Here is a 131192-nt window from a genome sequence, read left to right as displayed (position 1 = left end):
TTTAATTAGTTAAAGATGATATCAACCCTGCAACAACAGCCTCCAAAATGTCGCCTTAAAACTGTGAAGTTGTGACTTGTGAGGTCTCTGATGTCTTTTCAAATCCCTGCGCAAATAAATAGCTTTTTGCTGAGGCACGCTAGTTCTGCATTCTGGTTAGAGTGTCCCAGGACCTTCTGTCTTTAATAAGCAAATCCATGCGAAACTACTAATTTGGTTTCTTTTAAAGGCTTGTATTTTTTCAGACACATTAAATCCATCTGTCTTATGAGCACACTATATATGCATGCACATGTGTGTTGTGGGGGGGCTGTTAATATAAAATAAGAAACTTTGCCATTTGCAGATTTGTGATTTACAGGTGAAGACTTGACTTCATGTTAGGTCATGTGCCCCAATCCAGTCCAGCATTATAGGTAGGTATGATATGTATTTTCATCTCTTGGTTTATGCAATAATACACTATTTTGACACTTCAAGTGAAGCATTTTTATGTCATGAAGTATATGCACATAAACCTTTAGTGTAGGTTAATAACAGGACCATACCCCCCTTCAGTGGAATCTAAATCAGACCAACCACAAATGACGAAGCGATATTGTACACATCTCACATCTGGACGCTTAAGCGGCAGTACCTAAATTACACATTTTACACGTTGTGTGGATTTGTGGGTAAGACAGCAGCTAGAGAAACACACACATCTGGATAAATGTTTACCCTCCTCCCTAAAAATCTTCATGCTGTCAATAAAATATACACGTATAGAGAGATAGCTTTCTGTTTACTTAATATGTCATGTAAACTACTCCTTTTGAAAAATACATTGCATATCGCCTCAAAAAAACAATAAACTGTTTTCTTATAAAACAGAATTTTGTAATTCTGTAAGGGGCTCTTTTTTGCTACTTTTCATATTTCAATAGCTTTGATTTTGTTTTATGCAGATTAAATGTTGCAATATTCGTTATGGGTATATAAAGCCAGTTATGATGTTAAAATTGCACACTGGAAAATATGTTTCTATGTATTTTTCCATGCAAAGCAGTAAAAAATATTTTTAGTAACACTCTTAATGAGATTGTCTAGCTAAATGTCACACTACTTGTGATGCCTTATATGCCAAATAACCACCAAAACTTAACCTGCCTACTTACATAATGCCATATGTGATGGGGAACTGGATAAAAGGTAACAAAAAAAAAAACCCAGAAACATTTGTTTCTACTTAGAGTATGGGGATTCCAGGACTTTGTATTAGAATATAAGATGTAGAGCGTATTGTTGTTATAATGACATCACAAAATGTTTCAAAAATTACCACTCTAAATTACTTGAAAATACTAAAGCTACAACTAAAAATCTCTTCAACAGAGATGGAAAGACAGGAAACCAACCCAACTCTGGTGAGTTGAGGAAACCCATAAACTCCTCTGTGTGACACGAGAACTGACCAACAGCTTTGAAAGTGGGATGGACGTCCTGGCCATACACAACAGAAGGCTCTGAGTAAATCTCTGGTCAAGACCTAATGCTGAGGGAAATCTCAGAGAGGAGCTCTGTGATTTCCCTCAGCATTAGCCATCCCAACAGTGGACCGGCCGGGCCAGGAATCTTCAGCAAGCAACCAGACAGACTGTGTATTGTGTTGTTGTAGCTTTGTGTTTTTTTTTTTTTTTTTTTTTTTTTTTTTTTGGTAATTATATGTCATTAAACGGTTTTTGATTACAAATTGGGTTGTCTTTTTATTCTAATCAAATTAATTTTAAAATAAAGGAATTCATAGTTTCATTCTCCTTATTATTGTAAATGAGTAATTAATTCATTCGCTACTGCCCTACTGAAATAAAAAAATGATCAACCTTTTGACATACGTTTCTGGACAGAAAATTTCAGATATCCCCTTACAAAAGCTGCAACCTGCTAAACCAGTTTCCCTAACAGTTTCCCAACATACTGTACCTCCACCCTTTCAAATAATCTCTTTCTCTCATCTCCCCCTCACCCCATCTCCAATTTTTCTTTTTCCCTCTACCACTGATGTCCAAACTGGGGCATGGGATGAACCGCCTAATCCTCACAGCCAGGTGCAATCCAGAACCTGGACTCCAAGCCCAAGTTCCAGAGCCCGGTGCAATCCAGTGTAATGTGAGCACCAAGCACCAGAGTATTTCTAAAAGCATATAATCTTTGTATTGATTTTTTTCCCACTGAAATAAAATGGTTCCTGAAACAAGAAGCTTGGTAAAATATATATGCAATAAAAAATCTGTGATAAAAAGTTACTTTGAATTGCATCTTGGTATTTTCAAGCATAACTGGCATTTGGCTTAAATTTGATAACCTGTTTTAGTCATAATATAACCTGCAAACTAATCCCAAAAATTTTCTAGATACAGCCTCTTTACACTTGAAATGATCACTTCTGTATCATTAAACTATCTCATAGCTGTTCATATGGATACTTCAGATGGATGACAGGGCCCTGCCTTGTGACAGTACTAAACACAGGGCTGATGCTCGACCTCATAATCTACCTAGTCTGTCTGCAGAAGGACAGTAAAGAATCAATTGAAAACGTTAAGTCTATCCTTTGTTCACACTCTGTTGTTCTCTCCCATACAAAAAAAGTTACAAGTCCTTCAATGCTTGAGTGAACCTTTCAGTGTTTTCTCAGATTCCATTTCTTCCAGGCAAAAGTATGTTTTTATATTTGAACAAGAAAGTTCAAACACTGAACTGAATAAACTTGGTAAAAAGCAATAGTATGACCATTTCGTCTATTATTTTCATATGTTAAAGATGATTTATGCAGTCTCACTTGTAGAAGGCCTCTAGCTAAAAGCAGGTCAACAGCAGTTTGTTGAGTAATGCCATTGTTTTTGCAGTTGCATCACTTTTCTGATTATTAATTATTCCTCACATTCCTCACTATCCATGGCTCAGAATGCAAAATATTCAGCTTTAGTATTCTTATATCAAATTTCACCTCAATTTGATATATAACTGTAGAGTAATTAAAATGAAAAGCCAAAGTATTTTGTAATACCATCAGTGAAAAGTGGAAAGTTTAAATTCCAGTAACTGATAATCAAAGATCTCTAATAAAACATAGTTGTTTGAATTCAAATGCTTTTCCAGTTTAATGAATGTAAACATTTAGAAAGATCATTTATGAAATTCTTAATCATGACAATAAGCCATAGCATCGCACAGCTTTTATTGAGTACTAATCTTGTGTGACACACTGAATTTTAAAATCTATGAATAAACACAAATATTTAGTATTATTTTATTTAGTTTATTTAACGATTGCTCACTCAGTAAAGACTTGACTGTAGACCCACAAAATACCACAATTGAAACTAAGATGTATGAACTATTGAGAATAATTTTCAGGAACAATGTTGCAGCATCAAAAAATTCAAACGAACTGAATGTAGTCTTCCACCGTAAATCATGAAGAAATATAGTGTGATATTGCCAGCCATATTTTTACTGATAAACACAGGTGTCATAGACAGTGAATTGCATGGGGGGGAGATACTAATTCTAATTTCTACAAGTTGCCTTACTCAATGTTTTGGAGAGTGTATAATATTCATTTAAAATATGTGTTTGTACTAAATTTGCATCTTTTGTCGAATGCCTGTGAACATGACTGTTGATATATATATTCAAGTACGAATTCTAGATGTTGGCAATTGCCAATTTTGTCACTTGCATAAATAGATTTATGTCCAAATTTATGTCTATTCCACTTACACAAGAACAGCAAATAGGCTAGTATTACAGCTGTTATAAGATTTGGATATTCACCAACAGAAAATACTTTTGCTTGTAGGGGTAAAACGTTCTATTGTATACTATACATATTTATATATAATAAAACTAAAATTCTTTATTTTTTTTCTATATTTAAAATTTTCTTTAGACTATAGTGTAACTTGAATGCTTGAGTTCAAGTTTCACAGAACATCACATGAAGTGAACTGTATCATTAGTTTTAAAAGCATTTTTAAACTGAATATGTGATTGTTAATTACTAATGCTGGGAAGTTTTAAGTGGTAATACACTGTCACCCACAAAACCTATGGGACACCTCTCCTTCAGAACAGAATTATCTCTCTGTTGGTTTCAATTCAATACTGTAATGCTGAAATACATTGAATTAAGAAGCACATTGTCTTGATGAGGTTGTTTTTGTTATAAAACCTCTACAGTACATAAAAGTACCTCTTTTCACATAGCTACAAGAATATTCGAGATCGAGAGAGAGAGAGAGAGAGAGAGAGAGAGAGAGAGAGAGAGAGAGAGAGAGTATGTGTGTGTGTGTGTGTGTGTGTGTGTGTGTGTCCTAGCATGATTCACACTTCCTGACTTTACTCTGGTCCCCAGTCCAACAATGTCCCACTCTCTGACATTTTCTCAGGACTAAATGTAATATTTGCTGTGGACAAAGAGGGATCCCTTTTTAGCTTTTCAAAGGAGGGCCGTGGAAAAACCATGTCGTCTACAACATGTCTCATTGCTTAGCCCTAATCCATTCTGAGCCGTCCCCCACTGAATCAAAGCACAGCTATTGCTTCTCCATTCAGTTAAATTCTCTTGATGACACACATAAACAAGGTGTGTTCAAATAAATCTGATATTATGATGTAATCAATCTTATCACAATGCTGGGTGGGGCACAACCCCAGGCTTGGATTGTTCAGTAAAATTCATACTTTACCATACTTTACCTACTATGAACCTCAAATAGAAACATCCGGAAAAAAAAATATCTACGGAAAATCCTCATTTTTATTCTGAATTATAAATACAACAGCCAGCTAATTTTCATCCCTGAAGTCCCATAATTTCTTATAGGCTACATGCGCTGGGATATAGCTGTTATATGACTCGTAGCATGTCTGCTAAAACACAGGCACATTTTCGAACAGTATTTAATCAAAAACATTTTCACATTCACCCCATAACAATAGTTCCAACAACTAGCTTACTAGCACTGCAACCATTGAGCTCTACCTGGCGCAGGTGTTCTGATTAGCCAAATAGCCTCTTTGCTGAATGCATTTCAGACATGTAGCTAACATCAGCTAAATCAAGTCTTGGTGTACAGGGAAACCTTGTCCAAACCTTAATCACTAGTACTAGATTAAAAAAAAAAAAAAATACATGTACCCGTAGTATGCTATTGAGTTTTATGAGTGGTTAAGTGGTCATTACAGTCTCACAGAGCACAGAATAGAACAGAATCTATGGAATAATGTTTATAGCTACAAAGGTCATAGTTCTGAAGTTCACAGAATAAAATTGTATCAATTCATTTTTCATACTTGAAGATAAAACATAATAAATGTTCATTCTTATTTAGTCTGTGCCAAGTAGAGATAGTTCATTTTTGCCGTAGGAAAGTAGGTGAGCTACTGAGAAGTCACTTGTTTGAGACGTGCTCAATGGCTTGCTGGGGAGCTAGTAAGCATTCTGCGCTTTATAGAGGTTTCTAATTCTAGCGGGCTTGCTGACATCATACTTCCCCTCCTCAGCCCATGTGTCGTACCCTTCTCTCATTTCCTCCACAGCTCACGAACACCAATCTCTGCCGCTCGCACTGTTTGTTTTGTTCCTGACGTCCAAGCTGTTGATTAAAACAGCCTGCCTTGTCTGGGGCCCAGAGTGCCCTGGCGAAGGGGTTAAGGTTGGAGAAATCTGTGAAACAGCCAGCCTGGTCCGCCCTCCCCTCCCCCTTCCATCCTTCTGACTGAACTGCACCATGTGACCAGGAAGTGTGGCTCCCGTACATTTCCCGTCCTGACTGAAGGGAAACATTGTAGTTAAGTGGGATGGCCTTCTGCCGTATTACGTTGTGGGTTAAAAATAACTGCCATATTTAAAGCCGCTGTGGAATCCCACAGCAGACAGAGACAGGCAGGCGCGCAGCCCTGCATGAGCTCCCCTCAGCGCAGCGGCCCTCTCCATTGGCCAGCGCGATGTGAGCACCAGAGCGCGAGCAGGCTGCACTCTCCCCACAGTTTTGCGAGCACTCCTGACTCAAAGCAGAGTGTGCGTTGAGCGTATCTGATCCCACATCTTTTCATACGTATTGATAGCGTATCTCTGTGAGAAACACTCTGTGGAACTTCAGTCCAAAAACTTGAAATAAAATCAATCCAGCCAAATCATCTCAAAAGGAATAATCAACAAGCTATATCATAATACGTAGGCAGATGTGCAATATAATTTTTTTTTTACAAGACTGCAACTCTTTTCCAGATCACATATGGCTTGAATGGTAGAAAAAAGTCAAATCCTAAGAATACAACCTGCATATTCTGGGTAACACTTTACAATAAGGTCACATTAATTGGCATTAGCTAATGTAGTAAAATTAATGAATATTATGTACAAACACATTAAGCATGAAATCTAGTTAGTAGTTAACAAATACATAAAAAATGATTATTCTTTATATATAATATGATTACAAATACATGATTATTTATATATTTATAATTTGATAAACTTATAATTAGTTACCCATGAACAGGGGGGGGGGAAGTGGGACTGACTACCCAGGGCCCGAATGGGGGGAGGGCCCTCGAAAAGCCTGGAATGATGCGTGAGAGACATGGATCAAGAGAGGAAGGGGGCCCACAGAGACTGCTTATGTATAGGGCCCAGAATTTTGTGCTACACCCCTGCCCATGAACAAATACATGGACTGTTTTTTAATCCCAATATGAACTGGAATTACTAATGTATTTGTTAATATGAATTGATGATGTACAAATACATCAACAAAGTTGTACAGACTAACTTTTCAGTTGTTAGTAGTTAACAGCTACATTAGTTAATGCCAATTCATGTGACCTTATTGTAAAGGGTTACCATATTTTGAATTTATTATTGAACAAGTAATACTTTGGTGCCTTTTATGAATAATATGTCGAGTGAATATTTCGAGCAATGTAAAAACTTCAGTAATGCAAAAATATGTATGGTCTACATTTAAAATAACTTTCTAACACATGCGTGCTCAAAACGAAGACATGCAAAAAAATTTATATTTGTTCAAGTTCGACAGAGAATCTATTATAAATTCTCAGATGCTTCCATGGTGCTATCTTCTGGTTACAGAATGCAGAGGAAAACTTCCTAAAACCTTTAAGTGCTCTGATTCGTTATAATATTGGTCTATCTGCACACAACATAGTGATATGATATGGTTGATCTACAAAATACATGACATTCAGTTTTCTATCCCTTCTTTTTCTGTCTTTGCAAGCTGGAGAAACCCCAAAATCTGAGCAGTATGTCTAACATGATTTTTTATGGATGCAGTTATGTAGAAAAATCATTTCAACCATTGTTCTGAACAGCATGGCAAATGCCAAACTGAAAAAATCTCAAATAAATTAAAACTTTTCCAGTAAAACTTCCACCCAAAGTCATAGGTTAGTTTGAATCCCCTCTAGAATTGCTTGAGGATACACAATATAATAATGTCAGCCAATAGCACTGCGAATTGATGCCAAGATCTCTCTGTGTCATCAAACAGGAATCCTACAGTTCAGTCATATTATACGTGTGCACTGTGTACATATTATAAAAGTATGTGACTGAAGTTTGCCCTAGGTAACATGTCAGTTCAGAGAATATACAGGAAGTGTGTTTGTGGGTTTGTGTACGTACCTGTATGTGTGTGCGCTGTATGCATTGTGCTTTTGCATGTTCAGTAAATTTTGTTTGAATCCTACTACTATTTACTAAATTAGTGATTGCAGTTGAAAGCTGTTTAAGTAAAGTCTTTCACTCAGAAACTTCACTTCAATCTTTGGAAAACACACTTGTTTAAAAATGTATTCACGTTTGGATGGTTTTTTCTTTAAAATGAAAAATGTTTTCACACCAGCAGCAGCAGCGACAACAACAACAACTACATTGTCAGTATTGTTGTTGCTGTTATACAATGTTGTTTTGGAGAGTTCATTTTTGTGGTCTAATTGCTAAATAACAGTGACACCAATGACGGTGGTACATAAATTAAGCTACAGTATAAATTAAATCAGTTATACTCAACATCTTCATAAAATGGTCTCTTTCTGAATACAAGCTTGGTACACAGTGAAGAGAAGATATTTTCAAAATACTTTGGGGATGCTACAAACTCTGAGTATATGTATGGCAGTTTACATCAGTGTTATCTTAAGGAAATAATGGGTTGTATTTGAGGAATTGTAGTGTGTTATAATTGCGGCCATTCTGTGAGTTCTTGATTATTTGCTTTTGATCTTTACTTTGGGGACAGTTTAAAACTGGTTCCTTATGAAGACATAGTTTGGAACCTGTCAGGATTATGATGGGATCTGTTTTTTTCCCCTCTAACTGATGCACAGCATTATCCAAATAGACACAATCTACCATCAATACATAAAATAATACTCACCATACATACAGAAAAATGTTCAGTACAAACCATCTCTGACAGAGTGCTTTTGTCTCCGTCTGTTAAAGTCTGATTCACTGCCAGAGTTGATTTAACACTGAGCATACATCTTCAATTCCTGTAAACAAGTCAAGTTTCCTATTCCCTCCTCAACTTTGTGTGATTTGTTTGATGGGTTCCTTATTTTCATGGGTTGCAAACTCTCACACAGAGCAGCGAGGGCTTGTATTTGTCATTCTAATTCAGGGGAATTCAGGAGAAACCTGAGGGCAGCAGCAAAGCAGTAGAGCCTAATGACTACAGAGAGTTGCTATGAGAAACAGAAACTATTGATATGTTTCAGCCCAGGGCAATTGCAGAGCTGGCTGCAATAAAAATACAATCGTGCCAAGAATAATTCATGAATACAAGATTCTGTCATTTTTTGCAATTAAATTTAAAAAAAGAATTTAAAAAACCTAATCATTTGCAAAAAGATAGAAAAGCAGGGAGGGGGGAGGGGCTGTGGGTGGCACAGTCACAGGAAGCCACCTGCATACATTTCTTTGAACATTTGGGTATCATGAAAATATCAATATATACAGTGAGCTCTATAATGTTTGGAACAAAGCCATTTGTCCCAAACATTATGGTGACCCCCACCCCCATTTCAGGGCACAAATGGCTTCACATGTGTTTCTGATTAGTCAGGTGTGTTTATTTGCTTCCTTAGTGCAATTAAGAGAGCTTTCAGTATCTAATCTTGATTGTAGACATTTTATTGAAGCCTGTTATTTGGCATTTGTCAACATGAGGACTAGAGTCATTATAACTATGATAAATAAGAAGTAAAAACTGAGACATAGGCCAAAACCTTAGGCATACCAAAATCAACAGTTTGGAACATCATTAAGAAGAAAAAGAGCACTGGTGAGCTCAGTAATTGAAAAAGACCGAGTAGTCCAAGAAAGACCTCTGCAGTTGATGTCCAAAGAATTCTCACCATAATGACAAAAAACCCCAAACATGTGTCAGACAAATCAGAAGCACTCTTCAGGAGGAAAGCATGGATGTGTCTGTGGCTACTGTCCACATGACGTCATGAACAGAACTACCGAGGCAACATTGCAATGCAAACCACTAGTTAACCACAAAAACAGGATAGCCAGGTTACAGTTTGCTAAGTACCTAATAGAGCCTGCAGAGTTATGGAAAAATATCTTGTTGACAGATGAGACCAAGATTAATTTATATCAGAGTGATGGCAAGAGTTAAGTGTGGAGGCCAAAAGGAAATGCTCAAGTTCCAAATCTCCCTCTCATCTGTGAAACATGGTGGTGGGGGTGTTATGGTTTGGGCACGTATGGCATGTATGACAGCCACAGGTACTGGCTCACTTGTCTTCATTAATGTTTTACAGTAAATGCTGATAGCAGCAGCAGAATGAATTCTGAAGTTGTACAGAAGCATCTTACATCCATTCTACAGCAAGACAATAATACCAAACATTGCTAAAACAACAATGGGGTTTTCCAAACCCAAAAACTGGAAAATTCTTGACTGGCCAAGTCATTCACACAATCTGAATTCAATTGAACATGTGCTTCATATGCTGAAGAGAAAACTTAAAGGCTCTCTAAATAATTTCAGTTGCTAATAAAATGCTAATGGATTTCAATGAACAAAAAAATATGATACTGTAGTATAGAATTATCCTCCAAATAAAAATAATGATAAAGATCCTCAAGAAAAGCACTTCGAAAGGAGAAATAACTCTTTTAAGCAAGTGTCAGACTGACACTACTTCCTTGTTCATTTTCCATCATCACCATTTCATTATTTTTCTTTGTTTTTGGTCTCTGGGTGTTTTTGTAGTCCTTGCACGGCTTATCATTGTGGAAACTAACTCATCACTCACTTCTTCGATAAGGAATAGTTAGCTACTGCTTGGCCAAATAAACCATACCTAAATACCTTAGATGTGCTGGAAACTGACACAGTACATGAAAACTGCAACAGAAACAAAGGCTCAGAAGGCTGAGCAAAGTCGTTTCCCAGGTTACCAGTTCAAGGTGTTAAAGACTATAAGTATCAGGATCCATGAGGTACTTAGTTGCCATCTGTGTAATTTTTATCGATCACCAACCTACATTGCTGAGTGGGCCTTTAAAGCAACTAGCCCCTGAAACAATCTGGAGCTGAAGATGGCGGCAGTACATGCCTGGCAGAGCATCACCAGAGGGGATACTCAGCACCTGGCGATGTCTATGGGTCACAGGTCATTGCCTGCAAAGGACATGCAACAAAGTATTAAACATGACTTCAATTATATGACATTATTATGTCCAAAATGATGGTGACCTGAAATGGGGGGTGGGCTACAGAGCCATATCGTTGTCCCAAACATTATGGTGCTCACTGTAATAATCATCGTCGTGCCACCACCATATCTGAACACGTAAAAGCTAGTTCCAAAAACTTCTACGCCAACTATTTTCTGTACAGCATACATGATAGCTTTATGATTGCTTGTTTTAGTCTTCAGGGTTCTGAAAATACCTTGTTTCTATTCACCCCCTACAGACATATCTGCATTTACAGTATTGGACTAGCCAGCTACTGGTAACATTCATATATTGGACAGTGAATGGTCCCATATGTCCATAATTTCTGCCACTCCTGATATTAGTTCCAAAGTAATTACACACTCATTTGCAAAACTGAATCCTGCCAACTTCTGAATGAGAGGGCTGAATACCAAACATATTTGCAAAAAGTGGGACTGACAATCCCTTGCATGCCTCTTCAACATTTCTTCCCCAATAAATACACTCATTTTAAGATATAAAACGAGAATCTGAACAAGAATATCAGGTACTGCATAAAAAATTGCACAAATACCAAAAAAAAAAAAAAAGGATATGAATAACTGGGATTGGCAAATCCATGTAGTCAATATCAATGCATCATAACCAGTGGCAGTGTGTAGAAATAAAGAAAGTGATGTAGCAATGTCAATACATGCAAGCACACATGTAGTGTATTCAGCAGGAAGAAATGGGCAAACATACAAGAAAGATTGGGAAGTGGATTCACTAGATCCTGTTGTGACAGGATTGTCACTGAGTAGGCTATAGCGTTTGTTCTTAAAGATTTTTTAGCCCGATACATCTAATTACTGGATCACAATTTATGGCTCAAATCCATGCAAACAATTCGTAGCCCATTTCAAAGGCAGTTTCAGCACATTTTTAGTACTTTTTTAAAACAAGTTTTATAAGATAATTCTGTAAAACTAAATAGTGCAAATTGTGATTCAGGTTTTGAGAAAGTCGAAAAAAATTTGCATGGTAAGTAAATATAAATAAATAAATGCTTGCCTACTAATTAACCTAATATATTCAATTGACTTGTCCAAATTTGCTTGCTTCAAAACTGCAATGGAAATATTATCTGCATACTTTTACCATTGACTGAGGGACACAACAAAAAAAAAACCAAATAGGAGACATGAGCCAAATCGCAGATGTCATAAGCATGTCCCATGCTTCCAGTTACAATTGCGCTCAAAGCGATAACGTAGTACGTACGTAATACTTACGTTCTCGGGCAAGCCGAAGGTGTTCAAATTCTTCAACTAATAGTCTATACACACCTTCAGGGTTCAAGACACTAAGACGTCATTACACACTAGAACGAGTGCAATATCGAACACACACACACGCACACTCACACACACAAGGTCGTGCACAGGCTACTACAGGATTAAGGGTATTGAATATTACATAGATATAAAGAAATGTTTGCATTTATAAAATAATAATAATAAACAACTAAAAAGATCGTTTACATTTAGATGCCAATTACGTAGAAATAATGCTCAAATGCATTGTGTTAACGTTCTGTTTAAAGGGAGAATGATATAAGACCCTAAGAATTAAACAGTCCAAAATAAAAGTAATTGTAAAACACTGCCCCTCGGATTTGCATCAAAATTCACTTTGGCTACGCATTCTCTTTGCTGTGTTTTTGTTCATGACCTGCCTGTATCCTTTATCTCTCCAGAACTTTGCGTGGATCCGGTTCTTCCACTTTAGAAATGAATAAAAAGCAAACAGTCATTGCATGTACGGCCTCTCTGTTGCTATCGGTCTGTTTGGATACAAACAGTAACAGGAGACTTCAAGGCTTTTTTTCTTTCCTTTTTTTCTGCTCTACAAACCAGCTGCCAGGGCGTTGCGTGTTATGACGAACTCCGCCGAAGGTAGGGCCGACGTTATAGATGTTTTGCCCGTTGCTATGCAACAAGATCGTGACGATTTAAGACGTAGGACAGACAATTTAACGCCGTCTGTCGCAGGAGTTTCATTCAGACAACCAAACCCAGTCTGCCCATGGCAGACGCACTACAAGAGGAGGGAATCCCCGGGTCTCGCCTCATTCCTGATTAATTTGCATCACAGTTGTTGCGTCCACAGGCATGGCACTGTCCTAGCGTAGTGAGGAACACGAAGTGACAAGACCGGGGACATTTGGCTACAACTAATGCGAAACCGCCTGTGTACTTTTCATACAGTAGAATATCTGAGGATCTTCAAGTGAATATAAAAATAATTTCCATTAATGAGGTGCGTGTTTCACCCAAGCAAGGCAACGGTTCGTTTTTATTAGATATTTCACTACTTTAAATTTTAAGCAAACGTTCAATTTGGGAAAAAAACTAAAAAGCAGCGAGACCAAGGATTTATTGGCATGTTGTATTCTTACAGGCAGCCACCAAGTGACTTCGACATGGCGTTAAGCGGAACGCTTTTGCCATCCATATCGACATTTGCAAGTGGCACCACCAGCAAGAACAAATCAACGGGACCGGGAACAGCGAGCTCAGTAAGTAGCCTTTACTTCAGCATATATTGAAATCTTATTATAGACCTGTCTTCGCATTGAAACAATTACTTTCTCGATTTTTATTTTTTGTTAACTTCCTAGGCGTCCTAATAATTCCCTGTTTACGGTAATACATAGTGCAGATCATGGTATCGCAAGGAGTTTTTCCTGAAATTAGCCTGCTGCAGACAAAACACATCTGGAGTTTAACGAATAGCCTACTGGAGTGTTATAACCCTCCATGATACTACAAATACGGAGTGCTTTACTCGGTAGCCTGTTTTATGAGACTTGGTAAAGAGTTAGCCTATATTGGAGTTGGTCACCTAATGTTTCACGAACTTTAAGCAGCAAAATGTTTTACATTTTAAAAAGTCGCTTTGTGCATTTTTCCAATTTAATCATTCTGCGAAATGTGTGCTATAATTTGTTAAATATTTAGATGAGACGCCGTCCGTAATGCGCTTAAGGAATCAGCGTGACTGTCCAAGCGAAAACATTAGTCAAGACAACGTTTGACCCAGAATATTCCCGATATTACCGGTAATTCATGAACTGGGGATAATAATTTAATCTGGGAAATATTATTCAGATCGGATCTAATTGTAACTGGGATCGGATTTATTAATATTCAAACAAGACAATACAAAATGCAAACTTTTAAAAGTATTTTTCTCAGCTTTTTTCTCTCGTGATAAAAAATAGGCTTTTCTCCGATGACACAACAAGATGGACTGTATTCTGCGTTGAATTAGCAAGCAGTTTAACCATCGTAGTTACACGTTTATCAAACTTCCTATTCTTTTTTCCAGAGATGGAAAGAGGAACTCTCCCACCTTAGGAGATCCTGTGTGCCTACAGGTGGTGGTTGTCCAGAACAGGAACTCATTGCTGGGATGGCTAAGAAAGAGCCAGAGGACCTGGACCAACTGGATTATGATTTTATCCTCTCCAACACCATGCTACAACAACAGCAGCAACAGGACGCTGAGGCCAGCAGCTCTGGAAATCGGCCTCCTTCTACAGGGTCCTACTCCTATCAGGGCAGTGTCAATGAAATCCTATACACCATCCCTGACATAAGTGATGTGTCTCCCTCAGGGGGCTTTGTGGCTGAGCTTATGAGGCCAGACCTGGACCCTGCGTACCTGCAGCCCACCAACCTACAAGGGAAATTTGTGGTCAAAACCACCATGGACATGGCGGACTACAGCCCAAGTGTAAACATCAGCAAGAGCAGCGCCGTCTTGAACTCGGCCTTGCCCTTTGTTTGCCATCGGATAAAGCAGGAGAACCCCAGCACGTGCACCGTCGGTCACCCGCTGGACCACCAGCACGGGGTGAGCTTGCGCCCCGGGAGCAGCCAAAGGCTCCTCCTCGGCACTCACAGTTTCTCTCCAGGACGGCCCGTGGGGGCCGCCCGGCCGCCCGCGTCCCTCTCCTCGGGGGACCTGCTGAGCAGAGACCATCACCCCTCTCCTCAGGTCTTAAGTCGCCCTCCACTGCCTGTCCCCCAGGGCTACCACGCCTCAGCGGGCTACTCCCCCTACACTCAACCTCCGCCCCTCCAGTACCAAGGTCAGTCCTGTCTAAGTGTTTCTGAATTCCGCATTTGCTACTTGAGGCCATGCTTACCCCACACTCTTCACCCCTAGAGCTCATTCCCCCGGCAGACTGTTTGCCAGAGGAGCCCAAACCCAAAAGGGGGCGCCGCTCCTGGCCCAGGAAACGGATAGCCACCCATACATGTGACTACGAAGGCTGCGGCAAAACCTACACCAAGAGCTCCCACCTCAAAGCACATCACAGAACGCACACAGGTACATTTCCCCAAAAATACACTAAAGTGCTGCTGAAGTAGGACTGCGCAAGCAGACTTAATCATTATTACTACATTTTCACAGTCGTAATAATTTAGAACTGAGCCTTGTCAGGCTTTTAATGTGAAAGTGAGGAATGTATCTTTTAGTTTTATAGGCCTATTTATGCCTGTTTCAACATGTTGTGGTTTTGTGGGTTCTGAGGCTTTATCATGAAGATTGTCATATGATATATAATGCTGACATTTTCTTGAGTTAATGATTTGGACAGCTAGATTACATTAACTTGAAACAGCTTGACGAGGCTAAAATGTACAACCACATAAGCGACGTTGTGTAAGCAACTACAGATCCTTACCAGTGTGCAAAGTTTCAAATAATCCGCTGTTAGCACAGCACGTTTTCAATAGACTCCAATCCCTCTTCTCTTTCCATCTGTAGAGTCTCATGCTAACATTGCAGTATAGCTATAATTTCAGAGATAATGCACGCCGGTACATGATTAGATGACAAATAATGACACAATAATGAAGATACACAACCTTTTCTACAGTATCTGAGCATAAAAATATAAATTCAGTTGATTGGCTGTTATATCATGAGTAGGAAATCGCAGCTGACAGGTGTCATCCTATATGCCCTATCATTCAGCGTAGAGCAGGGCAGCTTTTTCTGGTGACACAAGTTGTCTACTTCTATTTCTGGGCAAAATTATTTCTTTTTTTTAATTTTTTTTTTTTTTACTTCCATTGTTTAGGAGAAAAGCCTTATCACTGTGACTGGGAGGGTTGTGGCTGGAAGTTTGCCCGCTCCGATGAACTAACACGCCACTACAGGAAACACACAGGCCATCGCCCTTTCCAGTGTCAGAAATGTGACCGGGCCTTCTCAAGGTCAGACCATCTCGCCCTGCATATGAAACGGCACTTATGAGGCATGACAGAATTAAGGAAAGTGGCAAAAAAGAACAAATCTGTGGCCTTACACCACATACTGCCTTCGAACAGACGTGCCAAATGACCAGCTGTGTTGCCCACGGTAAAGAACTTCGAACAAAGGTTGAACTTCAGGTGTTTCCATCGTCTTCCAATAGACTGGATATTTATAGAAATTTCTTACAGAATTTCTTTTTTTGGGACTAAACTGGAATTCTAATTTATACACGACAAAACCTGGAAGACCAGGTGCCAAAATATGACTGGAAATGCATGACTATCAGGGAAAAATGAAATGAATTAAATGCAAAATAACTCCATGAAATAAGGCTTTCAACCCAGAAACATTCCATTTGTCTTCACAAGAACACACTGTTCAACATTGTATTATACATATATTTTTATACTGCTCTTGCAAGCCATTGAATTCAGGTACAAAATAATTTATAGTTATATGTAACAGGATGGTGCTCAGAGACTTAAATGTATTTAAAGGTACCAAAAGGAAAAACAAACATTCAAATGTTTTCTTGTGCCATATGGGTTTTCTTTGTTTCTTTGAAACTGGTCTTCCATCTGCTTGACTTGGATCTGGTGAACGTGAGGTCCCTTATCAATGGTGATGGCAATTTTTCAATGCACTGTGATCGCAAAGTGCAATAATGTCTAGTTATTAATAAAAAACACAATTTTTTTAAAGAATGTATTTTTTTGTTTAGACTAATTATGTAATATAATCCATTTCATTTTGTACATTTGTAAATAAAACATTTTCTTAAATTTGATATATTATGCATTATTGCAAAATATCGAAATAAAAACAAATGTAAAAAACAAAGTTACTCCAGCTATATTTTGTACTGTGGTGTTTTTAAAATCTTCACCATTAGTTTAATGCCAAAGGTGATTTTTATAAATTATTTAACAATGCTGTTTAAATTACTAGCTGATAATAGTAATAGTTTTAGATGTTGGCTGATATGACCACTTACTGTAATGCTTATTTTATGCTGTGTACCTGGGTTTTTAACTGGATCAATTTCAAAAGCTTTCAGAGTGGTTATAAACTTTGGTTACAATTATACTTTATATTTTACTTGTTCTGTTGCAGAAAGCGTTGCACTACAGAATTACGCATATGCGATTAAAACTAAATTAATTAATTTACATCAGTGCCAAGAATGTGCTCAAGAGTACACTTGTGCAAATGTTCACTTATTCTGCAGTGTGTTGAATCTTTCTGCAACCAAACAAGTCATTTCTACTGGCCTACGCACCTGCCTACGCTGGATTTTACAAGGTGCAGTGAGTTCAGAAATTTCTAGTACATATATTTGAGCAATAAGGTCCATGTTGTTGTCTATAAGCCATAACTCATTTCTTTTGCGTTTTGATGAGACTTAACGCACCTCAAAAGCTTTTTGTTTGGCAAAGCTATTGAGGTGCGTTAAGAAGAGAATCCTCCTGTGGGCCATTTAAATTTTAACGACTTTATAGGTTCTATAGCTACATTCATAGACCAGACGCAGCATATCTGAATATAAAACTGAGATTATGGCATATGTTCTATACTCTGTATGTTTGCCAAAATGGATTATGGATATGCTTTGCATCCTGTTTGTGGTGTAGCAAAGTAAATACAGCATACACATTACACAAAAAAAAAAATTCTAACTGAGATTAGAAGTTTGCCATAGCTGTTCAGTATACAGTCAATTATTCAGGTGCTCCAGTTCATTCCATTCAGCTCATTGCTGGTGCACTCAAACTTATTGTACTGTTATGGATGCATTGTTAAACATGTTTATCCACAACTTTAAAGCAGACTCATATAATCGCTTTCATGAATAAAAGGGAAACTGCCCGAGGAGAAATTAGACAATGTTTTACTTAAAAAGATCCGAACAAATACTCTTCTAACATGTCCCGTTTCCATGGTGTTCTCTTTTCACTTGTCATACAGAAGAAATGTCAGGTAAACCAAGCCACTGGACAGCATTCAGCGGTGAAACAATATCCCTCATTTATCAGTTTTATATTATTTTCAAGTCCCTGGTTCTACTGAGCCAGCTAACCACATAGAACTCAGTGGCTGGCGCTAGTCTATGTTAACTTTAGCAATTATTAAACCATTTAGACCTAAGGCGAATAATGAATAATGCATTTCGCCTTCCCATCGTGTATTTCATCGAATCACAATGCATTTCATCGGTCACGTGTCTTGAAAACGATGACAGCATCTAAAAACGCGCTCACGTCGCATCCGGCTCTAAAGAGAGAAGCATGCAAACGTCGCACCCGGAAAAGGGATATACACACAAATGTTGCATCAGGTCTTTATGGGTTAAACAAGTCTTGCCATTACAAGAGTTATTATTTGTATTTATTTAACCATTCCCTTGGAAATTAGGGATGTTTTCCCTCCCTCTTAAAATGACTGCATTTGCATTTTGCATGACCTTGAAAGGATGACAAACTGCAAAAATGAAAAGAAAGAGGTGTGTGCTTTTTTGACACTCAAAGTAAAAAGAAGTATTTGAGTGGGACTCCGTCCAAATAACTGCAATGATAAATCAACGGTAAGCATGTCATGTCAACTGAGTTACAGGCGTTTGGCGTCCCTCAGAGTGCCCTGTGCTAACATGAGATGAACCAATAAACGGAGAACAGCACTACACACCCAATCCATCAGGAAAAAGGGAAGTAGAAAGAAACACAACAGTCCAGATCCAAGTTATGTTTAGCACAATGTAGACTGAATTCTTCCCTCCCCAAATTACAGAGGAGAGATATTTTGCATATGGCAAACCATTTAACCCCCACCAAAACTAGTGGGGGTCAGGTCCCAGGATGTTAAAGATGATCTTCTGTGTTACTCTACCTCTACTGATGTGTCCTTTTTCAGATAGACCAGTTGATCAGGAAATTCCTAGGCCAATATAGGACAGGTAGTCAAACGGGTGAAGGAAAAAAGCACCCTATTGAGCACAAAGGTTACAACAACCCGAGAAAAAAAAAGGCAGCATAGGTAGCTGTGATCGTGACACAAGTATTCTTCAATAAAGTGCTCTTAAAGAAAAGGCATATACAGTAAAATATGGAAAACACATATATTGCAATAAAACGTGGGGGTAAATATACAAATTACAGCTGCTTTCAGCAATGTATGCTTAAAACACATGGTGAAATATATTTTTCAAATAATCCACATGCATTGCAGCATATGCTGTTTTTGTAAGGGTGTGGGGATGAGGTTAGGTAAGGATAAAGTGATCCTAGATTGACTGTTACGCATCAATAGTCTGCTCTTTATAATACGTCTGCATTAAAATAACTTCTACAAGGAGGACATATTTAAAAAAAAAAGAAATTAGACTGGTTTCTTACCACTTTTGGCATAATGCCACTCTAGTGTGACTGAGATGGGAGACTGTACCAAATTGTGTTAGAAGGGTAGACAGTCATTTAGTAAATGTTTATCTTTGTTCAGGATAGGTAATTATAGGTGCAATGGTAACTGCATAAAGTTTGCAAATGCACTCAGCATTTGATTAAGATAATGTTTTGTTTCAGAAACTGTCAGGAGTGTTAATAAGGTGAGTGTTTTCTTTTGCTGCTGTCTCGTCTGCCATCTCCAGTGGAGGAGTCCTGATGAAGTAACCTATTCAAGTCATTTTTTAATGAGGGGAGGAACAAATATGGCTACAACTGACTGTCAAGTGTTCGGGTGGTTAACAGAATGAGTTTTTCTACTAGTCGTTTTTATTTTCTGCTTTAAACCAATTTTTTTGTGTTATTCTGGAAGTTTTGTTATTTCTGTAAATATTACCTCATCACATACACCCTTGCTTGTGGTAATAAATACCTGTCTTCTTTGCTACATGTCCTATACACATGACCTCCCATGGCTGTAAAATCCCATAACCCTTACTGACAGGCAGTGAGAACACTGATCGTACTGGCTGTGCATTTCTTGATGGCATGGCTCTCTTGCCACCATGTGGACAAATCTGATATTACAATACCACTGCACCTGCCAGATGCAAGGGTGACAAAATGGCTTCAACAGCCGAATTCAGAAACAGGTGTTCAGTGTAGCATTTATGCTTTCTTGCAACTGTTTGGCATGAAGTAATCTATTGTAACATTAAGTTAATGCCGGGCTGTGACTGGTAAACGTGGCATGAATTAAAAGCATGATATTTTAAATACATCCTATCAGAAGAGGTGGAAAATTGTACAGATCCTCTGTGACTACCTGTTGAAGTGAACAAGAGAATGAAAAGAAGTTATAACTGGGATTAGATCTTGTAACCAAACAAGCAGAGAAACACCTGCCATATGCTATACCCACACTTCATCTCCTCCCCTTCTTTGAGTAGAGTGGTGCTCACTTATTGATTCACGACAGCAAGGTTCTGAAGTGAGCAAGGCTGCCTTCTCAGTGGCAACGAAAGGCAAAACCAGTCCAATGGCACCAGATAAGAGGACAATAGAAACTAACCTCTCAGTTCACGCTAAAACAAAATTTACTTCCATTTCATACATTCAAAAGTTTTATTTCTCTGTAAAAATGACAGTAAATTGTAGTAATAGGAACTGTAAATACTAACACCTACTACAAGCCATTTACATGCCTTCAATTCTTTTGATAACACTAGAATGAATTGCATTCAGTCTCCATGAAAATATGGCGATAGTTCACTGTTGTGTACATGTAATTCCCCTGGAACATGTAAACTGAGCGTATTGCATGCACTACACTTGGAGCCAATTCCTTTCAGATTAATAAACAGTATAATGGTAATTTATAAAAAGAAAACAAAGTTTGCTTTAAAATCTTTACTGATTTTGCTTTACTGTGTAAATTTAAACAGCACTGGCAAGCCTATACTGTCCAATCAAAAAGAAAAAAGGAAAAAAAAAAACATTGATGCATGAATACCATAACAACCTATTCCACTACCTATGTGCAGCTGACAAGTTGGGAAACATTTAATTGGCAATAAACACTTCAAATCAGTATTCATTCTGAAGAATAAAAGACAATCATGTTCATCCAGGCTATATGAAAAAGGAACAGGTTGCACCGTTTTTGTCTAATGAAGCAAGGGGTGTTTACCAAGTTACCAATTTGAAGTGTTATGAAACGGTTCCTTCCTTTCACACAGATGTTGATCCAGTGTTACCAAGATGATAAATTGATGTAAGATCTAGAAAAATCAAAGGCCTTCCCCAACCCTCCCCCCCCCTCCAATGATAAATCAAAAAAAAAAAAAAGAAAGTTGAGCAAAATTTCCACAGCTCCCTTTAATCATCGTCAAAGTTCTGTTGTAAAAGGAAGTTTGCTGCCAGGTTCTCATTCTTCTCACAGGCAAAGTAAGCCTGTATGACAAGTCCTTCAGGAAATCCTAGTGCTTTTAGCTGAAACAAGCAGAGGGATCAGGAATTACATTCAGTACAATACAAATTAAACAGCTATCGTGCGATCTTAAGTCAGGTGACTTCCACCAATGAATAACAACCCACATAAATAAATATGAACAACTGCCTTAACCGTCTTAGTTACAATTTTTTTTTTTAGTTGTTACATACGGGCAGCAGTGTAATAAAAGTTTTGGAATTTTCTGCTTTATTCAGACAGGTAAGAGATAGAGCAGGGACCACAGTTACGAAAGTTCCATAGTGGGGGAACAAACCCCTGCCCACACGGGGGTACTGGCATATTCCCTGAGCAGCCCTACGCACCTTAGCAAGGTACCTGCTTCAGTAAAATACCTGAAAAAATGGACTGTCTATAGATACACTTTTATACAGATACACTTTATGACTTCATTCCAGTGAAGGAAAATCTTAATGCTAGAGCATACAATCACATTCTAGATGATTCTCTGCTTCTCCAACAGTTTGGGGAAGCCCTGTCCTGTTTCAGCTTGACAATGCCCCCGGGCACACACTGAGGTCCAACTAGAAATGGTTTTGTCAAGAACGGTGTGGAAGAACTTGACTGACCTACACAGAGCCCTGATCTCGACCCCATCCAACACCTTTGGGATCAGTTGGAAAGCCAACTGCGAGCCAGGCCTAATCACCCAATCGGTGCCCGACCTCACTAATGCTCTTCTGGCTGAACAGAAACAAATCCCTGCAGAAATCTAGTATAAAGAGCGGAAGGTGTCACAGCAACAAAGGGTGGACCAACATATTAATGCCCATAATTTTGGTTGGGATGTTTGATGTCAGGTGTCCACATACTTTTGGCCACGTAGTGTAAGATCGACTGCTAAAAATGTATGTGGGTGGGAAACAACAGATAACAACCCGGGCACATTTTAGGTTGTGACCACAAGTGAAACTCAAGTAAGATGGGTTCTGAAAGGGAAATAAATTCAGAATGGTTCGATACACTGGCCGAGTATGGTGAGGTACCGTTGTCGTGGCTTCATAATTATTACACATTAAATGTCGTAGATCACAGAATGAAACCATTTTGTCTCCTTATCTTACAACATATCTATTTGACCTAGATTAAATTATAACTCAAAAACATGGTCCTACGTCAGCACAGGATCGTGGAATATGAAGCACAGAATTCAGTAATTAATACAGAACCCTGCAAGGAATTCACTTCACAAACCTGAACATTGTGTTCTGAAACAAAATGGAATGATGTTGCTATCACAGAAGCAAGCTAAACACCCTGAACTGCTGAAAATCCTAGCTGAGTAAAGCTGTAGCAACATGCCCAAGCGACTGTCTGTCGCAATAGGTGCAAAGCCCTCAGAAAGCTTAACGCTCTCAGTCATCCCTTGGATCGCAATCTGAAGAATAATATGAACTACATGTGCAATCAAAAGACAAACCTTGCCAAATGCAGGCTCCCTCTCGCCCCTTCTCTTTTGTGTTAACAATAATTTCTAATTTCAGTTTCACAACTGAGGTAGGAGGGTTTTTCAAAATAAAAGTGAGGTGGGCTCATTTCCAAATACAACATAGAACGAAAGGAAAGTTAAGGAAAAAATAAGACAAGGGCCCTATAGTTATGTAGGTAGAAAACTAGATTTAAAACATAGTGCCAAGATTTGAAAGTATACGTGTAAAAGAAAATTTGCTCATCACTCCAATCATTGGACTGCTAATTTCCTCTTATTGTTTCAATTGCTATTACTATCAGGCTCTTATTGGGATAATTGTCATTATTAAATGTTCTTTGGCCCATTTTACTCTCCTGTGTGCCTACCCTCTCAATGGCTTCCTTCTCCTGGGGAGTGACCTGGATGTAGTTCATGTGTCCCCCTCCAGCCTCCGCCACCCCTCCCCCTCCACCTCCACCTCCACCCTGACCTGCCTCCTGGACAGGCTCATTCAGCATCTGGATGAACTGCTCTTGATGACTGCTGATTTGCTGGAGGGAATACAGAGGGAAATTCTTCAATAAAACGTGGGTACTTTCTCATAGGTCTGTGGGCAAAAACATTTGCATGTCAAATAAGCTGTGGCACTTTAAGAGAAACAGCCTTATCAACACATAACTTGTTGCATGTTTCTAAATGAGGGTTTTCACACAACTTCAGGGACCTAGAACCCTTTTAAGGTCCCATTCTACCAAATTCAAGGACCCATAAACCCTGGACAGCAAGCTGTAGTAATCTTCAGTGCTTCAGACCATCAATAAAACTAAACTGAAATGGACACAATATCCTTGGAAATGAAAATAGCACTCTTTCAACTTTCATGAACAGCAATTAAGAGCAGACTGAATTCTAATCCAAGATCAGGTTCTAATGGCATAACTATAAAACATGGACATTTTTCAAAATTATTGCCAAAATCTCTAAACAAAAACTAGCACTTTAAAATACCACTGTCAAGGAGTATGGGAACTCTGCTATGTTCCCAAGCAAGCAGTGTTCCAAGATCAATTTTAACCCTTTATTTATTTTCACAAACTGACTAATGAAGTATTTTTCAACTGCATTTGTAACCTTTCACATTCTATCTTGCAACCTTTCTTACTTCTGCTTATGAAAAGGTTTGGGTATGGGGCACACATGGAGACAGACTGCACATGTTCATCAGCTGCGGGAGAACGAGGGCGTGTGTTTGGGCTACCTGCAGCAGCTGTGGGTTCTCCCTCCCGATCTGCTGCAGTAAGGCAGGCAGCAGGGCTGGGTTCTGCTGAATGATCTGCCTCATCTGCTGGAACTGCGGCTGGTTCCTCAGGAACTCCAGAGGGTTGGCTGGGTCACACAGAGAACCAGCGTCACCGCCGTGCCACGGCCTGGCCGAGACGCCTCACTTTTGCAGGGGAGCTACAGCGGCAATGACTCGGGACAGCCCGTCACATACTTAAACCATGCAGCATTCCTGTCTCGTTTTACACTGACGGCGCGAGTGCGCATACGTGTGTGTCTGTGCACACAAGTGTTTGAGCATCTGCGGCGTCGTGAAAGATGTGTGTGACAGCAGCGCTGTCATCTGGGCAACTTAACTCCAAGAAGCACAGAATTCCATCACAGACTTCTATGGGGAAGCAGACTCGCTGCACGAGTTGCTGTATTGTCAGTGGCAAAAAAAATTAATAATAAAAAAAAATAATTACAGAAATGTGGCTTTTAATATAGCAATAAGTGAGGCTACAGAGCTTGAGAACAAAATGGAGGGTCAGGAAGCAATCAAAATGACATGACACAGACCGAAGAATACCAGAGTCGCGGTCTGAGTGACACTTACCCCCAGAGGCGGTAGTGGGCTGTGTGGGGGTGGCACTGGAGGGCAAGGACAGGGACCCCGTGGTGGCAGCTGGAGTCCCCCCCGAGGGGGGAACAACTGGGTTGGCCACTGTGTGACTCTCCTCCTCTGCCGGAAGACCCTGAGGAAGAGAGCAGCACACTTGCAGAGGCACTTGCACCACAGTTGTGTTGAGTTCCTTATCCAGTTAAAGTACTCTTCTGTTAGGCGGACAAATTTATCTAACAGAAAACAATATTAGACCACAGGATAATATTTTGCATATTCAAGAACCATTTAGGTACAACACTTTGTGTCTATTGTAATATTCCACATACAATTTACACTGGGTTTTTTTCAACCACAATGGGGAGAAAAAAATCAGCACAACCTTCCTGCCCTTTTAAATATCAGCATCTGTCTGGTAAAAAGCATGGTTTAGTTATCTACATCAAGCAAATGTTTTACACAGAAGACGTGTTTGTAGATTAGGGACATTGGACATGTTTTATTAACAGAATATCAGTGCACAAAGCCACACTCACTGTCAGGAGGTACTCCACAGCCCTGTCTGGGTTGTTGAAGCTGGCCCTCAGTGCCGCCACAACCTGCTCTCTCTCGTAGCCCATCAGCATGATCTCCGTTACCATGTTCTCATATGACTGGCCTGTCACTGGAAAGCAGGGGGAATTCAATCACAGGCCACAGCAGCAGCAGCAGGACTGCACCTCACATGCCTACTGCAAGACTCCGGAGAGCTACACAGAAGCAGGCAGCCACAGCATAATTACAAACTAACTAGACACAGGTACCAATTTCACAGAGCCATCCATAATTTATTCAACATCTATCACTGTATGATTACGGTATAACACACTGGCCTTTTGTCATTACCGAACCAGTCATTATTTGACAAACCTATTTTGATCTTTGCCATCAAAAGCAAATTCACCGTTAAATTACAGAGGTGAATATGGAGTATGTAAAAACACTAACCAAGAGCAGAGGTGGCCTCTTCAAAAATGTTCACATTTGTCACGGGACTTGATGAGCTGCAAAGAAACAGAAAAGGATGCTGTGAAAAAGCACTGTGCGTCATACATATTTAAGAAATCGTTTAAAAGTTTGGATGTAATACTTCACAGCATTTTACATATACATGTCAGTTCAGACATTTGGAAGCTTCCGTCAACGTTGCCATTGACAAAAAAGACCCAACAACATGTAGTGGCATAAAGAGCTTGTAACGTGGGAGAGATATTTTTTCTGGAACCGGTTCAAGCGGGGTGGGGGGGTGGATTGAAGCATACTACCCACAGAGGAAAGAGGAAGATCCAAATTCCACCCTAGTGACAGAACCTCTTAATACTTTCAAGTCTCCGTTAATGTAACCTTCATACCATCTGTTCCCCAATGTCTTGGCACCCTTTTCTCAAACAGACCTGCCAAAAATGTTCTCTCAGCCCTTAATTAACCTCAGCTAAAGCCATTCAGTACGGCTGCTGATGTAGCTGCAGCAAAAGAGCCTGAGTTGCTGACAATGTATCTACATTCTGGTTTGGTCATGGAAATATGAAGAATCTCAGCATATCAGTTTTAAACGAAACGCCATCTTTCTTTCCGTTTGACTTCTGTCTGTGAATGAAAACTAACATGGCCATTTATATCATTACATTCAAAACCCATGCAGACAAGGTATCTCGGTAAAATGGTGAACTATGCATTACTATGCATTTTCTATGCATAATAAGTTACAGCAATGCTCCCAGATGAACCAAAAATGACAAGAAAATATGAATAACTCTGGGGGATCAGGGTAATTTTGGCAAATATTCAGGCAGCCATGGGGAAACAGTCATTCATAGACTTTTCATTATCTTCACATTGCCTAAAATATTATTCATCTAACAAAAACTCAAGTGGACAGATGGTACTGAATGACATTAGAACAGGCCATTCAGCACAGTTAGGCTTGTCCCAGTCCCAGCACTGCAGCAAGCTTGGACACCAGCAGCACAAGGGTCTCTGCCTCGATTTAAAGTGGCATGCTGCACCACTCTTTAAAAACTCCCAGTGTACAAGAAGAACTTCCAGGCACTGCCGTGGGACTTTCCCACCTATGTCCCCTTCCTCTTTGAAAACGGCTCAATCTGAAAAATCTGAAATTGCCTTGTTAATAATCCAGAAAGAATGCTGGATTAGTTTTTAGAATGCAAGTAATCTAGGAAAATTCCATGTTGCTGACACTGCCTTTTTTACACTGTAACAGTAAGCTAATGGCTCTCGATGCGTGACTTGACATGATGCCAGTACCTAACGGGAGAGGAGGCAGGGGCGGTGCTCTCAGGGGGCTTCTCCTCAGCGGGCTTGTCCTCTTTGCTAGTGCTTTTGGGCGGGGTTTCAGCAGTGGTGGATGCAACGGGGGCAGCAGCAGGCGCCGTAGTGCTGGGTGGGGTTGGGGTTGTAGTCACGGCAGCAGTGGAAGATTGGGCAGATGATGATGCTGGTTTAGGCTGGAAGGAAGCAACATCGAATGTGTGATGAAGCAATTAACAGGGCCAGTAAATTCAACCAATCTTGACAAGCTACTGCGGTTATAGGCATTTCTTTTTAATGATTAAAAACACATTTTTTATATCCTGCTGTGGTGCCAAGATAAAATTTGGTTTCTCCTTTTTACAAGACTAAAGATTTTTCATAATCATAATCTGCACCTTCAATTTTGTCTCAAACTGCCAAAACTACACCTGACTAGGTACATGGCTTTAAATTAAATGATTGCATGAACTCTTAAAGTCCTTGAAGATATCTGAGGTTGCAAAAGCAATCAGAGAATGCATCTTAGTCAGTATGCGACTGGGAGTCCTGTTCTTAGGAGCTATAGCATGCAAGAAACAGCTGGTGAAAGCAACAAGAAGCAACTGGCAGCATTTACAATCATGCAGCAATGATCACATGAATCTTGTATGTCATCTAGAGGACGAGCTGCACTTCGGTGCAATTTTAGAAGAGTAAGTATGGGGCTCAAACCTGACACAGTGCTAAACAGTAGGCAAATGATGAGCCTATATGAAGCGAAAGGCAGTAACTTTCAATATGTACTCTTATGTTCAGATATTTATAGGGTAGTTCATTCAAAGCCATAGTATCATGTTCTCACCTTAGCCACCATGACAACCACAAAGTTCTTCTCGTCAATCTTGTACTCCTTGAGTGCAGTGTCATCATTAAGGATTTTTCCTGAGTGGGAAAGGGGGGAAACATTAAATACAGTTTATCAATAAAAGACTCTTTAGCAGCATCTTCTATAACACACAAAACTCACAGCAAGCAAAGAAGGGTGCTTGAATCCTACATGCTTTGTGCATACTTGTATAATTTTACATGGTCAGTGTGAAGGGTCTCTTTATTCTTTAATATTTCTCAGGCTAGAATGAAAAACCAAAAAGCAAACAAATTTCCTGCTGTACTACAAGTTGTGGACAGAATGTTGAAAAAGAAACATCCCAATACCGCAATTCACATCATGAACGTACTGTAAATAAGTCTACGGCCACTGTGACATTCAGAAGTCTACCAGAAGGAGAGCTGACACAACCGTTTCTGTCCACATCAAGGCATGCCAAAGTTGCAATATGTTGAGGTACAGCTGAAATTGCCCTAGTGCAAACACCATGTAACTTAACAATGTTTACCTCCCAAGTTTAAAACCGTGGTTGTTTCCCCCAATGTGAACTGCAAGCCAAAAAGTCCAAGTCTCTGGCAATTCATTCATTAATTTCACATGGGATTCCAGGGGAAAATATTGCAAACGACTAACTGTTGGGTGAGAGCAGGCTATGGAATTTGCAACACCAATCAAAAATTGACAAAGTATGCAGCAGGATTGAGACAGGCATGCAAACAACTGGGCTAAAAAACTGAAAGAAAAGATACATTTATTTTTTAAATTATATACGTGTAATTCTTAACAATTCTTAATCCATCTGCTTCTGTGCTGTGAATTTGTTAGCAGAATCACAGCACAAAACTACAGCCATTTCTTGTGCTACCATCAAGCAACAGGGATAGAAATGCAGTATAGCATTATTATTTAAGAAAATGCAAGTGATGTGATTAAAATTGGAACTAGTTACAGTCTAACATGGTGAAACTTCCTGGAAGTCAGATTCCACAGAACTGGTTCTAAACAGAACAAAGGCTCCAATGTGAGGAATGTAAATGGGCTGCTTCTTTGAAGCACAGGGAGGTCCAGCCTTCTGATAAATAAAATGCATAAATTGGTTCTTGTGAATTTCTTTTCATTAGACAGTAATAACTCATACAGAGGTGCGAACAAAATGTACAGCATTAGCTTTCATGCTGTATGGTAATCACACTGACATTTAGCTTCACTTAAATATATATTTCAGAAAAATAACGCAAACTAACAAAAAACAAAAACTAAAGTGTGTGAATACAGGTTCACATGGGAGAGGGGCAAATAAGAAAAGCAAGTCTGCAGGGATGAAAATCCAAGTACATTTTTCAATTACAGAATGGATGAGCAAATCTTCTAGCCTGTCAGATGTCACCAGAAAATGATAAATTTGACATGACACCAGCCCAAATGGATCGATTCACAGATTTCAAAAAACAATTTATAAAAAAAAAACAAAGAAGGGGAATTTTACTGACCCCATTTGTTGCCCTACATAAGTGAAACTGCAGAGATATGAATGGGCTACAATTAGCCTACAATATGGCATTGCAAATTGGAGGAGAAAAGGAAGCTGTTAAAAAATGTTGACCAAACTTTGGTAATATATTGTTCTGACAGCTAAATATACCAGCAAAGTGTACATCTATACTGATGTTCTCTGTACTTTGCATGCAATGCTCTCTTGTACTTATGTCACTTGTTAACTAATGGGCTTTTGGTAGCTACCCTTCTATTGCCTGGCTATGGGACTGTTATGATTATTAATCAGCCAGGGAGTGTTGTGCAAAGCATATGAAAATATATATATGAATAGATATACAATAGATTAACAAAATTAGGGCAACATTTAATAGCAAAACAGAGAAAACCGAGCCATAGCTATTACGTTGCCATGCCATTTCAGGTTCATCCATGTATCTCTTTTTGCATTGGTATACTACTACTGCTTTGTGTGAGAATCTTGTCATCAGCAGACAGTCATTAGCAGAAATAGTCTAATGGATCTATCAGATCATCAACATAGACTAAAATGACTAAAACATGAATTTAGAATTCCCAGAATAATCTGGTGGGAAAGCTGGCCACTTCACTGTTATTCTGTTCAGTAGATCATTGGAAAAAAACTAACCAAAAACTAAAAAAAAATGAATTTTCACTAATTGAAAATGATAGCACAAACACCCAGAACACAATATATATAAGATCTTGCTTTATAAGATAGGGCTTCTAAAAGTTTGATAAAGAATTTTTCTTGCTCATACATTTACATTTTAAAAGATTAGTAAAAAAAATTGTGGTCCTGAAAAACAAGTTTATCCTGCCAAAAAACAGTAAGATTCAGGTAAGAAAAGTGACAAATGTGCCAACAGTCAGAGTCATGGGCCAGTAATCAATGGTGTACCAGTGCAGCAGTACACATCTGAGTTAATGAATGGGCACACAGTATAGGCTAATTCAAAATAAAGAAATAAACATACCTGCGTATATCAATTTCTGTCCTGCAACTGGAAAACCATCTTTTCCCTTCTCGTTCTCAATTTTTTCCTTCAGTGCCTTTACCTTTAACAAAAAAGAAAAATGAAAGCCAATGATCAAACAGAAGAATATGACAGGCATGTGACAATGCTTCTTCAGCACACAATGCACTCATTACTTTTACTACACAGACACAAATTCAACATAAGCACCCCATCCCACACTGTACAGTCTTATGTCCTGATGTATGCACTGCTTGACACAAAACAGACCCCAGTTTTGTTTTCCTAAACTTAATCTGCCAGTAAAGGTATATTGAACTCGATCTAATTCTATACATGTCATAAGTCATTTATGACATATGCACATTTTAAGTAATTTAAGTATAAATTAACTGAGCTATTATTTATTAACTTTTACAAGGGAAAAATATGCTTTATTATTTCCCCATCTCAATTGATGGGCTAATATAATAACAAAGCACTAAAGCAGCTGCTCAGGAAATTTATCAAGGCACAGAAATACTGACCAGCATCAAAAACATTCATAGATCCACTAGTGGAAAAAATACTGCTCTTATCAGGCCTAGATGTCCTTGGTGGGCTGACCTGAAAACATGTTTATTTAGGCTGTTTTTCACTGGCTTGACCAACCAAAGATAACAGACAGTACCGTTCAACAGGAAGTGGCGTACATCACCACAATTTACATGTGTTCAGGAGTTCCAATTTTGATTTTTATCACTGATATTTCTAATTTTACATTTTTACAGATCAACTCTTTTAAATATAGGCTACATAAATAAGTTAATTTTCTGCATTTGGGTGCATCCCTGCTGACTGGTAGGTGGCTCATTATACTGCAACAGTGAGCTTCAGTGTACTGCTGTGCTCCACACAACCACATCTGGTATCACATCCTGGCAGCAGCAGTGGCAACTGTGACCAGCTGCCCATACGAGAGGCACAAAACTGGGATCGCCCAAGGAGAGCAGATTCTGTGCATAAACTATGTAGCACTGATCAACAAAACTGCAGGCGATATCAAAAGGCTTGGACCGTAATGCGGACCATTCTAACACATAATCCTTACTGGGACATCCCTGTCTTTGGCTGATCTCCCATAGGCTCAGCCATACAGGAGGAGAGAACAGCTGTGTGGTAGCAGGACAGGCCTGCAGAGGCATGTCAAGGGTCAACCAACTGAGCGTCCATTCTACTAAGAGCACAAGTGCACACCCCAATTATTGAAAGGGTATGTTTCACACAGCCATAAAGAGCAGAGCTCTATGATTAGACAACTGGAGCCACAGAACCTGGGGAGCTAGACATTGCAGACAGTGAACCATTCGTTGTAACTGTTTGGGATTCCAGAGGGGTTCAAATACAGCATGTTGAACATTGCTATTTCTATAACATTAAAACTGTTATAAAAAGCAAAACATTTGGACACAACTATGAACTTTTCCATCAAGTGTCCGTTACTGAGCATCAACATCAATGTTATAAAATCAGCACAAACAAGTTTATATACAGGCTTGATCATACTGAATATTATGTCCATTAATAAGTAAGCTCACTTACACTGTTCAATGCCTGACTTTGCTATGACATTCTTCTTCAAAAAACTACAGAGCTTAAACCACTAAAGTGTGATATTAATTTAGGATTTTATGTGAGTATAAAAAGATTCAACTAAGATGTGTTAATCATTGTCACACAGGAAATTAACACATTGGTGGGGGGGAGGGGTTGGGGGGCTGTTTGTGAAGTACCTGACAGCCCTGAGGACACAACATGTAGGACGTTTGCTCACACTGTTGTCTCACGGGGATGATTTGCCTTTTAAACCTCATTAAGATAAAGGCAACTGGTGGCAATATATAGAAAGAGTGAATGCCTAGATGACCGTGCAACACCAAGCAGCACAACCATGCCTGGGAGTATAATCAAAGTTCAACACCAAAACGAATTTGACTATCAGTCATACGCACTTAATATCGGTCTACAAGAGTACTAGTCATAAAGTGCCAAGTCATAGTTCTACAGGCCAATTCCCCATGTTGTCCCCAGTGGAAGATACTCGCTTCAAACAAAGTTAGTTATACAGACCAGCTAACTTATGCTGTCAGTTATCTTGAAAAAATTGAGACTGAAGGATACCCTCAACACACCAACTTTGAACAGCTGAAGTTAAATTATTTAATATGAGATCTAGGGCAGACAAACGTTAACTAGCGCTACGCTCTGAATACCTAGAAAACATAACGGCCAGATGGCTAACTTTAACCGAATGTGTTAGCAAGCTACAAGAAAATTACAGACGCTTTCTACTTCCACAAGACAAAATCCGCACAAAGTGTATTTGATGTAAAACGCCAGTTGATCACGTTGGCTTTGCAATGTTCATTAAGTGTAGCTTTACTTAAAATCGCAAGCTCAAGACCTCGACAACCTAGGTCGATCGTCTCCGACTGTTTGGCAATTAGCTCGCCACTGATAGGCTAACTTAATGTTTTAGCCATTTCACATTTTTTCTCCGCTAATTGGCTACCATGCTGTTAAACCCCATATTCATTTAGATCGTTTATTACTATTCTACATGCTAACAATAAGTATGACACGCTTATACGTTTCTTTTTTTTTTAAATTAACGTTAACTGAGTGGCTAGCTAATGCTAGTAACAGATAGCCTACTTTTACTTTCGTAAGCCAGTTGAACTGTTACCTAGCTAGTCGCTAGCAATTGGAGACAGACAGTTTTGGGACAAGAAACGTGTCAAGTTGGTTAACCTGCCAGGTTATTCAACCTGTTCTGCTAACTAACTACCTCATACTCGCACTAACTTAACGAACTAATAGCATCCCGGTCCAAACACAAATACGCTGCCGAACTAGCTAACCAACTACCACCCTTCCCAACGGAGTAGGCTAGCTACACCACTTCCAACCCATGCATGGTGTATCCACCCGCGCTCACCGTCTCCTCTCCGTCTATGTCGATTTTAAACGTTTGCTGTTGCAGGGTTTTCAAAGTGATCTGCATTTTGGCGACGTGTGAATACTCTGTCTCACTGGTATCTGGACTACGCCCTCCCTGGATTCTTCTAAAAAATGTACGCGTATGTTTTCCCGACTCTTTTTGCTAGCTCATTACAGCCTGTCCGCTGCCATTTTTCTGTGATCTTTTTTCGGAGCATAAACAAACCTGGCCTTCAAATGAAATACACATGCGCAGAGTGTAATAAGCTTGTGCGACTGCGCAAACTACGGTGCCTCTGGCGCTGACGTCGATCTTCCGGGAAAGTATAACTCCAAACAAGATTCGTAGGCCTACATACAACACATTTTTTTGTGCAAAATGATTTTGTTGTTTAAATTTGGCTAATGTCATATAAACCGTATTTATTTATTTCTTTATTTATGCACGGGGTCTTCAGTAAACCGTGAGAGGAAAATACACATAGGCCACTTGCCTTTCCCATATTTATTAATGGAAATATTATATAATTTATTTAAATTAAATAAAATTCACCTTTAATTAACTAGGTCACAGAACATACATCAATCCATTATCTATACCTGCTTATCCTGATCAAGGTCACGGTGGGTGCTTGAGCCTATCCTAGCGTGCATTGGGCGAGAGGCAGGAATACACCCTGGACTGGCCGCCAATCTATTGCAGGTCGCACACACACCATCCACTCACACTGATACCTATGGGCAATTTATGCCCCTTTTCCATTGTACAAAGCAGTTCAGGAATCATCCATACCCAGAACTATTCAGAACCCTTGTAGTTCCTGGAATCCATCCATCTGCGAGTGAATGGTGCACTCTGCAATGGACTGGAAAACTGTCCAGGATGTATTCCTGCCACTCACCCAATGCATGTTGAGATAGACTCCAGCACCTCTGGCGACTCTGACCAAAAATAAGCAGGTATAGATAATGGATGGATGGATGGATGGATGGAAGATTTATGTGCTATCAGAAATTATGAAACTTTTGATGAAACTTTTCTCATTATTAATGCAATATAACATCTCCCAATTAATTTTTCTAGAGTCAAATGTAGCCTATTCATAAGTATCAGAAGAAGTGATGCACTGGAAGTTTTTCCATTTGTGCCCTCGGCACGAATAGTAGACAGTGTGCCTCTAGCGGCAATATGAATTGTCTGTTTTTGATGTAAAAATAGGAAATTCAGATCATAGTTTAGATATATTTTTCTGTTTGAAATGTTTACGGTAGATATATTAAAGCAACCCATTTATATTTAAAGCCACCAGGAAACAGTTTGTCCTCTGTGCATAATGCACTGATGAGCTGATCTGTGGTCCTCTTTTTGCGTCATTGGGATACAACCTAATTAATGTAAACACCTTCTGTGTGTACTCATACTTGCTTTTTCCACTCAGACAATCATTTATTTTACATACAAGATCATTTGCAATTGATGTACCATGTTGCACTGTGGACACATATGTTTTGGTAGTATGTGATTTCCCATAAAATGTTGAATGTAAAATTATGTTTAGATCAGTCTGTTGGTTATCATGTCGAATTTGTGAGGATGAGATTGGTCTTCAATGCATGTCACTGAAGGTCTGTAAAGCACTGACATGTTTTGAGCTAGTGGCTTCTATCACAGTCTGAAGGTTTGTCAGAGATATGTTATATTTGGCAGCCTAAAATTTACTAATAAGCAATTAGCAACCAGTGTACAAGTAATCAAAGTGTCATGATAACAAATTATACATTACAACCTAATCACTAATTACTCATTACAATCAATTATCTATGCAAAATATCAGAAAGTACCCTACTTCTAAATACAGAAATAAATCATTTAAAAAATCCAAATAAGATAGAGGTGAATAGATTTCAAAGAAAGCCTTATCATAAAATTATTGTAAAGGATTGGGAAAAGTCCCCTTTGCACAACATAACAGTAAGATTAATAAAATAACAGCCCATTTCTTAGACTTGCCACAGTGCACGCACATTTAAAAAATGTATCACATTTGCTTTTTCAGTCCTCTTTGTGCCTCAAAAAAGAATTGCCCACACTTGCTGTATCAGGCCTAAGAAGATTATTAGCCAGTTAAAAAAAATATAAACCACGATATAATAGGCCTACCTATGTTCTGGGGAGTCAGCCAAACTGAGTTGTTTTATATTTTAGCAGAAATATGGTTGTAAACAATGCATAAAGTTAACTGCACCCTTGCACCAGGCAACCATAAATACTGTACTACCTTAGAATGAACAAGAAGAAGGATTCCAGGTTCAGAGAACCATTGTCTGAAGTCTGAGAAGGTGAGTTTTTTAAACAATAAAGTAGAAAGCATGCAATGCCTCTGCTCTCTGATAACTGCAGGTAGCTCATTCCACCACTGGGGGGCCAATGTGGAAAAATGTGTTTAGGATGTGCTTATGCTGAGGGGAAGTACTGCCAAAGCAGAAGCATTTCAGGCATGCTGATGGATTGAAGGTATGAAGGTGGCAGTAGGCATTCACTGTGCACTGCATTATGGTTTAAGCAGAAAATTGATACCAGCGAAGGGAGAAATGCAGAGGTGAGAAATGGTCATGTTTTAGTAGGCTGTGAACCAGCTTGGCAACATTATATTGAATAATTAGAAGTGGCCCAATGGCACAAGAAGGGAGGCTGTTTAAGGTGTCCAAACAAGATACAGTAGCACAAGGGGCCGAGAACAGGAGCCTGGAAGATTAAGTGTTGAAAAATTGACATATGTTTCTTATATTGCTTAGAAAAACCAACAGGACCAATTTACAGAATGTTCTCCAAGTTAATCACAAATTAACCCTCATTTTATTTTTAGTGTGGGACAGGAACAGTTGGGACAATCCAAAGCAAGTGAGAAGGCAAAATAGAATAGGTGTGTTCCAGTAAACTGAATTTAAGCTGGTGGTTCAGTATCCAGGTAGAGATCTCTGAGAGGAATCTAATGCACAGAAGAAGCTGGGAGTTAGAAAAATGTGGAAGAAGAGAATAAATTGAGTTTCATAAATATAGCAGTGTTTGAAGAATTATGGGCAGTGAAAAGAAATGGAAGTGTTTTACTTTAAAGAGAGATCAAAAGGGGACAGGCACAATGTGGCTGATCATACCTAATTGATAGCAAGGCTGTGCAACAAAGGGAATCTATATCAGGGCTTTGTCATCATTTCATCAAGATCCCAGCATCTCCTTTCAAACTTACATGAATGCTTGTGAATGTATGTGATGTGCGATAGACGTCACATTGTCTCCCTAATGACATGGGAAACTGAAGGTGGCTGAGAAATGCTTTGACTTCCAGAGGAAAATATGATTCTGAAATAAACATTTTAGTCATTCAAATTGTCAGACAGCCACCTCCCCCTACAAAAGAGTGTTTTTTATCTTTTTTTTATAGTGCTAAGCTTTTATCCTCTTAGATCAGAGATGAAGATGAAAACTAGTAATAACGAAACATCTACAAAGATGCAGAAATGAAAGGGATCATCTGGGTGCATGAAACTCTGTAGTCTGAAGGCTTTCCTGACGTGAAGAGTCAGAAAGTCACACATTAAACATAGGATCAGAAGGTTGGGAGAATAAAGCTCCCCCCCTTATCCCCTTCAAACTAAACTCCGACAGCTCCAGTGGGCATTTCCACTCCACTATGGAAGCAACAGTTCAGCCTGCTCATGCAAATACACACATCGGAGGAGAAGGCAACAGATGCACAAACAATGGGGGGTACTGCCTGGAACAGAGCCACTGCTTCTCGGCCTCCCTTGCTCATACATTTTATAACCTCCTTTGCCCTGTGCTATGGGACCTCTCTCATGTAATATTCATATTTCTTAATATCAGTACAATATTTGAACACATATTTTTAAAACTAATTGTGGCCTGCATTACAATTCCATTTTGTATTGCATGTTGAATAGATTGAAAGGAACAAATCTCTTGAACTACCATAGTAAATTGGGGTAAGTAAGAATGTAGGTTATTTGAGGTGAGATGCCGTGAAAGATTCTTTAGCAATCTATTCAAGGGAACATTGTCAAATTTAAGCTGTGAAAATGTCACTTCAACAGAAAAATGCCTTCTAAATGATGTAGATTGGTGTAAGTTACATGGCTACAGTCAGTAGCCTTTTAACATGAATTTCATCAGCAAAAGTCTAGAGAATTTAGAGCTCAATCAAAGTTTCTGGATTAAATCCATTGGATTTTTACTTTACTTTTTGTGTAGTATAATGCATTCTCTATGGAGCTGACCTGAACCTGTGCATTGAGTAAAGTGACCATGTGACAAGGAAGCAGTAGACCCATCACTTGTCAAGGATAATTTAATTTTAAACTTAACCTGGAAACACTTCTAGAGCCTTTGGGACATTAGAAGGGGCAGACTCGAATGAATTATCAAGGAGAGATAGACACTGTGGGCCGCTGTATTAAAGATGCAAGAGTTTCAGTCCTGGTGGAGGAAATCCTCCCCTTCACATTTATTCAGTAGCTGTTGGCAGCTGCATTAGGTGAATGGCCAGGGACTCAGGTCAAACCCGGAGAAGAGACAGTGGATTTCAGAGTGTCAAAGGAGATGTGAGCTTCTGACCTCCAGATTCAGCCAGCCGACTTCCACCAGAACACCAAGTGCAAATTTTACCCTAGAGTGAAGAAGGGTCATTGTTCACTTGAAAGTATTCAACCTTTCATCAAAGAAAAGCTCCTAATAAGGACTGCGCCATCTAAGCTTCAGATATCTGACCGATTTGAATTCCTTCACTTTGAAACTGTCATTACATTGTCAATCTTTCCTAATAATTTATTTTTTAAGCTTCAGATGTACTAAATGAAAAATATGTGCACAAGATAAATATACTTGCATATTTTTTCTCCTGCACATTTAAAAAATCTGGTGCCTTTTGCATGCGCACACACCTCCAATGCATTTACCTGTTAGCCAGTGACCAATTTACACTTTACAGAGAACACAGTACTACAGGAGACATAGAGTCGATTGAAGTAGAGACATCTCTCACCTTTGACAGCTTGTAGACTATTGGCACCTGCGATGCTTTGGAAAAAACTAATGGTAATTCAGTGGGACTCTGGTCAACTTAAACTCACCCTACGAACGAAGCCTCTTTTTATCACTCTGATATGGGCCTTTGGATAAAGTCAGCTAACAACTTTGCTATGGGCCAAGCCTGCGATGTCTCAGCTGTATGCATGTTGACGCCTAAATTACACTTGTCTAAAAACTCATTTACCACATCATACATTAATACAACAAATTCCACCATTTTAAGTCATTGGTCAGAAGATACGAGGAATGTGCACTGTCAAATTAGAAGGTCTTTCATAATAATGTATTGCAACATTCTGTTGATTCACATTCTTTCATTAAGCAGGGTCATACTTTCACTAAGCTATGATTTTGAGTTTGCAATCCCCTGGACTTTGAAATCCCCTGGTTTAAAATATGGCACTCGTAGAGATCAGTACACTGAATTACTGATCACTGATCAGTATGATACACACCAGTGGCCTAATGAAAGATAATATGCTCAAACTCAGTGAGATGACACCGCCTCTGGCTCCAGCTCCTCTGTGAGTGTGGAAAACTGCAGCTGCTTACCCAGCATTCCTCCACTGATGCCTTGGATAGCTCTATGGCTGCTCCACCATCTCTTGGGTTGTGAGTCTAACTAGGCTTATCTGAAGCACAGGGTACAGCATGTTTCAGAGCTCGCTCCTTGTCCCCTCAGTCTTTATCTATTTTTAAAGATGATGTTAGACACGGGAAATAGCCTGCCTCAATGGAAGAGGCTGAGGTGATACTTTGAATTTCACTCAGGTTCAAAGGATCACCAAATAACACATAAGGTGATGTAATTCAGTGCAGATTATAGCCGTTAAGATGAAACATATTCAAAGAGAACTGAAAATAGGTGATATCTCTGAAGTAAAAATTCTTCAAATTATGCAGTAAACCTACATAGAAAAGTTTGAAAAGTATGTATAGCTGCATGCCTAAAATTGGTGTTATTTAGGACAAAATTATTTGTATATACTGTACACTGTGCATTATACATCGTCACATTAAGGATTATTCTAAATGTTAGAGAATATTATCAGGCAGAACTAATGGAATGCTTTGCCATATTGAAATATATTCTTTTATTTTTTCTGTATTTATATTTTTGACAAAAATTGCTTTTCTTAAAAAGTTATGACACCAGAAACATGTAGTCCAGTCTCACAGTAGCCATCAATGTTGGGTCCAATTAATTTAACTAAGTGCAACTCTTTTTAGTTCTCTAAATGATTAAATTACAGCTATGCAACCTAAAGAGGCCTTCAAAAATGCATTTACATTAATAAAAAAAACAATAGGGATTTTTGGTGAAAATTTCATATTATAAAGGTTTAGACATCAAATTTGATGACCCTATTAAGTGCCTTTATGTTGGTATTTCCATTTTATTTCCGAATGAAGATATTTATCAGCCAAGATAAATTGAAATGGTCAGCTCTTAATATTTCAGTTTTTTCAAAGATTTCAGCAGTCCTAAACATTCTTAGTATATCGTATTTCAATTTGTATTAAAAGGAATGTCTTCTACATGGCTAGATGACATTGTCTCGTACTTGTGATGAATCCAAAGGCAGCAATCGATTCATTTAAAACCACAAAATCCCATGCCTAGCTCATTAAAACCATTAAGAGCATTATATCCAACCTTCCATGGTTGGGTATTTAGTTGATTTAAGAAGCTTGTCAAGGAAAGGAAAATAAATTTTTGAGTCTATGTAGTTTATTGAAAAAATGAACTCAACATTTTAAAGCAATGTCAAAGAGGGAGGCGATCAGTGTCACCTTATATAGACCAGTGTGAAATTATTTAGAAAAGGTAATTTGAGAACTAATCTGAGATTCTAGCCTTTCTTGAAGTCCGTATGTCGACTGTATGTTGTTGGATCAGCTTTTATTTTCAAGTTAATCTGAATGTGATCTGAATACGATTTCATTTTCCAGAAAAAAACATGTGAGCTAAACCATCAAGAATAAACCTGCACAGCAGCATAGCTAAGCAACAGTACATATACTGTATAATACCACCAGCTGTGGCAGTAACCCTGACAATATTGCAGACAGAGAAATGTGACGTCTTGATGCATTTTCATTACCTAAGAATATTCTCAAGAAGAGTCGGTTTCCCCAAAGGTGCCAGCTAAACAACAGTCATTTCCCATTCGGTGCACATCAGAGAGACCCTGCTCTAAGCATTCATTATATATTAACAGAGTAAGAAGTCTTTCATGAACCAAACAGCATTTCTCCCTCTAGTCTGGCGAGACAAATGTGTTGTGAGTGCAAGTGATCAAACACTGGAAACATCTCACAGGGACTTGCAAAAAGTACAGAGGAAGAGGGTTTAAAATCATGTCCGTTTCCGAAGTAGACTATTAGGTGCTCCCTTGGTTTGTGAAAGCGTTGTGGGGAAGAATAGGATGAGAGCAGAAGTTGGAGAACTAGGGGGAAAAAAGTATCTGCAGTGGTTTTTCTGTCTCCATAAATTGTCTTTTGAAAGGTTATTTACCTGCATGTCCTGCAGAATTCCTGGTTTACTGTCAACAGGGAGGTAAGAGTGCTGTAGACAACAACCTGATTATTAAGGGAAATCTTTAGAGCAAGGCAGCAGAGCAGCAATGCAGAAACTAATATTTGCGTATAATCCATTACAGCTTCTAATACTTGCTATATCGTTTACATTACATTACATTACATATCTGCAGGGTGGTGTGATAAACTGGCAGTAGAATTTAATTGTCTGTGAAGCAAAAGAGCTAATATGTATAATGCCACAGCAACATGTTGCACAAGGAAAACAATCTGCTATTTTAAAGCCACAAAAACACTACAGGATGGAACACAAGGACACCAGAGGTCACATGGCAATGCACAGCAATGGGTTGTAAGTCTTGTAAATGAAGAAAGACTGGCCTTTCTGACATGGTGGAAAGGCAGGTCTTTTTCCTTTGGTCATTTGTTCTGACCAGGAGTAAATGCATTCAGAGCCCCAGCCATGAATATCCACTTGTTTTGTTTGGTTTTCACAGTTTGATTGATTCTGTCACATTCTTTTAGCCCAGAGCATTGTATTTAAGTCAAGGGATAATGAAAAAAATATACTGTATACAGTGCCCTGAAAAACTATGGTTATGGTACAGTAAAAAACAAAATTAAAAAAAAATGTTTATATACATATGGCATTTGGATTTGATGTCAAAAGATGATACAGAAGTACAGACAATCAGCTTTTAATTCATGGTGTTTACATTTACATGCCATTTTACAGAAACCACTGTTCTTATGTTGAGTCCTCCAAATGTCAGCAGTGCAAAATTAACGGATGAACTTAAAAGTAAATCAAAGCCATAAAGTCTAATATCTAGCCCTGAAATGCAAAAACAGCATGAAACCTATGACCCACTCACATCAACAAAACATTTGGGATCTTCTTTGGAAATGCTTTTCCAGGCCTTCACTACCTGCTTTCAGTTGATCTTTAATTCAGATGGTTTCTGTCTTCAGTCTCTTCTTCAGTAAGTGAAATGCATGCTTGATTGCATTTAAATCATGTGACAAGTGCAACATTTTCCACTTTTCCCCCATTGATGAATGCTTTGGTTGGATAGGCAGTGTGTTTGGGGTCATTTTTGCAGCAGGATGAAGCGCTGGCAGATGACGTTGGATGAATTTCTTTGTACATAGCCAGACAAAATCTGTCTGTATACATCTGAATTCATCCTTCTGCCATTCTCCATTACATCAATAAAGACCAGTGAGCCTGTTCCAGAAGCAGCCATACATGCCCAAGCCATGACACTACCTCCTCCACGGATGAGCTGGTATGCTTAGGATCATGGGCTGTTCCTTTCTTTCTCAGCATTTTCAGCTTTATATCGCAAAAAATTATTTTGGCCTCATCTGTCCATGAAACGTTGTTCTTCTGGCTCGTCGCTGTTTTATTTATTTTTTATTTTTTAAAGCAAATTCCAATCTGGCCTTTCGATACTTGTGGCGGATGAGAGGTTTGCCTCTTGCAGTGTAGTCTCTGTAATTCTCCTCTCTAAGTCTTCTGTGTGTGGTGGCTGGTGAGATTTTCACCCCAGCCCTCTGGAGAGTGCTGGTGATGTCACTGAACGTTGTTTTCGGTTTTTCTTTGCAGCACTTAGGATTAGTCTGTCATCAACTCCAGTCGTCTACCTCGGCCGACCTGAACAGTGTTCATTTCTGAGTCCACCAGTGGTTCCTTTCTTTTTCAGGACTTTCCAAACTGCAGTACTTGATATACCCAGTTTCTGTGCTATCCTTCTTAATGAATTCTTCTGTTCTCTCATCTTACAGATGAGTTGTTTTTTGCAGTCCTAGTTAGTCTTCTGGTCTTCATGAAGATATATGCCTACTGACTCCAAATGAAATCTCTGTAGATGAAAACAAATGCTTAATACCAAGGCTAGACATGCAAAAAGGACACACCTGAGCAACAGATAACACCTGTCAGTCATAAATAATTTTTTCACAGCTGAGAATGGGGGGACTCAACACAAAAACAGCAGTTTCTGCTGGTAAAATGGTAAAACTTGATTGTCAGTACTTTTGTCTCATATTCAGCTTTGTATTTCAGATCCAAATGCCTTAAGTACTATAAATAGTAAACATAAATTACACTCTACGGATAACATACTCTTGGAGCACAATGTTCTTATGTGGGATTAGCTAAAACATATGGTATATTGGCTACAGAATGCTGCTCAGTGCATACCATTTTTATTCATTTTAAATAGCTCTGTAATATGCTTTCAAAATACATTGCTTTCAGTCAGTTTTAGGCCTTTAACTTATATACTTAAAGTAACAGACACAAACTCTTTCCTTTTCTATTTATTTTCTCTGGTATATTAATCCTATACAATTCATGGTTGCAAGGGATGAAAAGGGCAAAAGAAAATGCCAGTCTAATGTTATCTTGTAACTTTATTAACAAGTTAAAAAAGACAAATGAATTACAATATTTACAGAATATCCAGAAATAAATGGAATAAAAGTGTAAACAACCATTCTAGGCAACATCACAATCCACCTTCAGGAATCAGTTTTTCACAGGAGAAAGGCAAAATGGAGGAGCTAAGTCAAACTATGGTGAATTCCAACAGTCTGAATAGAAGGTAAAACAACATAACAAAAACAAAAATATATACAAGTTTCCAGTGTGTTATTAATGGGAACTGCTAGCAATCAGCTGCCATTTAAAAGCTTATTTCTTTAATATTTTTCTAATCATTTCATTTTTTAAAAAGGCAGGCTAGTCCTTATGAAGGAAAAGAGGTGCAAAAAAGATTTTGCCACCTTATTGCCCTCACTTTTTAAAGGTAAAAAAGAAAGAGTAGATGCTTCATGTTCAGATATATCATACAATATTTTTTAACTAACGACGAGCCAGACAACTCCAAACTTTGTCTTCCCCCCATTTGTAAGTGAACAACATGTAAAGGAAAAGGTCAAACTATCCTTTCTGAGACACCACAGTTTCAAACACTTGACAAGTAGCTTGTTTTTCTGTACATGGCTGAATACAGCATGCGGAATTAGCCGAATGCACCCAGAAACCCCTGGGCTATCACCGCCCTTGTAGCAATGGCTGATTGTTCAAGAAAGAAAACAAAACATAGCAGAGAGTCAGCCACATTTTTCTGGAAACTGACACTTTTGGTACCTAGAAAGCAGTTATTTTTGAGTAGTAATTCTCATGGCTGAATATGATTTTTCATCCTTATGCGAATTGTTTATTTTTGCTTATTGGTCCAACTGGTGTTGGAAAAAAGCTATTTCAATCAAGTGCCAAAACAATTGCTATTTCTAATATCTAATAAGGCTTTAGGGTATTTGAGCAGCAACCTCTAACACATAAAAACTATTATTATTATTATTATTATTATTATTTTAAAATCAGTCTCATCAAACCAGACACTTTTACCACATTTACCAAGTTCTTCAGGATTACATTATAAAGGACATGGCAGGGTGTTAGTCGTAGTTAGGATTCACACCAAATTCTATTTATTATTTTTTTTGCTACAGGTTGCCAAACCACCACCCACCTTCACCTCTGACGCACATGCCATTTCATGACAAAACTGGATCAGGCTTTACAATCAAGGATCAGTTAACCCTGGTTCTCAGAAGATTCTGCTCCTCATATCAACCTGGTTTCAAACAGTAAAACCACTCCGTAGGACTTCCTGGGTCAATAAGACAAATCAAATTGAACGACTAACATTTTACCATTGTAAATGGTAAAACATTCAGATGTTTTCTCCTTTTTTTCTGATATTTACATAACAATGTGAAACTAAGATGAAAGATTAATGGCAATCTGAATTTATATATAAAGACAAACAAAAGCATTTATTCCTAAGCTCAGAGTATGCTCTTTCCCAAACAGAGAACAATGCAGTACTTGAGTCAAATATTATTCTACTGGCCTGCATGTACATTAGAAGGTGGGCAATAGAACAATTTTGTTCTAAATTTAAAATGTGGAAGTGCAGGAAAACTCCTCTGAGCAAAAACACATCTGAATTTGTGCAGCAATTTGCTGCAAATTTGGGGCCAGTTATCAATATTTTTAAATGTCTAAAAAGTATACATGGATATGAATATAAAAAAGAAGCAACTATTCCTCAAGGAATTTTGCTATAGGAGATCAGCAGAATCACTAAAATGTAATGTCTGTAACTCATCATTCGGGTCAAATCACAAAGCATTGTTTTTGTTTAAAAAATAAAGAAAATAAGCATATTCAGTAGTCTTTATCAGCCAGCAAGCTGATAAATAAGTTGACAATTAACCTGTAGCAGTTGAGTAAATGACAGACAGGAACCAGAGGATGCTCATGAAATGTTAACATTTGCGACTACCTTTGACAAAAAAGATTTCTGAAGCACAATCCAAACTAACTGCTATTTTAACATAAGGTTTTCATCAGTAGGTGGAGGATCGTGGCCCTTCTGTAGGCAGTGAAATACACTAATTTGGAGAATTAAAAGGCCAAATATTCTCTGAGCATTTTGCAGTACTTACTGAACTGGAAAAACAAGCCTGGGTGAAGAAAACTCAGCTTTGCCCAGTCCACACAGAAATACACCTAAATTGATGCTTATTAACTTGCTTTTGCAACTGTAGACACTCAGTGAGATTTTGACCTGAATGACTTCATTACAGTACCATTCACTATTGGTTACCAATATAATAGCCTCTGTCCTAGGGGACCAACTCACTTTCAAGGTTCAACACTTACATTTTTCTACTTAGGATGCAACACAAACTCTAATCCTGAATGTGTTACACTTTAAAGTAAAAAAAAAAAAAAAAGGTATGAGGGTTTCTTTAAACATTTAGTCATTTTGTTTAATAAAGTGTTTGTAAAAGCAGCTTTTTTGTCCCACCCACACCACCCTAATCCATTGTTTTCAAGTACAGTACATATTGAAGCTGCAGAACTCTTCCCTCTTCCTAAGAATCGTTTTTGGCTACAGGCATTTCACCCTCCTCCTCTTTCAGGAAGCTTTCCTTTGCCAAGTCTGAAGGATATCTGCTCTCCACCTGCACAGCTTTGCTGGCGCAGTCTCCATCTCCATCTCCATCCGCCATGACACCCAGAGAGCCCGTCTCAGACTGTGCCGCAGCCTCTATTGATTGGGATGAGCCAGCCTCAGTCCTCCTGTTAGTAACAGTCCTAATATTAAAGGGAAGTGAAGAGGAAGATAAATGTCACCATCCACTACCGCAGCGCTGGGCTGCAGAAAGAGTGGATAAATCGAGGGGAGAGACTGACTTACATGCCGTGTCGGAGGACGTGACGCTCCCACTCGCTGCTGTGGGTGAAACTGCGGCCGCAGAACTCGCAGGGGAAACGCTTCTCACTGCAGGCCGACAGACTGCTGCTCGGGGACCCAGGAACATCTGCACAGGAGGGGCAAGACACACGAGGTAAAGGAAGGCAAACCAAACCAACCTGTTTCTCACACACATTGACCTCACCGCCGACACCGTGTCCTACCTTTTGTATCGAATTTCTCGCTCTCCTCTTCTTCCTCCTCCTCATTCTCTTCCTCCTCCCCCTCTTCCTCGACCTCCTCTTCCTCAGCACTGCTCAGAGTGCTCTGTTTGTCCTTCATAGCCTCCAACTGGTCCAGGTTGACTTGTCCCGCCAGCTCAAAGTTCCGGATCACCTGAAATAGGGAGTGTCCTTACAACTGTGAGAACAGGGATTAAGTCCCCAGCACATCTGTCAGGACTATGGAAAGATGACATCCAATACTGTGCACAGGGCACAGTGGTTCAAACAATAAATAGTTAAGCCAAACGACATATTTAAAAAAGCATCAAATTTCTCTCAAATTTCAGATGGTACATTATGTTACATTATTACTGAATAGTAACAAACAATTATATTTCATCAATCATCTGGCCAATACTGATCCATCATTTCTCTTAACAAAAGACACTGACAAAACAGTGACAGCTCAGATACAGCTCAACTCAAGATGACTGGCTTTCCTTCTCTTCTCATGTAGTGTCAGTGAGTCAAGCATGCAGATTCTTTCTGCACAACATACAGAGAATCCAGCCCTTCCTCAACACAACGCTACTCAGCTCCTAATCCCGGCTCTGGTACTACCATATCTGGACTACTGCAGTTCCTTCCTCACCCGTCTCCCTGCTTGAGCCACTAAACCATTGCAGCTAATCTAGAATACCATCTACTTTTGTTGCAGTATTCATTGAATAGCACTATTTAAATATGGGTTATGGAATTCATTCGATACATAATGTGAACAAAATAAAGTGCCCATTCAGGAGAGAGCCACACACATACACAGACACACACATAAATGAATTGCTCAGTGCTAAGGACAAAACAAATGATGACTGGATTCAATCTCTCAGCCTGACATTCACAATATTAATACAACCAGCAAATGCGGTGCACAGCTGTCGATTAATGCTGCATGTAGGTGGGAACCTTGCGAAAACACAATTTTCAAGAAAGGAATGAAAGCACATTCTTGTGAGCACATGTAGGTAAAAACACTGGCACAATGGGGAAAGGGTTCAAAATATTCAATAAATTTGGAGGAGGTGTTAAAGGCATGTTTCTGGACCGGTGCAGAAACGTTGTGAAGATTGTGTTGTGTAATTGCCTTTTCTCGTTTTGTTTCAGAAGCTATTGCAGTGCTACAAAAACAGCACCCACATGAATCAGACAGTCAGGTGACACCAAAACTAGGCCATGTTGAGCTACTTTTCAGCTCAACATCCTTGGGATTTAAGTTGAAATGAATCCTGGTATTAAATCATATTTCTGCCAGGAAAAAATTCAATTTAGGAATTCACTCTTCTGAAGTGCCATGAAGTAAGGACAAAGAAAATACATTTTCTAAATAAAACGTCTAATTTTATGGTGTAAAATGTTATGCATGTTGAAGACCTTTCTGAGTGCTATTATAGTGTTTACTTTATTTTAAAAATAAAACAACTTTACATGGTGCAGATATATTCCAACAGTATAGTAATAATTTTATGGTATCTAAAACTGTGTGGAGGAGAGGGATGTGAATGCCCAAGAAGTACTGTGCCCATAAAATAATAAACAAGTATTTCCCCCATAGCAGAGACTGTAGGGGATACAAGCAACTGGGATGTCTGCTGGACCTGGGAGAGTGTGTGTGTGTGTGTGCGTACATGCATGCGCGTTAGCGTGTGTGTGAGTGTGCATGTGTGTGAGTACAAGCGTGCCTGTGAGTCCACGTGTGAGTGTGTGTGTCTGTGTGTGCATGTGTGTGTGTCTCTGTGTCTGTGTGTGCATGTGTGTGTGTGTGTGTCTGTGTGTCTGTGTGTGCACATGCGTGTGTGTGTGTCTGTGTGTGCATGTGCATGTGTGTGTGTCTCTGTGTCTGTGTGTGCATGTGCGTGTGTATCTCAGGGGGTGTGTTGGGTCTGACCTTGTGCTCACTGCGCAGGTGGGCCTCCAGGTCCTCGTGCTGCTTGCTGTCGTAGTAGCACAGCTGGCACTGATAGGGCTTGAGCTCGTCATGCTTGTGGATATGCAGCTGCAGGCTCTCGTCACTGGAGCAGGTGAAGGTGCACTTGTGGCAGCGGAACACCACACCCTGCAGGTGGCGTGACAGCTTGGATCGGCAGACCTCCAGGGGCACTACACGCTCCTCTGGAGAGAGGGAAGGAAGGCGGCACAGTGAAGAACAACTAGTTATAAGTCAATTTGTGAGGATTTAAACATAATTGTGTTTTATATGTTCTTTCTAATACCTACACAAACTACCTACATAGGAAAGATATTTTTCCACAGGTTCATTCCTGAAAGTGCTTTGGAGTGCCACTGCATATTTTTCCATAGGCTTACGGAAACAAATATATGCAGTGTGACCAACTTCCCTGTTTTCATTTGTTCCAAAAGTCTCACGCTATCTGGAGCAGCATAAATTACAGATTCATGTTTTTAATTTAACAATCTTGATTTCCCGTTATTGAACTAGAACGATGAATTTTGTTTTCACCGTTTCAAACAATAGTGTCTTGCTGTTACACATCTCCAAATCCGTTAGGCACTGCTACGGAAGCCTTTGTAAAGTAAGAGCACAGGAACTCACGTTCCATAGTGGCACTAGTTCATGAATACTTTTATGTGCATCAGGGAAGCTAGGGTTTTTCAGGCACATAGTGATTCTTCTCTCTGAGTGTTGACAGACTGAGAGGCTTGCACCACGCTGGTTTTGAGGTGCGCTGAGGAAAGTGGCAGTTTAATATTAGCCCCGAGGAAACAGCCAGAGTGCAATCCTAGCTGACAGATCAGCACATTTATTTGGGGTTACGAGAAGAGCGTCATCCTTGTTCATTTGTGTAAGCTTCCACATTGTGGGAAAAAAAAGTCTTCCATGAATGAAATTCATGTTCTACAGGCATGAAAAGTGTAGTCGAAAGAGAATAAAATCACCTAAAAAACACATTGCTCACAGAATCAGCAAAGGCATACAGAGAATATAATATGTTATTCCATACTGAAGAAAATTGGTGACCTACCACGATGCAGGACAATGTGGTCGATCATATTGCTCTTGTACTTGGTGTGGTAGAGACAGAGGGGGCAGCGCAAATCTTTGGGGCCTTCCTCAGGGGTGCTGACATGTCCTGCTTCCACGTGCATGGTGAACGCTGACCTGACAAAGGTACACAGGGGCACTGACCTTAAGATACCGGACTAGAGCAAAGAGGTAATGTGAACTGACTGTATTCACATGGTTTGCCACAGACAGACCCAAGAGTTTAGGTTAAAATACACAGCTGTCCCCCACTTTAAAAATTTCATGACGCTTTATTTTGCTAAGGAGGACAACAAGTCAGTTCAGCTCCCGGTAGCATATAAAAATGCTAAATACGAAAGTTTTTCCTCATTGCATGTTCAATAAATAAACAGTTACACTGCATCCAGGGATGTATCCAGGGCTGAGCTGCACAACCTGGAAACCCAGTGTCTGCAGGTGCTCTTTGCATCCCAGCATTTAACCACTTAAGTCTAATAATGTCCTGATTGGACCAATTTAGCTGTCTTCCCAAGGATTCCCCACGTCCCTAGTGTGCTCACGATTTAATGAAAGCTGGGAAAGCAGCTGGGTTGGAGGTTAACCAGTAGTGCCCTCGGGACTAGCATTTTCTTACTTGTAACATGTGAAGAACGAACAGTCCTTGCACTTGAAGAGCTTCTTGCCACCGTGGCGGTCTCGATAGTGTCTGCGCAGACTCTGCATGTACCCAGAGCTGAACTCGCAGAATTCACAGGTGAGAGTGCCGTCCAATCGAGGCTCAACCCCGGACAGATCAGGGGGGCTGGAGGTGGCCTGGCTCCGTGACGCCAGCTGATAGTGACTAAGCTGCTGCTGAACATCTGGGGGCTCCAAGTAGGCTGGTTCTGAAGCGAGATGGACAGCAGAGTGAAAAAAAACACCTTTACACGCCAACAACAGGCCCTGAAAATCTACCAAATCTGCCTTACCTTTTCCATTTACCCTGGATTTTGAATATGAGGGAAGAAACTGTTGCTCCCCAGCCCTTTGCAGTGCTTATTCTGCCCTCCCTACACAGGGTATTTCAAAAAGGACTGTATGTCCTGTGTGCCCTGGTTCCTCTTATACTATAAGGAATGGTAAGTAGTTGCCAAGTATCACCCACTCTTGTTCGTTTATGGGGCCATCAACTTGATGGGTAGAGCTTTTAATACACAATCTCCCCATCTGCTATATGCTTTTGATTATACCCACCTGTAGCGACAGAAATATGATGACTTATGATGTAGCCTTAATGATATTCTTGGTTACATACTGAACAAAAAATGAAGAAAGCCTGTAACATTTTGTTTCTGTTAGCAAAGTTTAATATGTCATAGAGCCTAGATCTGCTCTTCCGACTTCAACAGAAGAGCATAAAATGTCAAGAAGAACCAGTAGTAAGTTAGCACCTCATAAAAATGTGAAGGCAATCACTTGTCTACAACATTTTTTTAAATGTGCATCATGCACTTCATTTTCAGAGAGAAACTGTAATGGTGAAGTTAAACATAATCACTTAACTTTAATAGCACTGATATTTGATCTAAACTACCAGAGTAAGTCAGGACAAAATGGATCAAGACAGATGAAACAGTGTGCACAATAAATTTAAAGGACACTGATATATGTTACAAAAACATCTAATGGGGTCCAACTGTCAAAGAGCAATTAAACATGATGAACCCAAAAAGCAGCACTCCGTGGGGATCCTTAACGATTAGCAAAAAAAAGGACTGACCGTGGAAGAAGAGAGAAAGAGCCAAACAAAATAGAAAACAACACTTTAAAGCTCTTGGTCACTGATTGCACCCACTCCACATCCACTTATGACTGTTTGTGTCAAACTGGATACACTTGCCTAAGCTCTTCTGTTCCACTCTGCTGGCCGTACATACACTATATGACCAAAAGTATCTGGACACCCCTTGGTCTGGGGCTGTTTTTCATGGTTTGGGCTAGGCCCCATAGTTCCAGTGAAGACACATCCTAATGTTACAGCATACAATCACATTCTAGATGATTCTGTGTTTCCCCAATAGCTTGGGGAAGTCACTTTCCTGTTTCAGCATGACAATGCACCCGGGCACACAGCAAGGTCCACACTGAAATGGTTTTGTCGAGAACGGTACGAAAAAACTTGACTGGGCTGCACAGAACCCTGACCTCAACCCCATCCAACACCTTTGGGATAAATTGGAAAGACAACTGTGAGCCATGCATAATTGCCCAATCAGTGTCCAACCTCACTAATGCTCTTCTGGCTGAATAGAAGCAAATTCCTGCAGCAATGCTGCAACATCTAGTATAAAGCCTGCCCAGAAGAGTGGAGGTTGTTATAGCAGAAAAGGATGGACAAACTCCATATTAATGCCCATAATTTTGGATGAGATGTTGGATGTCAGGTGTCCACACACTTTTGGCCAACATTCAGGGTTATTGTACTACAACAGCATTAAATGTGTACTTCAGTACATTTAAGAAGCAGATATTTTTCAAGGATTTTTCAACAATAAGCCCAATATTTGACAGTATACACAATTCACAATTATATGAAAGAAATCAAACTGCTTGAAGACTGGCATAAAAATATGCGTCCCTGGTTTGTGGACAAAACTTGTGGAGTTTTCGTATCTCTTGTGAAACAATGGAGGCACTCACCATCTGATTCAGGGATTACAAGGGTCTGTTCACTGCCTGGGCCTGCCTTATGGGGGCGGAACAAGGCCTGGGTGGCAGCACGGAGTTTGGTGAGGGTGAGGGCCTCTCCATGGGCCTTCAGACAGTGTTCCTTCAGTTGGCTAATGGTCATGGTGGAGAAGGAGCAGGACGAGCACTTGTATGTGCTTTCACCTGGTAAACAGCATGGAAAAAAACACTCAAATCACCATTACAAAGATCTTTCTTTTTTTTTTTTGCTCTGTACAGTCAAAAGATCGCCCTAACATAATTGAGAATTAACTGCTTTAAAATGTTCCAAGTCCAGCAAGCTTTCAGAGACAAGGCACAAGCTTGTAGGGGGGGAAAAGGGTAGGGCAATTAATCACTTTGCACCAGTCTGCCCAATAATGAAAAAAACTCCATTCACATGTCAGGTTCTGTGGGCACTAATGTGCAGACATGGACTCAAAGGAGAGGTTTATACTTTGGAATATCTAAAACGATGTGACAAGGAACATGATGCTGAGTGAAGAATTTCATTGAAATCCTCTTCACTCCCAGAATTCAATAATTGCGAATTTGGTTGAATCCATTACCAAAAGGATAGTACATTGTTAAAAAAAAAACCACATTTTTACATGAATGCTTTTCCAATAACAACAGAACAACAGCCAACCCACATTTAAAAAAAATACAAATTCACTATGTATACTTTCTAAAAGGATAAAGCCAAATGACTCTGTACATGTAGTCATTTATTTTTGACTAAGGGAAATCCATTTATAAGCACATTGAGTATAGGATTATAAATGTACAATGTAGTGATGACAGTCCATAGGATTGAATTGTTCCAATTCAAATGCTGTTTATATACTCTGTATGTAACAATAAAGCACTCAGTGTCTAAAAATGACTTTCAGCTCAATCAAAACATTAAATATTTATAGAAAGAACAATCTATTAATGCCAAACAATAAATAAAATGTGAAGCATTTTAGTTTGAAATTTGTGTATCCTGGTATATAGTTAACCCAATATCTCACAGCTTTGCGTAAAATTTTCAGGCACAGAAGATCACAGGAAACAAATGCCTGCCAAGAAAAGCGTTCCTACTGCTGCCAAAGGATGTTACCTGCTTGAATTTTATGACAGTCTTAAAATGTATTAAAGTGAAGTCACTGAGGCTCAGACCGTCCCCCAGTCTACCCTCTCAGCGACACAAAAATCATGCAAAATAGAGACAGAAAAAAGCGAACTGGCAAGGCTGGTTTGGGCACTTCATAAACTTGAGGGAATTGTCTTTAACCAAAGACAGGTCTTATCAAAGAGTAAGGTTGTGATATGATTGTGTTCAAATCCCAAAATATGAGTGAAACTAATAATTCAAGTTTCTGTTTAGTTAGCAGGAGTGCAATGTTTGGCCATTGACAAAACTTCCATTCTTTAAATCAGTTGAGGATGAAATAAGGTGCGTGACTTTAATTCACATTTAACCTTCACATTTTCTGCAGCAGTGATGATGACAAAGAGAATCTCTAAAAGTGCTTGAAAAGGCAACGTTCCTTATGCTAGTTCTAGGATTATATCCTGCTCAGTTCACTGGTCAGTCCATAACTCAGGTTCTACAGTAATTTAGAAAAGAAAACTAAAATGTAATCCCAGACTTCCCCAATGAAATCTAACATACTGATGAAGTCAAAGCACATATGCAAATACACACCGTCGGATAAAATAACATCCCATTTTAATGGAGAGCATTGGCGTGCCAACTCAAGTAGGAGAGAAGTCTATCAAAGAGTATTTTTTTTTACCAGCATGAGCTTTGTACAGGTGACTCTTGAGGCGGCTCAGGTAAGCAGACTTGAAGGAACACAGCTTGCAACGGAAAGGCTTGTGATGACCATGGTGAGACTGAACATGACGATCCAGGCTGAGGAGAGACACGGGCAGAGTCAGACATTTTTTTTTTTAGTTCAGTTCCCCAGGAGAACTTTGTGACAATAAAGCAAAACACTTCAGTGACCTTCAAGCATGGCTTCACTTCATACTAGACCTGGAGAATCACACAGCGTGCAGGACATTGTTACACACAGGAATTTAATGCAGATATGAACTCAACAAAACTAATTTAGCTTCCCTCTGTCTCTCTCAGGCTATTTCTCTTTGTTTTGGACTTGCAGCTCTAGAATACATTTGAGTTTTTACAATAGTCCCGTGGGTGGTATGACGGGACACTATTTTGTTTCTAGGCCAGGGCACATCCAGTACAGTCAAGTTACACACGGGAGCTCAATAACTCAATATGGCCCAGGTCTGTCGACACTGCAAAAGATAAATTATTCCATCAAAATGTCTGAAAGTCTCACTGGAGTTAACTAATAGCAGCATTTTGTTATAAAGAATTGTATGCAGTTGAATAAAAGCGGAAATTATTCAGATAGTAAGAATACAACACAGGTACTGAAGGCAAAGAAAACTGTAATTAACTCTGGACAGAGGCTGTTAGGAGCAGCACACAAGAAATTAAAATAAAGATAATGAAGTGCATCTTCTGGGCAGACACAGTACCCAAAAAGACAGCACCCCTCCTTACTTGTGTCTGAAGGCAGATGCAAACTGGCAGTACTGACAGCTGTACTTGTCCTCGCGAGTGAAAAGGGCCATAGCAGAGTGGCTCCTCTCGTGTGAGCGCAGGCCCTGCATCGACATGAAGACGCGGTCACACTGGCCACAGGGATGCCCCCCCACCAGCCTCTCCTTCATCTCCACCACCTCCTCGGGCCCTTTCTCCACCTCCGCTGTCTCCATGGCGACAGGAGACGGGGTGACAGAGGCCTGAGCGAGCTCTGAAATGATCTCCACGGGGCCAGGTTCCACAGCGACCACATCTGCTTCATCCCCATTAGCCTTGCCTTCCACTGGGAGAGGAACTGGCATCTCTGTTACTTCCTGCTATGAGAATAGAAAGAAAAAATAACCTGTTAGACAAACATGAATATTGTTGTTTAATCAAGACAAACCTAAAAACAAAAATGGATGCTTGTGTTTAAGACTTGATATGCTATAGTTTTCATCCATTTGACCATGAACATGAATTCCTACATTGAAAATAGAAAAGAAAAAAGAAGTTTCATCTGCATATGCTCAAATAGCCAATAATATGCTTGTTTCAGATGAAGCTGCCCTTTGATTTGCTACAAGGCACAAACCTAGACCTTCAGCCCTTGCCTGGAGTTGATTATCCACACATTAGCCTTACTGAGGCCCCAACCAACTCAAGAACAACCTCCTTGCTCTTTGTCTTAGGAGGAAATACATCAAATGCCTTCAGCACAAAGTGAGTCCTGTGCTGCTCTGAGACAACAAACCTGCTTTTTATGGTTTAAAAGAAACTTGACATTTCTGAAAAAGTGCCTGACCCTGCAGTTGATAGGACCGTAAATAAGATATATAATGGCTTTCAGAGAAATCACCAGACTTGCATCGGCAGTCCTAAGGGTAGACGGCAATTCTTTCCAATGTTTTTAGGAGGCTCAACATTGACTGATACAAAAAAATCATAAAATCCAACACACACATGTGCACACAGACAGGCAAGGATGTGCATACACATACACACACATCTCTACATTGCTGGCAGTAAATATATAAATAGCCCAGTTACAACATAATTTATCAAAATGCTTATATGCAGAGATGATGCACTATACCACAGTGGTTTTCAGAGTACTTGCAGCCTACTCTGTCTTGTCCTAAGAAGCAGCCACTGCCTTTATAAAGAAGCTTCAAGATTGCCATCTAATGTATTGAAATGTCTGGCTTGGCCTACAGAAACAGCCCTTCATTTGGCTTCCGTTTCAGCTGAGACACTAAATCCTTTGGCTCGCTTCTCGCTGCCAGGTCCCTGGCACCCTCAATGGAATACTAATGTTGAAAGTGTTACCCACTGCCCTCAAAGCTGTGCTTTCTTCTGCCCTTGCAATAGGACTACCACAATTTGCTCCAGAGAAGTTAAAAGACTGTCTAACCAGGGCCTCTGTTGCAATAAACAAACCAGGAAACAGAACACCAGCCCATTATAAAGGCCTCTTCAGAGACAGGTTTTCTAAAAGCTAGAACTCAAACGTCAAGACATAACCAAAGTGGAAGAAAAAAGAAAAAAAAAATTAGATGGCTGAAAAAGCCAAACCAGCTAAAGCAGCAGCTGAAAAAAACAACAAAAAAATGACACAGCAAAGGTATTCGCACTTTAAGTTTGAAGTTTTTTCTTAATATTTACATAAAAATCCCAAGGTCATTTTAATTCTTTGAACAAATTATTGATTGAATGATTCAGTATAATAATAATAATAATAATAATAGTACAACTTCCAATTACATCCAGTGGTTTAGGTACAGTGTGTCCAATGTGTTTTCCAAAAAAAAAAAGCAGCAGCAACCACAATCAAAAAGGTATTGGGAATGTCTCAATACCCTCTCTGTGCACTACGCTCAATTTGAAGCTGTATTTAAACTGCCATCACACTGACAGCCCTCATGACAGGGAAATGTTTGGCTTACCTTCACGTGTCCTGCCTTGACCTCTCCATACTGGACGTGTTTCCGCAGGTGATTACATATTGCTCTCAAAGTTTGGTGGACCTCCACACAGAAATTACACCTATAGCCAATGGGGGTTTTGTCTGCATGGTTGTCAACCTGAAAGGGAAGAACACTAGTGGTATCACAGGTTGAAGGCCCATAAATTAAATATGAAACTAAATACAATCCCACAAAAAATAAAAAATTCTTTCTGGAGAATTTGCTTGCAAGGGGATATCACTGACATTTTAAAAGCAAAAAACACTTTTTACCGCATCATAAGCTGCTCACGCTCAAAACGCCTCAGTGCTTTCATTTTTGAAGGCTCAATTTTGAGATACAAATAAAACTAAGTCCAGACACGAGGGGTGGAAGCTACTGAGGGAAGGCTAGACATCACATTTTTTATAACTTATCAAAGGTTTTAGACTGCTATTACCCATTTCAGCTTGAGAACAAATATGAATCAATTCACTGAAATCACCCACCTTCTCCAGCTTGATCTCTGGAGGTTCATTTCCCTTTTGCTTGCTCAGGAGCTGTTTTCTCCTCTCCTGACGCATCGCCCGCTTCTGGAACTCCTCATTGTGGTTAATGAGGTGGGTGCTGAGATCGGGGAGGCCCAGGAACTTGAAGTCACAGTGAGCACACTGGTAGTAGTCGATATCATCCTGTGTAGGACTCACAAGGGTACTGAAGTCCCGCTTCAGGTCCTTGCAGTGGTAATCTGTATAGTGCATGCACAGCAGTTCTACAGTGTTGAAGGACAGCTTGAAGCACTTCAAACATTTGAATGGCAGTCTCTCTCCATCCTTCTCCTGCTCTACTTCTGACTGATCTTCCAATAGTTTCTTCTCGTCAACAGCAATTGGGTTTTCAGGCTCCTTGGCATAGACCACTGTGAAGTAGCGCCCCAACTTGCTGGAATTCTGCCTCTTGGGAAAGACTCCTGGATGGCGTTTGATGTAATGTGAGACGATGCTCTTCTTGCTGAAAGCTTGGAAGGAACAGAGAGAGCACCTTCTCCTTTCTACAGCCAGTCTCAGCTCCTCACTCAGTTCTGGCCCTTCTACCTGAGGAGACACAGGCACTACAACCTTGTTTGGCTTATCAGTAATGGATTTAGAAGCTGCCAAGCAGTGAGTGTAGTAAGCATCAATATCATGACGCTTTTGGTAGTGGGCTGCCAGACCTTTGCGAATAGGATTTGTATAGGAACACAGAGCACACTTGAAAACATTGTTCTTACCCTCAGGTTGAGCTCTGACATTGTTGTGCTTGATGCGGTAGTGGCGAGCTATACCTTTTCTGGTGGAGCAGAAGTACTTACAAAGCTGACACCTGAACACAGAGTGCTTTGCTCCTTTGTCAACAGGGAACTGTGAGAGTGCTAGCTGAAAGTCACTCACGTCTTGCGCTTCTGCCACACTCGTGCCACTGCATTCAGCAACTGCGTCATCTTTATTGGCAGGAAATGTGATAGTAGTTTTGAACATGTCTGACGCTGGCTGATTATGGTAATTCTCATAGTGAATTCTCAGCTTCTCTAAGGTTCCATGACTATATGGACACATTTTGCATCTGTAGGCACCATAACCCTGTCTTTGCGATTTGGACTTTTCATCACCTTCATTAATGTCCTTGATTTGCTCAATATCATCTGCAAAATCCTCAGCAGTGACTTTGACTAGTGGATGCCTCTTCTGGTAATGAGTGAGAACCCCATGGATTCGCGAGTTCACATAAGGACAATGCCGACACTTGTAAACTGAGCTAGGGTTGATGTCAGCTTCTTGTGCAAAGTCAGCAGCTTTGACTTTCATCCCTGGATGCTTCTTGCCATAATGGGTCAAGAGCCCATGAAGGCTATTATATTCAGACAGACACACAGTGCACTGGTATGTGTTGTTTGCAATTGAGGTGCTAGCGAATGAGAGATGAGGAGGGGCCATTTCTTCAGATGATCTTCGAGCATCAAATGAGTCCTCATCGTGCTCAGGATGATGACTATTGAGGGTACTGGACAGAGTGACATGTCCTTTAGAAACTACTGTCCGTGATTTATTTGATGAACGGTTACCTTTGATTATGTCCAATAGCACAGACTCATCCCCTTTGATAGCCCAAGGATGAACAGCTTGATAGTGGTTAGTGATATCCCAGATGGAGCAAGCCTCAAAGGCACAATCTCTGCATTGGTAGTGCTTAGTGTCTGAATTTCCTGCCTGCTTGGAAGAGGTGTCTGGACCAGCCCACAACTTACTAGCCATGTAGGTGTAGTCAACATTGTGCTCTGGGTGACGTCTTTGGTAATGCATGAGTAGTCCATTTGGTTCTGCATGCGAGTAGATGCACCACTCACAGTGATATCCAGCCTCAAGAATTCCATCTTGATAAGCCCAGTGCAAGATGGTCATAGCAGTGGCCTTCACGGTAGGATGATCCTTCTTCAGGTGCTTCTTCATAGCATAGACATATGGAGATGAGTAAGAGCAATGCCTGCACTTCAAAGACCGAAGAGCCCTCGTCTTATCGGTCTCAGAGACAGTGGCAGTGACAGACAGGTTGCCAGACTGAATCATTTGGGCCCGCTCTCGTTGGCTACGTACGACAGCAGTGTGTCTGCGGACCAGATCAGCATTCACCTTCACGTCTCTGTGCTTCTTCTGGTAATGTATTAGCACTCCTTTCACAGTGCGATTACCATAGTCACAGTGCTGACAAAAGAACAGCATCTCAGCCTCCCCCTTTTCCCCACAAGGTCTGGGGTGGGCAGTGCTAGAAGCATCCAGTCCATTGTTGCTGAATTGTTTTAAGAACTGCTTCGGCGGTGCAATCTGTAACTCATCCATTAGTTTCATCAAGGCAGGAGTAGGAGGGGCGTGTTTGATATATTTTGCGGTCACCTTTATTTCTGGATGCCTCTTTTGGTAATGGACAAGTACACCAACTACAGAGCGGTTGCTGTAGACACAATGTTTGCAGTAGTATATTTCTGCATCTGCTCCCAAAGGATTGACATTAGATGTCTTTTGAGTACTGGGTGTGTTCACGTTATAGGTAGTGTTACTTGAAGTCTGAGACCTATCAACAGAGATCACCCTCATGGTTTTCTGAATACGGAAATATGACGCTTTTTGCTCTGGGTGCTTTTTCTGATAATGAACCAGAACTGAGTGCATGTTAGGGCTGGCAAAGGAGCAGATGTCACAGTCATAGACTACAACATTGTTAACCGTGGTTTCTTTGCCAGCTTCTGACTCTGTGCCGGACTCTTGTGTCTTGGAGTGCGTTTTGTGAATTGGACTTGAATGAGCTGATGACCTGGGAACAGGGGTGGAAGCTGAAAAAGTTTTAGGTCCAGAGTTTAAAATCTCTCTCAGTGTTTGGGATTCTGTGCCCTTTTGAGGTGTTTCAACCACATAACTGGAGAATATCATAGCATTGTTTATTTTCACTGTTGGATGCATTCTTTGGTAATGTGGCATCAAGCTCCGCACATTCGGGCTGGTATAGGAGCAGAAACGGCACCTGTAAACCAAATCAGGTTGGTTGAAGTTCAGCGCGTTAATGGCTTCAGGGTGATGTTCCATGTAGTGTTGATTCAAGTCATCAAAAGTGCTGCATTCAATATAGCACTCCAAGCAACGGAAGACAGCGCTCTGATCTTCTGGATCCAAGATGTATCTAAAGCTGAACTTGATGTAAGGGTGCATTCTCTGATAATGTGTGCTTACACTGCGTGCTGACTTATTCTGGTATTCACAATGTTTACAGTAAAAAAGTATGCCGGAATCCTCATTGTAATCAAGGTTCTCCTGAAAAGCATCTCTGCTGTCTTGGCTACCTCTATCATGAAGATCTTTGGGCTCAACAGGGGCACCATAATCATTTTCATTGTCCTCATCATCTGAGATACTTAGCTGGATGGGAATATTCCTTGTGCTAAATTTTGACTGAAGGCTGTGCTTCTTTTTTCCACTGGTGCATTCCTCTGGTAAATGATGTCTGTCATAGGAGTAGCTCTGATTTTTTATCTGACGTTCACTTTCTGCATCATCATCATCTTCATCCATGAAAATTTCAATATTATCATCCTCCTCTTCATCATCATCCATCTCCTCCAGGTTGATTATTGCATCCTCCTGCCGCTTGCTTTGACTGATTTTACTCTGTAGATTGTTGGCAATTTCATCTATTCTGGTTCTCTTCTTTACTGGAGACAGGTCCAAAGGTAAGTCATTGATGGACTTTCTTGCCGTTTTGTTGATCAAGTGCTTTTTGGATGAAAATCCAAGAATTGATGTCTGGGTTTTTTTAACATAATTTGGAGAATTATATGTTTCGGATTCAGAATCTTGCTGTTCGTTTGATGATCCCTCATGACTAGTGGCTTGCATGTTGTCACAGTAAGAATGCTTGTGTTGTTGGTGGACGCGCAGACCTTTGAGTGTGGTTGTTGAAAAGCTACAAATCGTACATCGGTGAGGATTCTGTTGTGTTGTTTCATTTACTGGGCTGGACTTTTTCCCATTGATTTTGGAGCCATTATTTCCTCCATTTACTGGACCCTCAATGCGAACACCTGGGCTTTCATTTTTTAAGTCAGTAGTGTCCCACTCTGAGGATGACCCCATGTGACATTGCTTGTGGGTACCTAACTTTAGCAGACTGGTACAGATGAAAGGACATTCATCACATTTATATACAGTGGTCTTGCCAGACAAGTGGATGTTTTCAATATGACGAGAGATGCTCCGCCGATGCATGGTAAGGAAGGAGCAAAACGGGCACTGGAATCTATTCATGTACCTCCTGAATGGTATCCCTTTCGTCTCCAGCATTTTATTATCCTCTTCAGACAACAGCTGTTTAACAGAACCTTCAGTTGAGTTTGGATCATTGGGATCACCTTCATCTCCAATTTCATCATCTGAGCTGCTTCCAGAATCATTGAGGATGATGTCTTCATCCACAGCAGAGTTGGACACATCTGACATCACAAAACTTGACCTTTCAGACAAAATGGAGGAGCCTGTACTGTTTGGAATCTTGGACTTCATTTGCGTATACTCATAAGATAAAATCTTGCTTGTTTGTCCAGAGGTGGATGTGAGCATTGTATTTCCGGAGGATCCCTTGAAATTGGAGGTGTTAGCTGTGGAACCTTCACTGCCACTCAAGTTATTGGGCATTAAGTTGGAGTTGGGTGTTCTTGGTGAAGCAGGTGAGTGTGGTTTACAGGAACCCATACTCCCTTCTCCTTCATGCGGCTCCTGGATAGAGGAAAAGATCTTCACCATGTTGCGGTGCTTCTTCATCATGTGATCACACCAACGCTCTCGTCGAAGGGTCTGATAGCCACACCACTCACAGGAGAAGTTTCCCCTAGATTTGGTCAGAGGCTTAACCATGGATTCCAAGATACTACGCTCTACTACCTCCTCAGACAGATCGCCGCAAGATTCCTCAGAGAACAGGGCATTGGAACTAGATTCTGTGACAACCTCAGATGGGGACCCTGGAGAGTCTAACATGTGACCCTTGTGATACATTTTTTGGTGTTTTAAGATCCTGGCTCTACGTGGAGATTTATATGTGCAATACTGACAGGAGAACACTTTCCCGAAACCATCTTGTATCAGGACATTAAAGTTGGATGCCTGGGAAGTGGGTGAATTACTTTCAGTTATTGAAGCACCTCCCATAACACCATGAACTTTCTTTGTGTGTTCGCTGAGGAGGGATTTTGATCTGAAGTAGCGGATGCAGAACTTGCACTGGAAAAACTGGTTTGCAGGATTTGCAGACTGGTTGACTGTTTGGTTGTGAGTCATTTGGCTAGAACTGGAAAACTGTCCCGAGTCAATGGAATGAGGGCCTAAAAACAAAGAGAAAAATAATGGTTCAAAAGGCACAAGGATGATATTCAAAGCAAGTTTTAAAAAAACAATAAAAATTCAAGCAAAACAACAAAAAATATATGAAATTCAAAAGTATGCTACCAATCCAACGTGAAAAATAATTAAACTAAAAGATTTTTAACCATTTCCAAACATACAAAATGAATAAATAATGAATACCCTCTCATGTTTCATGTATGAGTTGCATCAGAAAAATGAATATGAAGAATAAATTCACACCTTTTTATTTAAAAAATCTCTGGATTGGACATTTGTGAAATTAAATTATAAAACATTTTGAAAATATAAGTAGCTCTACCCTATAAGTAGAATCTTCTCTCAGCACCCTTTTCAAATAATGAACATTACCAGTCACGCTATACAAGCCTTCATACCTGCTTGTTCATGTGGAGTGTCAAACTCATTGTTCAGAGTTGCCAGGTCTTCTTCATCCTCCTCCTCTGCCTGGCTGAGGGAGTTGAGGGAGTCAGACCTGGAGTGGCAGGGGGTCTTGTCTCCAACCTCCGTGGGCTGCAGGAAGGCTGTGTGGACATCCTGGATATGTGTCTTGAGGTCATCATAAGATTCTGCCCTGAAGTCACAGCCATCGCATTGTAGCACCTCCATTGCTGAGGTCTCCCCGGAAAATCAGGGGATACTGCTGTAAACAAGAAGGAACAAGAATTCACAAAATCAGGAGGGTACACATGGTACCATTATATCACAAAACAAAATGCCACAATAGGGAGTCTCATAAAATACATCACTGTGCAATACAAGGCATTCAAAGAAAAAATGAAGCTCTGGTGTTATAGCACGTTAACGGATATGATTGTTCCAAGAACAAAACAAAAAAATACTGAGGAGGGATTATAAATGGATTTGTTCCATTTTTATTACTTTAGGATAAGCCACAGCTGGACAGCACAGAGCATTTCCGTACTTACATCAGGCAATACTGTCAGATTGCATCAAGCCTTCTAAAATAAGATTTACTGAATCCACAGGGAGATGGAGAACACAAAGTGCTTCAAAGTTTCCACGAAAATATACAGGATTATGTGGTCATGATTTGAAGGTGGTATAATCTGGACCTATGACCTAAAGTACTATTGCATCTAATTGGCATTCTAAATAGGAAGTTGATGTCACCATTCCATTTTGCCACCAGTATTTGTTAGCCACCTTAAAGTCATTAATTTAATTTACCAAACTTCAATTTCATGCACAATATGTTGTGAAATATGGAATAATTTCTCAAAACACACTGCAGGTGCTATGGAGGTACAACAAACTCTTGTCAGCCTGGCCAGATTGGAATATACCACCCTTTTTGTGTCATTGTGCTAATGGAAACAACCCAGAGGAAAACAATCAGAATAAACATATTTGTTTTTGTATATAAATGACGTTATATCAGAACATAAGTATCAAGGCAGAAATCAACTCCCTGTCCATGTAGTAAAGTTATATCATTAGTAACTTTTCACATATTTTCTCACCCAGAGTTGCCTGTGACAAAGCCTAGTTCAGACCAAAATGTACATGTATAAAAAATAACAGCATGTAACCTCTTATCCATTCTTCTTTCCACAAAATTTCAGCCTAAATTAATTTAATGAGCAAGATCCACAAGAACATTAAAATGTTCTTGCTTATAAACCAACTGTTGTAGCTTATACTGACCCAGACCCATTGTACATGTTTCCAAAATTTACAATCTATCACTGTATTCGATTTAGTAGCCTATTTTATAATAAAATGACACATTCAGAAGAAAATGTATAGTATGCATGAGTCAAGAGGATTAACAGTTTATAAACTGTAATATATCCAGTAAAATGTAAATGGACTGCATTTATATAGCGCTTTTATCCAAAGCGCTTTACAATTGATGCCTCTCATTCACCAGAGCAGTTAGGGGTTAGGTGTCTTGCTCAAGGACACTTCGACACGCCCAGGGTGGGGTTTGAACCGGCAACCCTCCGACTGCCAGACAATCACTCTTATCTCCTGAGCTATGTCGCCCCCATAAAAATGTAGCCTATATAATGTATCCCTTTGAAAGGTAACTCATCAGAAGAAGTAACTGGCCCTTAGTTTATGAGCAAGGGGTTCTTTCACATTTGATTGTCTAGTTGGTCCGGCTCATTGTACTGTATGCTAGCAGCCTGACAAGTCACGCTAGCTTCAAAACAACCCTGTGGTCATGTACAATTAAACTTGATGACTGAAATACCAAATAATTAAAAAATACATTTTCAGTCAACAGGTAAAATAAGTACCTATGATTATGCGCAAGAAAGGTTCATGAGCTGTGTCATCTTTGAAACTGTATAGCTAGTCCATTTGACCATGGGACAAACACTGCTACTGTCCTGGAGGAGCCAGCTGCCTATTGTGCATCTGGGTCATGTTACAGCGCTATGAATGCCCCACCCTGATCTTCAACAGCTCATAGAAATTCAGAACAAGTTCTCATTTTGCTGCCAGGCGACATGTCATGGATTTCAAGAAAGAAAATAAAGTCTACCATCCCCCACCTTTGTTTTCTCTGTGTCAAACCATGTTAATGGGTGATATCTGTCATAGTTTCACCAGCTCACAGGGAAAAGCTCTGAGCTGCATGAATCCTGAGAGCTTCAGGGGCAGCCATTTTAGGAGACAGAGATGTTTGCTAAGGTGTCCAGGCTGCTTACAACATGGACCCACTGATCTGATCCTCATCACAGAAAATCAGTCACCAGAGAGTTGCTGACAGAAATCTATTTGCCAGATGTACCCAAGTCCTCTCCCTGCACAGCTCAGCAAACCTTGCATCTGCCAGCCTAGCGCACAATTTTCATACACTGGAACAATATATTTAATATTTTGGAACAGAAAAAGATATCACAGACATGTAGGGTAAGAGAAATGCTTCTTCAAACTGGGGAAAAATCGGAACTGCCAACTAAGCTCCACAAGGGGGTCTAAAAATGCAAAGCATGTCTGAACTTCCTTTTTCAGCACAGAAAACATCTGCAGCCTAGGGTGAAAGGAGGGGGGGGGGAATGCCAGCATGACCCAGCCACCTGGGAGACTTTCCTCCATAGCACATAGACAAAGCCATCTGACTCGGCTCCCCAGATTCCAAAGTCTACTGACATTTGTTAATCACCAACCGGTCTCTCTGCATCGGCAAGAGCTGCCAGCAGTCACACCCTCTACTTAAACTCGTCTGCAGCAGCTGCTGTTTGAAAGAAGGCCTTTGAATAAGCTAGCTTTAAGCTGATTAGGAGAACAGAGGTTTTGTCCTTAACCGTTGGTCCACCATCTCACATGCTTGGATGAGGATACTGATTACATTATATATGACCCAAGTATGGTTCATCTCTCCTCATTTAAAGGTGACCAATCATATTCAGAAACTTTGCGCAGATAAAATCCTTCTGAGAAACAAAACAAACCCAGTTCTTTCAGTCAAGGACAGGATTGTAGTCACCAGATTGTATTTGCTGGATTTATGTCCACCATTTTTGTCAGCTTTGGAAAAACATTTTTTTAAACAAAACTGATATGTTAATATTGAACTTGGACATACATTGACAGAGGACCGTGAGGTTGTGCAATAAGGGATTTTAGCACCAAATGGACATATCATTCCATGGCGCCATATCATTCCGTAAAGTGTAATTTTTCAACAATCATAACTCCAGTGCTGTTTGTTTGAGAGACAGAATATCAATGTTCCCAGATCCCTCGTTCAGACAAAGAACAATTTTAGGAAGGAGCCATATTGCATTTTGGGTTTTTGACTGAAGTCAGACTTGGTGAATCTAAAGCAAGGTTGATTATCGGTGGGATCAGGAAATGAATGAATAGGTTAATTTGTACCAATGTTGTTTTACATTCACAACACGAATGAGAGCAAATGGGTTGTTATTTAAAATTTTGTTTTCTGTGGGGGGGGGGGGGGGGGAGTGTATGCTGTACGTGCACACCACCATGAAAAATGACTTCATGGTGGTGTGCACCACAAATGCCTTATTTCCCAAAATGAGTGTGCAGCAGACCGTTTTTTATGTCATTTCCTGGGTGCCAACTGCAGGTTTCTCAGCTTAGTAATGAAAATTGGATTGCACTTGCATACTGCTTTTCTGCTTATGACCCCAAAGTCCTTTACAGCAAAGCAGACACTCACATCATCCACAGCCAATGTGTAGCACAGAGTGGGTGGTGCGCAGAGTTTTGTGCCAGAGCACTCACTACATATTAGCTAAGGTAGAGGAGGAGGGAATTATTGGGCCAATTAAACAGGAGGATAGTTAGATGACACGTTAGGAGCTAGGTTGTGCATTCAGCCAGAAAAACAGGTAAACCTCTTTCGCTTTTCTCTAAGTACAATGGGGTCTTTGATCACCACAGCAGACCTTAGTCTAATGCTCGAAAGACACAGATAGCACCAACATGACACCCAGAAGCAGTCTAGTTTTTCCAAGATGTCCCCCACCCAAATATCAAACAAACCCACACCTAATGAACTTTAGCTTTTTAGTAGAGTATAGGAGGGCCGATGACTAAACTAAATATAGACAGGTGCTTCGTTGCCTGCGGTGATAGTTTAGCATGCACCAAACTCCCCATAATGCTTCATAAATCCGCCTCTTTCTTCATGCAGCATAAAACACAGTTTCCAACTGCCCATATTAAACAATCCTACTATCAATGTAATTCCCTTTTCTCCTTATTCCTGGTCAAAGGCAGTCAATTAGTGCTGTTAAAATACAATTTGCTGATTATTGCTTCCTACTTGACTTGACTTTATTGATTTGATCACAACCTTATTACTAGAGAGCTAAACAGGGTCATTCCATCACAAATCAGCTACTATTTTCGGTGTCTCAGATTCAAACTAAGATAGAATGACATAACAAGCAGTTACAATTGACCATAAACATAATGCTGCTGGCTAAGCTACAGTATATTTGGTAGTGTCCAGGTGAAATGATATACCTGCTCACACTGATTTACTCATTGGTGTCCCTAAAGGTCATAAAGATCAAGGGGCTTTCAAAAGTCTGGGATGAAGTTGTGTACATCACTGAATACGTAATTGAGCACAATCGAGTCGTTCATAAAATTTTCATTCATTTAATTTTTATTTGCAGCAATATCACAGATTCATAATCAAAAACACAGCCAAATGTAACACTGAATTGAATTACTTTGCTGTTACATACAACTGTAAACCCAGCAAATAATTTAAATATATAGTGAATGTGTAAGGTGTAGTTAAAATCCATTTGCATTAAGGAGTTCATTAAGAACTGGAAGGTGTAATATACCACCTGGACACTGCAAAAATCACACTGTCCCTGGTGAAGTAAATCACAAAGGCTAATGGTGGCTTTGAAAGTGCTAAAAGTTCAAAGACTGAGATGGGCGAAAATGTCAACAATATCCTGGTCACTCCACAAAGCTGAATTGTACAACAGAGGCAAGCCTTACTGAAAGAAAACGAAATTCAAAATGAGGTTTGCTACAAAGAATTAGGCCTATATGATACTGTATTTTGACATTTTTGATCTAAATCCAAGTAACCTTGAGTAGTCCCTTCCTCTCATATCACTATATTTTGAATGTATAACAGTGTAGTTTCACTTTAACTGGGTGCCCTTTTCTGATGTGAGGTATGGGAATCGCTAAGTCGATGACATAACATATACTAGCTTAATTTGCTGTTTGTGTGCTCTACTTTGACTGTTATGTCTATCTATATATCTTTTTCAACATGTAACATCAAAAACAGATTACTTGTATGATAATTATAAATTATTTATTTTGCTGTGATGGATATAAAAAGACATTACTGTCTTGGCATCTATTTGTGGGCGCCTCCACAACATATTCACTTAATTTTTATAATTTTTATCGTAATTGCGCCATATCAAGTACTTTGGTATTGCTGACAAATGGTTGCCTCTGCATTAACAACAATAGCTAAATCTTCAGCCCCCTTATATCTGCACATTTGCACCGTGCAACTGTACCAATCCACCAATACCTGCCTATGTGTAAAGGTCCTTTGTCTCTCTTCGCAACAGCAAATATAAATCTGACCTTGCATCAGCTGCGTTTGTGCAATCAAGCCCACTAAAGTTGTTTTGCCAAATTAAATGCCCAGTTTTATATAATGCAGGCCAAGCAACACCAAAACAAATAGCCTATTAAAAATAATATTTAAAAACCATTCTTTCTACTGTGAAAAATTAGAAAGGATGGCATGAAGTGCCTTGATATAAAGTGTCCCACAATAGCACTGCGTTTGTTCTGTTGTGAGGTGACACTGGATGCCATTTTCCATTCTTGATGACTTAAGTACATGGCCTTGTATATCTTAATATAATTAGAAGTGCAGTCCATCCGACAGTGTATTGTTTCTAATGAGGAGCCTCATGGCATGTCAGACCTGGAATCAAAGCCAGAATACTGGAGAATTTAAGCTCTGTACATATAGTCATGGACAATAAGGTTCCAAGATGGCTCAGAAACCCTCCTACATCAGTTGTCGCATTACAGTGGTCAGGTGGAGGAAGCCACAAGCACAAGTTAATGCCCAAAAAGTATCTTCCCAATAAATACCTCACAATTACTGTTTTTTAAGTGTCTGTAGTTGATTTTTGGACAACAACATACGACCCACAAGTCAGAATACAAAACAGTACAAATAACTGGTTCTACAGATCAATCTCCAGTTTCATATTCCAGCTTGAAGACAGTAGGGCTAGTGACCTGGACTGCGTGCAAAATAAAGGTAAAAGAAGGCACATCTAAATAATAAATGGGAAACAACAGCATGCTTGTACAAGTTCTTGACCTGACTGTGATTGATGCTTGCATTATATTTTCCATTTTGACAGTCCAAACATTGCACACAACATTGCACATGTAGTTGCAAACAACTCATTGCTGGAAGAATATATGAATGAACCATGCCATTTTCCCTAGCAATACCTGGGTAGCCTCCATTCCAGCCCCTTTCCTATTATTGTGTGCAGTAGAGCATAATGTTTTAAGACAGTACTGAAGAGTAGAAAGCAAACACAGATATATATATATATATGTGCAGATACTGTACATTTCCACATAACATTTAGTAGAAATTAAAATACAAGTGTAATATAACTCAGAACTCCTCATGTAACCCGTTAAAAACCGTATGAGGATAACATAATACGCAGAGGCAAACCATTGATTTCACAAACCAATTCAAGCTCGGAAGCATTCAAAATGGTGCCATTAGAACATAAATAGGGTTTCTGTAGGTCATGCAAGAATGTGCGATTCATTGTTCATTCAATTAGCCTGTAAGTTGGTTTCAGCCATTCCAGGGTTGAGACCCTCACAATTCCTACATTATCCAAAAGTACACCACACCACATACTAGGTTTTGACAGCTCAAGTCGTCTTCCCTCAAATAGAACGGTTCTGACTTCACAACAAGTCATTAGAAATCTGTTCCAGGAAACATATGGCAACAGAACTAGGTCAACCATTAACCAACTAACAGGAAGCTTCTCTGAAAACACTCAACAGATGCCCCTTTAAATGTGTTTTTTTTTTGACAACAGCTTTCAATAATGTCATACACCAGGACATTATTAGAGCATATCAATCAAAAATGATATTCTGAAAAATAGCAACAGTGATCTTCAGAAACCCTGTTGTAACTGACAAAGTACATTTCATCCCAAGCCTTATTAAAATAATATTTCCATATTGACTACTCTACTTACTGTACAGAATTATTTCGGTTTATACTGTATGTAGTGGGGAGGCCATTTAGGCCAATTCATAATAGTTTAGTTTGCTTAACTTCAAGGCAGAAGCCACCTGCTATTCAAAGAAGTATCATGACATATCGTGGTAGGCCTGTATTTCAAAAAATTGTGGTCTAGAGCTGTAAACTGGAAGAAAAAAAATTAATTTGATTATTATATTCAATAAATAACATCTTTGATTATATTCAAATATTTACTGCAAAATTTGCATAATTAATGCATTTACATAAACTGTATAGGAGATATTAAGGCACTTTTTGTTATGGGCCTAAAAGTTCAAGAAGAGTACAAAGGCAAAGGACGGTAATGTTCCACTTAAATATTTTACATAAATAATTGATGGATAGTGATAAAATGACAAAACAGAAAGCAGATTTGATTACGCCTCATTCACTATAGATAAATTGACTGACAAAATAATTGTCTACACTCCTGGGCAAAAAAAATGGGCCAAGCCCAAAATGGCAAAAAATTAAGCTTTTAATGGTCTTAAAAATTAGCAGGTCAGAAAATTTGCAAGAATTAAACAAATGCACTCCTGAGACCTCCTGTGCCACCATTTGCTCGTTTACTTTTGCTGCAGTAGATACTACAAGCATTGTTTCTCCTGATTAATTTTCCTGTTGGAAAAAATATTCAGGAGAAACAATGCTTTACTGCATATCTGGCAGCAGCACGGTGGATTTAGGCTCATTTGATACCTCAGACCCTTGATGACTTAAAGCCATTTAGCCAACAAATGTGTTCCATACGGTATCAGCATAATTTACAGCTGAATGTAGTCCCACCCCCCAATTCCCATAGAGATCCATTCAAATGCAAAGAGTATTTGTATCGCTTGTAGGACCTGAAAATAAGATATCCAGACTCTGATGATGTTGATAGGTCACAGACATCAGGAAGTCATGGCATGCAGATGACCAAATATAAAACATGACTCTTTTATTTGACATTTTGTTAATTTGTCTACTGTATAAGTGAATTTCCCAGTTTCTAGCTTTTCCCCAAACAGTTCACTGCAGCAAAAGTAAATGAGCAAGTGGTGGCACAGGAGGTCTCAGGGGTGCATTTGTTTAATTCTTGCTAATTTTCTGATCAATGATTTGTTGTTTTAAGACCATTAAAACCTAATATTTTGACATTTTGGGCTTGGCCCATTTTTTTGCCCAGGAGTGTATAAATAAGTGGGGGGGGGGGGGGGGGGGGGGGGGGGGGGGGGGGGTCATTCGGAAGCAAGAGATCACATTTTGAAACACAAAATCAGATTTTCAGCAAGCATCTTTGATTAAAAAAAAAAAAACATTCAAAAGTTAATTTTAACAATTCAACTAAATATATTTCCCCTATTCAAGGAATAACAAGCAAATCTAAATCAGACAGCCTTAATGTGGACACTCCAACGATTCCATCATTGTACGGGCAATGGAAGTCATGACAAGGATCACCTCTGCTATACCAACAAAGTTCAGATGCCAAAGGTATACCATCGATGATAATATGTAGGCTTATAAGACTACAACTGTCAAAAAATATTTTCACAAGAGAGACAGCGTAATGTTGTTTTGAGGCTTAGGCTAGCTAGTCTACTTCAGTTTTCAAGGAAACTAACTTTATGAACCACTGATTTGGTTTGGCACAGAGTCAAAAGCATGGAGGTTAATAAAGGTTGAGCCTCATTTACAAGGTGGCTGTCAGTAAAGATAGTATTTGCCATTTTGTCCTTCAAAGGCATGATCCAAATGGAAGTTGCGTTATTTTGTTCCATTGATTGCCACCAATGTAGTCTGTGGTTGAGCACCTCTCCGATACACTACATAAATATGCAACTTTTGTTATGTGATACTTCATCATTTTGGTCAACCATAAACCCAACTGTCTCATTTAAATAAACTTCTCATGCAGACTCTACCTGACAGAGGGCCAATGAAAGGAGAGACTTTGTATTACCAGTTATTTGGGCACTCGCCAGAAACTGCACTATGAATTGTTGCATGGAATTTCTGAATTTTGGCTTAGATGGCTTCACAGGATTTTTTTGTCTCCGATTACTTTAGCCATGTGCACTTAAACGCATGTAAAATACAAATCATTTGTTAAAAATGAGTCAAAATCTGATGACCTTTTCTTAAAATTTGATTTTGACATCTTCAAAGACATCACTAATTGCTTCTGGCATATAGGAGGGGAAAAATTATTCAAAAACATTTTGCATTATTTGAAACTTGCATTAAGTTTACGAATGACACTGAAGGCTCCAAAATGAAACTTCTCCCAGACATATCATTGTTATTTGCCATTTAATGTGATGTAACATAATGGTAAGCAATGCCATTGTTACCACCTGATACCATAGGCTGGCTGCGACATTTCCATCTATCAAGTGAAATCCAGTAATTTGCTTTGTGATGTCTGGAACCCAATCATGCAAGGTCACATAAAATGTCCACAAGGCCTTAACAGATGGTTACCTGACATTACCCAGCTAGCCTTTAATACTTACCATCAGCCTGCTGCTCTATTTACCATGGGTCTGCTGTACAAAAACTTCTTCTCCATCAAACACAACTGCTTAGATATGGCTCATATATGAAATATCCTAAGATAACATCACCATAGAAAGTCATACCATGGCAAAAGAAACCTTGCACAGATCCTTTTTTATCTCCTGTGAGAGCTTTGATTGTTTCTTCAGAGCTGTTTGCAACACTGAGGGTCATTCTGTTTCACAATTTCAAGGAAAAATAATCAAACATCATGGTAGGTGCTCCAAAACAGCCTTCAATCTTTTTCTTGTCATCTACAGTTTCATTAGACAACCTGGAGTGAGACAGGCCCCTTCTATTAACTAGTTTCCAGCATTCCATTATTATTATCATGAGAACTCCAAACATTAATATAAATGTAAACCACAAAAAATTTAACAACCCCTTTTAAAGTGGCATGATGACAGCATTTTGTTGGGCAAACATGTTACACCGTTTCACATTTCTGTGAGACCTCTGAGTGAAAAAAACAACAACCATTTCACAAAAACAGAACATCAATCCATTGAGAGCCAAAGACAAGTGTGGCTCAATGTCCACTGCTTCATAAGGCTATTGCACAACCTGCTCAAGAAGCCATCTCCCCCAGCGGCTGCCTCTAGCCTGACAGAATTATCTTATGCATCACAGCAGAGGCAGCGAGAATGCTGGCTCTGCACAGATGCCTCCATTTTATATAGCCCACTGCATTCTCAAAAGGAACAGTTGCAGGTTGTCCCCCATTTTATGAGCCTCAAAGCCAAGGCAATGCAATACCCTCTCCACTGGCTTTAACGCAATGTTCTTGCACCGATGGGACTGTTTAGTTGAGACCAAAGACCCGAGCCAGTTCCTCTTCTTGCTTTGTTTTGCCATCACAGCCAATAAAAGCAGAACAGAGATCACCGTTTGAGGGAAGCTATAACAACGTCTTGTCTATGCCTTCCCATCTCCTCAAAATATGAAAAAAATACTACAGTATTTGGGGAGAACTGCCAGCAAACATTCTTCCAGCAAATTCCAAGATTCCCTTAGATTTGCTTACCAAGATTCCCATTTTTTATTTTTACTTTTCATATAAAATAACGATCAGGATTATGTATCCTTTATAAAGAGGATTAATCATATTAAAATATCTGGACCATGCCACCTCTGGCTCCCTTATGATGACAGGAATTCTAACTAAATTTACATTTCATTAAATTAATCACTTGCCATTTGGGGTCAATGGGCTGATCACATATAAATAATTTACAGATTAATGACAGCCTCTAATGTTTTCCTTCAACAAAACTACAGTGAAAGTAATGTGACATATTTTGCATGTAATACAGATAATTCAACTTGGTCTTGGTTTCCTGACACCACACAGTATGTCTCACTGTCTGCATGGCTGCTGTGTCAAGGTCCAGAAAACTCTTTTCATAACTATGTCACACCAGCAAAACAAACCATCACTTTCGTATTATATTAAATAGGTTATTAACACTTATACAGTTGTAAATAATATAAGCTTTATTATTTGAGACTCATATTTATAAGTACATAAAAATAATGTGTGAAAATGGATAACCTAAAAATACCCATTTATTAGGTGCTACATGCTAAACTGACTGCCAATTTGCTGTAAATAGACAAATAACTAGTGGCTGTATTGCACAAAGTTGACTAAAACAGCAGTTATTTGCTGTTATTTAGGGTACAAATATTTACAAAAGAATGTTGCGACAGTGTATACAGTGTCATTTGACCAATTCATATGTAAACACTTGCACCCTAAAGTCTCATGAATGTGAAAAATGTGTAACATTTCAAATAGTGCAAGGATTGCTGATCCCAGTGAATATGTACACTGACTGGTCTCATGACTGAAGGAGAAAAACAGTAGGCAAGCCTAACAATTGGTATTCCAATTCAGTCATCCCAAAAATATAATGTAGATGTTGATTACCAATCTTAACAATTTATATGTATAAGAAATCAAGAATATTTTGAAAGTAAAAAATAAAATACATTTTTTACAATCCAGGTTCAATATTAGGCCTACAAATATATGAATATGCGCAGAACAAATGCCTAATGGCCACTTATTAAGCGCTAAAACAAGCTTAATGGGTTGCCAATTTGCTGCTAATAAGCACATAATTGGTGCCTTTTGCATGGATGGTGTTACTTTTTTTAAATAAGGCAGAACAAAATTGATTTCTTCTTGGCTTCTTCCATCCTATAATTATTTCCAACAAATAATAAAACAATAAAAATAACAGTTGATGTTATTCTTATTGATACTAATGTTGTGACTGCTTCTACTACTTGACTACTATAATAATAAAAAATTAAGTTTAATATTATAATAAAATATTAATAACCTTAGTTCCTAAAATATGAACGTAGGTTTTCCTATGAAGACATCAATTGTTCAATATATCAGTGACAATATTTTAAAAGTAACATGGATTCTGTTTTGAAATAAAACTAAGTGCATGGCTTAGCTCTTCAATTATCATGTACTGGGAGTGCAGACTGTCTGGTAGTCAGTGACAAATGCCTTGCATGAGTGAGAAAAAATATGCAACCGGGCAGATCAACGACTAATTTCCATCTGAACCCATTACATCCACAGAGTATCAACCAATGTCACAAAGCTAAAAAATCTGCTTATCACACATCGTGCAACTACATTCTGCATGCCTTTGCCTACTTCAGCATGTTCCCACTGCCAAATGTACAAATAATTGACTGATCCAAAGCCCCAAAGGGACATTTTTTGTAAAGTTGGCTTCTTTTATCCTTGGACGCCATCAAATAGTCCCATGACAACTGAGCACACCCATGTCAAATACAAAAATGCAGTTATTCTGACGGAAGCTCAGGCCAGATTTCATATAATGGCCAATTCCATGGACTTCGGCCAAATACTTTCAGCTTTGCCTTCTTCCATGCAACCCTGACATAGCAGTTACTTCGGTTACAGCGGGTGAGGTTACAAGATGGTCTGACTGACTTGGAGGACATACTAACAAAACTTTCGGGCTTGATCCACCATCAGAATAACTTTTATGTAGACCTTAAGATGATTTTTTTTTTTTTTTTAGTAGAACAGGAAATCCATTTTTTTTTATTAGGATATTTCAAATATGGAAAGGCAGGTCATCAATCAAACCTAAAGACAACTCATGGATTTTGTTTTATTTCATTTTAGAAAAGTAGGGGTTTATGTCTTTGGGAACAATTAAACATTGGTAAATCTAATAAAAACTATTTTTGATTAATGAAATTACTCTCCAGGTGAGCCAAACCACCCTCTTGCAGTAATACCACTTGTGGTGGAAAGATGAGATCCATTAATATTAATTTACCAGTGAGACCTTCTCCCAAGACCTTAAATATTTAATTGGCCTTGAACGGCTGCATTGCCTCTGGGCACCAGTGGATCCCCTCTACAGGACCATGACTGTTCATATTCAAAGAAGGCCTTGTCCAGTCTGAGCCCACTGGCCGAGGATCAAGCCACTCAAAAGAATTCAGAATTTTTCCACAGTTCCAGTGCCGTCAGAATTTGTTTACTGCATCTCATTTACAAACACAGAGTAGATGCAGCCTTTGCGTACACTCATGCTACTCAACAAATGGATTTCAGTCAGTGGCCTTGGGTCTGTTTAAACAAGCTGGCCCTGTTCTATTGACAGTCAGCAGAAAGGGTATGTTCATACAACTTCTGTGAATGTACACATCCACAAAACAGAAAGTGCTGGCAGTTGCATGAATGTCAAAAGCAACCTTCCATAATTGATGGGGCCCTACACATGACTAATTGTGTGCCAAGTGGCTACCAGACCTGGTTACTTCAACAGTTGTCATCAACGGAGCCAGAGAGCATAATCTTGCCCTGCTGCAGGGGTTGTGACATCATTAAGGCATATAACTGATCCAATTACGGTTCAAATGGATAATAATGGAATGGTGTATCTCCATCCGGACTAGCCTAGTAGTGGATGGCATATGGTGCACCAGGTTACACCGGTAAAATTATCTCCGCACCTTCAATACCGGTATTTTGTAATTACAATTTTAAAATTAAAAAAGTAAAAAAATAAATAAAAGTGCATCTTTAATGCAGAGCTTTAATGTTGACATTATTAAATGAATATAAGCACATTGTATTATATTCATATAATACTCAATACCAACAGATATAGCCAGTTGTCCTCAATTAGGCTAATGCAATTACGCTATTGTGCATTGCAAAATTGTGCACACTTTATCAGCATTATTTAAAATTGTGGATACATGTACACCATGTTCTTTACACTCATACTCAAAGAATATTTATGGTAAATATCTGAAACTTTAAAGATTTTGCATGGGTTTTGTTAGAGCCCGTCATTGCAGGTTGTGCTGAAAGCTAATGTGGTAGTTAGCATTACATTACATTACATTACATTACAGGGATTTGGCAGACGCTCTTATCCAGAGCGACGTACAACAAAGTGTATAACCATAACCAGGAACAAGTATGACGAAACCCCTAGAGAGAAGTACCGGTCCAAGTGCAGGGAACAACCGCATAGTTCAACTTGGACCCTGAAGGTTAAACTGATTAACACTAACAACGAGAACGGCAACAACGCAGTCTATGGAAAAAATACAAGTAGTTAAGACAGTTAATGCACCTAAGTCACCTACGAAACAGCTGCCTAGTTACAACCCTAAGCTTACAGTCATTTACAGGGGGGTAGGGAGGGATGGGGAGAGGTGCAGCCTGAAGAGGTGAGTCTTCAGTCGTCGTTTGAAATGGGTCAGTGTCTCAGCTGTTCTGACCTCCACAGGGAGGTCATTCCACCATCGTGGGGCCAGAACAGACAGGAGACGTGTTCTGAAAGTGCAGGTGCGAAGAGGGGGAGGTGCTAGGCGTCCTGAGGTAGCAGAACGGAGGGATCTGGCTGGCATGTAGGGTTTGAATATCTGGTGGAGGTATGCTGGGGCTGATCCCTTGACTGCCTGGTATGCTAGGACCAATGTTTTAAATTTGATGCGAGCTATAACAGGCAGCCAGTGGAGGGTAGTGAGCAGGGGAGTGACGTGGGAGTGTCTGGGGAGGTTGAAGACCAGACGAGCCGCAGCATTCTGAACGAGTTGCAGGGGTCTGGTGGCAGATGCCGGTAGTCCAGCCAGAAGAGAGTTGCAGTAGTCAGAGTGGTGTATAAGATTAGTTTAAAGGGAAGTTTGATGCCGGTAAAACCGATATCAATGGTGTTTTAGAGAGATGCAAAACCAGTGTCAAAATAGTAACAAGTCATAACAAGCCTAATCTGGACCTTACTGCTCACAGACAAATACTTACATTCTTACATTCAAATTGTTCTTTTTATTGTTCTTCACATTTGTCAAGCCAAGACTTATATTTGATCCCCAGTAAATCTTTGTACTAGACACAGAAAAAAATATGGTTTCAAGGTGAGATTAAGGTGGCAAATAAAAAGGAAGCAAGCAAATAAATAAATAAATAAATAAACAAATAAATAGCATTTACAAAAACATTTCACACATATATTTATTAACTTCAACTAGGCTACATAAAAGGTTTCATTCCACTGATAAATAGATATTAAATTAAATTAAAAATAAAACATGCACTGGTCTCAATCCCCAAAACTCACTACACAGTCCTCACCACCCAGCACCTGCATTTTAGATGACATCTTTAGACAAATTTATTTACTACCTGTTCTCTTGACTATACGTAAAACTAATATCACACATATAATAGTACTTCTTGTCAATACTGAATGCATCATTTAAACATTGACAGTCTAGGCTGGAAAAAGTATGTGAACCTCTAGGCTATTGAATTCTCCTAAAACTAATTGGAGACCGGTGATCCAATCAATGAGATAAGATTGGAGGTATAGGTTGGTGCCCTGCTCTATAAAAAGGCACACAAAGTTTGGTTACTGACAGAGTCTGCTCTTCTCAAGAAACATCTGTTCATGTGAACCATGCCCTGATCAATTTTCAGAGGACCTCAGAAGAAGAACGGTAGGGATGCATAAAGGTGGAAAAGGCTGCAAAAGTATTTTTCTAAAGGCATGGGCGTTCATCAATCCACAATAATACAAGTTGTTCACAAATGATGGACATTCTGTACTTTTGCTACTCTCCCTAGTAGTGGGCATCCTGCAAAGATCACAGCAAGAGTGCAGCATTCAATGCTGAAGGAGGTCAAAAAGAACACTAGGGTAGCAGCAAAGAACCTGCAGAAATCTCTTGAACTTGCTAAAGTCTCTGTTCATGTGCCCTGTATAAGAAAAACACTAAACAAAAATGGTATTCATGGGAGGATACCACGAAGGAAACCACTCTTCAAAAATACATCGCTGCACGCCTCAAGTTTGCAAGAGGCCATCTGGAAGTTATGGGACAATATTCGATGGACGGATGAGACAAAAGTTGAACTTTTTTGCAGAAATGCACAACAGTATGTTTGGAGAGAAAAAGCACTGCTCACCAACACCAAAACCTCATTCTAACTGTGTAAAGGAAGCATCATGGTTTGGGGCTGCTTTGCTGCCTCAGGGCCTGAACAGCTTGCAATCGTTGAGAGAACAAAGAATTCAAAACTGTATCAAGAAATTTCACAGGAGAATGTCAGGGTAGCGGTCCATCACCTGAAGCTTAACAGAAGTTGGGTGGTGCCACAAGACAATGACCCAAAACACATGAGTAAGACAGAATGTTATAAACAGAAGAGAATTCATGTTTTGGAATGGCCTAGTCAGAGTTCAGAACTTAACCCAATTGAGATGTTGTGGCATGACCTGAAGAGGGCTGCTCATGTAAGAAATCAGCGAAATCTCAAGGTACTGAAGCAGTTGTGTAAGGAATGGGCTAAAATTCCTCCTAAGCATTGTGCGAGTCCGATCTGATCGGCAGCTATAGGAAGACATTTGGTGCCGGTTATTGCTGCAAAAAGGTCCAGTTCCTAGATACAAGAGTTCACATACTTGTCAAGCCTGAACTGTGAATGTTTAGACAATGTGTTCAATAAAAACATGAAAAGTGCAACTGATTGTGTGTTAGGCTACTAGTTTCAGCGGAATGTATTTGTCTATTATTGTGACTTAAATCAAGATCAGACCACATTTAATGAGTAATTAATGCAGACATCCAGGTGAATCCAAAGAGTTCACAAACTTTTTTTTTTTTTATATTTAAACAACTGATTTTCTATTTTTATATTTAGTTATGCTTGACGATGTTAAATCTTATGGCGATGTGTTGCTATCTGGAGTAGAAACTGCATGGGTTTGACTCCACTTCACTGTATTTTTTTCCATTTGCATGGGTATAATGTAAAATTTCACAGATGAGCATTACACTGAACCTATCTGAGATTAAAAGCATGTTTCTAGGAAATACAATACTACTTTGAAATGTCAATAAAGAATTAAACAATTTGACACCTGATTGGCTATTAAGATGGCCTAGTGTTTTCTGATGGGATAGACAGATGGAACTTTGTAATTACATGTCAAAAGGGGTTTTACCGTTAAAACCATTTTGCTGATTCATAGATATAATTCCAGGTGTTACAGACATTGTACAAGTGAAGTATAACAATACCCTCCAAAATAATTAATACCCTTAATAAAGATGAACAAAAGACTGAATAAAATAAATACTATAGCCTAAGTTCTGAGCTATATTTCATAAAACTGTGAAAATATTATATGTTAACAATTCAAAAAAATCAAAACGTAATTTTCTATAAGTTTATTTTTTTAATAATAAATAAGTTACACAAATATTCACACCCCTGTCTTCAATCCCTTGAAAATTTCATCCTTAGTGTTTTATGAGACTAGTGAACATATATAAATCTTTAAGATCCTTTGGTCTGCACTTGTGGCTTGCAACCAATTGCAGTAATTCTGTGGCCTGTTAACCATTTCTTTCTTGATTGTGGGGAACTGGATCATTCTGTTGCCGAAAGACCAAATTTTAGGGAACCTGACTGAAATCTCAAGGTACATATTAGGATTTATGATTCCATTGACCTTAACAAGGGCTCCAGGGCCAGTAGACTCAAAACAGATCCACCACCACATTTCACCATAGGTAAGATGTTCTTTTCAACATAAGTGTCCTTGTTCCAATGCCAAACCCACTGCTGATGTGTGTGGCCAAAAAAGACAATTTGGCGTCATCTGACCACAACACCTGGTTTCTATCCAAGTTCCAATGTCATTTAGCAAACTTTTTTCTGGCAACCCTTCCAAAAAGCCTATTGGCAATAAAATAATTCTCTCATTTATTTATTTATTTTTTTGAGCATACAGTATAGCTCATTATATGCACTGCTTATTTTATGCAGTAATTTTTGCTCATCTTTAGGAACAGTATTATTTACTTTGGAGGGTTCTGTGTGTACTACAGACAAAGCATTCCTATGTGAACTCATTTCTGACCAGGCTGTATGTCAGAATCCTGTAATCCTAAGGCCTCACAGCATTATTAGAAGATGTAGTGATACTATAAAACCAAATGTAAGTAACTAATGAACTCAGACTCTTGGTTTGTCAGTTAAAGGCAATGAATGCAATGGAGAGAGAGTGAATGGGGGGTTTTGCTTTTTCCGCTTGGAAACATTCTAATGAATTATTCAAATTTAACACCCCTTCTAATTCTAGTCCTGCATTGTTTACCAATATTTACCAAATAAAAATATAAATGAACTCTATTCAGCCCCCTAATTCAGAACTTGGAAGCAACCCTATCCCAAACTGTAAATTAAAAGTAATTTACCATTTTTTCCGCAATACTGATGTCTCTACTGATGAGAAGCATTCATGCAACACACCATCCCTATATTTGGAAGGTGGGATGGTGCTAGCATGGGGTGGTGTTCAATTATTTGTAATTTGTACCAAAAGTAATATTTTGAAATTTTACCAATTATACAGTTGGTAACAAAAAACAGAGCACACTAAAGAACTTATTGTTTTCATTATTTTTCAAGGGCTAATACAACTACGACAACTCTGTTCATGATCATGATCATGAACTATTTAGGTAGTTATTGAAGGTCAAAGATTGTTTGTACTTAGTGTATCCACCTTTCACCTTGATTACTGGCTTCATTCTGCTTGGCATTGGTACCAACAGCTTATGCAACATCTCATCTTCCATTTCATCCCAGAACTTTCTACAAAGTTCCCATAGATGATCTGTTGATGTTACTAGATGTTTGGCTTTCTCCCGCTTAAACTGCTCCCACAGGTCCGGTGACTTAATTAGTGACTGAATTCCAGACACTGGTACACTCTATGCAGTGCAGAACATGCATATAGCTATCCTGGCCCGAGATGTGGCCCAAAATCCTAATCCAAGGTGCTTTATATTGCTGTTATACTGCTTCAATTTTTCTGTTCACTACTTGTATTTGTTTACACAAACAGTTCACTTAAAGGTGTTATTCAACTGAGTACATACTGCCACAGCTCTAAATTATGCCACCTGATTAATATTATACAAAATGAAAATTTAATTTGCAACTAGAATGCTACTGAACTGTGCCCTAGTAAACATTCTTAGTTGGAGATACAGTCAAGATGAATGTCCAATATACATTAAAAAACCAAAACTTCAATAAGGATTCTTTTCAATAAAGACAAATGGCTGACGTGATTTTGTTTCCATTTGACCATCTGCTAATCTGGCATAATTTAGGCATCCAAAATGGTAAAGAATTTCACATCTCTCTGAATATCTATAAGGATTTTTAATTTTAACCATAGATAATTTGAAATTCACTCCCTTGACCTTATTCAGAATAAAGATATTTTTAAATCCCCCATCATTAAAATTTAAATTTAACCTTAGTGTATCCAGTCTGAACTATAAAACTTCCATTATGCTTAGTTTCATCCAAAAGCAAATATTCCAGCAGAAAAACAAATGTGAAAAGCACGAAAACCATGACTTAGTCGACCAGAGCTGCAATTACAGTCAACTGCAGGTGCAATGTCTTTGATGAACAAAATAAGACCAAGCAGCTGTACATCAAAGCTATTAAACATGCAGCAAAATCCACAGTTTTTGTCTGACTGCGTGCACTTCAAGCTTTTCACTGTACATTTGTAGTCACATAGGCTACATTTTACATTTTCTACACCCATTACAAATATCCTGGCTTCAAAAATAAGTTGTTTGAATACATCAATTTCACAGCATGTACACCTTAATTTTCTCAATGCCCCCAAAGCTGTAATGCAGGGGTGTCCAAACTTATCCGAAAAGGGGTGGTGTGGGTGCAGGTTTTTGTTTTAACCAGCACTACAACACCTGATTTAACTACTTAACTAAACATGATCTTCAATCAGGTCTCTTAGTGCTGGCCTAAGACAAAAACCTGCACCCACACCGGCCCTTTTCGGATAAGATTAGACAACCCTGCTGTAATGAATGAATATAATTTAAACCTGTTCCTGAACAAAACAGTTAGTTGAAAAACCTATTAACTGTTCTGAGAATGTTGAATACTTCTGAATATTCATTACAAATCTGCAAATCTGCTACTATAGCTCCATAAGCTGTGGGTGTCAGGAGAAAGTAACAGTCTTCCCTTTTATTTTTGTCAATTAATGTTTGTTAACTTCTATTATTGCTTTTATTTTTTTGGAGGAGACTCTTTCATTTCCAGAGTTCCTCACAAATCATATGAAATACCATCCAAAAAATCTGACAACCTTGTAGGAATTTAAATGTGTCTACTGCAGTATCCAATCTCATCTACAGTCACTGCACACAACAAGTTCAGTTTTGTAGGGATCAAATAAGTATTGAATAGGAATGCATTTTCCTGTAGGATAAATACACTGGGGAGCCACAGATAAAGACTACAGCCCAGATTTCAAAAAAGAAATATCCAAACACGTAGACCTGAGACTAACTCAGGAGGTACCTTATGACCCTCTTGAAACAAAGGTCATCAAACTTGAGACTGACACAAGCAAACTTTTGCAAAACAAGTTTTATAACAAATACGTATGTGGAAACAGACCCGCATTTTATATTATGATATTTACAGTTGTCCAACCATTACTGATGTTAGCATTCTAAGGCTTTTGTTGTGTTGTACAAAAATAAAGAAAATATGCATCATATTGACAAAGCCATCAGAGCAAGCTGCAGGTGGATCCATATCAACAGCTAGTTAGATAGACATAATGAAAGGTTATACTGGGGTGTATACCAGAGATGGGTTGGACAGTATCAGGTCAATATCAGCTTTAACATTTTTGAAATTGGAACAATCATAACCTCATGACCTTGTGAAGAATCCAACAGCATCTGCTCCCTCCGATATGCTCCCAATGCTTCCAAGGAAATAGGCTACATCAGTCTAACAGAACACTTCTGACAAAACCCATTAAAAAAGGACTGATCTCCGAGAAATTATAAATCTGCTTTGATATCAGAAACTCCTCCATTTTGATCATTTGTAGCCAAGAGTTTGTCGCAGAAAGACTGTCTAGCTCTGTCTGCTTGTCAGCAAGATTCCATACTAAACAGTGTTACTGCAGAAGCAGCAAAAACCCCTTTCTCTTGAAAGACAGTGAAACATGCATTAAAACCATTCCAGTGAAAGGTGCTTTCATACTACAGACCAGCATAAACATGTAGGCTATTCACAAAAAATAAACAGTAGAACTATTAAACTGATCGAAATTGCTGTTGATATTTGTGTAAACATCAATATTTCACTCTATAAATCTTCAGCGTTTGTAAAATGAAAAACATTTCAGGGAAATAATATCAAAAATCAATATTATATACTGCAGTTATAACAATTTATTGATGTGATTATTATACTTTGGATTTAAATAGTCCACAGTGCCTAAACACACAATTTCATGAACTGAAAAACTGTGCAAATTGTTATTAAGGTGCTTTGAATGGGTTGCAAAATCTCACAATGTGAATGAACACCACACTTTATATGGCCTCTAATGAACTTGTAACACATAGCCTACTCACAAATTCAACATGACTCTCTAATTAAATGCAAATCTCAGACAAATTCAGTTTTCCAGCAAATAGCTTCCATAAATTTTTACCTTGGTGGAGAGTGTTAGATTAATTGATGACATTTAATTTAACAAGGAAGGTAGAAGATAATTCCAGGAACTTTTAAACTCTGCAAGAATAAACTTCTCCAATCTTCTTGAAGGCCACTCTGTAGAACGTTTAAAACCTGTAGGCTCTACCACTGAATAATTAAGCATTAAAATTCCTATCTCATCCATGCCCCTCTCTCACCCTCATACTGTCGGCTCCAACCCTCCTCACAGTCCGGCTTCTGGAAGCCCTAACGCCCTCCATTTTCTACAAAAGGAAAACTTAACCATGACCATTTCTGCCACAGCAAAAATCGCACACTAGGAAGCTTCTTCTCTGTGCAGACGCACAACCTGCACGAACATAACTCCTACCGATAACCAAAACAAGAAAGTCAACCTTTGTTCTTGCGTTGGAAATCCTGTCTGACTCCTGGCTCTCCTAAGAGACTCATCTGCCTTCCTCCATTTTATGGTGAAGCCCACAATGACATACCTGACTTCAGAACACTGACAGCACAGACATCCAAAACCTCAGCTTGCAGTCGTAGCAGGGGGTGAGAAAGAACGTAAAGAATCCAAACTGCAAATCTAAATATTTCGCCACAAAACTATGTACTTCCAGTCAGGAGAGAAAGCGCATTAAAATCCAACAGTTTAGATTTTAACTGAACAGAAGACATGTAGGAGCAGAATAACTGGACATGGCTAAGTGAGTGTCTGGACGTGGACCAGCGGCAATGCCAGACTGTCGCTAATGGAGGCTCAGCTCCTGTACCGCTGGTGCTGGGAGAGAAGAGCAATCCGTGCAATGGCTTCTCCTCCAAGCAGGCGAATAATAGATTGAGAGGGTGAAAGCAAATTCCCTGACCAGTCTTGCCAAAATTAAACTCTCCAGTGTTGGATCTCACAACACAGCACAATCTCTAATGAGGTCCATTTCAGAGTCCCGATTTTCCCCAAAGAAGCACGTATCGAAAGCAATAAATAAAAGGGTGGTAAGAATAATGAAGAGGACATGATCTCTAGTTGACTTTACATGTTAAGGTGCCAGCAGCAGCTCTCAAATGTTCGTTCTCTCTCGGGCTCTCCCAAGTCACCACGACTGGTCATAAACTAGCTAGCTAAGAAAAAAGAAAACCCTTCAGCTCTTTCCAGGTCATTCACGAGACGTTCTCCAGATTATTCGGTCTAGCACAACGTCTTGTATATGGATCACAAATACAGCATTGAGCTTGACGTTTTGGAATTGTATTTTTACTTACGGGTTTGTCCAGAAAAGCGATCTTTCTGAAAGTTGTTTTGTAGCTCATGCGTGTGCCTGGTCTAGTGAATGATCGCCATCTTTCCTGCTTCTCCTATGCTGCAGCTGCAGATGACCTGAGCTCCGTCTGTCTCTGAATAATGAGCAACCACAGAGACAAGGAAGACAATCTGCAAAGCAAGCAACACAAAGAAGTTTGGGAGACTAGCAAGCACCAGAGGGTGCGCAAGAGTTTGCATTGAGATGGGAGAGCAGTGGAATGGTCAACGTGTGTATCGAAAAAACTATCATTCTTCATTAATGCAGATCTTTCTTCGCCTTGATGGAAGTCTAATCAGAAAGCGTCCCGATCCAGTTTACCTCCAGTTCTCACATTCCATTGAATATATGACAATCCATATTTTGATTAACTGAAAGGTGTATACCAGCAAAGCTTTAACGGTTCCTGCCATGACACCACAAAGCAATGAGTGAATAAAGAAATTAATGAGGTAGCCTACATGAATTAACATGACTACGCGGAAGACCTTGTTTTACGACTGAATGGTTTGAACCAAATATATCAACATGTGTCTGTACAGTATGTAGCCTACTGCAGTCATGATTAAACAAAACTAACAATTTGTTACTGTAGCACTTTGAACCCCTCACACTACCACGAACATTATTTAATTTAAAAATAATTGTCATTTGATGGGGCACCTCTTTGTTTATTGAAAAAAGCGGCTGAATGTTGATAATACCACATTTGATTTTGCTAATTAAACGGAGAATTGTGCTAGGTTATTATTACTTCAGTTAATCCATCCATTGACCATTACCTATGGTTTCATCACTAGTTAACTCCTGGGTGATTTAAAATTTAATACATGTGATCTGCATGATTGCAACATGCACAAGAAAACTGCTGAAATTTAATTAGCCTTAAATCATTCATTTGGATGACTTCTTTTCTTCCCAGCTTTTAAACAAAAAGCTTTTTCATAAGGATTTTATTCAGTAGCAAAAAACTACTTTCAGAAAAGTCACAGACATGTTTGTTTACTAATTATTTAATTAATTAAAATTAATATACTGTACTCATTCATTATATCAAATTAGTTGTACACATATTTCTGTGGGAATCTGTATGGCATGACAGGCCCAAAAAAGAGAGAAAATATATGTATTGGAAAAGATATTGGCTTATGTTAACGGAATACTATGGAAGTATGAAGAATGTCAAAATAGGCCCAAGCGAAGAAGATAGCAAAGTCAGGTATGTAGAAGGAATGTGGTATGACATCACAAATAGAACAAGGACATCATACAGACAAAGCAGGCACACTGTGGACAGAGCGAACCAGCTGCAGAACAATAACATTTCAGCATTTAGCAGACATTCTTATTTTGAGAAACTTATACAGGATACATTTTTACATGCAATCAATACAGTTGGATATTTGCTGAAGCTTAGGAGTAGGCTACAACAGCAGCGTCCTAGTTGGGAATCAAACTCACAGCCATTGACTTACAAGCCCAGTTCTCTAACTATTATGCTACACTGCCGCACCTCAATGAGACGCCATCATTCTGGCCAACTGAATCCCTTCCATCCCTGAGAGACGCAAGAGCCAGCTGAGTGGGGCTTCTGGCCACAGTTTGCACTGGCATTTGATACCAGACCATGGGGCCCCTCCATGCCCTAAAACAGTGCCTTAGCAGGTTAAGCCTCCCAGCAACCACAAAGATATGAATTTTGTCCACAATATTTGAGCTTATGGCAATTATGGGTGTAACTTTAATATGGAAGCAGGTTTTCCATGTGCTTCACAATTATATCAATTTTACATCCATGCCCATATAAATTCATGCTAAGTCGTATGCAGTTCTGGCTATGGACAAGGACTTTACAGTTGTACAAGTACCAAGTCATAGTAAGGAAAACTGGGGATACTTCATTATGATCATTTCAATACATTCATAGATAACTCAGAAATGACTCCCAAAATCTCTTGAGTATTGTTACAGCTTTGGCAGAATTCTAAGAATAAAGTGAGAAAATGAGAAGGAAAACAACATGGCCAATCAACTTGTCCTTAAAATATGTTCAATTCTGGCATCAGTTGTGACTATGAAGTGAGTGTCAGACTGTACATGTTTGGTGTGGAAGCAGAAAGGTTTCATTCCAACAAAAAGTGAAATAAACTAAATAAAAAGCCTTTTTAAAAACCTGTCTTTGCAGAATACTTTCCTTCCCAAACTGGAATGACCAATTCAGAGTCCAAGTACAACAAAACCAGCTGTGTTCCACTGCTGAAGACTCTTGGTCACAGGTGGCTAAAAGCATTGCCTGGACTCAAACCTGTAACTGTACAACACCATCTGTAATCAAGGGGAATGGTTTTTATCAACTTAGTCACTGGGTATTAGTCTTTGCATGTTTGATGTTGAATTGTTATCATGCTATTGACTCTGCTTGGTATTTGTTACTGGCATCTTCCTTAGGGCTTTTCAGTTTAGTCAACATTCATCCTAAACTGCATGTGTCTTATCCCCCACAACTCTATATAATGGAAGGCAAGCAAAAGTTTATCAGTGAGAATCAATAAGCATTTCCAAACATATTAGTTCATGTAAGTAAAATAGGAGCTATTCGCAGAACAAATCATTTAACCTAATTGTAACGCCAGTGTTTTTTTTGTTTTTTTTGTTTTTTTTTTAGTCGTTTTTTTCTAGCCAAAGATTTCTCCAATACGCACTTGGTAATGATACTCTAGCATGAACAAAATTGTGGATGGACTTCATTTAATTACCCATTCTTAAAGAAAGTAAGCTAAATTGATTTCACTTAACTCCTAGATGTCAAGTACTTTGTCAAAAGAGCTTGCTTGCATGGCTAATGCACTGCAGAAGTGGATTACGTAGAGTTGTAACTTATTAGCCTACATTGCAAACTACTGCTAGCCACCGCACATTTTCTTGAGTCTGTCTATATATCAGACCTGGGCCAAATACAGATACTAATTAAATAGTTTTTATTTGAAATGCTATATGTATTTGAAGTATTTAATATAATCGGTGCATGTCTTTGGACTGTGGAAGGAAACTGGAGATTCCAACACAGGACCTTCTTGCTGTGAGGATGCTTCTGTAGAACTTCAGAATTAATTCTGCTGCTGCTATCAGCAGTTACATCATCAATAAAGACAAGTGAGCCAGTACCTGTGGTACCCCCAATCATGTTTCACCGATAAGAGGAGTGCTTTGCATCTTGGGCAGTTCCCTTTGGCCTCCACGCCTTGCTCTTGCCATCACTCTGATAAAAGTCAATCTTGGTCTTATATGTGGTCTTATTTTTGGTACTTCTTAGTAAACTGTATCCAGGCCATCCTGTTTTGCGGTTAACTAGTGGTTTGCATCTTGTGGTACAGCCTTTGTAGTTCTATTCATGAAGTATTCCGCTGACAGCAGTGATTGACACATCCATGCCTGCCTCCTGAAGAGTTTTTTGTGATCTGTCGGACAGATGTTTTTCTTCATTATGGTGAGTACAGGCTAAAAGCATTAAGCCACCTGTGGTTTTTCTTAAAAAAAAAAACCTTAGGTAGAGTTCAGTTAATATATGCACATTTAGTAAATAATAAACCAAATACACACTTTAAAATAAATTTAATATATAAACACAGATACACAGAAGAAAGCGAGCACAATTAAGATGGAAGAAAGCACTGGTGAGCTCAGTAATTGCAAAGGGCTTGGTAGGCCAAGGAAGTTCTCTACAATTCATGATGGAGGAACTCTCACCTTAATAAATATATATATATATATATACATATTGTCTGCCCATGGATGTAAGTAGTACCACTAGGAAAATTCTGGAAGGTTAAGATCACTGTTTTTGAGTGCTCATTCAAAAGAGTACAGCATAGATCTTTAAAACTTGAATCTCTATGTGTATATTGTATCCTGTTTGAATTTTATAGACATGTTATTCGAATTTCAAAGATGAGTGTAAAATATTATTATTTTTTTTTGTATGTGTGAGGTGTAAATTTGTCAATGAAATAAAAACAGCGTACAACATCTTAAACAATATAAAATTGAAAGCTATAGGCTGTACTGCTCTGAGTGAGCATTCTTAACAAGCAATCTTAACCTTGGAAAATTGAGAATTCTTCCTCACAGGAATTTCCTAGTGGAACTACTTCACAATGTTTCATCTGTGGGCAAACAAGTAGAGAACCCATAAATTATGGGGTATTCAATGGTGTGAGATTCTCTGACTAGCCATTCAACATGGTAACAAAGGAGGACGCTGAAGTGCAGAGGAGAGGACATCCTGTTTGGATCCATGGGAAGAGGGAGGAGAGTTACTTGACAACAAAATAAGGTAAAATAATGAAAAGCTTTCCCCTCTACCTAATGAATGTCTTAGTTTCATAACTTTGAGGTAATTTAATAAACAACGGGATGCAATAAAACTAATGTAAACTGATGTAATTATGGTTAACAGTTGGTTAACTAGTGTTTAGATGTTAATATGATAAAAAATAAAAAAATTCATTAAAAAAAAAAAAAAAAAAAACTATTACCCACTAAAATACCTTAATTTTTTCCATTTGCAGTGAACAAAGCAACTTATGTAGACTGGAGGCCAGTTTGTCCCAGCAGTGGCATATTTCAAAATTTTAAATAAGATGCAGTCCTAGTTCTGTAATAAAGGGAATGAAGAAAAATATGCCTGTACCTTAATCATCATGATAGTAAGAAATAATTATTGATTATCACTGTTCTTTTTGGTCACTGAGACAAAGGGCAAGTAGTAATACTACACTTTAGTTACACTTTCCACTGTTAAGAAATATGAAATAACCCACTATCAAAATTAGACAAATGAGCATTTCTTAGTACTATTAATTTGCACAATATATGAAATCCAGTGTTTGATCTAAACGAGGTCCAGCACAAAATCAAACAGTCTGCAAAATAGACTAAAGATGGGTCACTGAATGGGATATGTAGACTCTTGGTTGGAAAGCTAACATAGAAAAACACAACTTGTTATGAGATCCCAATTTCACCTGGTTTACTTATTAGTTTATTTGAAGATTGTAGCTCCAAGATAATATGGCTATAGCAATATTAGTAGCAATTCCACTCAATAAAGTGTCAAATTTGTAAGTGTGGTGTTTTTTAACATCACGTTTCATCCATGCCCTCCAGCCTCTATATATCATCATCTCTGGTCTGTCATATTCTCTCCACTCATATACTCTGTATCCTAACTTCAGACCACCTGCCTTCAAGGTAAAAATTCATAGTAGCAACTCACTGTTCTTTCTCTTATTTTTCTGAAACTCCTCGCTTCAACAACATTTTAAAAGCCTTTCAAAAGTCCTCAACTGCTGTGTTCTAGCCCCTTACCTGGTTTCTCTTCCTCTCCACACACTCTCTACTAACAGATTATGAAATATCTCAGTTTTTACTGTCTCATAGTATAATCACTTGTCCTCTGGACCCTATTCTCTTTCATTGCACCTTTATCTCCGGCGTCCTTCAAAAAAGTAGCATATCTTTCGAAAAATCCCAGCCCTGTCCATTCTATTGTACAAACATTGCCCAGTCCTTCTCCTACTGCTTCCCTTTAAAATACTTGAACGTGGTGCATTGCATTTTAATGTCCAGTTTTCTCTGTTGGAACAATGACCTGGACACTATCCATATGGAAAATTTGCATCTCAGCCTTTTACAGTGTACATTCTATTAATATAAATTCCCTATCATCAATTATTTGGTTCTGTCTTGAAATCAGTTTAAACTGCTGTTCATTACCATGGTTTTTCATTCCACCTTTGCATTGATGACAGTTATCTCTACCCTTTACTATAGTTCCTCTGTTCTCCATCAGAGAAAACAGTCACAATTGAGTCCAATGGGGACTCTACATGCTCTGTAAGAGATGATTTAACACCAAACGCTTTACTGTGTTGCTTTGCTGACATACAGTATTATAGCAGTAACATAAGAAACATCTGTCAATTTCTCTTCCCAGCTCTTAATCCATGGCTTTGTAATAATCCACATTGACAATTTAAACTTGGCCATTATTAGATAGCAAGTGAGAAATTGTAACCAAAGCAAGCAAGAGGACTAAATTACAGCAATGTTTCTTTAACATGTTCTATTGACTAAAATGTGCACAATTTTATGTTAAAATATTTTGTCACCTGTGTGTTCTGCAGTTGTGTACTACTTTGACCAGACATTTGTTGAAATAATTCTGAATGTGCATTATTTTTGCTGGATGAAGATACTGACAATTGAAGAGAATTAATAACTGCAGAAATGGAACTTGCGCATGTAATTGTCAGAAAAAATAAGCAGAGGAAGAAGATGAAGAAGAAGAGGACGAAGAAACAAATTTGGATTACCCAAGCTTGGAGTTTTATTGTAGGGCTTTGTGACACTACAGTTGACCTCTGTGTGTTTACATGATGTCACAGGGTACAGTTAATGCTTGCATGTAGTGAGAGTCTGTGTTATGTAGTTATTTCTGTGGGAAGGTTTTTATTGTTCTTGTGTTAGCTGTGATGCAAATATGTTTGTGTACAACAGAAGTGGCAAATTGAAACCAAACGTAAAGTCACAGAAAATGCCACCATGTGTCCAGTACATCATATATACGCCCTGGCATAGATTCTACCAGCGTTAGGAATTCTGTAGAATATATGATACCAGTGAATATTTATTATAGTTTATAGGTGAATGGAGTGACTAACGTTTGGGAAGGTCATTGTTCAACTCATACTATTGTTTTCAAGTTGATAAACACAGTTTACTTAATACTAAGGATGATTTATACCAGTTAACAGTAGCAAGTAATGTGCTTCCTGAAATTCAAACTTTACACCTTCCCACATGCTCATATAAGGTCAAGATACTCAGTATTTATAAATCTATGTTATATGGAGTCATCCAAAATAGCAATGCAGATTTTGACTACATTGTATACATTAAATGATTTAATATTTAATGAAGTGCAAAACATTTTACTGTTGTCTTCAAATTGTCAACAAAACTATAAACAGCAAAAAATATACATGTTGATGGTGATATTGGAAATTTAGATTTGTAAGCAATATCAATATAAAAGTTCAAAGTCTTGCATATTTCACACTTAAAAGCTTTTTTGTGTTAAGTCTAATTTTGTTGGCAGAACCTGTGAATCTGTTAAACAATAAAATATAGTGCCTTGGTTGGAAAACCCTAGCACCACACAATAGGTGCAGTCCCTGCCTGGGAACAAGGATTTATCATGCAGATATGACATATGGCTCCACAGCAAATCTGATTAATATGGGAGGACCAGGACAGACTGCACCGGGAAAAACCAGCCGCTTCTGTGTCACCCTCTGCCAGGTCTTCCTCAAATATAGCTAAAAACAGACAAGTGGACATCAGGGATTCAGATGCACCGTATGTGGGAAGAAGGTTTAGAGAGAAGACATTTTTGATATGGGTTTTTTTGCTATTACACAAATGCCTCTTTTCTATATTCTGCTGGGCAAAGCTCTATAGCACAATATATTAGGAGGACTACTATTACATAATGTATCTGCTTAGCAGGCACTTTCATTCAGAAGGACTCACATAGCTTGCAATTTTCAGATTGTACATTTACTGTATACAACCAAATATCTATTTAGGCTATGTATCTTGCTCATGGCAGTAGTGTAGCCAAAATTCAAACCTGTGATCCTTTAATGATAAAACCTAGTTCTTCAACCACTATGCCATGCCAGATGGCGGGTCCTTGAAGTTATATAAATGTAAGTACTTTGCCTACATTTTTGGAAAGTCAGCACAGAGGATAAATCCAATTTAGCTGAACTCTAAATTCAGGTGATGTCCAAGAGCAAACAGTTTGTCTCTAAACCTTGCCGTTTCAGCAAATTATACTGTTTATGAAAGAAGGCTTCCAACACTAAATTACACGCATGGCCTAGTAATATGGAAAAAGTGTCATAACATTTTTTTGTAAATATTATTTCCAGTGCTATAAAATTTACTTTGTATTCTGCCAATGTCTTCTGGGATAGAACCCATTTTTATTCCATTTCATAAATGTTAATGAGTTAGCCTGAGTAAAATCTCCAAGGAAGAGCACAAAATCTTGGAGAGGAATAGCTGCAAATCACAGGCACCACTGATGGCAAAATATCTGGCAAGCATGGTAAAATTAACTGTTGATGGGTGACAAAGGATTTGGAAACAGAATAGGTAACCACTGCATTCATAATAAGCCAGGGAACAGGGAAGTGTTTAAGCTGTGGGCAAATGGTTGCCTGACCTGTCACACTGTGAGTGATTCTAGAGGTTACTGCTGCATTCATCAGCTCTACTGAGTCTGAGCATTTAAGCCTGGCTCACTGTTCCTATTTCAAAGTCTGATTTGTCTAAGGTTCATGCAGGAGTCAGGAGTGAGCTGAAAATCAATGAACTGTAGCTGCAGGTAAAACATTTTGGTTGTCAAGCGAGACACCAGAATGGAAAGAAGGGTACAAAATGTTTGCAGGGCCTGACAGTGTGCAAGCATTTCAGTCTGCTCGAAGAGCGACGACCACATGAATTCACTGACAGTACCTGGCTTGCAGAGGACTTGAGGCTGACAGATTCAGGTGTTGTGGGGGGGAAAAATCCAGGAATATTACTCAGTGAACAGAAAGGGTAGCCCTATGAATATTATCTGAAAATATTGAATATGCCAGTACAATGGCAACCAATGCAGACAAAAGTGTTCTGTGAATCTGTATGAATGGCCCAATGGCTCAGTGCCATTTCAGGTATTGTCATCTACTGTAATGTCAGTATCACTTTGAATTGGATGTTTCTTCAATAACTAGTTGTAAAAGGTCAGCATTACAGAGTAAATCTAGTGGCTATTTTTGCTTATTAATAAAGAAATTAAAGGGATAGCTTGTGATATGCCTACAAGGCATTAAGTGAGATTGTCTTAATGGCAAGTGGGCTACTTTTTCCTTTCCTCCCTCTCTCTCATTCAAAAAAACATGGGTGGTAGTGACTGTGAAGCAAGCAAGTATGACAGGCATGCAATCATTGACTGGTGCAGCCCTTCAGAATCACACTCATGCACGCACATACGCATGCATGCATGCACGCACCCACACACACATTCTCCTTCTTTGTGCATGATTTCTTTTTATTACTGTACAGTAGTTACCCCCACATTCCAGAGACACCGAGTGAAGGATATTTGATATTTCTAAATTGAGCCTGCCCTGTGCCTTCTGGATTCGACTGCTGCTTACTGCAACCTTACAGGATAATGTGCTAACAGAAAATGCATGGATATTGGACAAGACAAAGATTAGTGCTTACTTTATTCCACTCATATAATGGTTATTGAATGTGTCTTTACAACTGCTGTGATGATGCCTGTAGTATATAGACTAATAGTTGTAAAACCACTTGATGCATCTTTGTGCATTAGAGTGTCAGTTTCCCGTTGCTATTGTAAGGGAGTTTTGCTGGAGTTTGGCACACTGAAGAAGATGTTCTCACATTCTGTTCCACTAGAGATCTTCTATCTCTGCTGTACAGGCAGTGACGTGCTTTGGCACATTTACCAGGCAGGTTATCTCACCGAAATTGAAAAGCACCCTTTATGGCAACACTCTGTAAATCTGCCAGGGAAGGCATGGATTCCAGACATCACAAAATCTAACAACCACGTTAGTGGCAGCTGTGTCAGCTTAGAAGTGCTAAGCTGTTATACTATATCATACTAAGGAAGTGCTAAATGTTGTCTTACGATCATAGTCAGTTTATGAGATGGCACACAAAAAAGTTTACCTTAATTATTGTTATTTCACAAACAACTGTCTGTGCACATTGAATGTAATATAAAACATTGATTACATTGCTAGATTAAACATTGTATTACTCTGAACTACTTGGAGGCAGAATACATTTGACTGAAATGGTTTACTTTGTAAAATATGAACCCATGAAAGTTCCATTTCATCAAAATGGCTGAGGCACTTTTGAGTGTAGAATCGTATTATTCCAGCTTATGGCCAAAATCAAATAGGCCATAAGCTCCCACAGCGATATATAATTTTACCTTAGTGGTGGTCAGGGAGTGAGCGGTTCAATCATCAGGGAAACCCCCCACATCACTAGCAACTCGTACTCTGAAAAGAGTCTGCCTTAAGTTTTAGTTTAGTTTAGTTTTAGTTTTAGTCTTGTAATTCTCTTAAGCAGAAAATACCAGCTTGTTTCAAGTTACTGTTTGGTTAACAAGTGAAATTTTCATCAGTAAATCTTGAAATGAGTCAAATTGTCTCACCTCATTTTCTTATTTATCAAAAGTAATATAAATGAGATTTTAAGTTTGAATATTAGACTAAAAGAGTTGTTGAGATCAGTGCAGTACTTGGGTGCGGTGGATTTGACAGGTCAGCAGGCAGAAGAGTGAGTGTTAAGAGTTAGTGGCCGGGATTCAGGGGATACTTGTGCTAGTGTATAGTCCTTTGATATTCACAGAGAATGTTAAAACAATGAAACTGGCCTTCAGCTGCGAGTATTCCAAACTGCAATGAGGAAGTGGGAAAATACACTATATGATCACAGGTATCTGGACACCCCTTGGTCTGGGGCAGTGTTTCATGGTTTGGGCTAGGCTCCTTAGTTCCACTGAAGTCAAATCTTAATGCTACAGCATACAATTACATTCTGTGCTTCCCCAGCAGTTTGGAGAAGGCCATTTCCTGTTTCAGCCACACACAGCAAAGGTCCATATAGAAATTATTATTATTATTATTATTTTTTTGAAAACAGTATGGAATAACTTGACCCATATACACAGAGTCCTGACCTCAACCCCATCCAACACCTTTTGGATCAATTGGAAAGTCAACTGTGAGCCAGGCCTAATTGCCCAGTCAGTGCCGAACTTGACTAATGCTCTACTGACAGAATGGAAGCAAATCCCTGGACCAATGCTCCAATGTCTAGTATAAAGCCTTTCCAGAAAAGTGGAGGTTGTTATAGCAGCAAAGAGTGGACCAACTCCATATTAATACCCATAATTTTGGATGAGATTTTGGATGTCAAGTGCCGACATACTTTTGGCCATATAGTGTAAGTATGTGGTACTATTTTTTGCATTTGTGTGCTTAAAATTATTAATATGGTTTAGATATTGCTGTTTACTATACAGTGCCTTCGAAAAGTATTCAGACCCCTTCACTTTTTCAACATTTTGTTACGTTGCAGCCTTATTATAAAATTCATTAAATTCATTTTTATTCTCATCAATCTACACAATACCCCATGATGACAATGCGAAAACAGGTTTTTAGAAATTTTTGCTAATTTATTAAAAATAAAAAAAATGAAATATTATATTTACATAACTATTCAGACCTCTACTTTGTTGAGGCACCTTTGGCAATGGTTACAGCCTCAAGTGTTCTTGGGTATGACACTACAAGCTTGGCACACCTGTATTTGGGGTATTTCTCCCATTCTTCTTTGCAGATCCTCTCAAGCTCTGTCATGCCGAATGGGGAGCGTCACTGCACAGCTATTTTCAGGTCTCTCCAGAGATGTTCGATTGGGTTCAAGCCTGGGCTCTGGCTGGGCCACTCAAGGACATTCACAGACTTGTCTCGAAGCCACTCCTGTGTTGCCTTGGCTGTGTGCTTATGGTCGTTGTCCTGTTGGAAGGTGGACCTCCACCCAAGTCTAAAAAAATGTAATCAATTTTAGAATAAGGTGTAACAAAATGTGGAAAAGGGGTCTGAATACTTTCCGAAGTCACTGTATATCATCAAAACAAAAACAGTCACACACATACAACTGCATAGATGCAGTGCCTTCAGAATTCAGACTCCTTGAACCTTTTCACATTTAGTCTTGTTACACCTTAACATTTTAATGCACTGAAATATTTAGCAATATAAATTTGAAACATCTATCATGCAAAAAAAGAAAAATTCAGATTGAATAAAAAATATGAAAATGGCATTTCTCATTTACAAAAGTATTCAGTTGTCAGAGATAATACTTTGTAGATTGGCCTTTTGGCAGCAATTATAGAGTTTTCTTGAGAGTGTTTGTATGAGATTTTCAAACTTCTCCATGCAAACTTCCTCCAACTCAAAGTTAGACTAGAGTAGAGTGTAAGTGGACATAAATTGTCAGGTCATACCACAGATTTTCAGTTCAATTTAAATCTGTGCTTTGCCTGGACCATTCCAGAGTACTGACCTTCGTTTTTAAGACATTCCTTTCTCATTTTTTCCATGTGCTTTGAATCATTGTCCTGTTGGAACATGAATCTTTGGGCTAATCGCAGATTCGTGTGGACTGAAACAGGGGCTCCATTTTGCCCTTGATGGCAACAGCCTCCCAGTCCCTCCTGCTGAAAAGCAACGCCATAGCATGATGCTGTCGGGAAATAAAGAAGTCTCTCAGCCTTACTGAATCTGGAGTAATTTTCTACTATCAATGTCATTTGTCTTTTTTCAAGGGGCAGTCTTCTCCTGGGTTTTCCTCAGGTACCCCAAAATTGAAGAGAACATCCCATGGAACTGCACAGATATATTGTGTTTTAAAGATCTCTTAAAGCATCAAATATGGGTTGTGATGTGCATCAAGAGGGTTAATTGAGGACACCCTGACTTCCTAGGGCCAAGATGTATACTTCAGGGAGCCTGAATCTCTCATTAATTTAGAATGATGGAGTTTCATGGTTAAAACTTTTGAGAAAACTTGAAAGAGTTTCTGCTCTTCCTTTTCAGAGTAAATGTTAGCTCCGTTATTAAAATACAAACTATTTCACTGTACATATCATTCAAATACTATTTTTTAACTACATAAGTATTATGTTGGTCAAAAGGGAGTGAATTAGTAATTTTGAAGTTTACTTGTACTTGGGCCCTATTAATAAATTATTAATCATACTTTCAGAAAATCACATGCTATTTTTGGCAGGTGTCAAATAGTTTGACTGTGAATTTGGCAGGTTTTCCCCCATTTGGCACAACAATCATTCTCTGATGGACTCCAAATGATCTGTTACCACCAATCCAGTGAGAAAAATCACACTTTGAATTTTATGTTTGATGCAATATTTAAAAGACAACTAACAATAGCCTACTCATTAAGATTATTTAATTTTTTATTATTCTTTTGGCTTTTTATATACTATGTACTTTGTATTCATCAGTTCATTTTCATTAAAAGAAAGTAAAATTAAATTTTCGTAGATAATTGAATTGGCCGAGATCTTTACTGCTAATGGCGAGTGCATTTTTGGTCACCTTATACGCTCTCATCTGTTGTCAAGTCTTGTGTCAGCACCAGCAGTGAATCCTTTGTTTTATAATGGCTGTCATTATAATGGCTTTTGTTCACTTCAGCTCTTGGCTTGGTGACCGCAAATGACATAGGTTCTCCTGCCTCTAGCCTAGGCCCACATTTGTCAGTTTCTGTTGTTGCCTAAAGTTACACTGTACGACCACAGCCCATCTGTGATTAATATATTTTATATACGCAGCCTGTTTGTAAATATTATAAGCAAACGACACTGTGCTGCAGTTGCTTATACCCATGGACTCTGGAGTAAATCACGCAGCTGTTCTGAGATCCTAGCTTTATTGTGGAAATAGAAGCCAGCCAGACCTTCCTGTAAAATAGATTTTATAGCCACAAGAACCCAAATCCATAAATCCAAACATATTTAATGATAGTTTTGCTTTGATAAATCTATCGATATTGACCGATAGTAGTTTGCAGTTAATCAGTTTACAGTTTGAAGCTGAATGCTGGATATGGTCTGTAAATGAGCCAGCTAGCTGTGAGTAGCCATGACGCGCTGTCAGAGTTTCCGGGGGCTTGTTGAAGGTGATATTAGGGTTCTTTTGTGAATGGTTAGCTTTCAAGCAACATTTGAGCATTATCACAGTGTTTTCAAGGATAAAATATAACAAATGTATATTTAATCATGGAACTGAATTGAGCCAAAGACCTGGCTTGCTGTAGAGAATTTTAAATGGATTTACCTCAGTCCCATTCAGTGTACCTCAGTCCCATTCAAACATTTTTAGAAGCCAGCTAGCAATAACTGATAGCTTGTGATTAAGACAAGAAGATTATAAGTTAATTAACAACAGAACAATGGCTAACTGGACCAGTGTTATATGACAACATTTCAGAATTAGATAACAATTATCAAAACATGTTTCACAGTGATATGTAAAGGGATGATGCTCTAGATAAGTTAAAAATAATAATAAAAAAACAACAGTCATGTTTCTGACTTGCATAATGCCAGTACAGAATAGCAATATCAAATGTATTTAAGGCCATAACTGTATATCAGGATATAATTATATGACATTTTATTCTTCATATTTTTATGTTATCATGACTTTAGGCTCAAGATAAATATTAGAAAAAAGGATCCAACCGGTTTTCCAGATAGGACAAACTACGTACTGTGTTAGGGTCTTCTTTTGCTGGGGATTTCAAGTAAAACTGTGAGCAAATGAAAAACAGAAAAAGATTTGAAGACACTGTCACTGACAAGAATCAAAAACAAATTACAGAGGAAATAATGATTTGAAATGTGGTTCCTGCTGTGTAATTTGAATGCAATTTTAAAACCATTTTTATGGAAAAACATTTTTCAAAGGAAGTTTTTTTATATATACGTCTTGATGAAAACATGAATTACCACACGACAGGGCAATTCATATTTACATTCCATAATTGAAAGTCCCCCAACTCTAAAACTCCTGATTATTCCCCAGCCACCATAAACCTCCCTGAATAATCACACAGTCCTATTTTTGCAAGACTTAACTATGCTTTTTCTTTACTCAGAACAGGATAGTGGCCAGCACTGGTAAAAAAACAAAAATCACCTTGCAATGGCTGGTTTCTCAATAGCTTTCCTGTTGTTTTTAGTGTGCAGTGAAGTACTGGTACTGAATGATGAGATATATAGCTCCAGCAATATTGTCAGTACAGAAATGCATTCAAACAATGATTAATCATTGTACCTTAAAAATAAAATGTGACTGTTGCACCAGCGTAGATATAACAAATGTATGTGTACACTGGTTATATTTCAGGATATGACAGTGATTGATTATAGTAGTAGTAAGCAGTGGTAGGCCTATAGCATAGTAGCAGTATAGTAGCATAGAAGCATAGCAGTTGTAAATTAACAAATATTATGTTTATAGTTCAAGGTGTTTTCTGTTTCATGTTTCTCCATAAAGAGTAAATATTTAAAACATATTTTGAATATCGTTTCTTCCTGTCATTCCATCACTTAAGTCATACATATCTTAATACCTATTTAGACCAACAATATTCATAAAATAAATTCCATATTTTTAATATACTGTATACTGTATATGTATTGAACAATTCATTCATACTTCCAAAATGCCTGCTCTGTTGAATAAATTGCAGGCCTTCTTAGACTTCATTCTTTGAGGCTTTGAAGTGAAAAAGATTAATTAAGGACTTTCTGCTGCCACCTACAGTACATGAGGATTATGGTACTGCATATATTACCATAATTGGAAACCTGTGTTTTACTTATGTCTGTATAAGACCCAAATGACTCTCAATTCTGAGCATTTTACTATTGTATACTGTACAATTTGAATATTCACTTCCATTAATCTTGAGCTCTTAAACGTGATCTGTTCAGTATTCTGATGGGTCAGTTGCCACAGGAGATGAGCAGTATATTACTTAAACACTCTCATGATTATTATGTCCTACTGAAGAAGTATTAGACTTTACTGAACTGAAATGTTCTTGACCAAGGATACATGTGCAGCCTGCGCTTTTAGTTCATGTCAGCTCAAATAAATGATTGGGCTAATTCGATAATCAAAAGTGGAAGTTAGCATGAAATTCCAAACAGATCAGCCCTTATTGTGCATGCCTGTGTTTAAATTGCTCTGAAGAATTCAAGCCAGTCAGTACACTGTCTTTTACAGTGTTACATGTTTTTTCTACAGGGTATGATTATGTACTGTATCTGCAATCCCCACCGCAGATTTATAAGTTACTGTGAGAGGACATTCCAGGCGATGGCAATACATTCTGGAGTCTGGATCCACACGAGAATCAACATCAATCATCCAGAAGACTATTACTATTTCATAATGAGATGAGGCATAGCTTGTCAACTAAAGCACTCATTCACTGGTTGAAAATATGATCAACTGTGTTTGTCATAGCATGGGCAGAATTCACTCATGAACCATGGGCTCTGTCAATGCACCAAGGACTAGTGCCACAACTTAACATGCTACCCTGAAAGGCCTTTCTTGTTGTCTCTTCATGCATCACAAGTAGGTCTGGAGACAGTACTGGCTGGTGGACCCGAAAGACAAGACCAAATGATGACGTGCTTGTATAGAAAACTCTTTTCAAGGGAAACATGGTGTAGGACCTCTGTCTTGCAAGTGGTTGCTCCAAAGTCTCTGCTGTTATTCAGTTGACTGTGAGTCTGATCTAGACACTGACCATGTTGACCTGGATCATCAAGCTGTAGAACAGAAATGTTTTGGTGACCTGGTGGAACCTGGCCTCTCAACAACGCAGACTTAACATCAAGCCGGGTAATAAAGTGTTCAATCTGCCCGATTTGGGACCAAATAATTTGTCCGAGCAGGCTGTCACTAAAATTGTGTCTCCAGCTGTGTGCTATTTTCAGTTGAGCGGACAATACTATGGTAGCCTAAAAGTACAATTTTCCAAGCTAATCATTATTTTACTGTGTACTGTGTACTGTGTAGCTTTTGCAAAGGTAGTTATTTGATGTGAACTAAAAATGCCTTATATTTAAAAATGTGCTTCACACCACAACATAAAAATAACTGTATACCGTTTTACTTTAAAAATCTCATACTCTTACTCTTACACTTACTCTTTGAATAGGCAAATGCGGAGAATCTGTTTTCTTGTCCCGAACTTCAAAATCCAAATTAAAAAATTAAATAATGTTGCCATTTCCAAATTTTGTCTTAAATATTTGGGGCACATGGTATGTAGACATAATTCTTGTGTAATGAAGAGGAGGGATAAACATTTGACAAATAGGTTGTTCAGAGTAAAAGATATTTAAACTGTTAACAGTATAATTTACCATTACAATGCTTATGGGCTAGTGTATTCTGTACAATAAATTAAGAATTCCATTTGGTGGTATGCTGTGTTCAATGTTGTCTAAGGAGTTGAACGTTTTAGCAGAAATGTATGCATACATGCGTTGTAGCTTGCGGGTTGCTTAAGTGGACAGTATCACAGTAACTGCATCCTGAAGAAGATTAGTAGGCTGAATTCTGTGATGCCTAGGGGTCGGAACAGCATTTAATGTGCAAGTTCTACTTCCTGCCTTAAAATGGTTAATGGTTATAAGTCTGCATTTGGTGACACAGCATGCAGCCTAGTGAGCCTAAATTTTCTTGAACTACATTACAGTGAACATGTGAATTGCAATATCTTATACAATATGCCAAATTTGAAATTTTATTGCTCTCGTGTTCTGCCCAATCTCTTAGTATTCTCAGGGTACGGACCAAGATTCTATCATCATAACATCCATGTTGCTTCCCTCGCTTTCAAAAATCTGCAGAATCAAAGACAACAACATTATAATGCTGGGACTAACCTTATTCTTCTTTTTCCATTTTAGTTGTTGATAAATTGTTGAATCTTTAAATTGCATTTATTTTTCATCAACAACTTCACAGCTACAATCACACACTAGATTAGTCTGTGCATACCCAATTGATATGAACCTTTTTTGCTTTATTAATTGCACTTCCGTTGAAGTAATTGAAAGTACATATCAGAAGAATGTTTAAGTGTAACCATTGCCTCTTATAAGTCCCAAAGGCCCATTGGACCTCCGGACTCTGAAGTCAAGTACTCAGGCTTGCTCAGAGTAAAGGTCAATATTGTATTTCAAAATAAAATGGGGAGACAGGTGTAATTATAGTCCACATTTTGAATTATCTCCCAGTGTTTAGTAATTTATTGCATCACTCCTGCTTTCTCTACATTATATGAAAAAATAGACAAATACAATAATCATAATTTGTTGTATTAATTAGATGCATTATACTGTATTGCCATTGTGTTACAATCTTGAAAAATAATGCAAATTATTTCTATAATACCCATGTATCTTGAAGATGATCAGTGCAGCTTTGTTAAAACCATATCACTAGTCTCCTTCAGAAAAGGGCTTTGTACCCATGCCCACAAAAACGACAATGGCCTTGAGGAATTGACTACAGTAAAGGCGTCATCTGCACTGTTGTGCATAACTGTTTGAGATCATTTATAAGGCTGTCTGCAAACAGAAGTAGTTCGTTTCACATTAAGCACAGGAACATGCAGTATCTTCTGTAACAAAATAAAATCCAATTATTTTTTCTGTTTTAAACACATTCAATAAATCTCAAATACATTTGTGGCTGCATGTCCTGTGGCAGCCCAGGAGAATGCTCAAGGACTCAACCCGCTGAATACATGCTTGGCACTGGGGAGGAAGAGGGGGCACTCCACATACAAATGATTTGTTTTTCTGCTACATGGGCATGCACAAAAATCAATTTTTGGGGTTTAATAGAAGAGAGGATGAGCGTAAAAAGATTAATCCCCAGAGGGAAACAGCACAGCTGCTGCTGCCTTTTTTCAGGCGTTTATGAGAGTCGCATGCTCTGGGTCCTCAGCTATCTCAGTGGTGGTGCTGGTGCCATAGAAATGTCCATGCCAAGTCCATGGCTGTAGTGCATCCACACTGGGGAAAAAATCAAGCCCAAATATAAACATTAGGCAGAATGAAGGGTCATACTGGCAGTATGGGTCATTGTCATCTTTGCTCACAAACCTGAACCTGAAATTTTTTGCCTATGGAATATGATTCCAGATCATATTTCTAGTCCATAACAGAGGGCTGTTTGAAGAGACAATATCTAATTCTAGTTGGTTTATAGAAGTACAATATGGACCAATGCAGGAGAACAAAATACTGTAAAATGGAGGATTAAAGCCCCCCCTTTTTTTAAATTACAGTCATCTGTAAAAAGAAAGCAAAGTTGGTTCAGTTATGGCAAAGTTTTGTTGCCACAGATGGTTCAGTACAGTACCCGGATACAATAAAAACCTGCAGACACTGCAGCCCTCCAGAACATGCATTGTGGATTCCTAATTTAGATCTGTGAAAAAGGTATATCTGCTATGGTGGTTTGTCTCCACCGTACACCTTCTTTATTACTAGATATGGATAATACAACAAGCAGAATCAATTGTGTGAAAGATTGGAATGTTGTTATCTCTCTGTTTCCCAAAAGCTCTCTCAACTGTCAAGCAGGCACTGCAGAGCTTTTAGCCAAAGAGTGTTTACTTCCCTTCTCCCTGAAAACAGCTTCACAAGGAAAGGGCATTAGGGGTTTTTGAAATCCAAGGCTTGGTTTAAACTTTTGAGCCGTGGTTTGGTTCATTTTGTACCTTTTTGGGGAAAAAAAGATAATTGATGAACTTCATTATCATTTAAAATTTTGATTTGTTACTATTTGCTTTTGAGAAAAAGGTTGCTGGGAGGCTATAAATAAATATAAGAACAATGGCACTACTGAATGAAGCCACTTTTTGTTCACTTTTACCTTAGATGTTAAGAACTTGATTGCTCCAAAGTGCAGTGCAGTTCTTTCACTGCTCACATTTGAGCGCTGTCTTTTCCAAACACTCATGGTCTTTAAGTGATGGCACTTAGTGTCACTAGTGTTTAGTATGGGGATAGAACCAGAGGAAAGAAGGCACTCAGTGGGGTGACAAAGTCATAACGGGACAATGACCATGTGTACTAACAAATATGAGTGCACTGGAGTTAGTGTACAAAAGATATCTGCAAAACTGGACCAAAGAACATTAAGTGTACGAATCTAAAAATGCATTTAGTGTACATGAAATAGCACCAGGGGCTTCAGAACTTTTCAGGTAAGCCCTATTGCATATGTATTCTAAGAGGTCTAGTGCAAGGTTCCAAAATATTCTAAAATATTGAGAAGACAGTATCAACCTCATGGGCTTTACCAGGGCTGGTCACATTTGCAGAAAAGATCAGTGCGTTGTTTTTTCCCTATTTTAATATTAGCCTCTTTTGCCACATCCCTCTTACATTACGGGCAAAAGAGGCTATACGGTGCATTTTAGTTTGATAAAAGATTATTTCAAAATGTGTTATTCCTACAGCATGCAAGTTTCTCCAAGCTACAGTACATGTCCTTTCTTTTGGATAATGGCTTATTCAGTTTACAGTGGAGGCAATATTTTATAGTTTCAACTTTCTATGCTCTGCACTTCAGGGGTGATTGCTCTCCAACTGTTCAAACCATCACCCACAGCAAATAAGAGACACTGAGAGTTTTCAATAAATGGATGCAGTTCATAATTAACCGGAGAGCAGAAGAGTGACCATGACATGTCTTTGGCACCGTTACTTCAAATGTAATCAGAGTGATCAAATAGAGAGGGCAGTAGGATATGTGGGTGAAATGTACTGTACAGCATCCACTGTTCAGTGCACTATTGATGGATGCATAAAGCCTTGGACTTTACCTTAGTGAAGTAGGAGAAAGTGCCTGGGGAGCCATGAAATCCGTAGACCCTGCTTTAATGGGTTTGAAAGAGGCCTCTGCCAAGCAGGCTATGGCTGAAAGGGCCCATTAAATGTACCCTGTTCCTCAACCAGGACACAAGCAGATTGATCAAAGTGGGAAGTCAAAGATAATGATAGCTCATGGCCAAATGTGAGAAATTTGTTCTTTCATTCTATCGTGGGGATATCCTCTCAATAATAATGCCGCCTCCTTTTCCCCACAGACGCCTTTCGAATTAAAGCCCCACCAGCACAAATTTACTGAGATGTCATCAAGAGGTGTATTTGTTTTTTTGCCATTTGCTTGCTTCCAGTGTTGCAATAATGATAAATGCATTTTATTAATCTGTATTTGCACTGTATTAGTATGAAATAGTTGTCCTGAATAGCATCTAGATAAGCAATAATGATTGGAATTATTATTATTATTATGGCTTTCTGAATTTAGTCATTTTGCTTTCCTGCAAAAAAGCAGTATTGGACATTAGTAAATAATTTTAGTTAATTCACAATCACAACAGATCACTTCAAACCATTAAAACTGCCTGAAAAAAAAAAAACACCAAATTCACATGTAACATTAATTATTTCACACTAACCAGCAACTAATTTGCTCTCTCTAAATCTGAAATATGTATTTGGAATTGCTTTTAAGTAAATTATTTTAATTATATGTACAACCTAAACCTATTTTAAAAATATAGATATAACACTAATGTATTGCCAGATCCGCACTTCAATAACCATATATACTACATGCTGAAAATATTTCATTTATTAGCAAAGAGGTGCTTCTTTGTTTGGTGGCCAATTCATCATGAAACAAATGAAGTGACACCTCAGTGGATGTATTGTATTTCCTAAAAATAAACTTTATGAAGAGGAATGAATAAAGGAACTAGCCTATAAGATGTGTGAATGAAATGACACAGGCGATGATAGCTGTTTATCTTTATATCTTCTTTTTTTATTCAGCTTTCCAAATGAAAAAGATTAGGCATGTGCGGCAGATAAATCATAATTTGTTGTTTACAATGAATCAAAGAGCAGCACATGTTGAGCTACCAGTTATGGCATGCTTGCATATTGTTAGACTGTTTTGGTAATGTTCATGAAAGGCCCACTTTAACAAGAGCTCTTTGAGAAAAGTGTTTTCATATATCAATAACAAAAAAGACATTCTCTATTCAAGCTGACACTAATGCAACTACATGGCATATTAAATGTAGAAATACAGTGAATCCGTTAAAGAAAGTGTTTAGTTTACAAAACAGCCTTTTTGCACCTGCTTGGATCAGTGGAAAATACACATGAACCGCTTCCTGAAATGTGATGACTTATCGAAAGCTGTTCCTATTTGAATACAGTACTCTCTGGGGAAAAGGAGATGGAGACCCAGGAGTAGGACAGGGCAATGAGAAAGGTGTCATTTGTATTGTGCTCCACCTGGTCCCTTGTCAAGTGTCTTACAGAAAACACACTCTGACATCTGAGTGGGAGAAACATGTGTGCCGTTGTGGCTCCTGCATGCAAGTCTGAGATGCAGTGGTTAACAACAGGGTCTGGCAGGTATGCAAATTGGAGGATGTAGCAGTCAGCCTCCAGATTACATTCACCGCATTTGCTATTCATATATTTGCAAGGTGACTCACTTCAGACAAAGCAGGTGATCAAGAGCTCTCAGCTCCTCTGAAGCAGAGAAAAAGGGAGAGGTGTGATTGATCCGAACCTTCAGCAGAAGTCGTAAGCCTTGCAAATGCCCGAGTCGCAAACACACGACACACACTTGATACGTGTTCAGTCAGCAAACACCATTTAATCCATTTTCCTGTCAGAGCCCTTAAAAGCATCTCCCATAAAACACCGAATTTAGAAAAGCAATAAAAAATAAAAAATAAATAAATGGTTTCTTTTGGACAAACGCAATTGTTTGGTGCCGCTGTTTTTCTGCAGCACGTATCACTGTAAATCTCAGGAAAGCTAAAAGATAATAAGTACATTTGCATTTAAATATACAAGGTTAAAGAGTAATGTAAAAATATTCTTGCTTAATAAAAAACTAAGAGCATATACATCGCGTATTTTTTTATTAAAAAAGAGCATTCCTTGATGATTTCCGGATGACAGAAGCTTGCTGGAATTGCTGGCTTTGTCTTGCCTTAAGTTTAATAAAGATCACACATTTATAACAAAGTCAGACATGAAGCACCTGCATACAGAAAAAGGAAACTACTATGACTACAGATATGTGTACAGTGCCTTTAGAAAGTATTCAGACCACTTCACCTTTTCCACATTTTGTTACGTTACAGCCTTATTCTAAAATTGATTAAATTCATTTTTATTCTCATCAATCTACACACAATACCCCATAATGGCAAAGCAAAAACAGGTTTTTAGAAATTTTAGCAAATTGATTAAAAATAAAAAACTGAAATATCACATCTAAGTATTCAGACTCTTCACTCAGTACTTTGTTGAGGCGCCTTTAGAAGCAATTATAGCTTCTTGGGTATGATGCTACAAGCTTGGCACACTTGTATTTGGGGTATTTTCAGGTCTCTCCAGAAAGGTTCACCTTCCAACAGGACAACGACCCTAAGCACACAGCCAAGACAAAGCAGGAGTGGCTTTGGGACAAGTCTGTGAATGTCCTTTTCAGGACTGGCCCAGCCAGAGCCCAGACTTGAACCCGATCAGACATCTCTGAACAGGTGTACCCAATAAAGTTGCCATTGAGTGTATGTTGGAAGAAATATATCACCGCAACACATTAATTGTATTTTTAGTCTTTTACTGACATGTCTTCACAAAGTACATTTGTTCAAATAGAACAAGCGTGACAATAATTTAAATATCATTTACTATCTTTGTGGAATTTTTCAATACATTTTTAATTTGTGGTTTTGGCCTACATTTTCGTGGAGTAAAAATTTAAATACTAGGAGGCAGGTATATACATTTTTTGTCCATTTTTGTAAGACATTACAAAAAAAGGTGAAAACAAAGATTTTGTTTTGTTCCCGTCTCTTGCATGTACTGCTGCAAGCTTCAAATTGGCTCATCAAGTCTGTATACATCCTGTCCAACCCCCCCCCCCCCCCCCCCCCCCCACCAAGGTAAATGTAGAAAAGGGGTTTTGCTCGTGTAATAACATGCAACACATGTTCAAAAGACTTCTACACAATGTACAGGGGGGGGGGGGGGATTATACAGTGATGAGAACAAGGGGAAAGGAGAACAAGTTGCCATTTAATCTGTTTCTTGCTAGAATTTTAAAGACAGTCCTTGAAGTCAGCAAAATCACACAGAGTAGAATTTGTGGGACAAGTGTTCATGTCAGCATTTTCTCCCAGTACTGTACTAAAGGACTTCACACTTGTCAACTTCTCCAAAAAGGATAAGATAGATAGAAATTCAAAGATGACTGCTCTTTCATTTGTCTGTTACTCCGTTGTTAGAGATATAGCAGGAATGTTACCAGTAATATTTTTTGGAGAAGGTTAGGGGCAAGACTATTGATCCAACATAGTAGAAGAGGCCCTGATCCTGTAGTTTTCACTTGGAGAATAAAACAGTGGCAAGGAATTATAGCTGACAGGCATTAGTTTTGACTCTTGATCATTAAAGAAAGGTGGTAATACCACTCTAATCCCTCCTTCATTTGATGTTTTCACATAGAAAGTTGTCTTAATGGTTCGTGAGATGCCACACATCCTCATCAAATAGTTTTGTGTTCTTGAAGGGAATACATCCTAATCATAAAACAGATAATTGATTGATAAATCATATGATGTGTTAAAACTTGTGTATGTAGCTGAAGCTCTGCACTTCAAATCATTAACAGCTTTACTGCTTGAAAAGGTGTCCACATTTCTAAAGGTTTAACAGGACAAGGTTTTCAAGACAGAAGTTGAATTAAAAATCAGGACACAGCACAGCCCCTCCAAATGATATCTTATCCTCTGTGATGTGACCTCCAAACAAGGGATAGTTGTGATTTCTAGTCAGAATGCTAAGTCTGTGTGGAACTTGAACTCAATTGAACCATTTACTGTAGATTCCAAAAGAAATTGTGGCAAAACTTCACTTAAGTCATAGTCCTGATTGAGATATAGTTTAGAACTGAAACTTGAAGTTTTGCTCACATACTAGTGTAGTAAACTAAATAAATATTTGTGAAATTAACCAAAGCTACAGTTATACATAGTGAACAGTGAAACATGCATGCCTTGCAGAGAATGTGTTTCATCTTGGCTGAAGGTGTTGTGTTTATCAAATTCCTTTAGTAATCAATGCACTATGCAGTTGAGCACATACTACAAATATGTCCTGTAGAAAATTAAACCAAAATCCACTTGGTGAGAGGCATATGGCATTCACCATGACAGGCAATTCTAATACAGTACATATACAGCTAAATATATTTATAGGGTCTTCCAAATTTTGGAGGTAAATTGGGGGAATATGGTACCTGGGGGGATGCGTCACCTGTTGTCAGTGCATTACTGGCTAAAGTGGGCCTCATTAACACAGAATCCTGTAGATCTCCAGAACACGTAATGGCCCAAACACATTTTTTTCCAGACCTGGCGCTATTGCTCTGAGTGTCTGCTAAATGAATGCCATGTACATTTCTTAGAACAGCAAACACTGTTATCATTTTTCATCAGCTTACAAGCTTGATTATGTCCTTTATTTGTGATGATTTCAACCCCTTTTCATTTTGTAAAGCTTTTTAAAAGGACAACCTGACAATGACACCATCATTCTGTAATTAGTACCCTGAAGTCCTCAGATCCTCAAACAGGTTCCAAATTAATCATTTGCTTCTTATTTTCAGAATCCTGCAATGCCAATGTACTGCAGGTAGATGTAACAGAAGCCCCTACAGCATTCTGATCATATTAATTGCTCTTTGAATTGATAATGACTTTTAATTCTTGTGTGTACTACTAACAAGCCTCAAGGGTAAATAAAGCACTGGCCTGTATTCATAATAGGCCAAAACTGTACTATACCATTTCTTATTCCTATCAGCAGAATATGTAAACAAATGAATACTTTGTTTTGTCAATTGCACAGAACATAGTTTACAATTAATTCTATCAGACAAACCATGTACAATCTCAAAATGAAATCTTGTAAATATAATCCTCTGTCATGTTCTTCTCATCTAAAAGTGCACAAAGCTACACAGAATCTCATAATCATATATAACATATTAGATTATGGTTGTAGAAAAAATAACAAAAAACCAAACACTCCAATGAACTACATAATGCAACCACAAACACAATTCATGTTTCTGATTCAAAAATGTCTTCTGTTGATACTATGTGTTGTACTGACCGCTGCATGTTTGTAACAGATTTTTTTTTATATTATAAAAATATGTATTGTTCCCGACTGTGCAATTAGGTTTGGTGCAACAGGTATATAGTCATATGTATCATGTATTATCCTCTACCCCTGCATTGACTGTGATCTAGATCATTTTCAGAGGGTGGTACAGTATGATTGAATGAAGCTGTATTTCCTTAGTCACAATTTTCTCAAGCGTAACCAAAGTATCTTTGCCAATTTTAGGGTGCAAGCGCACCTGGCTTTTAAAGGGAATGGGAGATGACACTCTGATTGGTTTATTTGATGTTATGCCCAAAACACACCTATGATTAATTAAGAGACTAAGTACAAACCCCTTTGAACCATGCACCTTACTTTGCACTCAGATTATCCGCCATTAAACTAGCAAAAGTGGATTTGGACACACCCAAAATGCACTTGCGCCATGCGCTTTAGACCATACGCTTAGATTGTTAAAATATAGCCCAAAATATTCAGACATATTTTTACAGTTTATTTTTATTTCAGTATAATATTACTATGAATGCTTTATTATTATTTTTATTATTATTATTTTTATTATATTGGTAGCTCCATGATTTGAGAATTATGCATTATTTCTCCTTGTGAAGTATCCATATAAAATAGTTCCCTCAGACATTTCACAGAAAAGGTCAGAAAAAGGTTCTCCTAAAATATAAATGTCAGGTTTTCTAGAACAAATGTAACATTCAACACAAAGCTAACACACTCTCCACTCCATGCAGGAAATGCTCATTGCAGTCATCTGTATTATTGCTGTTAATATATATTTGTAAAGATGAAATCAGTGTTAATCATGTACTGTAATCAAAAGTGTTGTGGGACCAATGTCACTTCATACTAATTAACGACTTACAACTTTCTGGCACATATTCTGGGATACAGGAGCATCCGTTGATTTGGAGAGTTTTTTGGATAGTGCAGCCTACATCCAGCCACTTTGTGCCAATTAGTAACATCTCATTAGAAAGTGTTCTGTGCACGCACTGTCATCTGAGATAGGGTGCATATCACAGAAGGGACTGATTCTTCTGAAGAGATGGCTGTAAATGAAGCAAAAGTTAAAAATGAATCCCATGAAATAATAATAATAATAATAATAATAGTAATAATAATAGCTACAAGCAGCAATTATAGGATTCCAAGCACAAAACACAAGAATAGACGGAAAGCAGAGACAAGATAGACAGACAAATAAACAAAGGTTTCATGAGGATTGGACATGCAGTTGGAAAGCTACGGCTAATTTTGTATGACCTTTTGACATGTTTATGAATCAAGGACATCTTGAATCAGTTTTGCTTTGCGATCATAGTTGACGATTGAATTTCCCATGAGTGGGCTCATGAAAGCCATCCTGATTGTTGGCTGTTCATGTCTTGGAGATGACAGCTTTGAGAACTGAGCTGACAACCTTGTGCTTTTAAACGCCTGATCCTTACCCACTAGGCCACTTGCCAGCTTAGTGTGTTGGAAGGTGGAGGGGGTTGTAAGGGGTGAAGAGTCATGACAATGCAAGCCACGTTGAAAGCCTTGGAAAGAATTTAACGTCTTTATTAATCGCTTCCATTAGCCAATTTAAACACGACATTTCGATGTACCGTATGCTTAGTTTTTGAGATATTGCAACACTTGACATGTTTATGACTGAAGGCCATCAGAAATCCTTTTTTTTGTGTAATGTAAGAGGAAATGTTGTGGGATCAAGTTTGACAATAAAATTGTTGTCATAAACGCTGATTTTGCTGACAGCTCATGATGTAGTGATGGTAACTTTGGGACTCGCCCTGGAGTGTCATCTGTAACCTGTGGTTTACTGTAGGAGGACACCGCTGTGGTATTACAATCTGTTTGTTACAAACTGAGTGGATCAACTTCGGAATTGCAGGTATAGTCAAATTTATGAAAGGGTCAAATGTATGTCTGAGAAGCTTAGGCATGAGACAGCATTAAAAACTAAAATTGACAGAAATGTTAAAAAGATTTTTTTTAAAGTCAAAGTATATGGATGTAATTTCTGTAATTTTCACACACGTACAAGCAAATCCGTTCATGTGCAATTTAAGCAAAAAGAAAAATGTACAATACATTAAAATTACTAAACGTAAAACTAAGATCAAAGCGATTATGTCCACATTACGTCCATAATGCAGAATGACAAGATCAAAAGGCATTTACTGAAAAATATAAGCATTTCACAAATTCAGTTCAGAGAATACAACTGGGTGGCAATAAAATACAAAAAATAAAAGAAACAATGTATTAGAATAAAATAAAATGAACAAGATAAAATGCAAAGATAAAAATGACATTACAAAAACAAGTACAAAAAATATGGTTACTTTTGAACTTACAGTTTCAGATACTTTTATCAGAGAGAAAGAAAGAACAATAGTGTTCCTACACTATTTGCTTGAAATCCTCATAAACAACATTCAAATTCCACTGATAGCTCATGACATAGCGAAGGTAATTCTGGGACTTCAACTGACAGACATGCATTGAAGGCTTGATCCTTAACCACTATGCCACACCCCAGTTTAGTGTGCTGGGGGTGAATGGGGTTGTGAGGGATGGAGTGTCACAACAGGTACCTTCATACTAAATATTTGTCTCACTTCAGCTGACAAATTGCAGGCCAAAGTGTTAAGATTTTATATGCTTTTTATTCTTTATATTTATTCCTATTTTGAGTCTGAGCACATCTCAGTTGGTCAGAAATGCAGTGAGTTATCCATCAATGACAATGACCCTTTGTTTAGATGCTCTGCATCTACATATAACTTATTTTTAATGCATCATAATCACTTTGTAGCACAGGTAATGTACATGAGATTTTAACAAAAACATTTTTTTAATGTACTGTTACGGCGACATTTGAGCCACCATAAACAGGTTTGAGGGAAAAAGAAAAGAGTTTTATTACAGATGCTACCTGGGAGCATACAAAGAAGTTGCAGCCCAGTGGGTGAGTTCAAACAAATTAAAAAGGTGTCTAAGCAATAAAATTGTGTTTTTAGTTCTATTTGTTGCAGAAAGATATATGTCATAATTATATTTATTGTCCGTCTAGTAGACACTGACCACATAATTTCCTTCTTGGCATATAAAAAGGTTTATGAGGGATGAAATTCATTCAAAGTGCGTAGCACCTTTTCTTCCTTTTAAAAAATGACAAGTACCTGACCGCTTTTAAGTTCACTGGAGTCTGAGAAGTGAGAAATATGCTTCTTAAAAGTGGGACTGAAAATAATGCTACAACGTAACCTTGGGACACAGTGTATATTATATTTCGGCTGTGAATAAAGTAACTTCATATGATTTTACAGGACCCGTATCCCGAAGTTTTCTTTCATTTATTTCCTAGAGTGTTAGTGCAAGAAATACACATGGGGTAGGTTGATGCATGCATACAAATTGAATTTAAAATTATCAGTATTTTCTGAAACTTTGACTTACGCATCTTTAATATGCTTTTCATCTTGTGATAATACTCAGTTAACCCAATGTAACTCCAAAATTATTGTCCCTCCATGCAACTGGGTGCAAAAAATGGAAATACAATTAAAACCTGCAAGAGATGTGTGAAGTCTATCAGCTGTTCATTATCATGCATTATTATGGCAGAGTGTATTGCTTCCAATTGCCAATTAAGTAGACAAAATTAAACATGCTGCTAAGGTTAAGGATCACATCTTTATCAAGAATTTTGTTGAGTCCTCAATTTTTTCTCCTGTGTGACTACAGGTGCCAATTTGCTCATAGCCTTTTCTGTGAAATGTTCTGTGATGCCACTTTGCCAATTAGAGTAACAAGCTAAATATTCCTAAATAAGAAATTGACACCTGGCTCAGTACTACAGCTACTTTAACTCTGATTAGAGTACTTTCAACTCCAGTAGAGTAATGTGGCACAGACTGTACATATAGAAACTGTAGAAGTTTATTAAATACTGAGAATTCTGCTGTATAGTTGTAACCCAACACTGGAAAAAGGAATCTCACTGATGAGAGAGAGAGTTTAGATAGAGTTGGGCTGGAATACAGCCCAAACTGCATCACATGCAGTGCCACCTCACATTCTATCTGTCTTCTTGGTTCTGTTTTAACCTGCCAGAAGCAATTCTCAGCTCCATCTCTCACGATGTTTGTCAGCAACCCTCCTGATTAAATGTCACACTAACATCCACAGGCAGATTTTTGCTACAAGTACAGTATTTACATATTATAAATTAATTAGAATTAAAATGTAAGAGTTGCCGTATTAACATATTTATGTTTTAAGATTTTAGTATTTACTTTTGTGTATGCTTAAATAAATGTATATGAAAAAAGAGGAATACCTCTTCAGTTAGTCGCAAAAGAATGCAAATCACAATTGTCTTTAAATACTGAGAAATTTCGCATGTATTGCTATTTAAATCAAAGCAGAGTCAAAGTGATAAAAATGATTGAATCCTTTCAGGTAACTTGGTATGTTCAAAGAAACGTCATTACATGAAAGTGCTCCATGTTGCAGATGTTTCCCACAGAAAGAATTAGGTCACAGATCATTTTAATTTCAGTTTGGATCCTGCTCTATTCCTCCTACCCCCCACCCTATTTTTCCCTCCAAATGAAGTCTTTTTAAGATTGAGGAAAACAGAGAATTATGCTGCTATTTGTTAGATTCAGGAGCTTTCATGACTAAAAGATTCCAAGAGCAATTTGTCTTTACGGTATTGTCAGAGATCACGCGTTGAGGTGTTAAAATGTCCCAGATCTCTCTCATGTGCTGTCCTGAATGTGGCATGGAAATGCAGAGAGATCACTTGCCTATTGAAGTTTTTTGGGGAATGTGCTTTTTCGTAAAATCTTGATTCCAGTATTTTTGCTCATAGTCTAAGGACGGCCAAATCTCTACCTAATACCGAATAGGTTACCCATGACCACAGGTCAAACACAGCTTCATCTATCTGTTGTACCATCTAACAGTACCACTGTTGTATAGATGGCTGAGACTTTCTGTTCCAAAGATGCTAAACCACTTTTTCTTATTTTTACAGCTCATTCGAAATGAACCAAATCACACTGTTTTTAATTTTCCCCACTTTAATTTTGTGCATGTATTTGGAACTTTCAGGCAGAGAACTCATAATTTATGTGAATATGTTATGTCCTTTTTTTCACTGGGAAAAACACTTGATTTTATTTTATTTTATTAACCTCGCTTGCTTTTCACTTGCTTGCTTTTTTGGCTTCAAGCCTGGTTTGTGCCAATTCTTTTCTTTTTGTTTCCTCTGTTAAGCATCTTTGTGACAGCGTCTGTAAAAAGTGATATACACATAAAATGTAATTGAATTGCACTAGTTTTCATATATGGTCTTAAAGGACATTCTGCACATTTGATGGGCGCATGGACAAGGTTCTCATAATCATTCATGCTGACCTTCAGTATTCCTTGTGTTTGTCCTCTAACTCAGGTTTTCTGGTCATAAGCAGTGCTCAGATGACTTCATCTTCGGTGAGAAGAGATGTTAAGCTTCTTTAAAGTGCAGCCTGTGCTCTACCCAAAAAGTATGATTAAAACCTCATGCCGCATCCAATCACAGCACACATGCAAAAAAGATATTTTTCCTCCTTAAAAAAGTATGGGCCCAAGCCAGCTAAATTCTTGAAATGGAACTACAGGCAGCCAATGGTGCCCTCTTGGCACCTGTCCAAGCTGCTTTTTGAGAGTCAGATTTTGTCTTTATTCAATTTGTAAAGGGATGATTCTCTCAATTGTGTCACACATCCATCCTCATGTAAGGCTGACTGCACAGTCAGAAAGGCTTTGATTCTGGAATTGCAGAGGTCAAATTAAAACACTACACAGAGAAAATCAGTGGTCTGAGATATATGAAATGTTGTTTACGATTCCAATTTAATGTGTTAACAAGATCATTACTTTGGCACTTTACCTTTATATGTCATGTTTTACATTAAATTTATATTAATTAATATAAACTAACAAACCTCATTTACTCTCTTTTTTGTGTGTGAAATGTACGACTTCTTTGAGGAATTGTTCAGAACTGGCTCCAGAGTAGAACACACAGTAACAGTAGGAGGGGTCATATCTGAGCAAGGTACTATGGGAAGTGGAGTCCCAAATAGCTCAGTGTTGGTGCCATTGCTTTTCTTTATTTACGTAAATTATATTTACAGGCACAATGGTACAGTATAAAATCAATTAAATGTAGAGATGATGCAAAATATGTCTTTCATTAGTTTTGAATATAGTGTGGTCATCCAAGAACAGTTAAACAGAATCAAGAATGAAGTGGAAACCTGATAAATGATTTTCAATATAGCTAAATGTAAAAGTCTTCATGTGAAAAATAAAAATTTAAGACAGGAGTATTTTATAGGTGAATCAAAATTATGTGTTCAATTGAGTAGGCATTGTGCTGTAGCAGTAAAAGAGCCCACAGCATGTTGGACATATAACTAAAAGAACTGTGAATAAATCAAATAATGTTTTATTGATGTTATATAATGCCTTTGTCAGACCACACAGAGTACTATGTTCAGTTCTGGGCACCACACTACAAGAAAGATACAGAAGCTCTGGAAAAAGCCCAAAGAAGGACAGTTAGATTTTTCAGGCTGTCAATAGAACCAGGGGGCATGAGGAAATTAGTTGAAGGTAAATTTTGCACAGACATCAGAAAATATTTATTTGTTGAACAACAAACAGGGACTTGCCAATGTGCAGAACAACTTTTCAGGCCATAATAATGGAAGAACACTTAGAGTGTTCAACTCCAGACCAGACACAGTGCTAGATTCTCCTCCAGTCTAATTAATGCTGAGCCTAGATGGGCTGAATGACCTGTTCTTGTCATTATGTTTTAATGTAGATCATGTTCATAAAACATAAATACAATCACTTGAGGGTGAAAATTATAGTCCCAAGACTGGTAGAAAGTCCATTCAAAATGTAACAAATACCATTCCATTCTGTAGGTCAGAGGTTTCAGAATCCAGTCTCGGCAGGCCACAGTGTCTACTGGTTTCTGGTGTGTTTCAGTACCAGTGATTCATTTAAGTTGCTTCTTAGCTACAAAATCCACATGTCTGATTCTGAAGGCCTTAATTGGCAATTGATTGAAAGGAAACCATAAAACCTGCAAACATTGTGGTCCTCCAGGACTTCACCACAGCATCACTCACCTTTCCTTAAACACATACCTCTCTCTTGGGTTTTATGCCAATGTCTTAGCATAGACCATATCTAATTCAGAGAGAAAACAAATGTAAGAATCTTTCAACTATCTATACAAAAAAATAAATAAATACATTTTGTCATGTTTCTCATTTCATTTTTCAGTCTCCAAAGGCCCAGTTTTTGCTCATTTTCCCAATGTTGAAGTCCCAGGGAGGCTTTACGAACATTTAATAACCTTGCCTCTCATACCGCGACATTTTCAGCAGACATCTGGTACCTGGGAGCGTTCCTCTCTCAGTAATGGCTTTTTGTGTGATTCCTGCATGTCATTATTTGGGGAGATGCTTCCAGAGAGGGAAACAGAGAGACGCTCCATCGGAAAAAAAAAAAAAAAAAACACTGGAGGTACTCCCACCATGATATTCTTTCTTCTCAAGCAAGAAATAGCACATCTTCTGCTCCTGTCATGTGGAGAAATCAAAAATGCAAGGAACACAGGAAGCGTGAAGGTTGCAAAAGATGCATTAGAGAAGTCATAGCCTTCTACAAGAAAGACAGCTGATAAAGATTATTAAAAATTGTTTTTTGGAAAAAAATTAGCCGGTAACACATCACAATAAATTTCCATCAACTAACATTGACTAGCACCTTAGTTAACATGAACAAATAAAATATGAAAATACTTTAATAAAGTCTTAAAAATACAGTAGAACCTCAGTGATATAAACACATTTAGAATGGATGCCTTTGGTATTCTAAAATATCTGTAACTTTAAAAGGATATTCTGTGGGTATTAAAATGGTTGTTACACAATAAGGTTTTTTTTGGCAGGTCAGCTCCCTAAATCTAAGACAAAAGACACTGGTGATATCAGGCAGGAGTGGTATAACCATATATGTTTAACACATTTTCAGAAAGCTTTAGTCAGACTCGTGACAGCCATTGAGTTGAAACAGAAAATGTGAAAATATTTGGCTGGTTTCTTCATTTAATCGAAAAATAAATATCAGGTGACTGCTGTGTTGCAGAATGCTGTAATAAAAAACATGACTGTCATTGAATTTTAGGCACGTGACAAGCCAATCAGAGAATGACATTTGAACCTCCTTTCCAGCACTCAAAACATATCCAGAACTTTGCAATTGGACCAAGGCTAGATTTCTTGGAGGTGGGGACAAGGAGTGGCAGTGGATTTGGAATTCCATACATTCTTTACATTTCAGCCATGAGCCCAAGTTGGCTATCAAAATGGAAAAATAAAGAGAGAAATAACATTTTAGTAATCATGTATTAGTGTCTAAATAAGAAGTTACGAGGTTGGTAATTGGGTATGAATTTGGCCTTGATATGTGAACTCTAAAATAGAGAGCTAAGAAAATTACATCCAAATAGTGACGGCAGTCCTAATCTCAAAAAATGAAACATGGAACAAGAAGAAAGGGGAATTCTTAGTCTTGGGAGTATGAATTATTAGCATGTAAAGCATTGCATTGAGGAAAGGTACTGCGGTTCTCTTTCTGCCCATGGTAGATCTTTTGAATGACAATGTATGAACTCATTTTTAATCATTTTTGTATTTCTTCGAGATCTTAAGACCAGATAGCAGGATTAAAATATATAACAACCTTTACAAATATTTTCTTCCCAAGCCTTGATTGGGAATGTCTTTTCAGATGATTTCTTTTTATTCAGCCACTTCCATGTATATCTACTTCCTTCTTCATGCTGTTGCTGTCAGCATTTTGTTTTAATTTATTTCCTCCTCTCAGTGGCCCCAAGCCAGTCACCACTTGTGCACTGTTACAATAGGAAGAGGTCAATGTCTTACCACTCACCCCCTAGGCTGTACTCTGTCTGGGAAGGATAATGACCTGAGGAATGTTCCAGGTTGCACAAGGGAAATGTGACTTCCTTTTCCTTGCTCTTAGAATGGGCTGAATGGGACACATAAGTGTGTTTAGAGAATATAACAAAGGAATGAACTATTTTATGTTCTGAAATGAAAAAGAAAGCATAATTGTGATCTCAGTGTTATAAGTATATATCTGACTTTGGAAAAATAGAATAGAAGTTGGCCTTTTAGTACATTTTGAAGTGTTCTCTTATTTGAGTTTTTACATTTCTGTTAATAATAGATTAGGAGCTTTCTTATGCAGCCTTAAATATGAGCGCGCAGTTGGAATTGCAGTGGTAAGCAATGCTGATGTGGTAGGAGTGTATCTGGCTGGCTTGGCTTTGATAGAATGTTGATGAAAAATCCATTGTCTTCAGAATTGCCTTGCAACATGCTAAGAATGTTTGATGTTGGCAGGGGATCTGAGGCCTATTTCTGCACCAAAGCCTTACTTTTATTCTACTTTACCATCCAAAAACTTAATTCTGCTTTCCTTTATTGTCTAAAGCTTTAATTGTGCTCAAAGCTTCTTTTGTTCATCAAGGCTTACTTTTGCTTTACTTTACTGACCTTACTTTATTAAAGCCTTATATTACCTCTGCCAAAAACATACTTTTTCTCTATTGTCCAAACCTTTACCCATGCCAAACCATTCTTTGACCTTTAATCTATACTTCTGCATCACTTTATTGCCTGAAGATCCATTTAATGCTACATTAGTTGATTTGCAAAACACAAATAGCAGGATTAAATTACTAAATATTAAACTTAAAGTAGCCAGTTTCAATTTCTTATATAGCTAGCTACTGTGTCAATGCTGGACATTGCTTTAGCTTTCAGAATACTTTTAAAAACACCAGAGAGTATTACAAAGATATTAATTTATAACAGAGAAAAGGAAAACTGCAGTTTTTCACAAAACAACCCAGTTTCTCACAAAATGGCCTCCTTTCTACTCCCAACACACTTGCTTTTAACCCTTGTCAACTGAAATCACCAGCAGTTGTGCAACTGGCCCTAATCAATCACAGTGACTGCTTGCAGTTTAAAGTTGACTGGAATTAACAGAATGTGTTAAACAGAAGCCATGTTCCCTTAATTAACACATGAAAAAATATTTAAATAATTAAACGCAGTCATAGTAAAGAGGCCTTTATTTCTGCATACATTCACAAGTACTGTATTTCCCCAAATATTTGTCCTGATAGTCGGGTAAATATATATTCTGGAAAATTTATATTTACCTCTGCTGCTATGAAGCAATTTCAATGTCAGGAGATAAAACACTATCTGTTACTTTTTCAGAGGTAATCAAAAATTATTTCTAGAGTTGAAGTAAACTACATTCCACATCAGCGGTGTCCAAAAAGGGCAGATGTGGGTGCAGGTTTTTTAGCCCAGCACTAAGACACCCGATTCTACTTATCAAGGTCTTGATTAAAGACCAAACCTAGTTGATTACTTGAATCAGGTGTTAATACTGGGCCAAAACAAAATCCAGCACCCTCCTTGGCTCTTCTAGGATAAGACCAAACACCTGTTCTGCAGTCTCAGGGACACACTGACAGGCTGAGAAGCATTGACCATTGCCTCAGTGCTTAGCAAGTTGGCTGGTTGAATCCAGACCAATAAAAGGGGGATTAGGCTAGTTATATGTAGTTACTTAACGCATTCACATTTTAAGAAAGGTTTTTTTTTTGTGGAGGTTTTAAACTGACTGTTTTATTGTTGTTTATTCAAAAGGCATGGGCTGAGCCAGACATGGTCAACAGACAAAAGAGCCGAAGGCCACAACTTTGAACTGAAAAAGTTCCGATGATTGTGTTATTATTTCTTCTGCAGCTGATGACAATGAAAATTGCCAATGAGCAATTAACTATGCTTGTTTTCCATTCTTAGAAATTGTGCTGAAGACAGACACTGAAATTGAATTTTAAGTTTGACATCCAGTTTTCATTACTGATTTAGATTATTCATATTCTTGCAAATATGTTATTAGTGATTATGTACATTATGCTGTTGTCATTTATGTTTGCTGAATTTTTACACAGCCAGGGAAAGAAATCAAATAAAATTTATAATTATACTGGCCTTCTGTTTATAGTCAAAAAGCACTATATAATCATAATCTATTATCAATCTTTTCCTTGGCAGCACAGTGTCTACACCAAGCATGGCTTAATTTGGAGAATACAATCAACTGTATACAGACTAGTGTGAAGTAACACTGGATCATATAGAATAAAAGAGGGGGAAAACATTTATACTATAGTTTGAGGGGATTATGCAATAAGTGCTGACAGAAGCCCTCCTCAGGGGTGATTGTGGGGTGTAGACGCTGCCCCAGGTCTGACTTGGGCCCACTCATTTTTACTTTTTTTAAATTTCAGGTAGCTTAGCCAATTGTCTGCTGGGAGAGTCAATCATCCAAACAACCAATGACAAAAGCTTGTGTGTAGGCTCTAACATATGGAAATCACTGATAAGTGCTTAAACATATCTGAAAAATGTATTGCTATGTTTGGTGTGAATTGTAGTTGTTTTCATTGCTACAAAGCGATAGAAAACTCATGAGCCATTATTCTGGGTCACACAAAACTGGATTAACTTGCCAAGCCTCTAGGAACATAATATTGCTGTGCAAACTGCTTAGCGTTACCTGGAGTGCATTTTCTTGTTTTGGACTACAAACCCTTGAATGCCCTGATTTCCACCATGTAAAACCAACAGGTTGTCAGAAACTTCCATAACTGAAATATTTGTCATGTAAACAAAAACTGGCATAATATTTTTTCTCAAAATAAACCCAGAAAATGATCTACCTACTTTTCAAAGTCTAAAAGGAAACCTTCATTCAAAAATGTCTTTGTATATTGCTCTTGGTTTGTAAACTAGAAGACAATCGTTTTTTTTAAAGCCTTTTTATTTTAATTTATTCCATACAGAGATTTTGGCCTTAGCTTTTATCAGTTCAATAAATGTTGAAGACTGAGTTGAAGATGAGAATGCAGCTGACATAGGAAATTGTCAGTTATGGGTCACTGCAACCACACTCTACACTGACCAATATCAGGGCAATAATACCGTGCAAACAACCCATTAAATGTTAAATTTACAAAAACCTGCCCACTGCATTTTGCTATAATTCTCATTTTGACAGTTTGCTTGTGCTTGGTCCCCATAATTGCTGAAAGTGACAAGGCAAATTTGACAAGTGACATACCTCAGAAACCAGGAATTGAGGGAGATACAGTTTTATGTTGAAAAGTTTTATGTTGAAAGGTTGAAAAACTTAAATCAAAGGCTTCTAACTTAGCTCTCTGAGGTTGACAGTGCCTGTGTTTACCAATATTTGCGTTCTGTGCAGCCATTGTACAACAGCCTGCGGATAGGCAACTTACTCCCTGGGAAGTGTTGTGGCCAATTATGTGCGCAAAGGGCTCCCAGACATGGTTGGCAATGATTTGGTCGGAATATTATTATAAGGACCGGAACTTGGTTCACTACACAATCAACCAGTGTTATAGCTGGTTATGCCAGCCAATCTCCCATTCTCTGCTTTCTTTCTGCCAATTTCTGCCTGCAGCATACATTTAATGTTTATATCTTTTAAAAAAGGGGTCAGTTGTGAGATTGAAAAAGTGTTGCCGTGTGACCCTTCGCCAATTCAACAATCAGCGAAGGGTCAACTTCAAAAAGCTGGTGAAAATTAGGACAGGTATCTGTCTTCCCAGTGATTTGTCTCTTTTTCACTTCCTGTTCCCCTCGGTCTGTGCCGAAAACCAATATTTCCTCAGGAATGTTCAGAATGTAAAGGATCTTCCATTAGTATTATTGACCTCCTTCACCTGAAATCACCATGATAAATGATTCAATATTGTGTCGTGCTGAGTCATCCTTGAATCTAAACTTGTTTACAATGCATGATTAAAAGCTTTCAAAATGGCTTACTACATTATCACCCAAATAGCTCTTTTAAATAAAAAAGTTAATTTTCAAATTGCAAAAAGATACACTTTGAGGTATAATCAAGCTTAAAAGAATGTATTCTCACAGTTATTTCCACAACTATGATGGAGGAAGGCTTTTTTTTTTGTTGTTGTTCACAAATTAGAAATGTGGGCAAAGCCGATTCCTTCTATTTTGTATTTCCTACCTCATCTCCAACCCCAATTATTATGGGCATTTGAAATTCTCTGCCAGAGTTAGATTGAGCAGGGATTACTCATCTGCCTCAAATACTATGCTTCAGAGTTGCATGTGCTTTGCTGCTGATTTAATGAGAAAGGAAGGCTTTGTTGTTGTGAATTTCTCTATTCACGGTGGGTTCCTCTGCAAAGGTACTCCAACTACTTTCCCAGTGAAGGGGCATGACATCTAATACCTCAGGGCACTTTCTTATCTCGAGTCTGTCAAAAACAGACATGCTGATCATTCAGTGGGGCTTTAGTCCAAGGGAAGTTTCAGCCAATAGGATTTATTGACAGTATTTCCTATTGAATCCCTACAGATACCCTTTTCATGAAGCCAGTCAGTTCAATGCATATTTTTTTAAAATGTAACCCTGTGATGTTCCTGGCAGTGCTATAAAAAAACATTTTTAAATTGACAGTTAAAATATTCTGCTGAAGGGTGCAGGAGAAAATGAACCAATAAACAATAATACAAGCTCAGAAATAAGCAGTAAGACTTGGAACTGCTGGTTTTTCCGCTAATAGATTTGTTGACTTTTTGAGGTTGCATCTCTATTATTGCTTCTTTTCGAAGCCAAAAAGCTTCCTTGTTTATTTTGTATTAATATATGGAAGGTGGCCACACAGATATGGCCTAATTTAGCCAATCATCATGTAACAAAAAATCCTTTTCAGGATTTGGTTCCACACCAAGTATGTCAGCGTTGTTTCTAGACTGATCTTCACATGGTTTTTATATATTTAATGGATACTCAAGATCCATTGAGATGGATGTCCTAATGTAAAAAGAGCAAACAGAAGAACAAGGTGGTATACATTAAATTAATTATATTAATCTTTGCAATTAAATTAATCCATTAAATGAATCTTTGCTCATCATAAGCAGAGTGCTGTATGTGCGGTTTTGAATAGAGGCCGTATAGACATTGCATTTTTGATCTTTGGTTCTTCAGAGTGTCCTCTCGCAGACCTTACAGTCAAGTTTTGCTTGATGTCCTAGATGTGACACAACAAGGACTCAATACATCTGAACAAAGCAGCAGTGCATTATCACAAACCAAAATAAACCTTGAGATGTCATTTTGTAGATAAATCATTGCATTGCCTGTTCTGTTTTGCATTATACTATTTAAAGCTCATAGGGAAATATGGTGATATCACACCAACAAATTCTGATGTGGTCTTGGAAAAGGAAAAGCATGACCAATGGGCTTTGAATTTGAAGTCAGTAAAAATTAGTATACTTTTGCTACATACTATATGAATTTTCTAAGATATAATGCAAAGTAGCAGGTGTTTGCTACATACTGTGTACGATCAGAAGAATAAAATATTAATGGCAACTGTAATAATACGTGCTGACAATGTGTGTTGCAGAATACACTCATAAAATGTTGTGCACCCATAGTGAATATCAAATGGTTCGGTCTTTCACCTGTTAAAAGGTACATGGAGCAGCAGCTGCATCTCTTGCCAAAGCTCTTTAAAGTGCTGCAATGTTGCATTCAGATGGCAAGATTGAGCTCATATTACCACAGAAAAGAAACCCAGGAGAGCTATTTAGAAATATGTATTCAATGGATGAGACAATTGTGTGAATTTGTGAAATGTACAAAATGAGTTTTAACTTAGTAGCGAGAAGGAAGATCCAGTGCAATGTACTGTAAGGTTCAGCTGGTCTCCACATGAGTCTGCTTTGGTTTCCTCTTGCAATTTTGCTTTCTATGCCACTTTACTGGCATTGACATTGCTGTCAATGAATAGTTGTCCCTGTGCAGACGACTGTCCCTGTAAAACCTTTTGAGGACAAAGTCTCTCACGAAGTCTCTGATTTTGCATTTAAAGCCATGGTGATTCTGTAAATACTATAGTGGTATGATGCTACAATTAGATGCCTGCCTGGGACCATGAAACCATGTCCTTATTAGGAACACAGTAAATGCACAGTAAATAAAGCTGGCACCACGTTTAACCTGTCTGGCTATTAAGCATGTGTTCAAATAAATCTACCATATGTGTACATTTTAACAGCAGTATATGTTTGTTTTTGTTTTAATTTTATACATTAATATGTACACTGTAAACAAAAATGTAATCACAATAGTACCATACAAATATCATCAAGTCATACATTATTTTTCCAATTTTCAGAAACCTCATTGTTGTACATATATGTACTTAATTTTAATTTATTTGCTAAGAAGAACACATGGAAGGAAAGTCATGAATCAAGCCCTTTAAACAAAACAAAGATCAAACCATGATATTCAACAAAAGATGCAGATATGTCATACTAGGAGGTGTGGAATAAATTCTTTTGCAAAATAGACATTTGCACTGTGTTTGATATGAACAAGGACAGTTTTTCTTATATCTCTCTTTTGATATGCATCTAGAGTATAAACAATTTTGAAGGACAGCTACTTTAGACATTGGAAATAAGTTCATTGTGAACTAATGCAAAAAAAAAAACATTCATGCAAATATTCATGCAAGTAAGGATCAAGCAAGTAAGGACATCTTAGACTTTTCTGTTATTATTTTTCTTCATGTTTAAGAGCTGGATAGTTTCATTGACTATCTGTCTGAGTCGTCAGCTGTGGTCTGCAGCTGTAGCCTCCTACATCTTTTCAGAAGATGAAAGCCCACAGCTTCCGTAAGTCTCTGGATTAAACATGCAGACATTCCAGAGGCAGCCTTGTCCAAGCCACTGTAAGCAGTAAGATGGGTGTAACAGATGGTTGCTGGAGCAAGTCTGCTCTCCGAACAATGGAAGGGTCTGCAGTTCTCATGGTAACACCGTCTGCCAATACTGAAGGATTTAATTTACTATGGGACATATGAGCTGCTGTCGTTTTTTTCTCTGGGTCTCTCTCTCTCTTTTCTCTCTTTATCTCTCTCCCTCTCTCTCAAACACACATACACACACACACACACATTTTGTTTTGATCCTATTTCATTTTTTATTTTTTCTGTCATTTGTTCTCTTTTCTGCCCTTTTCATCTACTACTACCTTGTCCCTCAACAATTAAAAATAAATGTAAACTTCATTTATCTTTTCTTATTCTATATTTTAAGGTTTTGATATTTCACCGGAGGGCAGAGTGGGGGCTACCAAAACTTCTTCAAGTTTTCAGTAGCTTACATAATGAACAGTATATATCATGTTATCACAGCTATTGTGCCAAAATTTTATGGCAAGTGATTTTGTAATGTTGTATTAAGTGGGGTTAAGGCTTCTTGTTTTTGTTGATATTATGAGGACTTTAATCAATTTCAGTTACAGTTCTGTTATTTCTCAATTGTTTGCACAAAGAAAATGTTTTTGCATACACTTACGATAAAATAATTTCATATGTCAATGTACTAGGATGAAATGCTGCTTCAGACCTGTACACTGATTTGTCAGTGCGGTCCAAAAGCTGTCATAGTAATACTTTATTAATATTTGGTCACAAGTGCATTCAATATCTGCTTGAAGTCTGCAATTCACAGACATCACCAGACACTGGGTATTTTCCCTGGTGATGCTCTGTCAGGCCTGTACTGCAGCCATCTTCAGCTCCTGTTTATTTCAGGGGCTTCTGCCTTCAGTTTTGTCTTCAGCCAGTGAAACGCATGTTCAGATGGATTCAGGTCCGGTGATTGACTTGGCCCTGAAAAACACCTTGGTCGCTTTAGCAGTATGTCTGGGGCAGACCTTGGGCAAATACATATTTCTCTTGGATTCAATTACTTTTCTGCGCTTTACTGAGCTTGACTGGTGTATTGTAACCTATGAAATACTCACAAAAATGGCAAACAACACTTTATGGTCCTCTTGGCAGTCTCAATTGCACCAGGCAAGATCAACAGAGCACAGAAAAGTATTTGAATCCAAAACAAATACATATTTTACCCAGGTCTGGTTTGGGGTCATTGTCCTTCTGCAAGGTGAAGTGCTGTGCAATGCGTTTTGAGGCATCTGGTTGGATCTGAGCAGATAATATGATTTTGTATACTTTAGAATTCATTCTGCTGCTGCTGTCAGCAGCCACATAATCAATGAGTGACGTGCATGACATGCACAGTGCAAGTTCAAACGGGAAACTATTGCTGCAGCTGAACATTGGTCGGCCTCAGCGACCACACATTCTCATACTAAACCAATCGCATTCTCACGTCACTACATGTTCTCATACTCTACCCAAGCGGCCAAAACCAGACTTCGTTTTTGAAGCTCATTTCCTGGTGTTGTAGTTCCTGGTTGCTCACTAGCGCCACTACGGATGGCTCCAGTATAGGTGTTTTCATATCCGGTTTCCATGTAAGTCTACGGTACAAATGCGATCAAAATACAAAGTCAATAATTTTTTCTCACAAGAACAAATAGTCATAATAGGTGTATTTTATTCGTCTTATGACTGTCCATGGGTCGATTTCATGATTTATTGCGTCATTTGGGCACAGTGCCAATATATGTTCTGGACCAATGAGGTACAGCTTGCGTCACTTCCGGATTACTGCAGAGGACTGAGCTACAGTAGGGGCTACAATCTGTGGTCACTGGGGTGGGAGGTGGCGTCTCTTGGCCTTGACATTGCGGCTCCGACCACGGTCCACCTGTGCGAAGTCAGAAAATGCAGGCATCCCATTTTGTAGTGGTTTCATTATAGCGTGTGCTATTTACAGCTGCACTAGACGACCATAAAATAATCCTCCTCTGAAGTTTTGCTGTAGCCGAGTCATTTTTACTATTTCCTTTAGCCCACTTAACCAAATAATTAGTTGGCAGAAAGCGTAATCAGCTAACGCTTATTTGCTATATGTGGTAGTCCAGTAGCCTATGCTAAAACAGTTCGCAACTTCGGCTACCAAGCCATTTGACTAGCTAGCTAACCCTAACCGGCAAATATTCCATCTGTCAAACGTGTTTGACGGCTTGTCAGTCGTGTACATTCCGTAAATGTCTACCTGGGCTATGCTGCATGAATGTGACAAAGCTAGAAGCTAGCAAGAAAATAATAATAATTCGAAATTCAATGTACATTATTTTTGTCTTTATGCAACAGGTGGAAAATTTGCTCTTCAAAGTGCGTTGTCATATTTACACGCCTGTAGATCAGTTATTAAAATACTTGGTAGATTTGTTAATCACCGCTGACAGTGTTAATTTTTATTTGGTATAAAGTGACTTGCGAACGATCGGTCAGCTAGCGTCACCCAGCAAGTAAACACCACAAACTGCGATGGAGTAGTAGCAGTTAATGGCTCATTAACTGACTGTGGAGAAAACC

General features: G+C 38.5%; 3 protein-coding genes across 10 annotated transcripts; 1 reads left to right on the top strand and 2 right to left on the bottom strand.

The window, feature by feature from the left end:
- Positions 1-12769: 12769 nt before the first annotated feature.
- Positions 12770-16543, top strand: klf4 (Kruppel-like factor 4). Of its 2 annotated transcripts, XM_035390080.1 has the most exons (5): positions 12770-13085; positions 13199-13316; positions 14129-14894; positions 14972-15136; positions 15894-16543. In XM_035390080.1, exons 2-5 carry the CDS (start codon positions 13221-13223, stop codon positions 16067-16069), a joined length of 1203 nt encoding a protein of 400 aa, XP_035245971.1. In that variant the 5' UTR covers positions 12770-13085; positions 13199-13220; the 3' UTR covers positions 16070-16543. The 2 variants fall into 2 exon arrangements, with proteins under 2 accessions (XP_035245971.1, XP_035245970.1); XM_035390079.1 differs by having other exon boundaries at positions 12770-13316.
- Positions 16544-20609: 4066 nt separating this feature from the next.
- rad23b (RAD23 homolog B, nucleotide excision repair protein) lies at positions 20610-33724 on the bottom strand. 4 transcript variants are annotated; one of them, XM_035392107.1, is made up of 10 exons: positions 33686-33724; positions 30481-30562; positions 27962-28041; positions 27115-27314; positions 25798-25853; positions 25347-25474; positions 24805-24943; positions 24184-24311; positions 23312-23476; positions 20610-21495 (listed from the first exon to the last, which is right to left on the bottom strand). In XM_035392107.1, the coding sequence occupies exons 1-10, from the start codon at positions 33707-33709 to the stop codon at positions 21382-21384; spliced, it is 1116 nt and encodes a 371-aa protein (XP_035247998.1). In that variant the 5' UTR covers positions 33710-33724; the 3' UTR covers positions 20610-21381. The 4 variants fall into 4 exon arrangements, with proteins under 4 accessions (XP_035247998.1, XP_035248001.1, XP_035248000.1 ...); XM_035392110.1 differs by lacking the exon at positions 33686-33724 and adding an exon at positions 33458-33679; XM_035392109.1 differs by lacking the exon at positions 33686-33724 and adding an exon at positions 32253-33437.
- Positions 33725-43507: 9783 nt separating this feature from the next.
- Positions 43508-86708, bottom strand: znf462 (zinc finger protein 462). 4 transcript variants are annotated; one of them, XM_035390843.1, is made up of 13 exons: positions 86543-86708; positions 63212-63477; positions 57402-62794; positions 56893-57030; positions 54926-55284; positions 54144-54262; positions 52333-52524; positions 50288-50537; positions 49652-49788; positions 48556-48779; positions 46611-46782; positions 46390-46513; positions 43508-46286 (listed from the first exon to the last, which is right to left on the bottom strand). In XM_035390843.1, the coding sequence occupies exons 2-13, from the start codon at positions 63441-63443 to the stop codon at positions 46064-46066; spliced, it is 7563 nt and encodes a 2520-aa protein (XP_035246734.1). In that variant the 5' UTR covers positions 63444-63477; positions 86543-86708; the 3' UTR covers positions 43508-46063. The 4 variants fall into 4 exon arrangements, with proteins under 4 accessions (XP_035246734.1, XP_035246737.1, XP_035246736.1 ...); XM_035390846.1 differs by having other exon boundaries at positions 54926-55281; XM_035390845.1 differs by lacking the exon at positions 86543-86708 and adding an exon at positions 85774-86462.
- Between the last annotated feature and the right edge of the window lie 44484 nt (positions 86709-131192).

This window comes from Anguilla anguilla, chromosome 14 (genome assembly GCF_013347855.1).
Source record: "Anguilla anguilla isolate fAngAng1 chromosome 14, fAngAng1.pri, whole genome shotgun sequence".
Taxonomy (NCBI): domain Eukaryota; kingdom Metazoa; phylum Chordata; class Actinopteri; order Anguilliformes; family Anguillidae; genus Anguilla; species Anguilla anguilla.
The sequence above is the reverse complement of the archived record's forward strand: the minus strand, read 5'-3'. Positions and strand labels throughout refer to the sequence as shown.

Coding starts and splice junctions, on each gene's coding strand:
- klf4 (XM_035390079.1), top strand. CDS start 13,182: ATGTTGTATTCTTACAGGCAGCCACCAAGTGACTTCGACATGGCGTTA. Junction 13,317..14,128: donor GACCGGGAACAGCGAGCTCA/GTAAGTAGCCTT, acceptor TCTTTTTTCCAG/AGATGGAAAGAGGAACTCTC. Junction 15,137..15,893: donor ACATCACAGAACGCACACAG/GTACATTTCCCC, acceptor TCCATTGTTTAG/GAGAAAAGCCTTATCACTGT.
- rad23b (XM_035392109.1), bottom strand. CDS start 32,333: ATGAGGTTTAAAAGGCAAATCATCCCCGTGAGACAACAGTGTGAGCAA. Junction 24,944..25,346: donor CTGTGGAGTACCTCCTGACA/GTGAGTGTGGCT, acceptor TCTCTTCCTCAG/GGTCTTCCGGCAGAGGAGGA. Junction 21,496..23,311: donor AGAAGGAAGCCATTGAGAGG/GTAGGCACACAG, acceptor TGCTTGTTTCAG/CTAAAAGCACTAGGATTTCC.
- znf462 (XM_035390843.1), bottom strand. CDS start 63,443: ATGGAGGTGCTACAATGCGATGGCTGTGACTTCAGGGCAGAATCTTAT. Junction 55,285..56,892: donor TCAAGGCAGGACACGTGAAG/GTAAGCCAAACA, acceptor CTATTCTCATAG/CAGGAAGTAACAGAGATGCC. Junction 49,789..50,287: donor TCGTTCTTCACATGTTACAA/GTAAGAAAATGC, acceptor TACCTTTGTCAG/GTCAGCGTTCACCATGCACG.